The sequence below is a fragment of the Brassica rapa genome, chromosome A07 (genome assembly GCF_000309985.2).
Source record: "Brassica rapa cultivar Chiifu-401-42 chromosome A07, CAAS_Brap_v3.01, whole genome shotgun sequence".
Classification (NCBI taxonomy): Eukaryota; Viridiplantae; Streptophyta; class Magnoliopsida; order Brassicales; family Brassicaceae; genus Brassica; species Brassica rapa.
Window position 1 is genome coordinate 5,089,210 of NC_024801.2, and position 113,606 is coordinate 5,202,815.

The 113,606-nt window shown below is 38.6% G+C and overlaps 4 protein-coding genes, 3 long non-coding RNA genes and 3 other non-coding genes across 14 annotated transcripts; 2 read left to right on the top strand and 8 right to left on the bottom strand.

Moving 5' to 3' along the window:
- Positions 1–6,436: 6,436 nt before the first annotated feature.
- LOC103847933 (MADS-box transcription factor ANR1) lies at positions 6,437–21,693 on the bottom strand. Of its 3 annotated transcripts, XM_009124944.3 has the most exons (9): positions 19,483–21,693; positions 19,123–19,307; positions 16,169–16,247; positions 14,335–14,396; positions 13,598–13,697; positions 9,067–9,108; positions 8,874–8,957; positions 8,653–8,792; positions 6,437–8,566 (listed from the first exon to the last, which is right to left on the bottom strand). In XM_009124944.3, exons 2-9 carry the CDS (start codon positions 19,305–19,307, stop codon positions 8,551–8,553), a joined length of 708 nt encoding a protein of 235 aa, XP_009123192.1. In that variant the 5' UTR covers positions 19,483–21,693; the 3' UTR covers positions 6,437–8,550. The 3 variants fall into 3 exon arrangements, with proteins under 3 accessions (XP_009123192.1, XP_033130772.1, XP_033130773.1); XM_033274881.1 differs by having other exon boundaries at positions 19,123–21,693; XM_033274882.1 differs by lacking the exon at positions 6,437–8,566 and having other exon boundaries at positions 8,649–8,792.
- A 7,019-nt stretch (positions 21,694–28,712) lies between these two features.
- LOC117126951 lies at positions 28,713–28,818 on the bottom strand. The gene has a single exon (XR_004449712.1). It is a non-coding gene; the product is annotated as a small nucleolar RNA R71 (small nucleolar RNA).
- Positions 28,819–41,043: 12,225 nt separating this feature from the next.
- Positions 41,044–41,879, bottom strand: LOC108870310. The gene is made up of 2 exons (XR_001956830.2): positions 41,696–41,879; positions 41,044–41,558 (listed from the first exon to the last, which is right to left on the bottom strand). It is a non-coding gene; the product is annotated as an uncharacterized LOC108870310 (long non-coding RNA).
- Positions 41,880–42,518: 639 nt separating this feature from the next.
- LOC103847608 (somatic embryogenesis receptor kinase 4) lies at positions 42,519–46,211 on the bottom strand. 2 transcript variants are annotated; one of them, XM_009124697.3, is made up of 12 exons: positions 46,164–46,211; positions 45,761–46,037; positions 45,546–45,681; positions 45,392–45,463; positions 44,976–45,119; positions 44,798–44,866; positions 44,616–44,687; positions 44,463–44,536; positions 43,879–44,007; positions 43,453–43,794; positions 42,930–43,324; positions 42,519–42,840 (listed from the first exon to the last, which is right to left on the bottom strand). In XM_009124697.3, the coding sequence occupies exons 1-12, from the start codon at positions 46,194–46,196 to the stop codon at positions 42,526–42,528; spliced, it is 2,058 nt and encodes a 685-aa protein (XP_009122945.1). In that variant the 5' UTR covers positions 46,197–46,211; the 3' UTR covers positions 42,519–42,525. The 2 variants fall into 2 exon arrangements, with proteins under 2 accessions (XP_009122945.1, XP_033130749.1); XM_033274858.1 differs by lacking the exon at positions 44,798–44,866.
- Positions 46,212–51,500: 5,289 nt separating this feature from the next.
- Positions 51,501–60,007, bottom strand: LOC108870511. 2 transcript variants are annotated; one of them, XM_033274878.1, is made up of 3 exons: positions 52,756–60,007; positions 52,408–52,656; positions 51,501–51,830 (listed from the first exon to the last, which is right to left on the bottom strand). In XM_033274878.1, the coding sequence occupies exon 1, from the start codon at positions 57,413–57,415 to the stop codon at positions 56,489–56,491; it is 927 nt and encodes a 308-aa protein (XP_033130769.1). In that variant the 5' UTR covers positions 57,416–60,007; the 3' UTR covers positions 51,501–51,830; positions 52,408–52,656; positions 52,756–56,488. The 2 variants fall into 2 exon arrangements, with proteins under 2 accessions (XP_033130769.1, XP_033130770.1); XM_033274879.1 differs by lacking the exon at positions 51,501–51,830 and having other exon boundaries at positions 52,296–52,656.
- Positions 52,296–68,036, bottom strand: LOC117126553. Its single transcript, XR_004449168.1, has 3 exons — positions 68,025–68,036; positions 63,088–63,089; positions 52,296–52,510 (listed from the first exon to the last, which is right to left on the bottom strand). It is a non-coding gene; the product is annotated as an uncharacterized LOC117126553 (long non-coding RNA).
- On the top strand, positions 62,219–72,223 carry LOC117126565. Its single transcript, XR_004449181.1, has 3 exons — positions 62,219–62,249; positions 69,904–69,913; positions 71,902–72,223. It is a non-coding gene; the product is annotated as an uncharacterized LOC117126565 (long non-coding RNA).
- On the bottom strand, positions 65,838–65,944 carry LOC117126944. Its single transcript, XR_004449705.1, has one exon. It is a non-coding gene; the product is annotated as a small nucleolar RNA R71 (small nucleolar RNA).
- A 5,020-nt stretch (positions 72,224–77,243) lies between the features above and the next one.
- LOC117126961 lies at positions 77,244–77,349 on the top strand. The gene has a single exon (XR_004449722.1). It is a non-coding gene; the product is annotated as a small nucleolar RNA R71 (small nucleolar RNA).
- A 32,272-nt stretch (positions 77,350–109,621) lies between these two features.
- On the bottom strand, positions 109,622–110,997 carry LOC117126791. The gene is made up of 3 exons (XM_033275903.1): positions 110,307–110,997; positions 109,874–110,121; positions 109,622–109,816 (listed from the first exon to the last, which is right to left on the bottom strand). The coding sequence occupies exons 1-3, from the start codon at positions 110,995–110,997 to the stop codon at positions 109,622–109,624; spliced, it is 1,134 nt and encodes a 377-aa protein (XP_033131794.1).
- Positions 110,998–113,606: the final 2,609 nt, after the last annotated feature.

The window sequence follows — 113,606 nt, forward strand, 5'->3', positions numbered from 1 at the left end:
GATGATTAGGAATTATAATCCTAATGCTGCCCAGCAACAGCTACCACCGATCTTGCCTTACACCTTCATCATCCGAGTCGACCATCTTCCCCATAAACATACTTCGAAATTACTTATATTGGCATCTTGCAAGTAGCCTTGTTGTGACCACTCGCCTTACAGCGGCTGTAAATAGTGTGTTGGTTAGTTTTCTAAGGACTCTTGGATGTGTTATTGTGTTGCAAGCCAGGTATGTGGTAACATGTTCAAGGCGGAGGTGTTTCTTAGCCTTGATATACGTTGTGTTTAGGGAATTAAACATACCATTTACTATTGTTTTTGAGATACATCATTTTAGTAGTTCGTTTAATGCTCTACTGGAACTTCATTATGGTGTCATCATAACAAACAGATATTGCTCGAGTGACCATCACCCTTGCTTTTTTATGTGGATATTGAGTTGAAACTGTAGAGGTATGGGTAGTAAATTCACCATAAGCTACTTAGGGGAGATTTGATATAAATTTATACTGGAACTTCTTTTTATGGTAGAGAAAAAACAATATTTCAATTTGTACAAGGTTTTCAATTCCACTGTGATTTTGATAAATTAATAAATGTAGATCCACAAGGTACAAGTGGGTGTTTAGCATTATATTACATTAAAGACTTTTGTGTTAATGTTTTATACACGAGCAATATAATGAATTATGTGGAAGCAGAATACTCAGGAAAAAAGATCTAAATTTATTTTATGTATGGTGATCCGGTTCAAAAACTAAGGGATCAAGTTTGGGAGACGCTGACGAGGTACGGCCTCACAAGGTATGAACCCTAGTTTATAATTGGAGACCTAAATGAGATTACCGAAAATCATGAGAAGCAAATGGGCACACTGAGAAGTGCTTCTACTTTTGCTGGACTCAATAACATGATAAGAGATTGTAGCTTTTTGGAATTTCCATCTTTAAGAAATCAGATGTCATGGCAAGGACGACGAGGAGAAGAAATGATAAGATACAGACTGGATAGGGCTTTGGCCAATGAAGAATGGCATACACTATTTTCATGATCCTTTGTTAATAGTATCTCTGATTGATAGGGTCAGATCATCGTCTGATAGTGGCCACTATTGAGTATAAGGCCCCCACGAGAAGACAGAAATTTTGTTTTGATAAAAGGTGGATTGGTCGAGATGGTTTTATATATGGATTCGATCACTCGAGGGTGGGAGTACACGAGAGGTCCAAGAAATCATGATTTTCTATCCAAATTGGGTAATTGCTAACATGAGATTGCTCAGTGGAGGAAGAATAATATACCATATGGGAAATATAAGATAACTGATCTGTAGAGAGCACTGGAAGAAGTCCAAACTGATGACATTAGTACACTAGAGGATATCAAGGATATTTCTAGGAAATTACAAGAGGCTTACATGGATGAGGAAGAATATTGGAATAAAAAAAGGCGGGATACATCGAACATTTCAGGAGACTTGAATACCAAATTCTATGATGCCTTGACTTAAAAGCAACGAGCAAAATAGGATTATTGGATTGCAAGACGCGGGAGGACAATGAGTCACAGACAATAAGGGTATAGAAAAGGTGGTTGTGGAGTATTTTGAAGGATTATTCACTATGACTTAGCCTGAGGACTTCGATGAGGCCTTGCGAGATGTCCCGACAAGCATAATGGATCAGATGAATATTTAGATAATAGCGAAAGTTTCAGAAGAGGATATTAAAAAGACTTTGTTTATGATGCACCCAAAAAAAGCACAAGGACCGGGTGGGATGACGGGTCTGTTTTACAAACATGCATGGCACTTAATCAAGAATGATGTGGTTGAGTTTTGTGGGAACCGAAATTTGCACTGTTGATTTCCGTTTAAATTGGAAACTAGGAAAACCTTAATTTTCCAGAGGTCCCGGATCTCTGCGAGAGCCAACGACAAGTGACCAAATATATGCGGAAATCATGAAAAGATAACAAACGAGTTTAGAGAAAACAGTAGATCTTATTTCGAGTCCGCGTAAGAGCGTTGCGATCATTAAAAGAGATCATGAAAGCTTTGGCCGCAAAGGCTGTCAGCGAGTTACTTAGTTCTAGCGGCCTAATAGCTCAAACCTAGTTGAGTCGCAGCTCGATAACAAAAGACAAAATAGATACATATAAGGTTTTTGATTGATTTCGGACTGAACCTTGTTAAAGGCTGCCTACGTACCCCTTTCGAGGATCAAGCCGAACGTAGTTCAATTTATAGAGCTGGACAAGAGATCGAACTGACTGGGCGAGTTCGTCTAGTAATTGAGTGCCAGAAATAGAAACTGAACTTGTCGAGAATAAAGCCTCAAGTTTCTAAGTGCAGAGAATTCCGAGTCTAAAAAGTCCTCCCTTTTCATGCCTCTCACCTAGGACTCCTTATATACTCGCTTCAAGGTTGGTTTACACTTTTACTCTTCTGCCCTTAAGCCGTCATAGCATAAAACGGAGATATTCCATTTTTTCTGATCTTCGTAATTATCTTCAAAATTCCGTATTTATCCGCGGAAACTTGACATTTATCTTCCCTTGCGAACCAAGCGTAAACCGTCCTACGGTTTACGGGCTTTTGGTTAAGAAATCGTAAGATGGGCCTCGAGTCGTGTCTTAGGTCCCTTTGGGCCGTATTCCGACTCGAAACGTTTATTGCGACTTCTTTCGATAAAGAACGGACTTTCCGCGGTTTTTACCGCAAAGTTTGATCGATGATTTAGAATGGCAGAAAACATGAACTGAGTTCGCTACGGTTTTTGGGAGATAGCATCAAAGGATAGACGAGAATGCATGGACTGGTGTCGTATCTACGTTTCGGAAGAGCTCGGTCGCTACGTAGACCGAGCGGGACGGACGCTCGGTCGCTACGTAGCGACCGAGCTAGACTCGGGCTCGATCGCTACGTAGCGACCGAGCTGTGTGCATGCTTGGTCGCCGTGTATCGATCGAGCTTGGCTTATCTGCGGTTCGATTGCCATACTCGAGCTTGTCCGCGGCCGATTTGGATACATGTCTGTTTCCTTCGGATAATCGTATTTAGTGGTTCGATTGAGATTTGAACAAGATTTTACCGCAAGGCTCTTCGTAAAGATATCTTTACGAGGATTACTTTTTGTAAAAATGTTTATGCTGATTTTTACGGACTTTCAGACATTGATTTCGTCGTGACCGATTTTGACCCCAACAAGTTTCTGAATAGTTTTATGAGAACTGGAAAGTTGGATAAACAACTGAATATGACTAATACGTGTATGATCTCTAAAAGAGAGAGGCCCACCAGGATGACAAATTTACGACCAATTAGTTTGTGTAATGTAGGGTATAAGTTCATCTCAAAAGTTTTATGTCAGAGATTGAAGGTTTGTCTTCCAAAATTGGTGTCCGAATTTTGTGGACAACCAAATTGCATTAGTGGACAACCAAATGGCCATATTGTCTCTCAAAGAGTGTTGCGCCAGGGCGATCCTCTCTCTCCATATTTCATTATTTTACGTATGAAGGTACTGATTTCTAATATTCAGAAAGCATAGGAGACAAAATAGTTGACAATCTTCAAGGTAGCCAGAGCATACCAGGTGATATCTCACCTACTTTTTGTAGATGATAACCTTTTCTTTTGTAAAAAAAAGGGATAATGTCATACGATTTTGAAAATTCTTTCGGACTATGGAACAAAGTCAGGACAACAAATTAATTTTGCGAAATCATCCATTCAATTTGGTCATAAAGTGGAAAAATCGACACGTAAGCAAATGCATGGCATTTTAAGGATTCACAATCTAGGAGGCATGAGGTCATATTTAAGGATCCCATAATGTCTGGGAGGGTCAAAAACAGAAGTGTTTGTATTTATGCAGGAAAACCTTCGTAATCGAGTGAATGGTTGGATATTTAGGTCTTTTTCCAAAGGTGGTAAAGAAGCAGTTATAAAATTAGTGGCAATGGTGATGCTTAATCATATCATGTCTTTTTATGGTTTACCAAAGACTGTCACATCCAAGCTTACCAGTATTTTATCTCATGTTTGGAAGAGTTCAGGAGGAAATGGGAGAGGTATGCATTGGCTTTCGTTGGATAAATTATGCTAAGCTAAAAAGATTAATGGACGTCTATGTTTTAGATCCTTGACGGATTTTAGCACAGCTATGTTCGGAAAACAATTTTGGCAGCTTATGGATAAACTGAATTCATTATTTGCACGAGTGTTCAAAGGGAGATATTTCCGGAACACAACCCCCACTGGAACCCATTAGATCATACTTGTCATCATATAGATGGCATAGTGTTATCTCAGCTAAATCTCAGGTTCACAAAGGACTAATCAAAAGGGTGGATAATGGATCATCCAAATGAGTATGGAATGATCCATGGATACTATTCAACCACCCGAGACGAGCAAAGAGCAATTTACCTATCACGGATTATACACTGACGGTGGATCAGCTCATTAACACTACCTCATGTACATGGAACTCTCTGCTTATTAGCTTACATGTTAAACTGGAAGATGCAAATCTTATTGAGAGTATACCTTTGATTCGGATTCAATATGGGGATAAAGATGGATAGTTTTGACAACAATCCGGGAAATTTACAGTTAAATCGGGTTATGATATCGAATCACATTACCCAGATTCTGGATGACAGGCACTTGTGCTAGGTATGGATACGAAAAGTCTAAAGGCGCATTGTTGGAAACTTAAATGCCCCCAAAGTTAAAACATTTTATGTTGCAAATCATCTATGGATGTACACTGGTAAGGCCAAACCTAAGAAGCCAATGTATAAAGTGTGATATTCAGTGTACAAGGTGTGAAGTGGAGGAGGAGACTATTAATCATGTAATATTTGAATGTCCACCAGTTACTCAGGTTTGGCCTCTATCTACGATTCCTACTAATCCAGAATTTCACATGCAGTTAGTTTTTGCAAATATGGAATATTTGTTTTGGATGATTGAACTGTTTATAACAGATCATTAGTTTGCATGGATTTTCTGGTATATTTGGAAGGGACATAATGAAAAAGTTTTTAACAGATCATTAGTTTGCATGGATTTTCTGGTATATTTGGAAGGGACATAATGAAAAAGTTTTTAACGGTTTTGAAAAGGATCCTACAGATACCCTTCAGCTAGCGGAGACATGGGCGTTATTCTAGAAGGAAACACAAGTGGATACAAATATCTTAGGGAACCAAGTTTTACCCCCAAGGGATGAAGAATTTTAGAGTCTACTGCCTAGGATTGGAAGATGGTGTTTTTCAGATGTATCTTGGAAAGATAATGAATTATACTCAAGACAAGGTTGGTACATTACTTTGGAGAGTTTTGATGGTTTGATGGGGATAAGGAATTCTAGAACCTCTTTTTGTCCTCTACCTGGGTAATTGGAAACATTAATTTGTGCAATGAAAAGTATGAAAAATTAACGACAACTCAATGTTATGTTTGCGATAGACTGTTCACAATCGGTGAAGATGGTTTCAGACAAAGAAGAATGACATGCTTTTGCAATATTCATAGAAGATTTCCAAAGGTAGCAAGCTAGCTTTGTTACCTTTCAGCTCAAGTATGTACCCAAGACTCAAACATAATGGTAGATTCTCTGCTCGTGGTGCACGAAGAAAATCTTTTTATTTTGTCCATATGGACACGAAGTCCCAATTTGGTTAGCAGAGTCCTAATCGAGTCTGTCTAAGTTGCTTTAAAAATAATTAAAAAATTCTCTATAAGATTGTATTTTCATGTAATCCTTAAATACAGTTTATTTTAAATCTATATATATATATATATATATATAAATAATTAACTATTTACATCGTTGTTACTAATTATAATTAATATTATATAAAAGAAAATTTATTAATAAACCTTAAAATGAAAAAAAATATAGAACATTTATAAAAAAAAAAGTAAAAATGATATATTTCTGAGAGGTTTAATTACATTTTCAACTATATATTATCTGAGATGATTAAACATCAAAAATAAAATTTAGTTAAAATATTTCTACGTTTTTAAAATGCGGATTAGAATCTAGTTTGATTACAAAAGAAGCATATATATATATATATATATATATATATATATATATATATATCCTTTAGTGTTATCTTTGGATCTAGAAATATTTTGTAACATCATCCTCCGCTAACAAGTCTGAAGCGTGAGTTAGGCATACATGTCTACGCCACAAGACAAAGTATCGTGTCCAGCCAATGGTCTCGAGGATCCTAGATGCGTTTTCTTTTGTTTAAATCCACTAACCCAACCATATCCACCGATTCTATTTACAGTCTTGAAACAAGCGGTAGAAAGGTTTAGATCAACCATATGCCTAATTTTGTTTTTTTTGTTTTTTTTTTTGACAACAAACATTCACAGACTCATATAGACTATGTAAACCAAGAAGGAAACTCTACATCCATGTGCACGACGAAAGATGGTTGTTTCCTAGCACTACGTGCCAAGCTATCCGCCCTTGTGTTCTCCGTCCTAGGTACATGACCGATATCTGCGTTGACAAAACTTTGTCGCAAAAGCTTAATATCTTCCAGGTAGTTTTCAAATGATGGCCATTCCTCTGGTTCCGAAACCATCTTCACCAATTGAGAACAATCCGTTGCAAACGTAACCTGAAACTGCCTTAAATTTCTCATACATTCCATTGCCCAAATTACTGCATCCATCTCCGAATGAAGAGGCGAGAGGCATGCCCTTTCATTCCTTGCCCCCAGTAAGCCATCAAAGCCTGGTAACGTACTAAGCCATCCTTGTCCTGAAAATGGGTCCTTACCTTTCCAAGAGCAGTCCGTGAAACACCATATACCTGTGGTCCCTAGATCAGTCCTTACATGTCCTTCCTGTGCCACCCTATGATTATTAGTGACCTGTGCCTCAGCCCACAGTGTTGATTCAACTTCTGCCAGTCGAAGCGTTTCCCTTGGATTAATGTCAATATTACTCACACTTGTTGTTTCGACCCTTCCAGATATACTAGAATATCCATGTAAACTGATGATCCTCCATTTTTGGGTTAACTCTCCAAAATAGGTGGTCCATATTAGCAAAAAGTGAGCCAATTGGGAAAATGTTTGGATTTGATGGGATCTTAGATAGTGCCCATACTTGACGTGCCGGGGGATATTCAAAGAACACATGATTGATTGATTCTTCCGAATCTCCACACCTGGCACATCAAGGATCTCTTTGTATCCCTCTCGCTCTCAGATTTTTCGTTACCGCGATACAACCATACACCAATTACCATAGAAAATGCTTTAGCTTCGGGGGACACCTCACTTTCCAGAAAAAAGCTTGGAGGATATCAACATTAGGACCATAAAGTTCAGGTGGTTTCTCCTTATCAGGATAAATCCTTTCTATCTGATACCCTAATTGTACCGTGTATTTCCCGTTCTTGGTAAAGTGCCATCCATTCTTATCTGCCAACTGATTTCTACTGAATGGTATACTCTATATTATTTTTGCATCTTGTGGATCTACCAAGTTCCTAATTGCCTATAAATTCCAAGTGCGGAATTCCGAATTAATGAGAGAATCCACTGTGAGATCCGGATAACTATTATGAAGGTTTTTGTTAGTTGGTCTCGGGCGGGAGGATGGGAGCCAGGGATCATTCCATACGGAAATAGACGACCCTGTTCCAATCCTTTTAATTAGTCCTTTACAAACCTGAGATCTAGCAGAGATAATACTCCTCCAGCCATATGACGGGGAATATGAGCAAATCGGTTCAGGGGTGAAGCATTCCTGTAATACCGTCCTTTGAAAACTCGAGAAAAAAAGAGAATTTGGCTTCTCGATCAGCCGCCACAACTGCTTCCCAAACATTGTCGTGTTAAAATCAGTTAAGTCCTTAAAACCCAGCCCACCATTATCCTTAGGGGCACAAGCAACTGCTTCCTAATTATGTTATACACCATAATTACACCAAAGTTTTCAAAACTTGACTTGGTTTCTTCACCTTATATATTGGGGATCTTTCTATTCAACTTATAATGTCAGAGAAAATACATACTGTCTATATTGTGCACTTCATAAAATCAAAATTTGATAAACATATTAATCCAAATAAACTTCAATTTTGATAACTACACACAAGGTATGCTAATGCACACGCATAATTTCTCTAAAATTTGAATAAACTAGTTGCCCATATTTGTAAAACTTGAACTCCAAGCCATTGTCCAAATATATTTGGTATGTTTTTGAGTATAAAAGTAAGAAACTTTTTAATTCTTGCTAGTTAGGTTAATTTGATATAACTTTGTGAAAAATGTCATTTTCACAAAATTTGTTAATCTCATTTATAACAAAATAAAAAAGATGAAATTATAATGTATATTGTGTTTGGACTCACATCACATCATTCTTTTATGTTGTACATCAAATATTTTCGGTTAAAACGTAATTTGAGAAACAATGCATATCATATACAAACTTCATGAAGTAGTCGCCGGAGAGACGACCTCATTTGTAGATCGATAGTTGTCCAACACTTTTTGCTAAAGAAGTTGCAGCCTGGTTCAAATATTCCCACATTTTCATTAATATTAGTAAATGTAATCTTGGATATGTTTAGATTTACTGTAAGTGAAGAATCTTACCCCAGTTTAATTGATTTTTCTCTAGGAAGTTGTAGTTGTATGAGTTGAAGTTGGGGTGGTGCATATGTTTCCTTTAGATTGGTTGCTCGATCTACGCTTGAATTGCCTTCAGTAGCATTTGGATTTCCATGAACCTGACACTGCAAGTGTTTATATGTGTTAACATAATATATTTATTTTATGTGACTGGCTTTTCTATTTTATAAAATTATTTCTATCACCTTCTTTTGCAGTTTAATATTTTCGTTACGCATGATATCTACCATACTATGTAGCTCTTGGTTCTCCTTTTGGATAATTTGTCCCTGTAAGAAACATGGCTAGTTTAGAGTTATGGTAAAAAATATAAGAAATGTATCAGCTTATTTATCATCACACAATAGCAAATTTTTATTAGTTATTTAACTAACAAACCTTAAGGTTGAGTTCTCTGATTTGATCCGTCAAAAGTTGGTCCTGTAGAAAGGAAAAAGGTATTGACTTGAATTAAATTTGATTTTTGACTACCTTTAGTTATGATCAATGATCCAATTAATCAAAACTGGGCAAAATCCCAAATATTCCAGAAACCAAGGGACACAATATAGATAACTTATAAATAACTATCTAGATATGTTGATAGTTCTAAAGATTGGGATACAGATTTGTATATAACTCCACACACACTATAATTAATTTGTAAAGCGAGAAGAAAATATTAAGAAAAAAAGTAATGAAGAAAACCTTTCTATATTCATAAGTATTACAAGTGTTCTTCGAAAAATTTCCTTTATATTTAGAGTATATAATATTTTAGCTTCTTTGACTTCTATAGATATCACAAATTTTGGGTTAGTGATAACTATCACAATAAACATTCTCAGTATTGGGCCTAGGCATTGTCCTTTTTATTGTTATTAGGTTACATCGTTGTATGTATGACAGACTTGTATATATATAAGGCATCGTCTTTATAATTTATCAACTAAGGATCTTCATTACAACTACAAAAGGATGTTATGGTATCAGAATCAGTCCACACCATGTCCCATTACTCCAGCCCGAAAAGTGTTTCAATCATCTCACTAATTTATGATCCAAAAAGACTCAAATCCATCGAGATACCTAGAATAGAGCATTATTCTGGAAGGAGTATGATAGATTTTGTCGACGTAAATAGCTAAATGAGTCATTATCTTGAGGGAGGGTTTGGAGAAAAGATCACACATCAGTTAACTAAGATAGGATTAAGTAACATGTAAGAGACTTGGGTCAATCCGCTTATCACCAATTAGTTTTAAGTTGAAATCCTAAGAACGGCTCAGAATTTCTCAATTTGACCGTGTGTTTTGGAAAAAAATAGATCATCCATGAAACCACATGCATAGGAACACCACAACAATATGGTCGTGTGGAACAAAGCATATGCATCTTCTAACCGTGGTGCATTGTCTTCATTTCCAAGCCTCACAAATTATTTAATTCTGGAGTTACTTGGTCTTGGCAGCATGTTATCTTATTACCCCTCCCACTACAATCCTCAAAAGGAAAATTTCATACGAAAAAATAAACACAAAACCGAAAACGTTGAATCATCTTAGAGCCATGGGCTGTCCCTGATATATCTACAATCAGAAACATGGAGAGGACAAGTTCGAAGCTCGACTACCCTTTCGGAAAGAAGGTATGGAATGTGTAAAACCTCTAGATCTGTTTTATCTCAGTAATGGGACATCATTTTCTGTGAAACATAGTTCCCTTTTGCGGTTTCTCTAGCAGCATATCAAACTCAGCCTTCCCTGCAGAGTGGAACTTCTGCATTTGCGGAAGATGACTACTTTGATTTTGCCACAAACACGTGTTCATGCAGTTGAGAATATCTCTGTACATGAACAGAGCAGCACCTATTCTCAAACAACATCAAACAACATTGAAACTCGTCTTGAGTTCACAACACATGACGAATATGTAAAACACTCTCCTTCATTCGTTGATTCTCAAGATGACTCTACCGGCCCATCTTCCGTTCCGACCATGGAAAACTATGAAAATGAAATCGATGATAAGACAAGATTCCCTATCGCTTCGCTTGATCTGCAAACTCTAAGTGGATCTCATTGCTCCCACGACACCAGCTGATCCTACTTCTCTTGGACGATGTCACAGACAAGGAAAGTCACCAACAAATCTGGCCGATAATTTCACTACTTTACTTCATCAGCCATACCCGACAAAAAACATTATATCCCATTATCAATTATCTCTTAAGCTCTAAATTTTTGGATCATTATCAAGCTTATCACTTCGCTATTGCCTCTGCCATTGAAATGCTTAACTACAAAGATGAAGTGGAAGATGAGAGTTGGAGGTTCGATGTAGAAGATGAAATCGTAGTTCTTGAGGATAGAGAGCTATGTGGACGGTTGAAACCTTACCACCAGGGAAAAAAACTCTTGGTTGTAAATGTTTTTTTTTGTTTGAAATTTAAGTCAAATATTTCTCTCGGCAATCCAAATAAACTTAGGGAAGAAAACTCTTGGTTGTAAATGGTCGTCATACATACTTGTTTGGACATGCTTCCCAATCTGAATCACACTTTTCTGAGAGTGACAATTCTGTGTTTGCTTGAAGTAAAATCCCTTGACCCGGGCTGTTTTTCACGTATATAACCACATGGAGAGCTACCTCCCAATGGAATTCTTTTGGATTGTTCATAAATTGTGAAAGAACATGGATGACATAGATTATCTTTGGTGTGGTGGTACTTCAAAAAATAAGCCGTCAAATTAGATGACGATATCGATGTGGTTCATCCATAATATCCACCATCATCGTTGAGTAACTTGTGGTTCTGCTCAAGTGAAAATGTAGATGGCTTTACGCCCAACAGTTTTGTTTTAGAGATGATATCAAGTGAATATTTATGTTGACATAGATACATTTCTGTAGGACTATATGCGACTTCTAAGCCAACAAAGTACCAAAAAAATGCCCAAATATTTGAAACATTTACTCAAATAGTCTTTGAACTTATCGATTTCAGAGGAGATGTTACTTGTTATGATGCGATCGTCTACGTAGACAAGGACATGTATACGAACTCTGGCTTTGTCAAGAGCGAACAAAGAGTGATCCCGGTCAATGACGTCTTACATCAAACGATACTCGATCAATGATGTATGTATGACGACCATTGTATGTATGAGAGGCTTGTATATAAAGCACTGCCTTTGTATTTTATATGTGACATCCCGGTCCCAAGCCGAATCATTAATGAAGAGGCCCATGATGTTATGGTCCATGTATAGAAAATCATATGGTTTCCCCTTTCTTCTTCTTCTTAGGTATTTCTTTATAGAGAGAAAACATAGTGAAACCCTGCCCGATTGAAGAGCCACTAGCCGACAACAGAGGAGAACAGCCAGCCACCATGAAGTGAGGAGATCTCGTTGTGTATCGATTCCTTCTCTTAGTTTATTTTAGTCTTCTGCTCTTTTCTTCTAGATCCAGCTACTGATGACGGTAAGGAAACCCTAATCACTATCTCTTTGTTCTTCTTTGTCTCTTTCTTCTTCTAGGTCTCTAATCTAGGGTTTGGGTAAAAACCAACACTATTACTTGTAGATTTGGTTCGTTAGGAGAAGTAGAACACATGTCTACATCATTTCATATTTCAACTAGCAAATCTAGGATAAGGTGAGAGCTTGTTGCCATCTCTATCTCCTTTTATCATTAACTCATCATGGCAGAAGTTTCTAAGTGGATCCTTCATACCTACATGTATCTATTAGCATACATGTAGTTGATTTGTCTGGATATATATATCCTTAAACATATAATATATATGATGGTTGTTGTGTGAAAGAAATAGATATATATTGCTAGGTTGTTAAAATGAATATGGTTGAATGATGTTTGAGGAATTGTGTGAGATGATTGTGTTGTTTGTGAATATGGCATGTGTGGGTGGTGTCTAGAAGTTAAAGAAAGGCTAAAGGCCTATGTGGTGCCGGTGAAACATAATGTAGATAAGTATTTCTCCTGCTTTGCATCGTTTCTTGTGATGTGTGAACAATGATAATTGTGTAGTATAGTCGGTAGCTAGATATGGATAAGGGGGGCATGGAATACATATGGTGAGTTACAACAATAGTTAAATAGCCTAACATAGCCAGGTTAAGAGATAATTGAGCATGCCTTGATGTTGTTAGAATTTCATATAGACCTTTATGACACAAAATTAGGTGGCATGATACATCGCCGGAGTGGACATGCAGCGTGTTTGTGTGTGGAGTTGATAATTTGGTGGCCGATCACGCGTGAACCGGTGTCGGTACAGTGATTGCGTGAAGGCATTGAAATCACGAGTACCTATTTAGGTTGTGAGCTCTCATGCGACAACATGAAGAACGTGGGTACCGATTTAGGTGCTCATGTTGGCACCGTCGGGATTTATCCTCGTTTCTTGTTGTTTGCTATTGATTTATTAGATGTTCTAGTTAATATATGCTATGTTGTGTGATGATTGTTGGTGATTGATTTCAAGAGCTTATGACACTGCGTTTTTGTCGAAATACTCACCTCTCCTTTCTTTTTAGGTGAGTCCAAGGAAGTGCAGGAGTAGTCGTCATGGTATGGTGCTGCGTGTTTTGGTTGTTGAGTTCTATTTAAGTTTTTTTTTTATTTTAAAACTTCATACTTTGCTTTAAGTGTTTCCTATTCGTTTTAGTACAGTTTTGTAAAAAAGAAATTGGATTCAATCCTTAAAATAAGATTGCATTGGCATTTTTAAGTTTTTTTGTGGATGAAGACAATGTGAATACATGACGTATATTTTGAGTAAAAAATGGGCATGACACTATCATTCTAAGAATCCTTTTTACAACTACAAAAGATCTCGGCACTCAGAAATGTGAAAATAAAAGAGAGATCACCGATAGCTTTTGGACAAATTGATGCATATTACCTTTTTTAGACGAACACCTTTTAGACTTTTTTCTAGCTGGTCTTCAAGGTTTTGTAGATCATTAGCATTCATTCCAGAAAGTTCTTCTCCTATAAGTTTCCTGCATGTTATGTTAATTAAAAATTGTTAGCTGTAGGTAGTGGAATATTGCTTTTTTTAATAGTTCTACTTTTGTAGAGTTCTAATCTTTTTGGTTTACAATTTTTAAAAGTGAGTTTCTTGTATCATTGGTCTTTTAGACTTTGATTAACATCGGTCTCTTAACTGGAGTTATTATCTTCGGCCAAGAGACAGTTCTTAGCTTTTTAATTAAGAAAAACTAAGAACTGTCTGTTAAACAAGAAATATAAGAGATATCTCTTATCCGAAAAATGTAAAAAAAAAAGTGTCAAATCATGAGTTAAAAACCTTAAATAAGAGACTGGGTTAATCATAGTAGTTGATGCCATACGGTTTTTTATATGAATGTGAATTTTGAAAAAGAAAGGAGGGATTTGTGATTATCAAAGTTTAATCAGATCTTTTCCTTGCCAAAAATTAAAATAATAACAATAAAAGAAGAAAGTACCGGATTAGACGACGGTGAGCCAAAATTGCATTAAATCACCCATATATTTTTGTGTTCCTTTTGGTTTACACAATTTGTCGTGTATAATACTTTTCCCCTTATACTAATCTCATGATCACCATAACACTCAGTTTATGTTATTTACTTTATATGGGACAAGAGCTTTTACCTGTGGCATTGTTGTAGATAATGGAGCTGTTGCTGCAAAGTCGCAACCTCTCTTTGCCAAAACTAGTAACATAAAGAGAAAACTATATATGTTGATATAAATAAATATACTAGAGGGGTCGTGGCTATAATATAGAGTTTGAAGGCTATCTTGACACCACATAAAAATCTGAAGCCGTATATTTATCCATTAATTAACACATAAAATTAATTTTAATTAAAAACACACATAAAAGTAATAACATAATATACCTTTTAACCATTTGACCACATATTTTTAGTTTCTTTTCTAGTTATAGACAGAATTTTAATTATTATTAATTTTACTTGCAAGTTATTCTATCCTTTCATACTCTTTGTTCTTTATGCACTGAAATTTTCATGTTTTACCCTTTTATATAAAAACGTTAAAAATCAGAAATAAAACATTTGTATTAATATAAACTCATCTATACTACATTACTTTATAAGAAACGATAATTTTATAAATCATATTATTACTTTAACAAAAATATTTTTTTGCCTCCGCGCTGGCCATATCAATATTTATTTTTTATAGTTCAAACTGCAAATTTCATTTGCTTATGATTTTTATAGCCAACCAATCATGTGTATTTTCAATTCAAATAAATGAGAAATATAACTTTAAACATGTAAAACAACCAGACGAACTATTTCGAATACTTCTTGAAAAAAAGAAGTTTGCTTTCTCGAACAATAGACAAACAAAACGTTTAGTTTTTTTTTTTTTGGGTGTAAAACAAAGCGTTTAGTTGAAACAATATGCTGAGAATCATGAGCATGTAATTGTATTAATATTTTATTCTTTCAGTTAACGATCAAAATTAACAACCTTAATTATATACCAGTCTTGTTACCCATACCATTTCAAATTTGAGTAATACTTAAATTTTACTTCTGACAAAAAAACATTAATTATATTATCAAAAGAAAAAAAAACATAGACAAAGCTGCATTCAATCGTTTACAAATTAAGGTTGAAATTTGACGGGGGTAATGTTTTTAAATGTTCTAATATGACATTTACTATACAAAAAAAAAAGATTCTCATGAGGTTTTGGAATGTAGACCTAATCCAACACACTACCACAATATGTAATAATTTTCATTCTATATATATTATCCGATCACCTATGACTTGTGAACTTTATTTTGGTACGTTTGCAATTGAGCTAACAACAGTTAAATTTTATTAAATCTTAAGTTTAAAAAAAAAATTTGAACTAACTTAATGTAAAACTATTGATATCATGATATGTATTAGTATTTTCACGAGAAGTTTATGATATAATTAATATACATTTTTATCATAAAAAATGATTTTAATTTCGGTTCACCTTTTTGGTAAGCATACAAATTTATAATTGAGGTACATTTGTAAGATTTTCGTAATTTTACAAATTTGATACATGTGAAAAATGTAAACTTATTTTATAGGAATCCACATTCCAGTTTTCAAAACCCTATTTTCAAACTGGTGTTCTTTTTTTTTTTTTTTTGTAAACTTCCAAACTGGTGTTCTACTATTAGAATTTGTTTCGAAATGCCTGCAGTGATGAGTTCACAATTATATTGCCATGCCGGATCAGTCGAGCAAATTCAGAATGCTATTTCAGAATATAATACATAAGAATGTATAGTTGTATTTGCTGTGAATTATAAACATTTCCAGGATACGATTTTGAAAGTCATCCATTTCAGAAACTATTTCATGTAAAAGTGAAAAACTGTAAAGGTACTATTTTATGGAAGTCCTAGTGAGACAAATTATAATTGACAAAGAAAATAATAAATTCTGTTTCTTTTAGAAATACCTTTATCTCTGAGGCATGATTCAGTAGTTGATGCTGCTCCTCTTTTACTTTGTTGTACCGCCCAATGATACTTTTCATACTAAACATATTCCAGAAGAAATAAATAATAAAATGATATGAATAATATACTAACATTTAAAAATTACTAAAAAAGGTCATAAGTTTTGTAAGCAGACTGTAAAATTAAAACCTCAATATTACATGAAATAGATACAAGTCTTATAAATCCTGTATTAACTTTTATTCTAGTGAATTTGTTAAATTTGAACACTTACAGAAACATTGCATACATAGAAATATAAAATATCTGTGCTACTACTAAAAACGTAAAGTTGCAAACAAAGTTTAAGGTGTCAAGATTTAAAAATACATGGTTTGCCATACCAATAATAACAATAATAGTAACAATCACAATAGTAATAATGCCAAATGAATATTGCTATGCTAAACTTACTATACATAAAATGTTAGAAAATTTAACCTGAATTTTATGGAAGCGGAAACGTAGAAACAATATTTAAAATATATAAGAATGGATTTTAAAAAAGAATCAAAATACCTACATATAAAATAATAGTAATTAATAAATACAATAAATAAAACATCAAACACATATTTTAAAAGAAAAAGCAAAATGTTTACATCAACATAAATCCAATATACAAATCTTAAATATTTAAAGTACAGATAACAATCATCATGTTAAAATCTAGGGGTGTTCAATCCGGATATCGGTTCGGTTATTTTCGGTTTTCGGTATTTCGGTTAGTAAAATATAACTACCATTCTAAATCCATATTTACTTCGGTTCGGTTCGGTTTATATACCGTCGGTTTTCGGTTTATTCGGTTTTATACCAAAAAACATAATTATTTTGTTTGAAATCATATTATATGAATTTTAGAGTCATATTGTGAACACCGTCATTTATTAAAAATATATTACATGTTCAAATAAATGAACAAAAAAAATAAAAATGCTTCTACCATCAAATAAAATAATCAAATCTATAACTAAAATCAAAGCTTGAAATTTTGAAAATAAAAATATGAAACAAAACAAAAACATAAAAGAAAAGTTTTTCCACTCTTCCATATTTAGTGTTCATTAAAGTCATAATTTTTCAATTGAAAATTTTTCATTAATTATTGTCCATCAAATTTATAATCTTCATATTAATTTAGTGAAGACAAAAATAAAGCAAAAAGATAAAAAAAAAACTTAGAAAATAAGATGTCTGAATTGCGATGTATTGTTATTTAGTTATAGTTCAAGTGTTCTACAAATTAAGGTTTTTTACTATAAAATTATGGTAATAGTTATTAACACAAATTTAACTTATGTAACAAGTATATTTCCATGTATTGTTATAAAATAGATACACATTTACATGTTTCTACTTTTAATCGGTTTTGTTCGGTTTATTCGGTTTAATCGGTTATATACCAAACCATATCCAAATCCTACGGTTTTTATAAAATTATATCCATTCGGTTTATATGGTATATACCAAAACCAAACCATATTGTCTATTTCGGTTCGGTTCGGTTCGGTACGGTTCGGTTTTACCATATTGAATAGCCCTATTAAAATCCAATATATATATATATATTAAAAAATCATTCTCATTTTTTTCACCTCTATCAAAAACTGTTTTCAAATCTAATTTTTAGATTCCTTCCTAAAGTTAATAACATCTAATGAGTCAAACTGATCTTTATTTATCCTAACGAATCAAATTTGATCTAATTTCATATTTCTTAATTATTTATTTTATATACTTTTTTTTAAAGGAAATTTTTTATCATGTTTCCCGTTAGATGTGTTCTCTATAAGCCTTAGTTAAGAGAAGAAGAAAAGACGATGGAAACGAGCTTCCATGCAACGTAGATCTTAACTTCAAGAGAGAACAAATTTCAAAATAATAAATGTCCTGGATGCCTTTTTGAGGGATTTCTATGGTTTTGATTACGATTTAGGTTTAGATATTTAAGGACTGAATCCAATATGCATGGAAGATAATCAAATAGTTTTTTCTCATATATTTTTTGTTTAATGTAAATGATGATTGATAAATGTTTAGTTCCGTCCTATTTTTGCATTTTTAATCAACCAGAAATTCAAGAAAATACGTGGTCTTAGTCCTTACAATACATTAGCTACATACTTAACATGAAACTGCATAATGCAATTCTATATACCTAATAATAAAACACAAAATCAAATGATATTCGTTCTATGTTATATGGAAAGGCACAAAATAAGCTTTCATAGTTCACAAATTTTAATTTAACACACATACAATGGAAATATTAACCAGAAAAAAAAATTAAATTGCAAAATAATACGATATAAACAATTCAAATCTAAATTCTTATACCACTGAACGAGGAAGCAAAAGTCAAAAACTTTGATCTGTATATGTTCTTACTATAATTTTAGACTTAGCACGACGTGAAAAACCAACTGTGATCTTGATGCCCTTGCTACATACTAAGACTCAAATATATTACTTGTTTGAATATATGAGTGAAGTAAAATCATTTAAGTCAATTAAGAGTATCCAAGTCATTTTACCTAAGCGAATATTACAGTGATAGGCTGGACTCAAATCAATAAGAACAAAGTATAGTATAAAAAGGTAGACCGAGTCTAAAGATGAGAAAACATGTTCTATACTTTAAAAAACATGTTTTATAACGAAGAAACAAATATAAAATATTCCACGAAAGAGCTCTTCGTATCCCTTAAAACATATACTGTAACCCTGTTGACAAACTAGTATGAAGAGATGAGACATGGTCATGAGTAAAAATTTTGTTTACATACACATGTCTTCGCATAATGAACCGCAATAAAGAGAAGTAAGGAATCTAACAGGCAAGTAAATGCAACTCAAAGCAAAAAATTAGAAATAAAGACAACAAGATAGTTTTTATTATTAAGAAGCTGACCTTGAATTGCTTGCGAAGTCGTAGAGCTTGCCCGTGCTAGAGAAAATAATAACACCAACTTCAGCATCACAAAGAATTGATAACTCTTTAGCCTTCTTAAGCAACCCACTTCTTCTCTTGGAGAAAGTCACTTGTCGACTTGTCGAATTATCGATCCTTCTTATTATTATTTTCCCTCTCCCCATCTAATGTGCATCACCAATTTCAAGAAGTATGCACATCGTTAATGTCAAAAATGATCAAATCTAGATGATCTTCCTGATTCAAACCTTACTTTAGATTTGTTCTCTTTTATAGCTAGGTTTCCTGATTAGTTGTATTGAAATTATATGTATATGTACTCGTGAAGATTTGACTTACTTGATTAGGGTTTTTTCCAATATAAGGAAAGAAGGCAGAGGAAGACGAGAAGCTTCTTTGTTTTTTTTTCTTCAATAAATATGCCTTCTGAGTTTTCTCTGTGTATATATGGCAAGAGAGCGGATTGAGGATAAAACCACTGCTGGTATTATTACAATCAGCAGTTTAGTAAAGTCTCTATGGCGCGAGTATAAAAACCCTTCGTACTCGCTTTTATACTGGCAAGTCTGATTGGGTCATAAATTTTTGACCTCGTAACTTGTTAAGATCGCGAGGCGAAGATTCTGGCAAGCATGTGAAGAGCGAGTAGAGTCAAATGTAGACAGGAGCGCGTGAGCTTAAAATATCCTCGGACGCTCAGATATAAACCCACGAATCATGGGGCGATGAAACAAAGTGGTATTGAAGCAAGCAATAGATGATGAACACGTGGATATTTGAGAGATGCTTTTGTTTCTCGGAGTGGTACTTTGTGAATTTAGCAATATATCTTTCTGTAATTGACAATGTTTAAGTCTTTATTTGGCTTTTGGCAGAGTTGGTGCTGTACTTGCACTGTTGTCCGATGATGTAGTCTTTCTCCACAATTTTTATTTCAGAATATTTATTTTAGAACACTTTTCAAATTTATAATTACACCATAGGAAATTTTGCATTTCTAATAAACCTTTTCAAACTCTAAGATACTTTAAGAGAAATTTACTTAAATAGCATAAAAGTTATTAAATGACTCTCATAACATACATTTTAAAAAGAAAATACTCAAATAATTCCTAGACCCTAAAAAATTACAATAAACAGCATTGATTAAATTTTTCTAATTGAGATTATTTATAATTAAAAACTGATTAACTAATCCACGTCACTAATAACTGTTCCACGTTAGTAAACCGTAATCGAAAGAAAGAAGAGGCAACTCAAAGGTCAGAAAAATCAAAACCACTGATTTGAATAAGAATTTGGCTAAGAATTTTGGTAATGCCGATGCTAAGGACCCATTTGATTTTGTTACTATTTCTCCTGCCAAGGACCCAATTAGACGCGACTTGAGGGCTAGGTAAAAACTAAACCAAGTGGACTCAGCAGCGGCTGATGTAAAAGCATGAAGCTGAGTTAAAAAAAATAGAAAGCTATGTCAAAAAAGAAAGATATCGCTTTAAAGAAGAAAGATGCAGCTCATTTAAAACAAAGCAGAAGCAGTTGAAAAAGTAGGAAGCCGATGCTTTAAGAAGGACAATGAAAAATTGTAAAGGCAATGACGTTCAGAATGCTACAACAATGATCCCTAAAATAAGAATACATGTTGCAAAGAAGAAACAGGTTGCAAATGATAGTGAGCTCGAGGACGTCACCGACGATTTTATCGCGCAACAAAACAAACTTTTGCCGGATTCTGACAGCGACGAAGAGGAAAGGATTAGGTCTGCAAGAATTAAGGCTTATTGACAGTAAAGTGTTCAATTATCTCCATATGGGTTTGCAGTAAGGCCATAATATGTTCTCCATCACGAGTTTTTTCTTACATTGGAGACAATGGAACGACATGCATGAGGAAGAATTATGAACCTTCACAAGCAATCTATGATCCTCGCGCACCTTCTTATCCAACAAAAGTGGATAAACTTATGGATCTCCTAAGGCCATTCAAGTATGACCCTTTAAACCATGTGTTTATATGACTATATTTGCCTATACTGACTTGTGTTTAATTGTTAGGGACATTCCACTTCTAAGGTGTCATGAGGATATTGACTTGTGTTTAAAGTCAAACACATAACTAACCTCCTTTTTTTTTGAAATTGGTTTTGCCCTATTCACCCCACAAGTTCATATAATTCACGAAAATGTCATCAACTTTTTTTTTTTTCGAAAATGACATTTTTACTCTCTCACCCTCATCATCTTCAAGTAATTACAAGATTGCCATTGTCATCAATAACCTAACCACCATGAACAACCAATTTGAAGCTCTTAATGCTCTCAAAATCGAGTTACCATTATTCTTTTTTCATTCTTATGAAATAAGCACAACATATCTCTCACTTTCTCTCCACATTGAGCTAAAAAAACCCAAGATTTTGATTTTACATTTTTATGGTTCATAAAGTCATAGAAGCTAACGATTATGGGTGGATCACTTTCGTTTGAGATTCTGTGTGCTTGGAGAAGCCTTATGTGTGCTAAGGAAGTTATCTCACCAATTTAAGGTATGAAATCTGATATCTTGCATATTTACATTGTTTTATCCATTCATCCATGAGCATTTTCATCATATAGATTAGGATTTAGCCATGTCTAGGTTGCATTTTGCATTCATTGTGCTTATTAGGTGCTGGAGTGTGCCATGGAGTGATTTGAGATGTTTGGGAGCATTGTGATCCAAAAGGGGGTGAAAGATGAGCATGGATGGAGCCTTTAGAGAAATCTTCTGTTGCTAAGATTTTGTGGAGACACAGCAAATTGAGTTAGCTTTCTAATGGAAGTGGTTTCAAGTCATTTGGAGATGTAATGAAGGAGTTATGATCAATTTACTAGAGGCATATCCATCCTGGTCGAGCATCGCAGAGTGACCTCTCAGAGCAACCTACCGAGGTCGCTCCCAGCCAGAGCGACCAGCCAGAGCGACTAGCTCAAGTCACTCCCAGCCAGAGCGACCAGCCAGAGCGACCAGCTCAAGTCACTCGCGTTTTGACGCGCCGAGACACGAAAAAACGCGTCGGGAGTGACCTCCTGGAGCGACTATGCTAGGTCACTCCGGGTGTTTTGCTTGGACGATTTTTTTTGTTATTTCAGGGACCTTTTGGTCATTTGTTTTGATGTTTTACACTTTCTAAACTTAAGTTAAGTACTTTTGTAAGCCATGGGAGGCAAAATAATCTCTTTTCTAGAGAAGAACTAGTAAAAAAAACCTCTTTTGATTCAGATTTCATTGCTTTCATCTTGTGTTCTTGTTGATTTCTTATCTATTTCTCTACATGGTTAATCTAAAATCCAATATGGGTTTAAGAGAAATCATGGAGATTAGTTAGTAATCACCTTTTGAATTCATGGGTTAGGGAGATTAAGGGTGATTAGGTTAGAGCTAGGATGTTTTAGTGTAGATCATTCATATTTCCTTGATAGTAGAGTAATCATAATGCATCTTCTGAGTTGGCCACTCAGTTGTTGATCCTTAGGCATTTCTCACCCGAAAGGTGTTCGATGAAATGCCCGAGACAACTCTCCTAGGCTTTTAGTATACTTTGCCAAAGACATTTGTTGTTAAAGGTGCTAAGATAGCTAATAGACTTATTAGTAATGATTGCTTTCATATTATTCAACCAAAGACATTTGATGTTTGAGATATGTTAGCAAATGAGCATTCATCTAGACATAGAGCTTGCTTAGAATTGTGTCTAGGCTTAAGGTCGATAGTTTGATTGATCATTTGCCATCCTTAGTTCGATACTTGATCACCCAAGGTCTAATCCCTATACCATGAGTTCTCTTTTCCCTTAGTCAAGAAAGTATCATTCTGTTATTGCTTTCTAGTATTAGTAGTAGTTTAAAACTCATCTAAATCATTGGTTGCACTTAGATTAAGTGAGTACTTGCATTCTCAGTGCTTTGATATCCCTCAGAACTGGTTCGACAATCTTTTATACTACAACATTTGTCTTAGGAGCCTTGAAAACTCCTAACATCAAAATCGACTTTTTTTCCAGCTCTGTTCGTCAGACGACTTACATGGGAAGTCGTCTGGCAGTAGACGACTTACCTGGAAGTCATCTGGTCAACGCACTGGTTATTTTTGCAATTGACTTTGAAATCTGTTTTCTGAGACGACTGAAAGTTAAGTCGTCTGATTTTGTTTGGTTACAAAAAATCTCTAAAGAACCTAGACGACTTACATTTCAGTGGTCATAGGTTAGTTTTGCATTTGACTGGATTATTTCAGAAGTTTGACTTTCCCGGACGACTTACATTTCAGTCGTCTGGTGAAAATTGAAATATCAATATTTTATTAACACTAAACGACTTACAATTAAGTCGTTATAGGTTAGTTTTGCAATTGAAAAAAAACTTCAATATTTAATTATACCCAGACGACTTACAATTAAGTCATCCGCCCAACGACTTACATGTAAGTCGTCCATAATTTTATTCAGAGATTCTGGTCAAACCTCGTTAATCCTGGACAACTTACAATTAAGTCGTCTGACGGACGACTGAATTATAAGTCGTCTATATATAATTAAATATTGAAGTTTTTTTTTCAATTGCAAAACTAACCTATGACGACTTAATTGTAAGTCGTCTAGTTTTAGAACAATACTAGATTTTGACCCGTGCAACCGCACGGGTGTTTGTTTTCATTTTTCTATACATAAATTATTGTTTTAGAACATAAGTAGTATATATTTTTAATGTTAATCATATACTTAAATATTTATATAACTATTTCAAATACAATAATTTTATAATTTACATGTTATATTAATTAATTGTTTAAACCTTATGTATTTGCCACTTCTTATTATATATTTATCTTATTGTATTTGCATTTAGCTATTAAGAAAATTAATATATTCATGAGAAAATATATTTAAAAAATATTTTGTATTTAATTTATGCTAAATTATGACCCGTATTTCAAAACTGGATTTCTTTTACCAATATTTTTATGCTTAATCATTTTAGATAATTTATTATTGTATATATAAAAGTGTACGATATATTAATTTTTAGACATGTATTATATAGTTTGTTAATTTTAAGTCGTTCTATCATCATATTATATTTTAAATAACTAGTTTATATTTATGAAAATAAAATTTATAAATTTATCAATTGAATATAATTTTATCATATTTATTTTAGTATAATAATTATATTTTAACATGATCATGATTATAAAAATAGATAAAATAGGATATAATTTATTTATTTTCATTTCTAAACGATAACTTAAAATACATTAAGTTATTGTTTAAATATTACACAGATTTATTAGAATTTTTAAAATATAATATATAAATATATATTATATTTAAAATGAAAATATATTATGATTAAAGTAGTTACAAAGATTTTATATTATTAACTTTAAAGAAATACATGTTAATTTTTATACATGTATTATATATTTTGATAATGTTAATTCATCTTACCAACATATTAGTTTTTATTTTTGAACATAAATATTTTATAATTACGAAAATAAAATATATAAATTTAATACAATTTTATTATTTTTAGCTCAATATAATAATTTTAATTTAATATGATTGATTATGATTATATAATAACTAAAATATTATAGATTTTTTTATTTTTCATTTTATATAACTGAATATATTAATGTATAATAATATTTTAAACTAATTTCAAAATTAGTGAAAATATTTAAATATAATTTCAAAAATGAAGATCTTGTAAAAATCTTTTTAAACAGATTTGTTAGAATTTTAAAATAAATATATCTTATATTTAAAATGAAAAGATATCAAAAGATACTATGATTAAAGTATTTTAAAAATTATATTTATTATTAGTCTGAATTAAAATATAGTATGAATTTCTATGAATAGCTCCATTAAGTCCATTTTTTAAAAAATCACATATGAATCAAGGTTGTGACTTTTGTTTTAATATATAAGATTGATATTTTAATTTTCACGAGACGACTGAAATGTAAGTCGTCCAAGAAAGTCAAACTTCTCAAATAATCCAGTCAAATGCAAAACTAACCTATGACGACTGAAATGTAAGTCGTCTAGCTTTTTTGGAGTTTTTTTTTTAACCAACCAAAAGTAGACGACTTATTTTTCAGTCGTCTCAAATAACAGATTTCAAAGTCAATTGCAAAAATAACCTCTGCGTTGACCAGACGACTTATATTTTAGTCATCTGGAATACTTAGATTGAGGTCGTCCGCGTCGACCTAAATGGACGACTCTCTGGAAGTCTACTAGATGACCTCCGTGGATGTCGTCTGTGTCAATGTTTAATAAACTTGCATTTTCTCTAAAACTATAAAGACTTTTTAACATTTTCTTGTTAATTCATGTTTATTAATGAATATTTAGACTACTGAATGAAATTTATAACTTAATTGGTGATATTTATGAGGTTACCAACATTCACGTTAATTAAAGTTTCTAACTGATCCGAAAAGACTTCAGTGGAAGTCTTCTCCGCTAGTTTTTAAGTCTTCTACGTTAGTTTTTGAATAACTTGTATTTTTAACAGTGAGAAGTAACTTCAAGATATGTAAAACTCATATTTACAAAATATGTTCTCTCCCTTAGCTTTACTAAATTTGACTAAGTTTTTCAACGCAAACTTATAAAAAATATGATATGCTTTGACTAGTTACTATTGTTTGTTTCCATCTCTTAAATATTATTGTTATAGACAATAATGATGATTAGTGTTATGAGTTAGAAGAAGAGTTAAAATGCTTCTTAAAATGTTGTATCAATATAAAGCTACCAACATTCTTGTTTATTAAGATGAGAAAAAGGCCATTGGAGTTTATTATTGCATATGAGAGATCCAAAGATAAGAAAAAATCTACTGAAGTCTATTATTTTATTGATTTGTAAATGTGTAAACACATTGTTAGCACATATATTACATCTTGGGAAACATTATTACTGATTTTACAAAAAATTGACAACTAAAAGAGTAGACATGCAATTCACAAAACAGACCACAAACAAAACTATTATAGATCATTCCTCTACAAAGACAAGTTTGGACTCCACTTGATATGGAAGAAGACTTTGTCAGAAGACTTCCAGGAAGTCTAGACAACTTTTATGAAGTCCAGACGACTTCCAGACGACTTTCATGAAGTTTAGACAACTTTCAGGAAGTCCAGACGACTTTCAGGACGTACAGACGACTTTTAAGAAGTCCAGACGACTTTCAGGAAGTCCAAACGACTTTCAGGAAGTCGAGACGACTTTCAGGAAGTCCAGACGACTGAAGTGGAAGACTTTCTGGAAGTCGTCTAGTGCATTATATTTTAGACGACTAACAGGAAGTCCAGATGACTGAAGTGGAAGTCGTCTCAGAAGTCTTTCAGATCTGAAAAACTTGCATATCAAATCCAGATCTGAAAAACCTGCATATCCAAAAATGATCAAGTGGCTTAAAAACATAAAAAATGAGTGGAAGATTAGATAAATCTACCTTTATAGAACACACAAAAATACATATCTAAAATTAATAGATCTACCTTTAAATGAGTGGAAGATGAGTACCATCTGATTAAAAACTTGCAAAAAAGATAGATTAGTAAGAAAGACATGAGACAAAACTGAAAAATTCATATAAAGTTTGGTGTTTTCAAGTCAAAGATATTAGAGTGGGTTTGGAGAGTTTTAGTTTGGGATAAAAGTAAGAACTTTATACAACAAGAAGTTACAAAATGAAGAAAAATCAGACATAAGAACTTACCAAAACGCTCAGATCTATTATAAAAGAGAGACTTCATCAGAAGACTTCCATGAAGTCCAGATGACTTCCTTGGACTTCATGGAAGTCATCTGGATTTCAAATCCAGATATGAAAAACCTGCATATCCAAAAACGTTGAAATGACTTAAAAATAGAGAAAATGAGTGGAAGATTAGATAAATCTACCTTTATAGAACAATACATATCTAAAATTAATAGATCTACCTTTAAATTAGTGGAAGATGAGTACCATCTGATTAAAAACCTTCAAAAGATATAGATTAGTAAGAAATACATGAGACAAAACTGAAAAATTCATATAAAGTTTAGTGTTTTTAAGTCAAAGAGATTAGAGAGAGGTTGAAGAGTTTTAGAATGATGAACATTACATTTTTGTTGCAGCCATTTGAGAGGAGTAGAGAGAATGTGTAAATTTTCCTTTATATAGGGAGACAAAAAATCTAATTAGATTAAATATTTTTGATTCAGACGACTTCCTAGACGACTTACTTGTAAGACGTCCAAAAGAGTTTAATATTTTTAGCGGAAAATTAAAATATTTTTAACGGAAAACTAAAATAGAAGACTTTCTAGACGACTTATAAGTCGTCTGGTTTAAATTATTTAAGCGGAAAAATAATTTTTTTAAACATTTTAGGCGGGAATATTTGAACGATGTTTTAATTTCTTCACCAGACGACTGAAATGTAAGTCGTCTAGACCCTAAACATAACCCCTAAAATTAATTAACTAACTAAACACTTCATAAAATCAAATTAAACTTCAAAAGTGTTTACTTTACACAAAAATAAACATGTATAGGTAAAAAATTAATTTTTTCAAAAAAACATTCAAGCTTTCCAAAATCTAGCCCTAAGAATACATACAATACTACAACATATGTTGTCAAACCCTAGATCAAAGAATACCATGATTCACTACCTACACTCATTTATGTTGAAAACAATTCAATTTTATTATATTTTAATTTATATCACTTAAAACTGTTTATAATTACATTTACTAGTTACTTCGCTTGTTACTATTGCTATTTCATTTAAACATTTACAACTTTTAGAATTAATAAACACTAGATTTAATTGTTCCCTAGCTCCTTGTGGATTCGATCCCTAAGTACTACATATGAACCTCTTTTAATGAGAGTAACTCTCCTTACGGTAATTTGAGTGGTATCAAATTTGGCAACGATCGATACTACACCACGTACGTCGATCGATACCGTGTCGTCAAAAATGGTAAACATTATTATTCTAACACATGACGAGAATGAAAATCTGTATGACCAGGACGGTCATCTGCGTAATGCAACAGGTCAGAAAATAGACGCTCAGGGGACTGTAATCCCTGATGCTAATGCTACAGGAGCTGCTCAACCTGTAGATGAGGACGCTCGATCGAAACCACTGGCCGACTAAAATCGCCCGGATGAGCACTATTCCAACAGATCAGCTATTCGACTTCTGGAGATCCAGAAGTAGAATTTCGAGCAGAAGCCTCAATACTACACTCTCGTGTCGCAGATACCCTACTCTGGGTTACCGCACGAGCATCCTATGGACCATCTGGAATGGTTCGAGGATCTAATCGCTGCTATTCAGATGGAAGGAGTCCCCGAAGACTACCTGCTGTGCAAGCTCTTCAGATACACGCTGAATGAAGAAGCGATGCACTGGCTTAGGCAGCAACCCACAGGATCTTTAACATCCTGGGCCGACATCAAGAATGCTTTCTTACGAAACTTCTTTGATAAGGCGCGCGCTGAAGAACTTCGGAACAAAATTTCCACATTCTCGCAGGAGGCTGGAGAGTCCTTCAAAGATGCGTGGAATAGATTTAGGTTCTTCCAGCGAGAGTGTCCACACCACGGATTTAACGAAATGCAGCTGCTAAGCACTTTCTTCCGAGGTTTCGCCTTACAGTATCAAATGGGCTCTTGATACAGCGAGTGAAGGAAACTTCACTACTCGGAATCCGTTGGAAGCTGTGAGACTTATCGAAAACCTTGCTAACAGCAGCAACACCAAAAATACTGACTCTGAACGGAAGAAGTTTGTAGCCTCTATCGGAAATGAACAGATGGACGAAGTAAGAGCTAAGTTAGATGTGATGCACGAGCTTCTTAGGAAGCAAGTCTGTTCAGCTGAAGGAGAAGTAACATATACGGAAGGAGAAGAAAATGTGAACTACATCGGAGGTACCGGATTCCAGAAATTTAGAAACCAGGGCGGAAACAGAAACTTCTTTGGAAATGGTCAAAGAAGTAACCAAAGTTCACAATTTCAAAAACCCTTCAACAACAGCAAAAGCTACTCTCCTACTACCAGAATCTACCACCCCAGACTCAGGAAAGCAAGATCGAAGAGATGCTTGATCGAGTACTGTTAGGACAACAACAAATCACTGTGGATTTTAATGGTAAAATAGACTCCGCCTACAACAATCTGAACACCAAAATAGAGACCTTAGGGACTCAGGTGAGAAAACTTGAAACGCAAGTAATTCAGACGGGTGAGACTATAAAAATGCAAGAAGCTTTCGCTAGAGAGGCAGGAGCCGACGAAGGGAAACACCACGTAAATGCCATCATAGATGATGATTTCTAGCAAGTGGTGAGAAATGAAAAGCTTGAGGAAGGAGACTTCAAAATCGAAAGCTCCATGAGTCTCGGCGGATCCCAATGGTGTCGACCAATGTCGATCAACTCGCATCGATCGACAGACCATGACAAAGATCGATGGACGGATTACTCCAGTCATCGATCGATGTCGTCCGCTAAATCGACTGAATGCAATGCAAATCTAACTCATGAGGAATTCGCAGCTAAGCATCCTCACCCACCCTCCCCTTTCTATGACAAAATAGATCGACCGGTTGAGCTCACAATCGATCGACAGAGTGAGTCCAATGTCGATCGTCAAAACACACCTCCCATCGATCGACAGGCACCTTTGACATACCGAGTGCGGTTACCCTCAATCGATAATGATTATATCAACGCACTCAGACCACCACCTAAACAATTAGCTAGCTCACCCGTACCATAACCCAGCCCATTAAATAGTTGACTAGAACCAGTTCAAGAAGAACACGAAACTGAAGGGAGAAAGTTAAAGAAAAGAAAGGAGAAAATTCCTAAGAACCTTAAGAGGGAAGCTAACGAGAAGGAAATGGATGGTTTCACTAAAAGAATCCTCAGAATCCCAATCGAAAAAGCTTTTGATGAAGCTTACTTGATACACCGGTTGTGGATGTTCTTCAGAGAAACAAGGATAATTGAGGAGGACATTAGGAGAATGTTTTATCAAGTCAGAGAGAAGATGAAACACATGATCACATTGACGAAGAAGAGTGATCCTGGGAAGTTTGCAATACCATGCGTAGTCAAGGGTGTTGAATTTCCCCATTCAATGTGTGACACAGGAGCATCAGTTAGTATCCTCCCTAGGATCATGGCAGACCAGCTTGATTTGGCTATCGAGCCTTCAACAGAATCCTTCACATTCGTGGATCTTTCAGAAAAACGATCAGGAGGTATCATGAGAGATATGGAGGTACAGATTGGTAATGCCCTTGTCCCTGTAGTTTTCATGTCCTAGACATCGAGCTTAACTGGAACTCTTCACTTCTGCTTGAAAGATCTTTCCTAGTTACAGTAGGAGCCGTATGTGACATGAACAAAAACAAATTGTGTCTGACGCTGATAGACCCCAACATCCACTATGACCCCATCCGACCTAAGAGAAAGGTTATTAATTCTGTGGATTACGGGAAAGAACTTGGCTTCACTGGCGCATGCCATTGTGGAGCAAAGTATGAATCGAAGTACGAAACAGAGTACTCGGAATCGATCGACACCCCCACCTTTCCATCGATCGATTCCAATGAATCAACTGTGACCGATGACCGTAACAACACGTCACTCGACGTAAAGAAGCCGGTTGACCATTTCGCTCCACCTAATCATTGTTACCCCCACTTTGCCTTCCAACCTCCAAGCAAAAGAGGACGTGATGATTATTCTATAGGCAGTTGGGCAGACAGTGGTTTCCATGAAAGTTTTGCAGTTGACGCTGTAATTACATCATCTAACGAGGACACATACAGAGGAATACGATGAGGATTATTGGAAAGAACGTGCAATAGAAATGTCTTTGCAGGATGAAAGATTTGAAACACATATGTTCACCAACACGTTTCCAACATCGATCGTCGAAGTGCACTCCACATCGGTCGATACCCACCCTCGTCCATCAAAACAACCGCTCACATCGATCGACACACGTACTGGAACATCGATCGATATTCGCGCCGCAGCGAAAATTCAGGAGCAGGAGAATATTCCCTCTCCAACTAGGTTTAGGGATACCTATATAAAACGTTTTGCACCCCTAAAACCACCTCCACACACCAAAGCAGACACACAAGCAAAAGAGATGAACACTCTTCCATCTACATCAACAGGAAAATCCATGAAGAGCAATCATCTCAAGAACACAAGTTCCGCAGAAATTACTCTGCCATCGATCGATGCATCTGTATCTACATCGATCGATACTACTCTAAACCCTAATCTTTTTATTTCTAAATTGACTGATAATGCAAACATTGATTACGGTTTTCTAACACCTGATGAATTTGGTATTTTCAGGGACCCAGATGGCAACGCACGTGCAATGGATGGAAGGATCTTACAAGTGTCCAGAGAGGACATAGCATATATCCTTCAAGTAGCCAATAGACATGACAACCTATCACAGCAACATGGCACTCCAGACGTCATTCAAACAGATCCAAACAACCACGTCGGAGTCGCCACCACAAAAATCAATCCAGATCTATCACGCTAACCAAAAGGGCAAGCATCGATCGACGGGACAACTGCGACATCAATCGACAGGGTAACACCAACATCGATCGATAGGGATGAGCCGACGTCGATCGATAGACGTTATGAATTTGGAAACCGTGCTTTTGACATGTACGGAGCCAGAAAGTTCACTTGGGAACGAAGGGACGAGTATGAAGTTTACAGAGATGAGTGTGGACACGCACGAGGCGTAGCTGGTGAGATGATACCTGTCACAAAGGACAACATCAGGAAATTACTGGAAAGAGCATCTCTTTTTGAAGAGAGCCACATCTATCTTCCAGAACATGCCACTTCCTTCACACTCACAAGACTGGCACCAGAACTCTACACCAAAGATGAAATCAATGAGATGGTGTTTGGTATTTGTGGAGCTCAGGAAAGACTGGGAGAAGAGCTCAAATCATTGGTAGAAGATACACATCAACCTTTGGATAGAGGCTACAATGAGTTTTTCAGAAGTATGGCAGAAATGAGGACATAAATTGAGAGCTTACGTCAACAACTTAAGAAGGAAGCCACGACCTCAACATCGATCGACGCACCAAATGCACCATCGATCGACGTCAGTCTTCCTACAGCCCAGATCCCTGCAGAACCGCAATGTTCAGCACAACACAAGGATGAATGGAAAGTCTCATACATCGACACAAGGATAAACAACGTGTACTACCCTCTCAACAACAACGTGGACTGGCTGAGCACTAAAATCGAGCTACTACAGCAAGATCTGGATACCATTCGCAAGAAGGACCAACAACTAGCCACATCGATCGACATGTGTACCATCACATCGTTCGACGCTAAGGTCTCAGCCATGAATGAGAGGCTGAGGACTTACAAGGACATGCATGACCGCTTTATATCACCAGTCATGATAGATTTAAACTAATTGTCTAGTCAAATACTTCATGCCCATAGGGATATTGATAACAATACTAATCAAAATTTTTTGCAGGCAAAATCAGCATCGATCGACAGGCTACGAGGGCCTTGGATCGATGGCAAGAATCCTGAGGAGTTACTTCCCTACACAGCAGCAGAGGTTGATGAGATCACATCCAAGATTTACACTGCTATAAACAACATGGAGGAACAACTTGACAGACACTGCGATGACATCTACTTTCCATTCGACAACAAAATCAGTGGACTAGACAGCCACGCAGAATGGCTACAGAAAGAAGTCAAGACCATTCAGAGGCAACTCGCAGCTCAGCACCAGATATCAGCATCGATCGACAGGAAGCGAGCGAAATCGCTCAATGGTAAGTCGCCGAGATCGACCGACGCACACATGATCGCATCGATCGACGCCGAGTCCACACCAGCCGACGAGCAGCTGATACACAAGACGATAGAGTCAATGCAAAATGAACTGACAGAACTTTCAGCATACGCCTATGACAACATAGGCTGGCACAAGGTCAGCATTGACAACGTTCAAGATAGGCTACAAAACATCTCCAATGTACTTGAGAAGATGGATGACAAATGGACAAGAAACGATGAGGCCACAAGAAGTTTCATTGCATCTTGGTCCAAAATGTGCAGAGATGACGTGGATGCTTATTTTCCAACAAGCAGCTGTATCTCCACCAAATAGCCAATCACTACCACAGTCAAGCTAAATGACTATAACCAAGCGCTGAGTGGGAGGCAACCCACTATTAGGTATTTTAGTTTGGTTTTATTAGCTAGCATTTATTTACTTTCGTTTTATTTCTTTCAGATTTAGGAGACCCAAGTAGGAGGACCTGAATATCGATCGCCGACGAGACGTCGACATCGCTCGACATGGACAACCACACGACGATCGATGTAACATATTCCCATCGATCGATATCTAATCCGGTCAGATGTATCTACCTTACTTGTTACATTTCGTACATCATGAATTATTCAATCATAACTCCGGCTGAGTTACACTGGGACAGTGTAATTTAAATCTGGGGGAAGATTTACTGATATAATTTATTTAATTCTTATATAAAAGGAATTTTAATAAATTATGCTTAGCTATTGAAAATAAGAACTATAATCTTATATTGATTTAAACTTGAATATCTAACCAATCTCTAGCACTATTTTAGATTTACTGATTGCAGATACCACAATAGATGCTAAAGCAGATCAACCTATCAACTACACACTTGTCTTGAAACGTATGAAGCAACCAAAGCTGATTTCCAACACTAAACTTGACATAACCGCTTGTCTTGGGGCTTGGTATACATGGGATCGGATTCTTCAGACAAGTCTGGAAGGTAACGTCTGGTGTAAATTATTTATCACATTCCCTCTCTCTAAATTTCGACCCTAGAATAGTTAGTGTCTACAAAAAAAAAAAAAGATCTATTGTTTACTTAGGATAAGTCTGAACAGGACTTGGTGGCTAAAACCATTAAGGCTTGATTCATAAAGACTCCAATAAAAGAGTTCGAAATGGGACTTGGAGGCGGCAATCTTCAAGGCTCGCTTTCGCAAAGAACTCTTGGATATAGGTCAAAAAGAAGTGAACAGAGCTTGGTGGCAACCACCATTAAGTTTTGATTCATGGAAGCCTGTCCAATCTTGGTCACTGATCCTGCAATGGAAGTAGACTTTGACTCAAGAGAGAAAATTAGAGAGAGAGAAACTAGGAACTAACTTTTACCTGCAGATCCAGATACTTGTCTGAAATTCTTGCATCCTATGATCGATACTCCCAAGGTAAAGCATTCACTTTATATTTATGCTAAGAAATGAAGTCATTAGAGGGGATGTCAGACGTGAATTGATGAGTTATGTTATGTTAGAAATGGGTGCTAAGCTAGGATATTGTATAGTGTGCTTCTGTGATTAGGACCTTTTAAATGTGGTTGCAAAATTGTTGAGGAAAAGATTTCTTGCTTTAAAATCTTAAGTCCTTAATATTTTCAAACCTCTTTCAGAGAGACTGCTTGTATGTTTTGCTTGAGGACAAGCAAAATGGTAAGTCTGGGGGAGTTGATATACCTTGGATTTGACCCGTTTTCATCCATGGTATATAGGTATTTTACTATATATATATATATATATATATATCTACTAATAATAGTAATCCCAATTAATTCCAAAGGTTGTGAATCCCCTTATATTGAAAGATTGTATCTTTTATAAAAGTTGTGTAAAAGGTTGTGTCTTTTCTAAAAGTTCTATGTTGTAAGGTTGTGTCTTCTCTAAAAATTGTCTAAAAGTTGTGACTGTTCATATAAATGTCTTTTAAAAAGCGAAAAGTTGTGACTATTCTTATTAGTATCTTTTCAAAATAACTATTTTTTCTAATTAATTCCAAAGGTTGTGAATCTCTATAAAATTGAAAGGTTGTGTTTCCAACATGCAACTCTAAAAAATGGAGTATTTTTCATGTGTCTTTTCATCTAAAATGATATTAAAAATCCCAAAAAATGTCTTTGTACAGTTATTTGTTTAATTAAAAAAATCGTGTATTAGTTAGAGTAAAGAGTCATGTTTTTCCATTGTAAAAGTAAAATAGATTTTTAGAATAGCTAAGGTGTCTTTCTATAATGAAGTTGTTTTTTGAAATGATCTACCTATATAAAATTTATTTTTAAATTTTTTTAAGATGTCTTTTTATAATTAAACTATTTTAAAATGATGTATTTATTCAAAATGTGTTGTAATAGTATTATGTTAAAATAAATACTTTTAAATTAAAAAGTTACGACTATTCATATGAGTATTATTACAAAATAAATAACCTTTAAATTGAAAAGATGTGACTACTTAAATTGAGAAGTTGTGACTATTCATATAAGTACCACTTTAAAATAACTAACTTTAAATTGAAAAGATGTGACTATTCAAATAGATATTTGAAAATCTATAAATGGTCTATGTCCATACTTTTCTCAAAGTAAAAATTTGTCCTTACAGTTTTACAAATTTTTAGAAAAAAACAAATGATAATATGTAGGATCAATCATTCGTGTCTCGATAGCAAAAATAATTCTAAACAAGACAATAAAATTATTATTTTTTCTACTAGATAAAATGTATGTTTTTCTTTCTCTTTCTTTCTTATAAAACTGTATTTATGATTATGTATGTTCCATCAATACATGATTCATGTCCTATAATTTCATACACTCAGATTATATGAGAAAATTGTTACATCCATTTTAATGACTGTTCATTATACATGTTTAGGGTCGACATAATCAAACGTTTGCAAATTGATGATTTGCATGCATTTAGGAATTCTGATGTTGGATTAGAAAGTAAAGAATCATGTTGCTTAAACGTTGGACATTACATTCATAAACCATCTATATAAGCATGACATCTGGAAATGTTGCATTCTGGCATTTTTTTGTAGATCTGGAAATATTGTTTTTTTTTTGTTAGTTTAAGGTTTTGTAAATTTTGACACACAGACGAACATGTGCAATGGTTGAATAAGTGCTTGAAATTTGTTTTTCTTTTGTTCTCGAATTTTATTAATAGTAGTCATGCCTGACAGCCTGAGTGATTGTTTTGCTTTACAAATAGAATTCATAAAAATTGTTTTACAAGGAGTACATGCATGCGATTTATTCTGGAACTTTGTTTTGTTCACATGTGCATGCATATTAAGATTCTGAGGAATGAAAAATGTTTTGCATCGGTTTAATTACTCTAAAACTTTTTGTGACGGTTATAATTTTGTTGGTGAAAAGTCACAATTAATAATGTGAAAAGCTACTAGATATATTTTCTTTTATGAAAAGACACCATTTAAATTGTTCAAAGGTGACAAATAAAAGACTGGTAATTAGTTTCTTAATTATTTGATAAACAATTATGGGGTAGGAAAGAATTCAGATGATTAATTAATAATTAATTATATGGTTAATTGTACCATATAGTTTTACGAATCCATGTAGTTATATAATATTAATAAGGAGAAAATCCATAATTCTTGGGTAATTCAAAATATGTAAAGAAATGAGTTATCCCTAAAAATTGTATTAGTTTAAAAGAAATTATAAAAATATTTAAGGATTTATTCTTTCATAGTAATTTGTTTTTTCATTCTAAAAATGCAATGGTTTATACAAAATTATTAAAATATGTAAAGATGTTTTTTCACTATAAAAATTACATAAACTTTGAAGAGGTTTTCAAATAGTCTAAAAATGTAACTTTTCATTCTAAACTTGTAAAATTTTTAATGATTTTTTTTTAGTTCTTTTTCATATCTATTTTTTATATGTTTTCAAAAATCTTTCAAAGTATCTAAAAATTCTGAGGTAATTCGTTTTGTTGAGTAACTAATTATTTATAATATTATATAAATATAAGGTTTTAAATTAAATTTTATGGATTATAATATCCTCTTTTGTGTATTTTTTTAATTATGATTTGGTTTCAATAAAATATTCGAATCTATTTTGCAATGTTTTTTATTAGTAGATAAGTATCAAAAAAATGTAAAACAAGAACATTTTTTATATGTGCACTTTTCCATTTATACATGAATTTGATATATGTATTATTAATTTAGTAAATCTCTAATTACACTTAAATAGAGAATGATTGTTGGAAATTTAAGTAAATCTTTGTAATCATTTAAGTTAACTATTTCAATTTTCTGGATAAACAGTTGAAACTAATTAAATGAAACCATTGCAATATCTAGTGATGAACCATTGTAATTGTTAGTGGTGGTAGTATTTGGTGATGAATCATTACAATTTTTGGGAAATGCTATACCAATATATGATTCTTCGAAAGCAGTTAATTCTTTAGTAAAGTATAATTTCACAAAAATACAAATAATAAAAAAGAAGAAGAATGCATGTGTTATTTACCAAGAACAACATGTTGGACATGATTCTTACAGTTGCTATGCAATCTTGTTTTGACTATACATATATTCTTACATGGTTTCAAATAAATTATGAGTATCCTACTCATCCTTATAAATTTTCTTATCAGTTTAGTAAATTATTATGTTTAAATGCGTTTGCTTTTTAATTAGTTTTAAATATATTAAATTGCATTTCAAATTTCAAATAAATTACAAAAATAATAATAAGATATATATATATATATATTAATTGCTATGTACATATTTATAGTTTCTAAATTTGTAAAACAAATATAATTTTAGTGCATATATATAAATAAACATAGACAGGTGCAATCTATATTGTTAGTTGAAAACAAAAATAAACAGTTAAAAATATTAGTTATAAAGTATGATATATATATATATATATATATATATATATAATTTTATAAAATGAGTTCATGTGCGACATCGCACGGGTTCCTTACCTAGTATATATATATATATATATATATATATATATATATATATATATATATATATATGTTTTCTACTCTTCTAGGTATGTTTTCAGGTCCAGGTGCATTTCGGAGTAAAGCTATGATTTTGGAGCATTTAAGAGCTTAAAGGACAATTCACCCGAGCTGACCACATAGAGGTCGACGAGAGGAAGAACAATCGATCGATGCACATCAGTGCTGACGATCGACACCAGGAGATGCCTCGACAAATGAAGATTAATATCGATTGATGTACACAAGTACCATCGATCGATGTCGAGACATTAGACACGCGACATTTTGGATTTAGCAGACTTAAAACCCAAGGCCAAGCCAAATTACGAAAATACCCTGACGAGTTTTTAACCTAGTAGATAATATACTGCCTAAGTGTTTTGACAGCAGGGAGACTTTTTTTGGTTACAAGTTTTACTTTGAGAGAAAAGAGAGTTTTGGAGAGAAGATCACTTGTGATTGGAACTCCTTGTTATCATTTCTTTTCATCTATACTATGAGTTTCTATTTCTTCATTGTTATGAATTGCTTTGCTATGTCTGAGTAGTTCAATTATTAGATCCAGGGTTCAGATAGGTTTGTGGGATTAGCCCCAAACTATAGATCTGCCTTGTTGTGATATTCATGATAGATTTGTATTCATTGCTTGTTTTAGCCTTGCTAACTAGAACTTGATCATAGGATTGCATATTCAAGCACACTTGTTATCCCATCCTGACATCTATCTATCAAATTAGGACTGCTAGAGAGGGCTAACCGCCAATTTAGTATCTTAATAGGGCATATCATACTCGCGCATAGGTCTGGCTAGAACACGTCGATCGATGTCCTCAACTGACTATCGATCGTCGTTGGCAAAGGTGTATCAGTCGACGTCCCAATAGGACCATCGATCGACACTCTTTCATTGTTGACATACTAACCGTTGAGACACGAGATCTAGCCTGTTAACCAGTGAAACATGCGACAGCTGATCACCGAGTTAATCGGTTGAGCTCTAATATATCATGCATGCAACAAATAGGCATCTATAGGTATTATAATCTCCAACACCTGAATAGTGGCCCTGCATCTAATATCATTTCCAACCAAGTTACATTTACTAGTTACTTCGCTTGTTACTATTGCTATTTCATTTAAACATTTACAACTCTTAGAATTAATAAACACTAGATTTAATTATTCCCTAGCTCCTTGTAGATTCGATCCCTAAGTACTACATCTGAACCTCTTTTGATGAGAGTAACACTCCTTATGGTAATTTGAGTGGTATCACTTATCAACAAACAAAATGTGGTGATGTGGATCACGTGTACAGAGTTCATCAAACTGGAGGCGGTCATTGGGTAGCGTTTCACGTGGACCTTCTGAAGGAAAAAAATTGATTGCTACGATCCCATCACTGGACAGGTAACCCTCAAAAGTGAACAGAAAATTTCTAGATGCATTTAGGCCATTTACGCAAATGATCCTTGCAATAATGAATTATTTATTTCATGCCCATGTACGAAAACCTAGCTACAAGCTGTTTGCGTTCCAAAGGAGGAAAGGAAAATACATCCCACAAAATATCCTAGCATCCTAGCTGGTGACTGTGGGATGTATTCATTAAAGTTTGTCAAATTCCTAGCACTTGGTCTAACTTTCGATGGGATATGCGATGAAAATATTCAGGGTATACATGTTCTTATGGCATCAGAGAACCTCAATGAAGGCTTTGATATGTTAATGCAGTTCAAATGATTTACTATTCGTGAACATGTATTTTTTATTTGACTTATGCTATATAACGTTTGTAACTCAGACAACTTTATATTTTGTAGTTTTTATAACTCAGCCTTATCATTTATATAACTCAGCCTTATCTTTTACATAACTGGGCTTAACCTTAAATATACCCTAAAATTGGAAATTTGATTTATGTAATTAAAGTACTTTTTACAGTTATATTGAAGCTCCTCTTTTCAATATCAAGTGAATATAATGTAATTGAAGTACTTTCTTGAATTTTCAAGTGGACACACTAAATAACTTTTTCTTGAGACATATGTTCTTTTACAAATACTTAAAACCTTCAACGGTAAATCCAATACTTAAGAATCTTTTTTATAAGTAAATGTAGCTGGAGATTAAATTAAATTTTTGAAATATAAAAAGATCCCCAATTAGTATAAGTTATTTATTGTATCTGGAGACAGAAAGAAAACGCAGCTCGGAAACCGAAAATCGTCTAATCAACATGAAAATAAGGTTGACGTCTTGCTTTAAACATGAAGGAATAATGACTTCATGAATTAATTATCTCCCCAAAAGTTTTTTAAAAAATCAAATCAATTCATTAATTAACTTTAATTCATTAGTTTTCCTTATATTATTAGACTCACTAGAACTTAACGAGAGAGTTACATTGAGAGACACAATTTGTCTTTTGTTTATGTAAAGAGACACATTCTCTCTTTGACACACTTTCTCATAACAGCTGTTTTTTTGTGGACATAAATAACCCTATTTTTTGTGTAAGGATAAATATGTTTATTTTAAGGAAGCAAACAAAAGTTGAGCAAAATGAAACTAAGTTTGTTCTTAGTTGCAATAAATGATAAAAGTTAAAATGAAAAAGAAGATATATATGGGTAAAAGTGAAATTTTTGGGCGTTGGATTTATTTACAGGCAAAAGATCTAACGGCTGCAAATATGTTTACCTTCTATAATGTAAAGTCATGTGAGCCACACGGCTTTAACCCTTTGACTGATAGATTTTTCTTTTGGTTTCTAAACAAAAATGTATCTGAACCAAAATCTAATTGTATAATACGAAACAAAAATATACCTGAACCTTATCATCTTATACAAATCTTGTAAATATCCAGAACATGGAAGACATAAGTGGGATTTTCATTGTTATTCATATCTCATCTTACCACCTTTTATCTGACCATTGCGCACTTGACCCCTCTCCCCCCTCCCACACTCATGTCAACAGCCACCACATCCACACACTGCCGATCACATCCACACATCCTCTATCCACAGCATCCACCACTCTTCTACTCACGTCTTCCACCTCCGTATCCACATCCACCATCACAACATCCACGAACATGGCATCTACCACCACTTTATTCTCCTCACATCTTCCACCTCTGTATCCACATCCGCCACCACTTCCTCCTCCTCACGTCTTCCACCTCCGTGTCCACATACACCACCACATAATCCACCACCTCCTCCCTTTCCTCACGTCTTCCACCTCCGTATCCACATCCACCACCACATCATCCACAGCCACAACATCCACCACCACCACCTCCTCCTCACATCTTCCACCTCCGTATCCACATCCATCACCATAGCATCCACCATCACGGCATCCACAACCACCTTCTCCTGACCTCTATATCCACATCCGCCACTACGGCATCCACCACCACAATAAGACAAGAAATTAACTTTTCATATATGAATCTGTTAGATATATCTATGAAAATTAGGAATAGAGAGACATGATTGAAAATGGATTTGAGTTTCTGGATTCATGGTGTGACTCACCAATGGTCGAGGAAGAAGAGCTGGAGAGGCTAATCCGGCGGAGCAGTCTCAGGCGAGTAAAAGCTAGAGGTGGAGACAGAGAGCTTGAACAAAGTGACGGCTCCGACGCTTCACCAAAGATGCCATTACGGAGATATTGTTACGTAGGAGAGAAATCAGGGCAAGAGGGATTTGTATAGTGATTGTGATTCTACCTCTTGATCAAGGAGAAGAAAGGGGATTGAGAAACATGGATTATGGTTCAATTTCTCAGACTCTCATGTCGGAGAAAGGGATTAGGATTTGATTTGTTTGAGTTTTCACGATTTAGGGATTTTGAAGAGATAATGTTCTTGTTTTCTTTCTTTTTTAAAATAGTTTATTTGTTTTAAAGAAATAGTTAGAAATATAACTAAAGACACATGATCACCTAAACATGACATCTCATTGGTTGCGGGTTATCTCGGTAATTTCTCTGAGAGAAAGTGTTCTAAAGACACAATGTGTCTCTTTGAGTAATTAATAACTCAGAATGTGTCTCTCAAGGTAAATTTTTCTTTTTGAGATGCTCTATATTTATTTATTTTTATTTCTAAAAAATTGAAATAATGTTTTTTATTTAAAAAGAAGACTAAAAATTACTAATTGCAACTAGGCAAATTAATTTTGTGTATTTAAAAGTTTTCCATTGTGAAAATAAATATACCGAATTTGATTTATCAAATAATATTATTAGAGATTTTTTTTGGCTAAGAAACAAAACAGTCGGTGCTTTTTTCATTGAATTGTAAACATATTGTTCATATCTACACTTAGTAAAGAACCCACTTGGCCTTTTCTAAAAGAAGAGGTTATCTTGGTCCTGAAGGGTAATCGTTCTCGATGTGGGAGAGGGATTCTGGAATGAGCCAGTTAATGTCAGCATGAGGATAGTTAAAATCATCTGTCAGCATCTCCTCCTTTTCCCATTCTTCCCATTTCTCAGCTAAACCATCTCCTTCAAGCATTCTCACCACTTCTGACATATTGGGACGTTCCAACGAAGAACTTTGAGTGCAGAGCAGAGCCATTTGGATCAGCTGCTCCACTTCTTTATCCACGTACTTTCCTTCGAGCCCCGCATCCACAAGACTTTCCAACTTCTTCTCTTTCAGAACCTCTTTCACCTAGTCACCCATGAAACGAAAACATTCTTCATCAGTGTAAAAAATGATCATCTTGTACTAAAAAGATGAAAGAAAACCATGAGATATACCCAGTCGAGTAACATGATATCATCATCATTTGCAAGCCGAGCAAGATCGAACGCCTTTTGTCCGGTGATGAGCTCGAGAAGCATCACACCATACCCAAAAACATCAGTTTTCTCAGAAGATTTTCCAGTGGAAAGATACTCAGGGGCTATATGGCCAATTGTACCGCGTACGGCAGTTGTCACATGGGACTCATTATAATTCATGAGCTTTGCGAGCCCAAAATCTCCAACCACAGCTTCAAAGTTTTCATCTAACAATATGTTCGCAGCTTTCACATCCCGGTGAATGATTTTTTGGTCGCAGTGATCATGTAAATAAGCAAGACCCCTTGCTGCTCCCAGAGCAATATGCTTTCTTTTTGGCCAATCAAGTGCTGGATTGCCTTCGTGACTTTCTAACAAAGGAAAAATGAAAGATTTTCTTACCAATCAATACAATTCAAAAATAAAACTATATTACGATTGAAAAACTCGAAGGAGTAATAACAATTCTTACAAGAGAGAGAGGGAGAGAGTAAGTTACCTCTCAAACAAGAAGCAACACTTCCATTACACATGTAGGGATAAACGAGCAATCTTTCAGTAGGTGTCATGCAAAATCCATGAAGCCGAAGCAAGTTCCTATGAACGGCCAAACTAATCATCTCAACTTCGGTCTGGAACTGAAGTTCCCCACCCATGGTACGTTCTTCTTTTAGCCTTTTCACAGCCACTAGCTTCCCATTGGCCAAACGTCCTTTATACACTTTACCAAAACCGCCTCTACCCAATACATTTTTGTTGCTAAAGTTATCTGTAGCAACTAGCAGTTCACGCAAGGAAAACCTTCTGAGTTGTCCTAAGTGAACCTCTGGGTCTTCTTCACCTGCAAAATATAGTTCACCAAAACAGAACTAAAGTTAGCCAAGGAAGCTTCAATCGGAAAAAGAGATGAAGATAGTTGACAAACCAGGTACATCAACAAAGCGGTCCTGTGCTTTACTTCTCAGCCACCAAGCAAGCGCTATGGCTGGACCAGCACAAAGAATTGCTGCACCTGCAGCAGCTCCAATTGCTATTGCTGTAGTGGTTTTCTTCCCTGAGGGTATAAAATAAACACAAAGTTTTCTTAATACAAACTCATTCGCAGTTACCTGACGCATTGAATAGTTTCTATGAGGAAACCGTTGATTCCATCAACCATGACTAACGTCTCAACAAATGTGAAAGAGATAATATATTTTCATGTCCTGTGTTACCCACAAATATTCAACAGCGTTTATCAACCCTTCTTTTCTAAACCAACTAGCAAGTCCACAGTTATTCGAACTTTTGAATACTTTTCAGCAATATCCGTGAACTTATTTTGCTACTATCAAGCTGTCAAATTAAACTCTAGTAACTGGAAACTAATATCAATCATAGAAAAGAGAGGCGTTCCTCATTTGCAGATTATTAATCCTAGTAAAGATATGTGACATGTCAACTACATAACAAAATTTATTTCTTTAAGAAAAAAATCACATAAACATGAAATATCAACCAAATGGAAACCTGGTGGTGGTTGAGGAGGAGAGTTAGAAGTAGATGGAGGATCAGGAAGCGGCCTTAAACTATTATTGGCAAAACTGCAGATGATTTTCAGACAATTCAGTAACTCACTGTAACCAGCCCATGGACAATGAAATTAGGGACAAGAAGGAAAACCTAATAGGAGTGAACAGTGTGAAGGAACCATTAACAGGAATATCTCCACTGAGTCCATTGTTTGCGATATCCCTGCATTTTAGAATGATATGTTTCTTTTTTTTTTTCTTTTCTTTTCACAACACAAAAATACACCAACAAAGATGCACAGAACAATTCCAGAGAGACCAAATTACACTCACAGAACTTGCAGTGACACATTAGTCAAAGACCTTGGAATTTCTCCAGATAACTTGTTGTTATTAAGACGCCTAATCACATAGAGTAGGATACCATATCAGTAAAGAGTTCAAGATGACAAACATAAGCTAGTACTCTTTTGAAATCTATCCAACTGCATAAGATTTTATAGGCACATACAGGAACTTGAGTTTCTCTAGTTTGCCAAGAGACGACGGGATTGGTCCGCTTATTTTGTTCATGTAAAGATCCAAGCTCACCAGTTCCGCCAAGTCTCCAAGCTCTTCAGGTATTTCCCCAGTAATGTTATTGCTATAAAGCTCCCTGTCATTCAGCTTTGCTTAGTTTATATTTTAGGCGACAGAAGAATCCTTAGATTGGAAACCTCTGAAACTACTTTACCAAATAATCCATCTTACAGAAAACATAATGCAGTATGTACCAAACAAGATACCCTGTAATTTGGAACATTATAATAATAATAATATTCAGAGCTTAGATACATGAGAGTGGTGGAGCCTCTATTTTGTGAACGTGTCGCAGCAGTATCATAATTTTATAATGCCACCGGTTCTAGGTGTTTAAAGATGACGTACAAGTACTGCAAGCTTGGAAGATGACGAAGCTGTGGCACGAGTTGTCCAGATAGATTTGCATTCCCCAAGTCACTGAGAGAAAACATGAAGCAGTAGATTACCAAAGGGGTTTGAATCATTTAACGTAGAAACGAGCAACAGGATTACTACTTACACACGAATAACACTATTCTCGCTATTGCAAGTAATATGAAACCAAGTACATGGAGAGACAAGAGTAGCATCCCAGCTTTGGAGTACACTGTTAGGATCATCAACTAAACTCTTTTTCAGCTCATATAAGGCATCCCCTGTTGTATGCATCATAACAAGTTATTATGTGAAAAAAGTCATAAGCTTTACGCTAATTCAATTCAAGAGAGGAAGAACCTTCTGGGTTTCCGGCGGCCCTGAGAAGCAAAACGAAGAGTAGAATCAGGGAAGTTAAGCTACGGAGCGATGGCCCTTGTTGTTGTTCCATTTTACCAAAAGCAAAACCCATGAGAGGACTGCGAGCGAATCGGCTAATTACTTCCACCGTTGACGAAGAAGAAGAAGTAATTATTAGAGAAAAAAAGGGTCTTCCCTCTACGCGTATTCGGCCTTTGACCAGTTTTGAGATAAACCCAAAACTGGATTCTGGGGGTGCTGATCGTGGACCCCATTCCTGTGGAGAAGAAATGGGTATTGATTTGTCAAAGACTGAGAATTTTCTTCCTCAGACTGATGGCGAAAGCTAAGCAAGGCGAAGAAGCAAACTCTAGCCTGAAATTAGGATCAAATGTTCAAATACCCTCCAAACTCTGATGTCATATCTTTGAGGCATCTCCTCTCGAGCCCCAAATGTAAAAAGGCAATCTCACAAAGACACCCATATAAACACAAAAATAAACATTTATTTTTAAAATCGAAAAAGACGGAAATGACAAAAAACTCTGGAATAAATGAAGTACTTACAAGTTGTATCAGGGTATAACTCATCCGCAATGACCCGATTCAGATGTATGGTCAATTCAATTGAACCAAATCGTTTAACCGTTTAACCAATCCCTCGAAACCAAACCAATCCTTCAAAACCAAACCAATCCTTCGAAACCAAACCAAATATGTCGGTTTTATCAAACCCTCTCAATTTCCCTCAATTAATTCGACTCATTTTTCTCCCTCTTTTCACTCCACGTAAACGAAAAGAAACCCTAGTTTTGAAAATCAATCGGTGAGTTCAGAGGAGCCAACAACGATTGCGATATGGTGGTCGAAACGAGAGGAGGGGGTAAGAGGAAGGATAATCCAACGAAGAAAGAGGTTCGGAAAGTGAAGTTTGTAAAGACGGCCTCCGATAATATTGAGAAGACGACGACGGAGAATGTTGAATCGACGGGAACGGCAAAGACGACGGAGATTGTTGACTCGAGGGAGAAGACGACGGATGTCTCGACGGAGAAGACGACGGATGTCTCGACGGAGAAGACGACGGATGTCTCGGCGGAGAAGACGAGTGAGGTTGCGAGGGAGAGTACGGCAGAGATAACGGAGCCGAGTGATGTGGCTTCAGAAACTGCTCCGGCGACAGTGAACAAAGGTCTTGCTGGCCAATCTCCTCCAGCTCCTCCAGCAACTCCGGCGATTGGGACTAAATCTGAAGAAGAAGAGAATGAGGAAACCCTTCTTCTGGAGATGAAGAGAGCCAGAAAGCCGGTTCTGGGGAGGAAGAGAATGATCATGACTACTGCTCCGATGGTTCTAACCAGGAGAATGAAGATGCTGAAGAAGAACAAGAAGAAGCAGATGAGAAGGAAGAGAAGGAAGAGACTGAAGGTTCTGAAGAAGGAAATGGAGACGAAGAAGGAAATGGAGACGGAGAAGTAAAGGATAATGAGAATGAAGGTTCTGAAGAAGAAAATGACCGAGAAGAGTTAGCAAATGGAGACGACAATGAGAATCCACCTGAACCCGGGAATCCACCTGAACCCGAGGTAACAAATGTAACAACTTTTCAATTGAGTGTGTTAATGCTAGTAATACTAGGGGAAGTACAGGAAAAACATGTTAGTTTTGGTAGAGGTAAACTGAAATTGTGTAAACGGATAAAACTTGGATATAACTTGGATATAAGTTGGATATAACTAACTTGGATATAACTTTAGTATGACTTGGATATAACTTTGGTATAACATAGTGAAAATTTTGGTATAACTTGCAGGGTTTGAATGGAAATGTGGCAACCGAGGCAATCAAACCAACCAGCATGTTCTTCAAGCCAACCGAGTACAGAAAAAAAATAAATCTAGGGACAAGGTGTATGATAGCTAGCGCGATTAAGACGCTAAAAAATCTGAAACCCAAGCTGTCTAACGCGGAGATGAGCTGGTTCACGGAGCATCCTCAATTCAGACACATTTTCCACATGAAGATAGAGACTAACCACAGGGTTCAGGGAATGTGGATGTTGTTGTTGCGTACTGCTGGTAGCGAGAAGCTGAGAGAAGTGTGGTTCATTGTGAATGGGGTTCCAATCCGTTACGGGCTGAGGGAACATGGTTTGATATCTGGGCTATTCTGCCAGAACTATCCTCTCGGCTACAAAGAGCTTGGTGGGACGAGGTTCGTTGATCGTCATTTCAAGGAAGGAGAACCGAGAAGGTTAGAGGATGTTAAGAAGAAGCTAGTGAACATGGGACCCCACAAAGACAGACTGAAGATGGCGGTTCTATTCTTCTTAGATTCGGTTGTTTGTGCGCAAACGAAGGTTGGACACAAGGCTAATGATGTATTGGAGGTGTTCCAGAGAGCAGTGGATGATCTTGAGTACTGCAAGTCCTTTATGTGGGGGAGATTTTCCTATGATTACATGCTGAAGGAGATCTCTCACACAATGAAGCATTTTGGAGGGGTGGTGAAAGAGAAAACATTATGGCCGCTACCAGGTTTTTGTGTTCCATTAGAGGTATGCAAAATCCCATTAAACCAGTCTGGCAACATTGTTGTTTACTAATGCAAAAATATTGTGTGTAACAGCTTCTTGCATTTGAGGCAATTCCGAAGCTAGGAATAACGTTCAGAGAGCCTGTGGTTGGAGCTGGTCGCGACTGTCCGAGGATGTGCAAGTCCTACTTTAAACGAAATGGAATGACAGGGGTGTCACTTTCTGTGATAAACAAGGAACTGGGTAACGCAACTGTAAGTCTTCCTGTGAACTATGGTAGAACTAGGGTATGAATAAAGTGAAACTGTGGTAGAAGTAAGGTAGTACTAGAATGGGAACTAGGGTAGGAATAAAGTGAAACTGTGGTAGAAGTAAGGTAGTACTTATTTTCTTTTTAGACATTAGAAATTGCTAAGTTTTAAAATTATTTATGTGTGTGACAGGTTATTGACAGCATCATCCCCACCAAAACTCCACGAGAAGAAAGCCTCTTGGATGAGATTATGGAAGATGAAGACGATGTTGATCAATCTGATATAGCTGTGGACAGTTGGGAGAAGTGTCTGGATGCAGGGCAGAAGGTTTTTTTTAAAGACATGTTCGACGAAGATGTAGCTGGGCGTGAAAAACAGCCAGAACCGATTGAACTTGCAACAGGGGATGGAGTACAGGTAGGTGAGCAGTCGATTCAGCTGGGAGATGTTATGAATATGCTGAAAAAAACAATGAAACTGATGAGGAAAATTGACAAGAAAGTTGACCAGCTGGATGGGAGATTGGCCCCTCTTGAGGAGTTTGTCAAGGAAGCACAAGGCAAAGTAGTAGAGGTTGAAGAAGCAGAATCACAAGGGAAAGGCTAAAGAAGAAAACCCAGAAGTCTGTGGGGAAAGGCAAAAAACAGAAAACCAAGTGGAATGAAACAAAGTCTCTGGATGTTTTATGTTAATCGTTTTTTTTTTGTTAAAGACAAACGAAGTCTGAATGTTTATCTTGTTTGTGATGTGGATTTACAACTTTAACTATGTTATGACTAAGTTGTTATGTGATATTAGTGTTGTAATGTTGTTATTAGATTTGTCTCGTTTTAGGTGAATGATAATTCTATGACATATTACCAATTGAAATGAAATCCACTAAGCCAACACTCAAGACAAACAAAGTTCTTAACATAACCACATAATAAGTCTAACATTAGATAAGATTCAAAGACTTAACAGAACAAACGTAGTAGTACTTATACAAGTCTTAACAGAACAAAAAAAGACTTGTAACCGAAACTAGAAATAGATAGGGAATACAAAGCAAAGTTCTTATTTTTAGCACATCCATACTAAGAACTTGAGATTTGAGAATCTCATGGACGAGAGGTAGAGGTAATAATCCTCTTAAGCTTAGTCTCTTCAGCCATATCATTCACCTCCATCCTTAGGCGCCTCACTTCATCCTCAACACCAAAAGCCCATGGCTGACGAAAGTGCATCCCATCGTCCTACACAGTTTCACGCATAGTATAACTCAGTTTTACCCAGAGTATAACTAGGTTTCACTCAGTAGGATTAACACAGTCTTACCCAGAGTATAACTAAGTTTCACTAAGTTTAATTAAATCAGTTTTACCCAGAGTATAACTAAGTTTAACATATTTCTACAAAGAAGGAAATTACCTCATAATTCCCAGAGTATAACTAAGTTTAACATATTTCTACAAAGAAGGAAATTACCTCATAATTATTGCAGGTGAAGTACCTACTCCCAGGCAAGGTATCGAAATCGTGGCGATACTTAGGATTTGGAGAAACATCGGTCTTGATTTCACCACCACATGGGCAACGGGTAGGAATTCCATACTGGGCATCGCAAATGTAGCCTAACATGTCGTAGTGTTTCTTGTGTTTCGTCATGTCCTTCATCTTTTGGTACGGGTGAGTCATGGTCAGTAGAGGAATTTTGAAATAGATAAGATGAGGGAGGGAAGAGTGTGAGGAGTGTGAGGAGGAGGAGGAGTGGAGTAGATAAGATGAGGGAGGGAGGTCGGTAGATATCAACGAGATGAGACGAGAGTAAAGAGAGAGAGCGGAGAGAGAGAGAGAAATAATTGAAATAATTGACTAAAGTGAGACAGAGCACAGTAGACGAGACGGAGAGCAGAGAGGGAGTCTACTTTTTGACCGAAATAATTGAGATTTTTGGAATATTATCGATTAGGTACAAATTTTTTTTTAGTTTATCCCCTCCCCCCCTCCAAAATATTTGCTCATAGTTATACTGAAGTTTCAGGTGTTACCAAATTTCTTCATAGTTCTACTAGGGTCGGCCCGCCCTACAGGCGGAATATTAGTTAATTTGTTTATTTTTATCGTGACTTTGATTTTAGATACCATTGTTTATATGGTAAATTAATTCTCCCATGATGGTGGCACTAACTATGGACTAATGAGATTATGTGATGGGGAAAGTAGCTCTTTGAAGTTGAGATATGTTGTTTAATAACCTGAAGTTGTATTTGTTCATATTATCAAATAACAATTGGTTGATGAGTGGATTTTGTTTTTAATATACTAATACTATATTTTATTAGTTATGTACGCTAACACCTAACATATGTTGTAGCTAAATGATTGAAGATAATAAGTAACTGGTTGAATTTCATAGTCTTATTTGCTTTCCACAGAATGAGTTTTTTTGTTCCCGGCGGATAAAGGACAAAAGGTTTATTTACAACTTTATTAAGGACCTTCGAAGCCTCCATATCTTTCTCGAAATAAATAAGACTTCGGTATTTTTATGATTAAGATCACCATGAATTGTTGACAAAAAAATGATCACCATGAGTGACCTTTTTTTTTTGAAACACTTGGTACTTTTAATTGAAATTGTGTAATATTATCAATTAAAATGATCAACCGAACTACTAAGGAAACAAACAATGAGATAGTTCGCTGAAGGAAATATTTTATTGAAATGGTGTAGTATTATCAACTATGTTTGACTTGTGCGATTTAAATGTTATTTTCATCCTTGTAGTGCGAGGAAACTTCAACTATATAATTTCTTAAAAATTTGAAGATCAGCAAGAAAAACAATTTAAATATCCAAGTACTATAAGCTCAAACACTCAGGAGACTTATATTTAAATACTAAAAGTTTTATTTTTGTTTCAAAGTAAACGATAGATGGAAGTATCGTTATTCTTTGGTGTTTCACTTGCAAATAAAATTTTTAAAATAAATTGAACGAAACATTTACTAAATAATAAACATTCAAAAATGTATAAGATGTACGTCAAGAGGAGAAATCTTATGAGCAACTCTTTGGGACATATTAAATTTCTTCTTCAGAGTTTAGTGTAGCTAAGTAAGGGATTTGATTGTATAAACTGAATGTAAATGTTGGTTTCCTGGAAGCTGCAACACCAAAGGCTTTGAACCGGCCTGCAGAAGATAGGGAGGCTTGGTTAACATAATGATGTGACTCTTTAAGATGCAATTCAAGCAAGTTTTATATTGTTTTCTTCTGTCACCTGTCAAACACAACCTTTCGGTTTGAAAAACAAACTCACATAATTTTATTGTTTCTTTCCGTGGTTTTTCTCGTTGAAATCTTGTAAAATGTGGTTTAAAAATATTATCATATAAAAAAAATCTGATTACTAAATAATTTCTTAATCCCAGAACTATTATGTCGTTCCACCATTTTATGAATCAAAAATAATAAAAGACGGGAAAAAGTCTAATACATTATAATGAAATTTCAGATTCGTATAAGAAATCTCAGATCATCTTAAAATTTCAAATCTAGAATGCATTTTTCTTAAGTTCCCAAAAGTCAAGTTTTTAACTTCTCGTCATCATCATCTCTTCGCCAGCTGAATGTAGAGACAATGTAGTGTTCATTAACCGAAAGCGTTTTACAGAGTGTAAACCGCAACTTATTTCCCTCATGTAATTCTAAATAGCATATCCGTTGAAGAGTTTTGAGATGTAAGCTCAAGCATTCAGGAATATAATTTGGTCCAGAGACCTCATCATAATTGGTACAGATTCAGCATGGAATTATATATCAGTTAAAGCTCTGGAAACAGATCACTAAGAATGGAAAACTTTGAGCTTACCTGGTTGAGAGTTAAATAAGGGAGGTAGGTGTTGGTGTTTGCAGAGCTAGGTCACGATTATGGAACCAGAACGTCGCCTTATTTATTGGATCAATTTGAGACGCTTATGGACGTTGTAGAATCAGAGAGCTTGAAGTTGTGGTTGCTTCGGTAACGTCAAACCCACTCACCGAGCACATTGAACCTTCCTTGTAGAGATGTTCAGACAGTGGGCATAGACAGAACCTTGGATTTTCATGCGTTCCCTAACTAAAACAATCAGACACAATGAGTGAGGAGAGATATACACTAAATGTAAGATATACTTTCTTTCAACATACATAACATCTAAAAGAGATATGAACTTACCTGAGCAGCATATGTCCGTTGAAATGGGCTCTTCTCAGAATTAAGCTGAGATCAAAATTACAATAGGAATCCACAAAGATCGTTCAGAAAGCTCAAGTCATATCACAATTGAAGATCAAAGTTCAAAGAAACTGACTACAATGGACAATCATATAGCTTGTAGAGAGATGATCAAAAAGAGAGGAAGAACCTCCTAGAATCTGAGGAGACGCACTTCGCTGGTGGAGCTAAAACGATCGGCCTCCAATCGGCAAGTAATAGCGCAGAGGTTACTATCACAGTCACTGGAAAAGTAAGAAAGAAAGTGATTGAGAAAGAATGAAGTGATGAGAGATTGGATAGGAAACTAACAAATTTATAGTGGAGGATTCAAGCGAAGGATTCAATGAGGGGATTCATTGAATGATAGATCGTGTGAGTAGTGGGAATTTGGTGTTAATGTGATCGTCAATGCGGATGCAAGAATCCAACCGTCTTCCATAAAACTTCCATAACGGTTCAAAAATTCAATCAAGAGTTTAAGAAATCAAATCCAACAGACAAATACAATGCCATCCAACTGAACTTGACCGGGGTTCATAGTAATATACGAATCTTCCTTGGCCGTAGCCTGAACTGCATATGTGACTGCGGCGGCTCTGCCCTTCGTTCCTCGTCGACATTTTTGGAGAAGAAGACGACTACCGTGTTAACCTACAGACAAAGCCCAAAGATCCAATTATGTTAGGCCTAACAAACTATTTCAATCAGTTTTAAGTAATGTAGCAAAGCCCATCAATAGTGAAGTTATTAATCAGATCGAAGCCCATCACGCCAAGAGTTAATGAAACGCAAAACATCACTTACCTGGACACGTGGCGCCGTCTCCTTGCTCGAATTTTCTAGCTGGCAGCTGAGGTGGACACTCTGGAGAGAAACAAAGCCTATTTTATATATAAATTTTTTTTGTGATTTCAACATTTTTTAGTTTTACGTATAATTTAAATTTGTGAAGAAGGTTTTACTTGTTATTTTCCCTCATTATCATGCAAGTTTAATTGATAAGTGGAAGAATATTTTCGAAAGCACGAGAATTGTAGAATAGTCCTTTGTAAGCTGTTCTTATTAAGAAAATTAACTTGGAAAGACTATACAATGCATAATAGAAAATGTGATGACGATGAATTAGTTTAGTTAATTTTACTAATATAATTTCAGGAGGAGTTTCGGTTGATGAATTAGGGGAGTAGTCAAGTGAATGTGTTTGTGCATTAACAAATTTGTGTTGGATTAGAGGGGATGATGTCAAGTAAATATCTGTTATTTACGATCATAGTAACACCTTGTTTTACTAGTTTTCCGTAGTTTTCCATAGTTGCAACATAAGTTCGACAGTGCACAGACTTAGAAAATACATAGGTTCCAATACAGGGAAACATAAGTAAGTAAACTTAGAATAAAACTTTCTCACACCATTAAACATAGAGATTTTGAAAGTCTCTAACAATTTCCTCTTCTTGTTGGATCCTCTCCAAATTAATTGTGAGTTCTGCAATGGTTTGGTTTAACTGCTCGATCACCCTACTCTTCTCTTGGATCTCATCCCGGGCTTCAATCAAAGCCATTTTTTTGCCATTCTGTACCATCCTCTACATCAAACCATTTGAAGTAGTTGCATCCATTTTTCTCCTGCCAAAAATTCCATTGTAAATAATTTCTTTATTTTTCAATCTTGGATCACAATTTCTATCATCAGCTGGGATACCTTATAACGCGGACAGCCATAAAATCGTCGCCCCGGGTTCTTGTTTGTCCAAGTTTGTCTTATTTCGGCATATAAGCGACATAAACACAATTTTTTTGCAGAATTTTCCCTTTTCCTTGACGAACCCGAACCATCTCCTTGCATCTTCGATATTTTGTCCTCAGAAAGTAAGTAGAAGAGTCTCGAGAGAGAGAAGTGAGAGAAGAGAGAGAGGGAAGATGGAGTATTTATATCATTTATTGGATATATAAAGGACCAAATTCGGGTATATTCAGGAAAAATTATACTTAGTTATACCAAGGTTCTCAGTAGTTGTCCAAACCCGATTAAAATTAACAACAACAACATTCCAAGTTCAACATACCAAAATCAACATAGCAAAAGCAACATTCCAAGATTTAGTTTGTTTCACTTGGAGGATTAGAACGCATTCCAAAAAAAAACCAATTAAAACCAAAATTTATCCTCGCTCGCCTTACGTTTTGTGTCCTTTTACGCCGTTCTCCAACTGGTGGATTCCTATTAACCTTTTTCCTTCCCTTCCTTGTCAGCTTTTTCGGAGGTATGATCTGGAGCTCTTTGATGTGATCTGGTACAATCCATTCAGACTTGTCCGGCACAGAAAAAATGGTCCTGTAATAAGCCATTGCCCAAAGTTCTGTACAGTAATACTTTGAGCACAACTGATGATACTTTATGTTGACCTCACGTCGACGACCATTAGCAGCAGGAACCTCAAGGAAATATAAGTAAGCAGCAAGTCCGTGAAGACAATGATACTTTTCATAATCAAATACCTTGCAGCTACACGACTTCGCTATCAAATTCACCAAATAAACCTTCCCATTGTCAGTGTCGGTAACCTCGTACTCAAGATCATAACTATTCAGCTCATGCACTGGCGTTTTCTCAGCTTTGGCCCATAAGTTGTGCAAATGGATCTCAACCAGAGGAACCAGTTTGGTATCAATTGATCCAGACACGGCGTCCTTCCGATGTTCATTAAACCAGTCAGATATTTTTTTTGATGATTGTATCCAACAATGGTATCAAGGCATACCTCCTTACGTCCCTAAACGCGCTATTCATCGACTCCACACTGTTGCTAGTGTCCAAGTTGTATCTACAACCTGGAAAGTAGACCCTAGCCCATGTTGCTCTGTTAGTGTTCTCCTCCAAATACTTGCAGGCTGAAGGATATCTCACCTTAAAAGATGCATATGCAGCCTCGAACTCAGGCACTGTGTAATACCTAGCCAACTCCATAAATCTACATGCCACTACGGCTTTGATGGTGTTGCAAGCATGGTTTCTCACATTCTTAGCTAGATGCCATATACAATGGCCATAGTGAGATTGTGGATACACATTAGCTACAGCAGTGATGAGGCTCTGATTTCTATCGCTCATAAAAACTATTTCAGAAGAGTCCGGTATAACAGTTTTGAGCATCTCGAAAAACCAAGTCCAACTAGCATTATTCTCTCCGTCAAGTACCGCAAACGCGAGGGAATAATGGTGACGATTAGGATCTTGAGCTTTAGCAAATACTAGTACCCCACCATATCCGTTCTTCAAAAATGTAGCATCCACAAGAATCACTTTCCTCATGGCCTTAAACCCTTCAATGCAAGCTCCTAAAGCTAGGAAAATGTACTTGAACTTACCTGCTTCATCCAACTTCAACTGTGTTGTTGTTCCAAAATTAGCCTGCTCTAACATGTACAAGTAGCTAGGCAACATCTTGTAGCTGTCTTCTGAATTACCACGCAACTCACGCATAGCTAGATTTTTCCCTCTCAAGGCTGTGGAGTAAGATACCGATACACCCAGTCTTAACTTAATTAAGTCTATGATATCTCTCGGAACAGGAGTCATTAGTTTTCCAGGATACTCCTCATTCAAAAAAGTTGCAACTAATTTTTCAGATCCTTTCCTATTGCTGTTGCAGCTATTACTTTGATTAGTCCGAGAGCATGTATGCACACCCTAGTACCTCCTAATAGAAAAAATTTCCGTCTCTCGAATCCTCGCAGCTCGCAATCCCCATTTACAGTTTGCATCACAACATTTTAACACCAACCGTTTACGATCAGATTTTTTAATAACATAACGGAAGCTGCAACCAAATGCAGCTCTATCCACCACCTCTTGAAGTGATCTCTTGTTTGGAAATTCCTGCAGAAGGTACAGACCCATAGCATCTCCCCATTCCTCTATAACTTGACTACATTTTACTAAAGGTATCTTCTCAACATACATATTACCACTGCCATCCATATTAGCTGTGGTGTCCTTCTCAGCAGCGGTTTCTGTCTCAGCTGCAGTTTCAGTCTCAGCTGCAGTTTCCGTCTCAGCTGCAGTTTCCGTCTCAGCTGCGGTTTCTGTCTCAGCTGCAGTTTCCGTCTCAGCTGCGGTTTCTGTCTCAGCGTCTGTATCCATAAAATCATCATGTCTTCTTTCGACATCATTCTCTACCTCTATCTGCTTCTTCTGTTGATCTGCCTCCCCGTTTTCTACGTACAGAATCATGGCTTTAGGTCCGACTTCATCATCATTTCCCTGCAACGCTTGGTAATTCATACCAACAGAACTTTTGCACACTCTTGACACCACCTCTAACTGATCCGATACACTCGTCTCCTCCACTAACAAAAGACTTCTACGGTTGTCTTTATCAATTGTTATTAGGTAAACAAACAAATCCTCATCATCACAAATAGTTAGCTCTGCCTCACATCCAACCACCATCGGCATGCACCTCAGCACCAGTTTTACATTCCTTTCATTCAACGACAGCTTTTTATACAACCTTTCTTCTAGCATTGCCAAAGTTATATCATCCACTGTTGTCTTCATGGTTACACTATAGACTCGATCTTTGAATTTGAAATGTATGCTCACGTGTTTCGTCATTGTATCCTGCAAAAACAACAAATTCAAGTGACAGTTATACTAGTGTTATCTAATTATCTACAGTTATACGTATTATACTTCAATTATCAGTTCTGCTAGTTTTACCAAGTTATGCTTCAACTACATATCAAATTGAGGTTTCAGGTACTATAAGCTCAAGAACCTCAACTCAACTCAATTCCATAGAGGCAACTCAAATCAATCAACCAACCATATGCTTTAATTAATTCACATTTCCAATTACACACCCTAAAAACATTTTTTATCCAATGCAGCTTGGAGAGGAGAACAACTAACCTGGATTCGCCGGAGAATCCAACGATCGAGCTTTCTGGGGAGCTGCGAGATTTCTCGGGAGCTGCGAGATTTCTCGGGAGCTGCGAATTGAATTGGACGAGCTGGAATCGATCGAGCTTTTTGGGGAGGACGACGAATGGGGGAATGGATAATTTATTTCTCGCTTTAATTTCATATATTTTGTTTTATTTTTATTTTTATCTTTTTAATTGACATTGAATCAGAATCATATAACCAAACCGCCCAATCTATAAACCCGCCATAACCCAAACCAATTTGTCCCGGACCAGAACCCTCTCAACCCGATTCCCTCAATTTTTGATTTTTCTATTTTTTTTATTTCACCCACTGAAGGATGATTACGACATTTCACGTCTCATTAATGAATGAGGGGCGATAGAGCCCATAGGAGATTTTGCAAGTCACGTTTAGGGGCAACCGGGGAGATGCCTCCATATCTTTCTCCCTTGTACCTCGTTTAATCAGGTGGCTTACTCAGCTCTTCTTGCCTTGCATTCTGTAAACCCTCCAAACTTTGGTAAAATAAGTATTTTATCCTCCAAATATTTGCAATTGGTATGCATATAATTTAGGGTCTATTTGCCAAATAACCAAAAAATAATAATAATTAGATTTTTAGTAAGAGGTTAGAGAGAGATAGGAAGAGAAATAAGAAGAAAGAAAGTGTTTTTAGTTAGATAGTGGGTTTTTTTTATGGTTATAGGATGCAAATTCCCTATAATTTATGTATGTTTTTATTGTACGTCAAAAGACTATTTTATTACTTAAACTTTTGGTGGTCTAGGTAACTACACCAGAATAGAACAATCAATAAAATGTAACTCTCTATGGAAGGATCTAGTAGTTTTAGCTAAAAATTCTAAAATCTGATTGCGTGCTCGTGGAACATAAATGATGTTGAAATCTTGGAACCATATCTGTAGCGTCTCTATTCTTTCCAATTCGGTCGCAAAACTTGGCCAGGCATGAGGCTCCTTTATCATTGCAATCAGCTCTTTACAGTCTGTCCCAAATCTCTGGCATGTTGAATGTTTAAGCATGCTCTCCATTGCCCATTGCAGTGCTTTTACTTCTTAATGCAAGGCTGATTCGCGTCGAGTGAAATTTCTTGTCCCTATAAGTTGAATGTTCCCACCACTATCCATCCAGACCATCCACATCCACTAAAGTGAGCAGAGGATGTCCAAGATCCATCTAACAAGCAAAATAGTACCCAAGCTTATGACTTGGGGTTCCTCAATATTGTTATCTTGTACCACAGGTTGTACCACTTCGTTCGCATCAAACCAGGTTTGACATTCACTTTCTGCATGTCGAACTAGCTCCAAAGGATCTCTGTGTATCCCCCTGAAAAGTTTGTCATTCCTAGTCTTCCAAATATACCAGATTATCAATATTGACATAGTTCTCCAATAGACCAACATCCAAATCCTTCAATACCATATTAATGAGGTCGCTAACTCTCAGATTATGATGCATAACTGGCGCTACATGGATAGCTAATCTCGCATGAGTCGTTGGAATTCACGGATCCCCCCACACCTTGACTTCATAACCTGAATGTATCTTATGTCTGATTCCCAATAATAACTTCCTTGCAGCAAAAATGCTAGTCCACACATACGATGGGCTTCTAGCTGAGTTTACTCTGAGTGGTGAACTCAATCTATAGTATCTTCCCCTCAAGACCCGGGCAACCAAAGAGTCAGGAAATTGAACTAGCCTCCATAATTGTTTTGCCAATAGTGCCAGATTGAACTAATGGATCATACGAAAACCACTCCCACGGATATACCTTGGATTTGACCCATTTTCATCCATGGTATATAGGTATTTTACTATATATATATATCTATGTTTTCTACTCTTCTAGGTATGTTTTCAGGTTCAGGTGCATTTCGGAGTAAAGCTATGACTTTGGAGCATTTTGGAGCTTAAAGGACATTTCAGCCGAGCTGACCACGTAGAGGTCGACGAGAGGATGAACAATCGATCGATGCGCATCAGTGCTGTCGGTCAATACCAAGAGATGCCTCGATAGATGAAGATTAATATCGGTCGATGTACACAAGTACCATCGATCGATGTCGAGACATCAGACACGCGACATTTGGATTCAGCAGACTTAAAACCCAAGGCCAAGCCAAATTACCAAAATGCCCTGACGAGTTTTTAACCTAGTAGATTATATACTGCCTAAGTGTTTTGACGGCAGGAGAGCTTTTAAGACCTAGTTTTTGTTACAAGTTTCATATTGAGAGAGAGAGAAAAGAGTTTTGGAGAGGAGGTCACTTGTGATTGGAACTCCTTGTTTTCATTTCTTTTCATCTATACTATGAGTTTATATTTTTTTATTGTTATGAATTGCTTTGCTATGTCTGAGTAGTTGAATTATTAGATCCAGGTTTCAGATAGGTTTGTGGGATTAGCCCCAAACTATAGATATGCCTTGTTGTGATATTCATGATAGATTTGTATTCATTGCTTGTTTTAGAGTAATTAACTAGAATTTGATCATAGGATTGCATACTCAAGCACCCTTGTTATCCCATCCTGACATCTATCTATCATATTAGGACTTCTAGAGAGGGCTAACCGCCAATTTAGTATCTTAATAGGGCATATCATACTCGCGCATAGGCCTGGCTAGAACCCGTCGATCGTGTCTGATATACCTTGGATTTGACCCATTTTTATCCATGGTATATTAGTATTTTACTATATATATATCTATGTTTTCTACTCTTCTAGGTATATTTTCAGGTTCAGGTGCATTTCGGAGTAAAGTTATGACTTTGGAGCATTTTGGAGCTTAAAGGACATTTCACCCGAGCTGACCACTTAGAGGTCGACGAGAGGAACAATAATCGATCGATGCGCATCAGTGCTGACGATCGATATCAGGAAATGCCTCGACAGATGAAGATTAATATCGATCGATGTACACAAGTACCATCGATCGATGTCGAGACACCAGACGCGACATTTTGGATTCAGCAGACTAAAAACCAAGGCCAAGCCAAATTACCAAAATGCCCTGACGAGTTTTTAACCTAGTAGAATATATACTGCAAGTGTTTTGATGGCAGAGGAGAGCTTTTCTTTTCTAGACCTAGTTTTGTTACAAGTTTCATTTTGGAGAGAATATCACTTGTGATTGGAACTCCTTGTTTCTATTTCTTTTCATCTATTCTATGAGTTTCTATTTATCTATTGATATGAATTGCTTTGCTATGTCTGAGTAGTTCAACTGTTTGATCCAGGGTTCAGATAGGTTTGTGGGATTAGCCCCAAACTATAGATCTGCCTTGTTGTGATATTCATGATAGATTTGTATTCATTGCTTGTTTTAGCCTTGCTAACAAGAACTTGATCATAGGATTGCATATTCAAGCACCCAAGTTATCCCATCCTGACATCTATCTATCATATTAGGATTGCTAGAGAGAGATAACCGCCGATTTAGAATCTTAGTAGGGCATTTCATACTCGCGCATAGGCCTGGGTAGAACCCGTCGATCGATGTTCTCAACTGACAATCGATCGATGTTGGCAAAGGTGTATCGGTCGACGTCTTAATAGACTATCGATCGACACCCTCTTGTGTCTGCATCTAACCGGTGAGACACAAGATCTAGTCTGTTAACGAGTGGTACATGCGACAGCTGATCACTGAGTTAAGCGAATGAGCTCTATCATGCATGCAACAGTTAGGCATCTATAGGAATTATAATCTCCAACACCTGAATAGTGGCCCTGCATCTAATATCATTTCCAACCTAAGTTACATTTATCATTTACTCGCTTGTTACTATTGCTGTTTCATTAAAACATTACAACCTTTAGAATTAATAAACACTAGATTTAATTGTTCTCTAGCTCCTTGTGGATTCGATCCCTAAGTACTACATCTGAACCTCTTTTGATGAGAGTAACACTCCTTAGGGTAATTTGAGTGGTATCAAATTTGGCGCCGTTGCCGGGGAGCTTTGATCACCATTAAATTTAGTTTTATTAATTCTTTTTCTTTTCTTTACCCCCTTTTCTAATAATCTTTCTTTTTCTTGTCTTTTCAGGTGCATGCCTAGCGGTACCAGAAGCAACAAGGAGAAAGACTTGCTGTTCTCAGACGATCCTGCTCATTTGGAACGCACCATCCGTAGAGGTCAACGATCCACATCGCTCGACGCAACCACTTCGTCGTCGATCGATACGCATAATCAACTGTCGACCGACACCAGACCGTCATCGTCGATCGATCCCAATCGTTCGACAACAATCGATACTACACCGCGTACATCGATCGATACCGTGTCGTCAAAAATGGTAAACATTATTATTCTAACTCAGGATGAGAACGGCAACCTGTATGACCAAGCCGGTCATCTGCGTAATGCAACAGGTCAGAAAATAGATGCTCAGGGAACTGTAATCCCTGATGCTGATGTGATATACCTTGGATTTGACCCATTTTTATCCATGGTATATTATTATTTTATTATATATATATATCTATGTTTTCTACTCTTCTAGGTATGTTTTCAGGTTCAGTTGCATTTCGGAGTAAAGCTATGACTTTGGAGCATTTTGGAGCATAAATGACATTTCACCCGAGCTGACCACTTAGAGGTCGACGAGAGGAAGAATAATCGATCGATGCGCATCAGTGCTGACGATCGATATCAGGAAATGCCTCGACAGATGAAGATTAATATCGATCGATGTACACAAGTACCGTCGATCGATGTCGAGACACCAGACGCGACATTTTGGATTCATCAGACTTAAAGATCAAGGCCAAGCCAAATTACCAAAATGCCCTGACAAGTTTTTTAACCTAGTAGAATATATACTGCCTAAGTGTTTGACGGCAGAGAGAGCTTTTTCTTTTCTAGACCTAGTTTTGTTACAAGTTTCATTTGCAGAGAAGATCACTTGTGATTGGAACTCCTTGTTTCATTTTCTTATCATATATTCTATGAGTTTCTATTTATCTATTGATATGAATTGCTTTGCTATGTCTGAGTAGTTCAACTGTTAGATCCAGGGTTCAGATAAGTTTGTGGGATTAGCCCCAAACTATAGATCTGCCTTGTTGTGATATTCATGATAGATTTCTATTCATTGCTTGTTTTAGCCTAGCTAACTAGAACTTGATCAGGATTGCATATTCAAGCACCCTTGTTGTCCCATCCTGACATCTATCTATCATATTAGGATTGCTAGAGAGGGCTAACCGCCAATTTAGAATCTTAGTAGGGCATTTCATACTCGTGCATAGGCCTGGCTAGAACCCGTCGATCGGTGTCCTCAACTGACAATCGATCGATGTTGGCAAAAGTGTATCGGTCGACGTCTTAATAGACTATCGATCGACACTCTCTTGTGTCTGCATCTAACCGGTGAGACACAAGATCTAGTCTGTTAACCAGTGGTACATGCGACAGCTGATCACTGAGGTAAGCGAATGAGCTCTAATATATCATGCATGCAACAGTTAGGCATCTATAGGAATTATAATCTCCAACACCTGAATAGTGGCCCTGCATCTAATATCATTTCCAACCTAAGTTACATTTATCATTTACTCGCTAGTTACTATTTAATAGAAAATCTCCCAAGGAATGCACTCGAAGGTTGGTGAAAAGGATAAGCTTTGACCCAAAGATGGATTAAAGGAAAGGTGGATCGATGGTTCTTCAGTATATGGCTGCGGAAGGCCAGATACTTGCTGGGTTGGTCTTAGTCCGTGAGAGGCAGCCCCACTAGTGAACAAGACCGTGCTTACGGAGATCACTCTCGTAGCATTACGATGTTCCAAAGAACAAAGGATTCAACAAATTTAAAAAGTAGATTTTTATTAAAAGGGTTGAATGAATAAAAACAATACAAAGCAAACCTTTATATAATAGGCAATCTGTAAAATTAAATAATCTAGTCAATCCTTGAAACTATAAAACTCTTAAAACTATAAAGACTTGACTAGGAATATTGACTTGACCAAAGACCAAGACTGTTGACTGAATTTTGGAAATTGTGTTCGCAGAATTCCTTGGCTGGTCGCATCCTTTTGCATGATCGACGGTCTCTGAATTGCCGTCTGATTGATATATTATACGACATTGGCTTGTATTTTCTTGGTGAGCCTTTCTTTTTTTTGGACTTCTCTTGATTTACTTGTTCCTGAACAAGGTCACATCATCCCCTCCTCCTTCAAAAGGATTTGCCCTCAAATCCGACTTAATGTTTAGAACCTGTGACCGTGAAAGGCAGCCCCACTAGTGATCAAAACAGGTTGCTTTTGGAGAAGCAATCTCCTAGAGCCATTACGAGAGATGGAGGAGCAGTCTCGGTTTAACTTCAGATGGAATGATCTCTTGTTTTCTCGTGGATTTTTTTTTTTGTAGAAGATGGAAAGATGAGAATGATGAATGACAGAAGTGAACACCGAACCCTCAAGTGTGCTCTGATACCAAATAATAGAAAATCTCCCAAGGAATGCACTCGAAGGTTGGTGAAAAGGATAAGCTTTGACCCAAAGATGGATTAAAGGAAAGGTGGATCGATGGTTCTTCAGTATAAGGCTGCGGAAGGCCAGATACTTGCTGGGTTGGTCTTAGTCCGTGAGAGGCAGCCCCACTAGTGAACAAGACCGTGCTTACGGAGATCACTCTCGTAGCATTACGATGTTCCAAAGAACAAAGGATTCAACAAATTTAAAAAGTAGATTTTTATTAAAAGGGTTAAATGAATAAAAACAATACAAAGCAAACCTTTATATAATAGGCAATCTGTAAAATTAAATAATCTAGTCAATCCTTGAAACTATAAAGCTCTTAAAACTATGAAGACTTGACTAGGAATATTGACTTGACCAAAGACCAAGACTGTTGACTGAATTTTGGAAATTGTGTTCGCAGAATTCCTTGGCTGGTCGCATCCTTTTGCATGATCGACGGTCTCTGAATTGCCGTCAGATTGATATATTATACGACATTGGCTTGCCTTTCTTTTTTTTGGACTTCTCTTGATTTGCTTGTTCCTGAACAAGGTCACATCACTATTGCTATTTTATTTAAAACATTACAACCTTTAGAATTAATAAACACTAGATTTAATTGTTCCCTAGCTCCTTGTGGATTCGATCCCTAAGTATTACATCTGAACCACTTTTGATGAGAGTAACACTCCTTAGGGTAATTTGAGTGGTATCAAATTTGGCGCCGTTGCCGGGAAGCTTTGATCACCATTAGATTTAGTTTTATTAATTCTTATTCTTTTCTTTACCCCCTTTTCTAATAATCTTTCTTTTTCTTGTCTTTTCAGGTGCATGCCCAGCGGTACCAGAAGCAACAAGGAGAAAGACTTGTTGTTCTCAGACGATCCTGCTCATTTGGAACGCACCATCCATAGAGGACAACGTTCCACATCGCTCGACGCAACCACTTCGTCGTCGATCGATACGCACAACCAACCATCGACCGATACCAGACCGTCATCGTCGATCGATCTCAATCTTTCGACAACGATCGATACTACACCGCGTACGTCGATCGATACCGTGTCATCAAAAATGGTAAACATTATTATTCTAACTTAGGATGAGAACGGAAACCTGTATGACCAGGCCGGTCATCTGCGTAATGCAACAGGTCAGAAAATAGATGCTCAGGGAACTGTAATCCCTGATGCTGATGCTACAGAAGCTGCTCAACCTGTAGATGAGGACGCTCGATCGAAACCACTGGCCGACTACAATCGCCCAGTTGAGTACTATTCCAACAGATCAGCGATTCGACTTCCGGAGATCCAGAAGCAGAATTTTGAGCTGAAGCCTCAATACTACACTCTCGTGTCGCAGATACCCTACTCTGGGTTACCGCACGAGCATCCTATGGACCATTTGGAACGGTTCAAGGATCTAATCGCTGCCATTCGGATGGAAGGAGTACCCGAAGGTTACCTGCTGTGCAAGCTCTTCAGATACACGCTGAATGGAGAAGCGATGCACTGGCTTAGGCAGCAACCCACATGATCTTTAACATCCTGGAGCGACATGAAGAATGCTTTCTTACGAAACTTCTTCGATGAGGCGCGCGCTGAAGAACTTCGGAACAAAATTTCCACATTCTCGCAGAAGGCTGGAGAGTCCTTCAAAGATGCGTGGATTAGATTTAGGGTTTTCCAGCGAGACTGTCCACACCACAGATTTAATGAAGTGCAGCTGCTAAGCACTTTCTTCCGAGGTCTCGCTTTACAGTATTAAATGGCTCTTGATACGGCGAGTGAAGGAAACTTCACTACTCGAAATCCGTTGGCAGCTGTGAGACTTATCGAAAACCTTGCTAACAGCAGCAACACCAAAAACACTGACTCTGAACGGAAGAAGTTTGTAGCCTCTGTCGGGAAGGAACAGATGGACGAAGTAAGGGCTAAGTTGGATGTGGTGCACGAGCTTCTTAGGAAGCAAGTCTGTTCAGCTGAAGGAGAAGTAGCAGATACAGAAGGAGAAGAAGATGTGAACTACATCGGAGGTACCGGATTCCAGAAATTTGGAAACCAGGGCGGAAACAAAAACTTCTTTGGAAATGGCCAAAGAAGTAACCAAAGTTCACAATTTCAAAAACCCTTCAACAACAGCAAGAGCTACTCGAACTCTTACTATCAAAATCCACCACCCCAGACTCAGGAAAGCAAGATCGAAGAAATGCTTGATCGAGTACTGTTGGGACAACAACAAATCACCGTGGATTTCAACGGTAAGATAGACTCTGCCTACAACAATCTGAACACCAAAATCGAGACCTTAGGGACTCAGGTGAGAAAACTTGAAACCCAAGTAATTCAGACGGGCGAGACTATTATGAGGCAAGAAGCTTTCGCTAGAGAGGCAGGAGCCGATAAAGGAAAACACCACGTAAATGCCATCATAGATGATGAATTTTGGCAAGTGGTGAGAAATGAAAACCTTGAGGAAGGAGATTTCGAAATCAAACGCTCCATGAGTCTCGGCGGATCCCAATGGTGTCGACCGATGTCGATGAACTCGCATCGATCGACAGACCAAGATGAAGATCGATGGACGGATTACTCCAGTCATCGAACGACGTCGTCTGCGAATTCGACTGAATGCAATGCGGTTCGAGTTCTAACTCATGAAGAATTCGCAGCTAAGCATCCTCACCCACCCTCCCCTTTTTATGAAAAAATTGATCGATCGGTTAACTCAACCATCGATCGACAGAGTGAGTCCGACGTCGATCGTCACAACACACCTCCAATTGATCGACATGCACCTCTGATATACCGAGTGCGGTTACCCTCAATCGATAATGATTACATCAATGCACTCAGACCACCACCTAAACCATTAGCAAACCCCACCCGAACCAAAACCCAACCCTTTAACTAGTTCAACAGAATCTGTTCAAGAAGAACAAGAATCTGAAGGGAGAAGGTTAAGGAAAAGAAAGGAGAAGATTCCTAAAAACCTTAAGAGGGAAGCTAACGATAAGGAGATGGATGGTTTCACTAAACGAGTCCTCAGAATCCCAATCGAAAAACCTTTTGATGAAGCTTACTTCACACACCGGTTGTGGATGTTCTTCAAAGAAACAAAGGTAACCGAGGAGGACATTAGGAGAATGTTTCATCAAGTCAGAGGAAAGATGAAACACAGGATCACATTGACGAAGAAGAGTGATCCTGGGAAGTTTGCAATACCATGCATAGTCAAGGGTGTTGAATTTCCCCATTCAATGTGTGACACAGGAGCATCGGTTAGTATCCTCCCTAGGATTATGGCAGACCAGCTTGGTTTGACCATCGAACCCTCAACAGAATCCTTCACATTCGTGGATCTTTCAGAGAAACGATCCGGAGGCATCATAAGAGATCTGGAGGTACTGATTGGTAATGCCCTTGTCCCTGTAGATTTTCATGTCTTAGACATCGAGCTTAACTGGAACTCTTCACTTCTGCTTGGAAGATCCTTCCTAGCTACAGTAGGAGCTGTATGTGACATGAACAAAAACAAATTGTGTCTTAACGCTCATAGACCCAAACATCCACTACGACCCCATCCGACCTAAGAGAAAGGTAATTAATTCTGTGGATTATGGGAAAGAACTTGGCTTCATTGGCGCATGCCATTGTGGAGCAGAGTATGAATCGGAGTACGAAACAAAATACTTGGAATCGATCGACACCCCGACCTTTCCATCGATCGATTCCAATGTGTCAATGGTGACCGATGACCACAACAACACGTCACTCGACGTAATGCACCCACTTGACCATTTCGCTTCACCTAATCATTGTTACCAACATTTTGCCTTCCAACCTCCAACCAGGAGAGGACAAGATGATTATTCCATAGGCAGTTGGGCAGACAGTGGTTTCCATGAAAGTTTTGCAGTTGATACTGTAATTACTTCACCTCATGAGGAACATACCGAGGAATACGATGAGGATTACTGGAAAGAATGTGCAATAGAAATGTCTTTGCAGGATGAAACACTTGAAATACACAAGTTAACCAACACGTTTCCAACATCGTTCGATGCTGTGCACTCCACATCGGTCGATACCCACCCTCGTCCAGCAAAACAACCGATCACATCGATCGACACACCGAAAGGAACATCGATCGATATTCGCGCCGCAGCGAAAATTCAGGAGCAGGAGAATATTCCCTCTCTAACTAGGTTTACAGATACATATATAAATCGTTTTACACCTCCGAAACCACCTACACACATCAGAGCAAACACACAAGCAAATAAGATGAACACTCTTCCTTCTACATCAACAGAAAAATCCATGAAGAGCAATCATTTCAAGAACACAAGTTCTGCAGAAATTACTCTGCCATCGATCGATGTAACTGTATCTACATCGATCGATACTACTCTAAACCCTAATCTCTCTATTTCTAAAATGAATAATTATGTAAACATTGTTTACGGTTTTCTAACACCTTATGAATTTGGTATTTTCAAGGATCCAGATGGCAACGCACGTGCAATGGATGGAAGGATTTTACAAGTGTCCAGCGAGGACATAGCAGACATCCTTCAAGTAGCCAATGGACCTGACAACCTGTTCCCACAGCAACGTGGCACTCCAGACATCATTCTAACAGATCCTAACAACCACGCAGGAGTCGCCACAACAGAGATCAACACAGATCTATCACGCCAACCAAAAGGGCAAGCATTGATCGACGGTACAACGGAGACATCGATCGCCAGGGTAACACCAACGTCGATCGATATGGATGATCCGACGTCGATCGACAGACACTATGAATGTGGGAGCCGCGCTTTCGACATGTATGGAGCCAGAAAGTTCACTTGGGAACAATGGGACGAATATGGAGTCAACAGAGATGAGCGTGGACACGCACGATGCGCAGCTGGTGAGATGATACCTGTCACAAAGGACAACATCAGGAAACTACTGGAAAGAGCATCTCTTTTTGAAGAGAGCCACATCTGTCTTCCAGAACATGCCACTTCCTTCACACTCACAAGACTGGCACCAGAACTCTACACCAAAGAAGAAATCGATGAAATGGTGTTTGGTATTTGTGGAGCTCAGGAGAAACTGGGAGAGGAGCTAAAAACACTGGTAGATGAACCACACCAGCCTTTGGATAAAGGCTACAATGAGCTTTTCAGATGTATGGCAGAAATGAGGACATAAATTAAAAGTTTACGTCAGCAACTTGAGAAGGAAGCTATGACCTCAGCATCGATCGACGCACCACGTGCAACATCGATCGACGTCAGTCTTCCTACAGCTTAGATCCTTGCAGAACAGCGATGTTAAACACAACACATGGATGAATGGGAAGTCTCATACATCGACACGAGGATAAACGACGTTTACTGCCCTCTCAACAACAACGTGGACTGGCTAAGCACTAAAATCGAGCTACTACAGCAAGATCTGGATACCATTCGCAAGAAGGACCAACATCCAACCACATCGATCGACATGTGCACCCTCACATCGCTCGACGCCAAAGTCTCAGCAATGAATGAGAGGCTGAGGACTTACGAGGATATGCATGACCGTTTTATATCACCAGTCATGATATATTTAAATAAATTGTCTAGTTAATTACTTGATGCCCAAAAGGATATTGAGAACATTACTAATCAAAGTTTTTTGCAGGTAAAATCAGCATCGATCGACAGGCTAAGAGGACCCTGGATCGATGGCAAGAAACCTGTGGAGTTACTTCCTTACACAGCAGCAGAGTTTGACAAGATCACATCCAAGATCTACACTGCTCTAGACACCATGGAGGAACGACTTGACAAACGCTGCGATGACATATACTTTCCATTCGACAACAAAATCAGTGGACTAGAAAACCACGCAGAATGGCTATATAAAGAAGTCAAAGCCATTCAGAGGCAACTCGCAGCTCAACATCAGATATCAGCATCGATCGACAGGACAAAAGCAAAATCGATCGATGGCAACTCACCGAGATCGACCAACAAACACATAATCACATCGATCGACGTCGAGCTATACCAATCGGCGAGCAGCTGATACACAAGACAGTAGAGTCAATGCAAAATGAACTGACAGATCTTTCAGAATACGTCTATGACAACATAGGCTGGCACCAGGTCAGCATTGACAACATTCAAGAAAGGCTACAGAACATCTCCAATGTACATGGGAAGATGGATGACAAATGGACAAGAAATGATGAGGCCACAAGAAGTTTCATTGCATCTTGGTCCAGAATGTGCAGAGATGACGTGGATGCTTGCTTTCCAACAAGCAGCTGCTTCTCCACCCAATAGCCAATCACTTCCACAGTCAAGCTAAATGACTATAACCAAGCGCTGAGTGGGAGGCAACCCACTATTATGTATTTTACTTCGGTTTTATTAGCTAGCATTTAATTTTATCGTTTTATCTCTTTCAGATTTAGGAGAACCAAGTAGGAGGACTTGAATATCGACCGACGACAAGACATCGACATCGTTCGACATAGGCAACCACACGACGATCGATGTAACACTTACCCATCGATCGATATTTAATCCGGTCAGATGTATCTTACCTACTTGTTACATTTCGTACATCATACACATTTCATCATAACTCCGGCTGAGTTACACTGGGACAGTGAAATTTAAGTCTGGGGGGAGATTTACTGATATATTTTATTTTATTCTTACGTAAAAAGGAATTTCAAATAAATTTTGCTTAGCTATCGAAAATAGGGACTATAATCTTATATTGGTTTAAACATGAATATCTAACCAATCTTTAGCACCATTTTAGATTTACTGATTGCAGATAGCACTAAAGATGCTAAAGCATATCAACCTATCAACTACACACTTGCCTTGAACCGTATGAAGTAACCAAAGCTGATTTCCAACACTAAACCTGACATAACCGCTTGTCTTGGGGCTTGGTATACATGGGATCGGATTCTTCAGATAGGTTTGGAAGGTAACGCCTGGTTTAGATTATTTATCACATTTTCTCTCTCTAGATTTCGACCCTAGATTAGTTCTATTTAATTAGGATGAGTCTGAACAGGACTTGTTGGCTAAAACCATTAAGGCTTGATTCATAAAGACTCAAATAAAAGAGTTCGAAAAGGGACTTGGAGTCGGCAATCTTCAAGGCTCGCTTTCGCAAAGAACTCTTGGATATAGGTCATAAAGAAGTGAACAGAACTTGGTGGCAACCACCATTAAGTTTTGATTCATGGAAGCCTATCCAATCTTGGTCACTAATCCTGCAATGGAAGCAGACTTTGACTCAAGAGAGAAATTTAGAGAGGGATAAACAGGATGCAAGGATTTCAGACAGGTATCTGGAGCTGCAGGTAAAAGTTAGTTCTTAGTTTCTCTCTCTCTAAATTTCTCTCTTGAGTCAAAGTCTGCTTCCATTGCAGGATTAGTGACCAAGATTGGATAGGCTTCCAAGAATCAAAACTTAATGGTGGTTGTCACCAAATTCTGTTCACTTATTTTTGACCTATATCCAAGAGTTCTTTGCGAAAGCGAGCCTTGAAGATTGCCGACTCCAAGTCCCTTTTCGAACTCGTTTATTTGAGTCTTTATGAATCAAGCCTTAATGGTTTTAGCCAACAAGTCCTGTTCAGACTCATCCTAATTAAATAGAACTAATCTAGGGTCGAAATCTAGAGAGAGAAAATGTGATAAATAATCTAAACCAGGCGTTACCTTCCAAACCTATCTGAAGAATCCAATCCCATGTATGCCAAGCCCCAAGACAAGCGGTTATGTCAGGTTTAGTGTTGGAAATCAGCTTTGGTTACTTCATACAGTTCAAGGCAAGTGTGTAGTTGATAGGTTGATCTGCTTTAGCATCTTTAGTGCTATCTGCTATTAGTAAATCTAAAATGGTGCTAAAGATTGGTTAGATATTCATGTTTAAACCAATATAAGATTATAGTCCCTATTTTCGATAGCTAAGCATAATTTATTTGAAATTCCTTTTTACGTAAGAATAAAATAAATTATATCAGTAAATCTCCCCCCCCCCAGACTTAAATTACACTGTCCCAGTGTAACTCAGTCGGAGTTATGAGGAAAAGTGTATGATGTACGAAATGTAACAAATAGGTAAGATACATCTGACCGGATTAAATATCGATCGATGTGTAAGTGTTACATCGATCGTCGTGTGGTTGCCTTTGTCGAATGATGTCGACGTCTCGTCGTCGGTCGATATTAATTACTCCTACTTGGTTCTCCTAAATCTGAAAGAGATAAAACGAAAGAAATTAAATGCTAGCTAATAAAACAAAGTAAAATACCTAATAGTGGGTTGCCTCCCACTCAGCGCTTGGTTATAGTCATTTAGCTTGACTGTGGTAATGATTGGCTATTGGGTGGAGAAGCAGCTGCTTGTTGGAAAGCAAGCATCCACGTCATCTCTGCGCATTCTGGACCAAGATGCAATGAAACTTCTTGTGGCCTCATCATTTCTTGTCCATTTGTCATCCATCTTCCCAAGTACATTGGAGATGTTCTGTAGCCTTTCCTGAATGTTGTCAATGTTGACCTGGTGCCAGCCTATGTTGTCATAGACGTATTCTGAAAGATCTGTCAATTCCTTTTGCATTGACTCCACTGTCTTGTGTATCAGCTGCTCGCCGATTGGTATAGACTCGGCGTCGATCGATGCGATTATGTGTTCGTTGGTCGATCTCGGTGAGTTGCCGTCGATTGATTTTGGTGTTGTCCTGTCGATCGATGCTGATATCTGATGTTGAGCTGCGAGTTGCCTCTGAATGGCTTTGACTTCTTTCTGTAGCCATTCTGCGTGGTTTTCTAGTCCACTGATTTTGTTGTCGAATGGAAAGTATATGTCATCGCAGCGTTTGTCAAGTCGTTCCTCCATGGTGTTTAGAGCAGTGTAGATCTTGGATGTGATCTTGTCAAACTCTGCTGCTATGTAAGGAAGTAACTCCACAGGTTTCTTGCCATCGATCCAGGGTCCTCTTAGCCTGTCGATCGATGCTGATTTTACCTGCAAAAAACTTTGATTAGTAATGTTCTCAATATCCTTTTGGGCATCAAGTAATTGACTAGACAATTTATTTAAATCTATCATGACTGGTGATATAAAGTGGTCATGCATATCCTCGTAAGTCCTTAGCCTCTCATTCATTGCTGAGACTTTGGCGTCGAGCGATTTGAAGGTGCACATGTCGATCGATGTGGTTGGATGTTGGTCCTTCTTGCGAATGGTGTCCAGATCTTGCTGTAGTAGCTCGATTTTAGTGCTTAGCCAGTCCACGTTGTTGTTGAGAGGGCAATAAACGTCGTTTATCCTCGTGTCGATGTATGAGACTTCCCATTCATCCCTGTGTTGTGTTGAACATCGCGGTTCTGCAAGGATCTAAGCTGTAGGAAGACTGACGTCGATCGATGTTGCACGTGGTGCGTCGATCGATGCTGAGGTCATAGCTTCCTTCTCAAGTTGCTGACGTAAACTTTCAATTTCTGTCCTTATTTCTGCCATACATCTGAAAAGCTCATTGTAGCCTTTATCCAAAGGCTGGTGTGTTTCATCTACCAGTGTTTTGAGCTCCTCTCCCAGTTTCTCCTGTGTCCACAAATACCAAACACCATTTCATCGATTTCTTCTTTGGTGTAGAGTTCTGGTGCCAGTCTTGTGAGTGTGAAGGAAGTGGCATGTTCTGGAAGACAGATGTGGCTCTCTTCAAAAAGAGATGCTCTTTCCAGTATTTTCCTGGTGTTATCCTTTGTGACAGGTATCATCTCCCCAGCTGCGCTTCGTGCGTGTCCACGCTCATCTCTGTAGACTCCATATTCGTCCCTTTGTTCCCAAGTGAACTTTCTGGCTCCATACATGTCGAAAGAGCGGCTCCCACATTCATACCGTCTGTCGATCGACGTCGGTTCATCCATATCGATCGACGTTGGTGTTACCCTGGCGATCGATGTCTCCGTTATACTGTCGATCGATGCTTGCCCTTTTGGTTGGCGTGATAGATCTGGGTTGATCTCTATTGTGGTGACTCCTGCGTGGTTGTTAGAATCTGTTTGAATGACGTCTGGAGTGCCACGTTGCTGTGAGAATAGGTTGTCAGGTCCATTGGCTACTTGAAGGATGTCTGCTATGTCCTCTCTGGATACTTGTAAAATCCTTCCATCCATTGCACGTGCGTTGCCATCTGTGTCCCTGAAAATACCAAATTCATCAGCTGTTAGAAAACCGTAATCAATGTTTGCATAATTATTCAATTTAGAAATAGAAAGATTAGGGTTTAGAGTAGTATCGATCGATGTAGATACAGTTACATCGATCGATGGCAGTGTAATTTCTGCAGAACTTGTGTTCTTGAGATGATTGCTCTTCATGGATTTTTCTGTTGATGTAGAAGGAAGAGTGTTCATCTTTTTTGCTTGTGTTTTTGCTCTGATGTGTGTAGGTGGTTTCGGAGGTGCAAAACGATTTATATAGGTATCTATAAACCTAGTTGGGGAGGGAATATTCTCCTGCTCCTGGATTTTCGCTGCGGCTCGAATATCGATCGATGTTCCTTTGTGGGTGTCAAATCGATGTGAGCGGTTGTTTTGCTGGACGAGGGTGGGTATCGACCGATGCGGAGGGCACAGCGTCGAATGATGTTGGAAACGTGTTGGTGAACTTGTGTGTTTCAAGTCTTTCATCCGGCAAAGACATTTCTATTGCACGTTCTTTCCAGTAATCCTCATCGTATTCCTCGGTATGTTCCTCATTGGGTGAAGTAATTACAGTGTCAACTGCAAAACTTTCTTGGAAACCACTGTCTGCCCAACTGCCTATGGAATAATCATCATTTCCTCTCTTGTTTGGAGGTTGGAAGGCAAAATGTTGATAACAATGATTTGGTGAAGCGAAATGGTCAAGTGGGTGCATTACATCGAGTGACGTGTTGTTGTGGTCATCGGTCACCATTGACACATTGGAATCGATCGATGGAAAGGTTGGGGTGTCGATCGATTCCGAGTACTCTATTTTGTACTTCGATTCATACTCTGCTCCACAATGGCATGCGCCAATGAAGCCAAGTTCTTTCCCATAATCCACAGAATTAATGACCTTTCTCTTAGGTCGGATGGGGTCGTAGTGGATGTTTGGGTCTATGAGCGTTAGACACAATTTGTTCTTGTTCATGTCACATACAGCTCCTACTGTAGCTAGGAAAGATCTTCCAAGCAGAAGTGAAGAGTTCCAGTTAAGCTCGATGTCTAAGACATGAAAATCTACAGGGACAAGGGCATTACCAATCTGTACCTCCAGATCTCTTATGATGCCTCCTGATCGTTTCTCGGAAAGATCCACGAAGGTGAAGGATTCTGTTGAGGGTTCGATTGTCAAACCAAGCTGGTCTACCATGATCCTAGGGAGGATACTAACTGATGCTCCTGTGTCACACATTGAATGGGGAAATTCAACACCCTTGACTGCGCATGGTATTGCGAACTTCCCATGATCACTCTTCTTCGTCAATGTGATCCTGTGTTTCATCTTTCCTCTGACTTGATGAAACATTCTCCTAATGTCCTCCTCAGTTACCTTTATTTCTCTGAAGAACATCCACAACCGGTGTGTGAAATAAGCTTCATCAAAAGGTTTTTCGATTGGGATTCTGAGGACTCGTTTAGTGAAACTATCCATCTCCTTATCGTTAGCTTCCCTCTTAAGGTTTTTAGGAATCTTCTCCTTTCTTTTCCTTAACCTTCTCCCTTCAGATTCTTGTTCTTCTTGAACAGATTCTGGTGAACTATTTAAAGGGTTGGGTTTTGGTTCGGGTGGGTTTGCTAATGGTTTAGGTGGTGGTCTGAGTGCATTGATGTAATCATTATCGATTGAAGGTAACCGCACTCGGTATGTCAGAGGTGCATGTCGATCGATGGGAGGTGTGTTGTGACGATCGACGTCGGGCTCACTCTGTCGATCGATGTTTGGTTTAACCGATCGATCGATTTTATCATAGAAAGGGGAGGGTGGGTGAGGATGCTTAGCTGCAAATTCTTCATGAGTTAGAATTCGAACCGCATTGCATTCAGTCGAATTGGCAGACGTCGTCGATCGATGTCTGGAGCAATCCGTCCATCGATCTTCATCATGGTCTGTTGATCGATGCGTGTTCATCGACATCGGTCGACACCATTGGGATCCACCGAGACTCATGGAGCTTTCGATTTGGAAATCTCCTTCCTCAAGCTTTTCATTTCTCACCACTTGCCAAAAATCATCATCTATGATGGCATTTACGTGGAGTTTTCCTTTGTCGGCTCCTGCCTCTCTAGCAAAAGCTTCTTGCCTCTTTATAGTCTCGCCCGTCTGAATTACTTGAGTTTCAAGTTTTCTCACCTGAGTCCCTAAGGTCTCGATTTTGGTGTTCAGATTGTTGTAGGCAGAGTCTATCTTACCGTTGAAATCCTCGGTGATTTGTTGTTGTCCCAACAGTACTCGATCAAGCATCTCTTCGATCTTGCTTTCCTGAGTCTGGGGTGGTGGATTTTGGTAGTAAGAGTTCGATTAGCTCTTGTTGTTGTTGAAGGGTTTTTGAAATTGTGAATTTTGATTACTTCTTTGGCCATTTCCAAAGAAGTTTCTGTTTCCGTCCTGGTTTCCAAATTTCTGGAATCCGGTACCTCCAATATAGTTCACATCTTCTTCTCCTTCTGTATCTGCTACTTCTCCTTCAGCTGAACAAACTTGCTTCTTAAGAAGCTCGTGCACCACATCTAACTCAGCTCTTACTTCGTCTATCTGTTCCTTACCGATAGAGGCTACAGACTTCTTCCGTTCAGCGTCAGTGTTTTTGGTGCTGCTGCTGTTAGCAAGGTTTTCGATAAGTCTCACAGCTTCCAACGGATTCCGAGTAGTTAAGTTTCCTTCACTCGCCGTATAAAGAGCCATTTGATACTGTAAGACGAGACCTCGGAAGAAAGTGCTTAGCAGCTGCACGTCATTAAATCCGTGGTGTGGACAGTCTCGCTGGAAAAACCTAAATCTAATCCACGCATCTTTGAAGGACTCTCCAGCCTTCTGCGAGAATGTGGAAATTTTGTTCTGAAGTTCTTCAGCGCGCGCCTCATCGAAGAAGTTTCGTAAGAAATCATTCTTGATGTCGCTCCAGGATGTTAAAGATTCTGTGGGTTGCTGCCTAAGCCAGTGCATCGCTTCTCCATTCAGCGTGTATCTGAAGAGCTTGCACAGCAGGTAATCTTCGGGGACTCCTTCCATCCAAATGGCAGCGAGTAGATCCTCGAACCGTTCCAAATGGTCCATAGGATGCTCGTGCGGTAACCCAGAGTAGGGTATCTGCGATACGAGAGTGTAGTATTGAGACTTCAGCTCGAAATTCTGCTTCTGGATCTTCGGAAGTCGAATCGCTGATCTGTTGGAATAGTACTCAGCTGGGCGATTGTAGTCTGCCAGTGGTTTCGATCGACCGTCCTCATCTACAGGTTGAGCAGCTCCTGTAGCATCAACATCAGGGAATACAGTTCCCTGAGCATCTATTTTTTGACCTGTTGCATTACGCAGATGACCGGCCTGGTCATACAGGTTTCCGTTCTCATCCTGAGTTAGAATAATAATGTTTACCATTTTTGACGACACGGTATCGATCGACGTACGCGGTGTAGTATCGATTGTTGTCGAACGATTGGGATCGATCGACGATGACAGTCTGGTGTCGGTCGATGGTTGATTGTGCGTATCGATCGACGACGAAGTGCTTGCGTCGAGCGATGTGGAACGTTGACCTCAACGGATGGTGCGTTCCAAATGAGCAGGATCGTCTGAGAACAGCAAATCTTTCTCCTTGTTGCTTCTGGTACCGCTGGGCATGCACCTGAAAAGACAAGAAAAAGAAAAATTATTAGAAAAAGAGGGTAAAGAAAAGAAAAAGAATTAATAAAACTAAATCTAATGTCGATCAAAGCTCCCCGGCAACGGCGCCAAATTTGATACCACTCAAATTACCCTAAGGAGTGTTACTCTCATCAAAAGAGGTTCAGATGTAGTACTTAGGGATCGAATCCACAAGGAGCTAGGGAACAATTAAATCTAGTGTTTATTAATTCTAAAGGTTGTAATGTTTTAAATGAAATAGCAATAGTAACTAGCGAGTAAATGATAAATGTAACTTAGGTTGGAAATGATATTAGATGCAGGGCCACTATTCAGGTGTTGGAGATTATAATTTCTATAGATGCCTAACTGTTGCATGCATGATATATTAGAGCTCATTCGCTTAACTCAGTGATCAGCTGTCGCATGTACCACTGGTTAAAAGATGTCGACCGATACACCTTTGCCAACATCGATCGATTGTCAGTTGAGGACATCGATCGACGGGTTCTAGCCAGGCCTATGCGCGAGTATGAAAATGCTCTACTAAGATTCTAAATTGGCGGTTAGCCCTCTCTAGCAATCCTAATATGATAGATAGATGTCAGGATGGGATAACAAGGGTGCTTGAATATGCAATCCTATGATCAAGTTCTAGTTAGCTAGGCTAAAACAAGCAATGAATACAAATCTATCATGAATATCACAACAAGACAGATCTATAGTTTGGGGCTAATCCCACAAACCTATCTGAACCCTGGATCTAACAGTTGAACTACTCAGACATAGCAAAGCAATTCATATCAATAGATAAATAGAAACTCATAGAATAGATGATAAGAAAATGAAACAAGGAGTTCCAATCACAAGTGATCTTCTCTCCAAATGAAACTTGTAACAAAACAAGGTCTAGAAAAGAAAACCCCTCTCTGCCGTCAAAAACACTTGCAGTATATATTCTACTAGGTTAAAATCTCGTCAGGGCATTTTGGTAATTTGGCTTGGCCTTGGTTTTTAAGTCTGCTGAATCCAAAATGACGCGTCTGGTGTCTCGACATCGATCGACGGTACTTGTGTACATCGATCGATATTAATCTTCATCTGTCGAGGCATTTCCTGATATCGATCGTCAGCACTGATGCGCATCGATCGATTATTCTTCCTCTCGTCGACCTCTAAGTGGTCAGCTAGGGTGAAATGTCTTTTAAGCTCCAAAATGCTCCAAAGTCATAGCTTTACTCCAAAATGCACCTGAACCTGAAAACATACCTAGAAGAGTAGAAAACATAGATATATATATATAGTAAAATACTAATATACCATAGATAAAAATGGATCAAATCCAAGGTATATCAAGGATATTGAGAACATTACTAATCAAAGTTTTTTGCAGGCAAAATCAGCATCGGTCGACAGGCTAAGAGGACCCTGGATCGATGGCAAGAAACCTGTGGAGTTACTTCCTTACACAGCAGCAGAAGTTGACAAGATCACATCCAAGATCTACACTGCTCTAGACACCATGGAGGAACAACTTGACAAACTCTGCGATGACATCTACTTTCCATTCGACAACAAAATCAGTGGACTAGACAACCATGCAGAATGGCTACAGAAAGAAGTCAAAGCCATTCAGAGGCAACTCGCAGCTCAACATCAGATATCAGCATCGATAGACAGGACAACAGCAAAATCGATCGACGGCAACTCGCCGAGATCGACCAACGAACACAGAATCGCATCGATCGACGCCGAGTCTATGCGAATCGGCGAGCAGCTGATACACAAGACAGTAGAGTCAATGCAAAAGGAACTGACAGATCCTTTAGCATACGCCTATGACAACATAGGCTGGCACCAGGTCATCATTGACAACATTCAAGAAAGGCTACAGAACATCTCCAATGTACTTTAGAAGATGGATGACAAATGGACAAGAAATGATGAGGCCACAAGAAGTTTCATTGCATCTTGGTCCAGAATGCGCAGAGAAGACGTGGATGCCTGCTTTCAAACAAGCAGCTGCTTCTCCACCCAATAGCCAATCACTGCCACAGTCAAGCTAAATGACTATAACCAAGCGCTGAGTGGGAGGCAACCCACTATTAGGTATTTTACTTTGGTTTTATTAGTTAGCATTTAATTTCTTTTTTTTATTTCTTTCAGATTTAGGAGACCCAAGTAGGAGGCATTTAACGACGAGACGTCGACATCGTTCGACATAGGCAACCACACGACGATCGATGTAACACTTACACATCGATCGATATCTAATCCGGTCAGATGTATCTTCCTTACTTGTTACATTTCGTACATCATAAACTTTTCATCATAACTCCAGCTGAGTTACACTGGGACAGTGTAATTTAAGTCTGGGGGGAGATTTACTGATACAATTTATTTTATGCTTAGCTATTGAAAATAGGGACTATAATCCTATATTGATTTAAACATGAATATTTAATCAATATTTAGCCCCATTTTAGATTTACTGATTGCTGATAGCACTAAAGATGCTAAAGCGGATCAACCTATCAACTACACACTTGCCTTGAACCGTATGAAGTAACCAAAGCTGATTTCCAACACTAAACCTGACATAACCGCTTGTCTTGCGGCTTGGTATACATGGGATCGGATTCTTCAGACAGGTCTGGAAGGTAATACCTGGTTTGGATTATTTATCACATTTTCTCTCTCTAGTTCGACCCTAGATTCGTTAGTGAGTAAAAAAATAATAATAATAATATAATAAAAACAAATAAATAAATAAATAAGATCTATTGTTTAATTATGATGAGTCTGAACAGGACTTGGTGGCTAAACCCATTAAGGCTTGATTCATAAAGACTCAAAAAAAGAGTTCGAAACGGAACTTAGAGGCGGCAATCTTCAAGGCTTGCTTTGCAAAGAACTCTTGGATATAGGTCAAAAAGAAGTGAACAGAACTTGGTGGCAACCACCATTAAGTTTTGATTCATGGAAGCCTGTCCAATCTTGGTCACTGATCCTGCAATGGAAGCAGACTTTGACTCAAGAGAGAAATTTAGAGAGAGAAAAACTAGAAACTAACTTTTACCTGCAGCTCCAGATACCTGTCTGAAATCCTTGCATCATGTGATCGATACTCCCAAGGTAAAGCATTCACTTTATATTTATGCTAAGAAATGAAATCAGTAGAGGGGATGTCAGACGTGAATTAATGAGTTGTGTTATGTTGGAAATGGTTGCTAAGCTAGGATATTGCATAGTGTGCTTTTGTGATTATGACCTTTTAAATGTGGTTGCAAAATTGTTGAGAAAAGATTTCTATGTCTTTAAAATCTTAAATCCCTAAATATTTTCAAACCTCTTTCAGAGAGACTGCCTGTATGTTTTGCTTGAGGACAAGCAAAAGGGTAAGTCTGGGGGAGTTGATCCCTTGGATTTGACCCATTTTTATCCATGGTATATTAGTATTTTACTATATATATATTTATATTTTCTACTCTTCTAGGTATGTTTTCAGGTTCAGGTGCATTTCGGAGTAAAGCTATGACTTTGGAGCCTTTTGTAGCTTAAAGGACATTTCACCCGAGCTGACCACGTAGAGATCGACGAGACGATGAACAATCGATCGATGCGCATCAGTGCTGTCGGTCGATACCAAGAGATGCTTCGACAGATGAAGATTAATATCGATCGATGTACACAAGTACCATCGATCGATGTCGAGACATCAGACACGCGACATTTGGATTCAGCAGACTTAAAACCCAAGGCCAAGCCAAATTACCAAAATGCACTGACGAGTTTTTAACCTAGTGGATTATATACTGCCTAAGTGTTTTGACGGCAGAGGAGAGCTTAGAAGAGAGTTTTTGTTACAAGTTTCATTTTGAGAGAGATAGAAGAGAGTTTTGGAGAGAAGATCACTTGTGATTGGAACTCCTTGTTTTCATTTCTTTTCATCTATACTATGAGTTTCTATTTATTTATTGTTATGTGTGAGAACCGAAATTCGCACTGTCGATTTTCGTTTAAATTGGGAAACTAGAAAAACCCTAATTTCCTAGAAGTCCCGGATCTCTGCGAGAGCCAACGACAAGTGACCAAATATATGCAAAAATCATGAAAAGATAACAAACGAGTTTAGGGAAAACAGTAGGTCTTGTTTCGAGTCCGCGTAAGAGCGTTGCGATCATTACAAGAGGTCATAAAAGCTTTGGCTGCAAAGGCTGTCAGCAAGTTACTTAGTTCTAGCGGCCTAATAGCTCAAACCTAGTTGAGTCGCAGCTCGATAACAAAAGACGAAAAAGATACAGAAAAGGTTTTTGATTGATTTCGGACTGAACCTTGTTAAAGGCTGTCTACGTACCCCTTTTGAGGATCAAACCGAACGTAGTTCAATTGATAGAGCCGGACAAGAGATCGAACTGCCTGGACGAGTTCGTCTAGTAATTGAGTGCCAGACATAGAAACCGAACTTGTCGAGAATAAATCCTAAAATTTCTAAGTGCAAAGAATTCCGAGTCTAAAAATTGTCTCTCTCTCCATGCCTCTCGCCTAGGACTCCTTATATACTCGCTCCAATGTCAGTTTACGCTTTTACTCTTCTGCCCTTAAGCCGTCATGGCATAAAATGGAGATATTCCATTTTTTCCGATCTTCGTAATTATCTTCAAAATTCCGTATTTATCCGCAGAAACTTGACATTTATCTTCCCTTGCGAACCAAGCATAAACCGTCCTACGGTTTACAGGCTTTTGGTTAAGAAATCGTAAGATGGGCCTCGAGTCGTGTCTTAGGTCCCTTTGGGCCGTATTCTGACTCGAAACGTCTATTGCGACTTCTTTTGATAAAGAACAGACTTTCCGCAGTTTTTACCGCAAAGTTTGATCGATGAATTAGAATGGCGGAAAACATGAACTGAGTTCGCTACGGTCTTCGGAAAATATCATTGAAGGATAGACGAGAATGCATGGACTGGTGTCGTATCGACATTTCGGAAGAGCTCGGTCGCTACGTAGCGACCGAGTGGGACGGACACTCGGTCGCTACGTAGCGACCGAGTGGGACGGACGCTCGGTCGCTACGTAGCGACCGAGCTGTGTGCATTCTTGGTCGCCGCGTATCGATCGAGCTTGGCTTGTCTGCGGTCCGATTGCCATACTCGAGCTTGTCCGCGGCTGATTTGGATACATGTCCGTTGCCTTCGGACAATCGTATTTAGTGGTTCGATTGAGATTTGAACAAGATTTTACCGCAAGGCTCTTCGTAAAGATATCTTTACGAGGATTATTTTTCGTAAAAATGTTCATGACGATTTTTACGGACTTTCTGACATTGATTTCGTCGTTACCGATTTTGACCCCAACAGTTAGCCCCCCAGCTCGTTAGAACCATGAGCTTCTAGCGTGAGGTTCTAGCGAGTGGCTTGGCAAGTTAGGCAAGTAAGGTGAGTTAGGTGGAATTAATGGTTGAAAAGGTCAGCGAAAAGTGGTCTTCTCGCTCTTCTAAAAGTAGAACGCGATAAGATTGGGGCTGCGCCTTATGACGGCTGCCTACGTACCCTTGTTGAAGGGATCAAGCCTTTCGTAGTTCGTCTTGGAGTTAAGATTCTTATGACTAGTTTTCCAGCGAGACCATTACGGTCTAGTTTATATGTATTGGTTATTAGGAGTGTTGCTGCCGATGGCATTTTGTATGGGTGTAGAAGGAAGACTACGAGTTGTCATCTCGTAATCTAACTCTGTGTGAACTGCTATATCCGTAATCTGTTTCGAGAGTTTTCCGCAGTGTGTAAACTTGCGGAATTTCTGAAGATTCTCGAATATTGGCAAAGAGACAAATTTTGGGATCTCGTATCAGGGTGTTTGATACTATGCCTAGAGATGTTAGAAACCTGTGCGCTGGGTTTAGGGCAAGACCTAGGTTTACTCCTGGTTTTAGAGGGTGCGATGACTAATTCGACTTACATACCCCGTTTCAGTTTCATCATGATTCCATACCGATTTAAAGTCTGCGATAGGTTCTCGGCTTATACGACTTGTATGGTTGGAACCGAGCATCTCTCCTAGGACAAGCCTCCTGGAAGTGCTGACCAAAACTTTTGGGTTTCTTTTATAGCGCTATTATTCTTGTGTCGGATGTACGAGAGTCATCTCTACGAGATGGCTAAGTCTGTTTAGGACGTTAAGAGTTTGTTGTGATCAGCAACAAACTTAATGGTAAAAATTTCCATTTTGAGTCTTCGCGAAGAATATATTTTGAGAAGATGTTAGTGCGTATGACTGTGTGGTCTTCCATGAAGGTGTTTTTACCGAGGAAGGAAATTTTGTCGAAGAACTAATCTTCAGGCGTCTGCGATGTCTCGTGATGCTGAAGATTTGTTATTCTTTCGTATGCCACGTTTCGTGCTTGAAATGTTTGCGGGCTTGAAGATATTTCGCGATGTTGCAAGGGTTTAGTCTTAGCCATGCGTTTGAGAAACATTCTGGTTTGATTATGAATGTTAGCGGGCAAAATTGTTGTTCATGTTTGGATGCTAATAGTTTTATTTGCGATCGAGGAATTATGACTGAGGTTTCGCGTAAATTTGTCTATGGGAAGAAGCAATTTCCTTCATAGTACTTTGTGAAGTGTTGGCCTTCCGAGATCAATTTCGTGCATTTTTGAGGATGTTTCGTACAGCTCTAGAAGCTTTCTTACAAATTTTTCCTTACACGCCGCGTATTATGGGTAAAACATAGCGGGCTTAAAGTGAATTGTGGAATGGATCGAACTTGGTCGATTGTCGAAAAGTTTAGATTTTCCGTTAACCGTTTGATTGTTAGGACTTTGTTTCGTTACTAAGAATTTATCATATGCTTTCCGACTGTGGGCTATACGATAATTTATCATATCATATAACCGGTTTTACGAAGGTTGTAAATCAGTGATATGTATACATATGTCAAAGTAGCGTTGTTTCTGCGGGTTTTACGAGAAACGTTTCTGCTGTGATTTTGATCTTAGGCGAAAGTTGCTTGGAGTTACTCATGGAGTGTTACCGAAGTTTATTTCAATAAGATCTAGTCGCATAACGTTTTTCATAGGTTTTTTGAGAGGATTCTCTTGACACATTCGTTTCTTGAACGAATTGGTCAACCAGAGGTGGATCTAGCTAAACATCGGGAGGGAAGTGCTCCTTTTAATGTGTACGATGCTACATTTATTCTCGAGTTTTTTTCGTCGCAAATGTTTTCGATGCTTTTCCGTGACTTGCTTGGTACAACGGAAACTGAAAGAATTGTTTTGGTGATTGAAGATTTCTCGTAAAAAATTTTAAAACGAAACTGGCTTTCTGAAGCCGGAAAAGGCTTCAATACTTTGGCTAATCGTCGAGTTTCAATTTGATATTGGTACAAGTTTTCTGTACGCATGATTGCGACAAGAAATGATGTATAGTTTTTGAGATTATGTTCATGATCATCTGGATATGTTGCTAGCGTTTAGACGAATATTAAGATTGTCGTTTGCCTATTCTTGACGATTTGCAGAAGTTTTTGAAATTTGGGAGTATACGAGTATAGTATACGTACCTACTCCCCCCCCCTTTTTTTTACGAAAGAAAACGGTTGAACCGATATATTGAAGGGTTGTGTACGTTTCTTCTTCTGATGTTTGGAATGATCGATAATTCAGGACGATTTATAGACGACGCTTGAACTGTGATTTGGTTGTTTCCACGTTGACGACTTGGGATATGTCGGTTCCGAGAAAATTGCCAGAAACGAATCGGTTTTAAGACGACGTTCATGTCTCTAACTTTTTCTCTCTTTAGGAAGCGAGCTTGATATGCGTGGGGATCATTTCTCGATTTTCGGAGAGTTTAGATCGGTATGCAAGATCTGGATGAACAATTATGGAACAATATATCGAGACAGGAAAAATCGCTTAAAACTTAGTTCGCTAGACTATCTGCCTAGGTTTTACGTTCCCTAAAGTTCTATGGCAGCCTCAAAGTAATTTCCTACGAAAATTCCAAATTTGATTTCAAAAATTTCAAGTCGGAAATACCTTAGTTCTCTCGAAGATGCAGTTTTGTCTTCTCAGTTTTGCTTGCTCATTTCCCTTTCCTCTTCTCGTGTATGTTCGCCATTTCTGATATTGGTGTTTATCCTTTGAAACTTGACATTTATCTTCCGAACTTGAATGTTATCTTCTCCTTAGATAAGATGTCGATTTTTGTAAAAAGGTTCAACGTAATCGTATAGTTAAGGTGGCTAAGATGTTTAGTTAACCGTTGCCGTTTTATACGATTAATCTGAATCCATGCGAGAAAACAAGTCTTTGCGGGTTTTTTTTTTATCGTAAAGTTTCAAAGGTAACTCCGATAGAAACAAGAGACGTTTCGATCAAGACTTGAAGGAGAATACAAAGCTGGAGGTAAGGGCGAGTAGGAGCAAACGAAGGAGTTTAGACGAGTCTTATTTGTTTTTGTCGTAAAATCTCGACGGAAACTCCGATTGAGACGAAACGAAAAGCGTTTTGATCGGGATTCAAAAGAGAACACAAATGAGTAACTTTTTGAAGCCTGAAAGGTCGCAATGTAGCGAGCTGGGGGTCTGCCAGGTCGCTACGTAGCGAGTGGAAGTAAGCCAAGAAGAGTCCTACTTGTTTTCGTCGTAAAATCTCAACGGAAACTCCGATTGAGACGAAACGAAAAGCGTTTCGATCGGGATTCAAAAGAGAACACAAAGGAGGAGCTTTTTGAAGCCTGAAAGGTCGCAATGTAATAGCTGGGGGGTCTGACAGGTCGCTACGTAGCGAGTGGAAGCAAGCCAAGAAGAGTCCTACTTGTTTTCGTCGTAAGAAACTCCGATTGAGACGAAACGAAAAACGTTTCGATGAGGATTCAAAAGAGAACCCAAAGGAGGACCTTTCTGAGGCCTTACAGGTCGCTACGTAGGGACTGACGGTCTGACCGGTCGCTACGTAGCGTGTGGAAGCAAGCCAAGAAGAGTCCTACTTGTTTTCGTCGTAAAATCTCAACGAAAACTCCGATTGGGACGAAACGAAAAGCGTTTCGATGAGGATTCAAAAGAGAACCTAAAGGAGGACCTTTCTGAGGCCTTACAGGTCGCTACGTAGCGACTGACGGTCTGACAGGTCGCTACGTAGCGACTGACGGTCTGACAGGTCGCTACGTAGCGAGTGGAAGCAAGCCAAGAAGAGTCCTACTTGTTTTCGTCGTAAAATCTCAACGGAAACTCCGATTGAGATGAAACGAAAAGCGTTTCGATAAGGATTCAAAAGAGAACCCAAAGGAGGACCTTTCTGAGGCCATACAGGTTGCTACGTAGCGACTGACGGTCTGACAGGTCGCTACGTAGCGAGTGGAAACAAGCCAAGAAGAGTCCTACTTGTTTTCGTCGTAAAATCTCAACGGAAACTCCGATTGAGACGAAATGAAAAGCGTTTCGATGAGGATTCAAAAGAGAACCCAAAGGAGGACCTTTCTGAGGCCTTACAGGTCGCAATGTATCGAGTGGAGAGTTGGCTTGAGCTCGGTCGCTACGTAGCGAACGAGCAGTGTGCGTGCTCGCTCGCTACGTAGCGACCGAGCAGTGTGTGTGCTTGGTCGCGACGTAGCGACGAGCAGCGTGTGCGTGCTCGGTCGCTACATAGCGACCGAGCCGTGTGTGTGCTCGGTCGCTACGTAGCGACCGAGCAGCTTGTGCGTTCTCGGTCGCTACGTAGCGACCGAGCAGTGTGCGTGCTCGGTCGCTACGTAGCGACCGAGCTGTGTAATCGTTTTGTTGTGTTTCTTTTTCCGCGATTAACCTAGGGGGTTTTCAGCGGTTTTTGGGAGAACAAGTTTTATCTTTCCGAAATATTTTCGGAAAACGTGTTTTGGTAAAAACCCTTACGCATCGAGATTTCTTTTGTTCGGTAATGAGCCAAACTTACGGGGTTTGATAAGATTTATCGTTTCCCTTTATGTTTACAAAGAAATATCGCGAGCTTGTTTTAGTGCTCTTCCTGTGGCGGAAGGTCGCGACTAAGTTTACGATTTTGTTGAACAGTAGGCGTTTGCGTAAGCGTGAACCATAGGAGCAGTCAGTGCTGCTAGTTTGTCTTTCATATATCCAGACATTGTTTCGATCAAGCGTTTTGTGGCCATGAGTAAGAGTAATCCGTAACCCCCCTCCTTATAGCGCCAAACTGTGAGAACCGAAATTCGCTACGGCTTCGGAAAATAGCATTGAAGGATAGACGAGAATGCATGGACTGGTGTCATATCGACATTTCGGAAGAGCTCGGTCGCTACGTAGCGACCGAGCGGGATGGACCGTCTACCAAGGTTCAGGAGCGCTACAAGACGGGTTAACGGGCAATCCAGCCAAAGTTACAAAAAGTGCAATTCATAACTAGGCCAGGCCAACCACTAACACGTCCCGTCAGACCAAAGCCTAAGGCTTCTCAACCCGTACTCTAATCTGACGTTGTGTTAGCTCGGACAAGCTAATATCAGAACAACAAGGCATTTGCACAAAACATTCGCTTTATATATCTATATATAATATCTGGTTTACAATACACAAAATATTAAACAAATGGTGGCATGCCAGGAAAGCGAAAGTACATACTTATAGTCTGAAAGCGTCTTAAGCAAAAAGATCCAAATCTTCACCAGCCAGCCTAGCCTCCCGCGCCTTCTACAAGCTCACTACTGGTCACCTGAAAACAACAACGAGTGAGGAGTGAGTAATCTAGCATTACTCAGCGAGTTACAATCCCCAACTAACAAATACAACCCCTCGCTATCCCACCCCAAACAATCTAAAGCGAGAGGTTCACCTAACAACACAATTCAATAACAATAAGCAATATCTGAAATATGCAGCGGTAAAAGATAGCAAGATAACTAGCATTATGCTAATTACTAGCTTATCACCAAAATCAAACTCGATTTAAACCAGGGTTTAACAATCCAAAACACGATATAATATATATATATTAAACTCGGGCCCTGGTGACGTTATGTTCCTCCTTCACTATCGGCAATATCCTATCTTCCTACCACAAAGGCCAGAAGAAGAAACTTTCAACCGACCGCGGTCCCCTGTCCTTCGGGTCACCGCGCGACAGCCCACAGTCCTTCGGGTCACTGCCACATTACACCGTCGTGTAATCACTCAGCCATAGGCCATGACCCCGTCTATCTGAGTCTTCCCGATCCAGCGAATAAGGGGTTTCCTTGAACCCGCCGGGTACGAGGTCTGAAGGAACACTAACTCACCCCAATATGCCTAGCATTGTGGGTTACACAAATGCTATCGGCCAATATATGATTAATACTAAACCCGGTAAAAATAACACAAGGTTCCTAGTATTAACTACCACACGATTAACACATTCAACTTCAAACATGCCTAGCATTGTGGGTTACACAAATGCTCTATGGCCAATATATGATTAATACTAAACCCGGTAAAATAACACAAGGTTCCTAGTATTAATCGCAAATTAACACAATCAATCATATTCTAGAATCTAGCATAAAGACTAATTCCAGAATACCTAACTATCCACAACTTAGCGATATCATCTAAGCATTCGCTGACTAACCAATCAACTTAACCATTAGCATGCTACTACGGTTCTCAAGCAATAACTAAGCATGCTATCAACTTAATCAACATAACCTCAATTATTAACTACTCAAACCGTTACTCAGTTAGACTTGGCCTCCTGCCATGATCCAACTTCTAAGTAACGGGACCCTGCATAAAAACAACTCAGCAATCAATTGATTATAACTCACAGTTTTTGGTTGACCGTGGCCTTGTCCCCAAACCCGACTTCTGCGTTCCGAACCCTTTCCCGACCTTCACAAGTAGACCCACGTCTGGACTGATCTCCACTTGAACTGGTCTTCACTAGAACTTATCTCTCTTTACTTGAACAGAACCTTCTCCAAGTGCTGACTCAAAATCAGCAGAGTAATTGTTCTTGAAAACTGCCTAAATCGCTCGAAAACTATCGAAACTCAATCTTTCTTTCTTTGCTTTCTCTTTATGTTTTGAAGTAGGTTTGATGTGTTCTGGATGGGTTGAAATGAGAGGGGGTGTGACACCCCCGATCGTAGATAACCGGAAATGACACGGTCGATGTTCCCTGATGGTCGACCCGAGGTTCTCGAAATAAATCCGATCACCTTAGACCAACAACCAAAGAACACAGACTCTCCTATCGGATATTACTCTAGGCTTTTCAACCCGATAAAGCAATATTCGATAGTTAGTTCGTCCCGGACAAGGACTAATATCATATGAGAACTCATGATTTATAAACATCTTTTATACATTATTTATTTACTTTAAACATCTTACAAACTGTTATAGTTTACCCTACGGCCTATCGCCCAACAACATTTTAAGTAAATATACATCAAAATGTACGTTGCAAGGACAACAAAATACTACCGCTGGTTGGCCGCTCCTTCCGTCCAAAAGATTTAAGTGTCTCCCGCCTAAGGGTTACCTGCACACACAAATGAGTCATGAGCAACTAGTTTACTCAGTGAATCTAGAATCACAACACAATGAATAATAAATCAAGCAATTATCAAATGCATATACATGATCATGCAAGTACTAGTACTATACTTTAATATCGATCATCATTGTGAATTCTTATTTTTAAACATCACTTCCACAACACCCGCCCGTTACCATACTCATATAATACAATATATATACTAGACCCGAGAAACCACTAAGGCTAACCGAGACTAGTGAGTTAGCATCACCATCACTGTCGAATGTCCGGTATGAACAATCCGACACTGCATCGTCATGCAGTACACGGTCTCCAGGGAGCTACCCCATCATCGTGTCTTCATGACCTTGTTCCATTCGCAGGACCAAGTCACGGTAATGCGGGGGCTTTAGGGATAGTGAATATAACAAGACTTCACATCATTTTACTTCACATTAATTTACTTCCATATTTATTTCAAATTAATCTATAATTAATCCTTAATTAATCATAATTAACTCTTAATTAATCCTAGATTAATCCTTAATTAATCTCATATTAATCTTATTAATCCAAGATTAGTACTTAATTAATCATGATTACTTCTTAATTAATCTCAGATTAAATTCTTAATTAAACCAAGATTAATTCTTAATTAAACCAAGATTAATCCATAATCAAAACCATGATTATTTCATAATTAAGATTAGTACTTGGGAACAAGTACTATGATTATGATTAACCTCACTTTAACCTTTTGATTAATCTTTAAGTGTAAGCGTTTACACTAAGTAAACCCATACACTTTTTAAAGGATTCAAAGACTTTACTATCTAATTGAGATACTACAATTTAAACTCAATCATGTACACATTCATGATCTATCTCATCTTCTCTCTAGACTCACCTAAAGATTAGTCTTGAAACTGGCTTGGACAAGACTTGAGTTCCACTTGAACAAGGCTGAATGGACAGGACTGGATACTTCAAGCTTTACTCTACCTCTGACCTGAAACAGAGTGGTATGATCACAAGATCAGTTCGGTTCATGCCTTAACACCTTAGATCAGATCAGTTCAAGCTTGGTTCTGCTCAGACTATACAAGTTCAGCTCGGTTCTAGTCAGTCTACCAAAGTTCAGGACAAGATCAGACTGAGTTCAAATCGGTTTACTCAAAGCCAGATCAAAATATCATAGCTGGTGGTTCTAAAAGGTTGATTCAAACTGAAATTAACAAGAACTGAACTGTATCAGAACTTATACAACTGATCCGACCAAGACCTAAACTAAACATCAACTGTTCTGATCAGATACTGACTGAGGCAAGGAGACCAAAGCTTACCAAGATGAACCAAAGGACTAGATGGCCTCAGCTGATCCTCTTCTCCAAGGTAAGCTTGTGGCTGGACTGATCAAAGAGAAAGATCAAGGTCTGATCATGATCTGAACTCAACTAGGTCTAGGGTTTTATTTAAAAATCTCACCTTCTGATCTTTCCCAAGGTAAGAAACTGAGCTAAGGTTGAAGATTAGGTCACCACCAATTTTTCTTGATTTATTTTCTTGATTTTTCTCACTGATTTTTCTGTTCTTCTTTCTCTCTTTCTCACTGAAATGCTCTAGGTTTTTCTGCAAGGTTCTGAACGTGGGAAGCAGCTGGAGAGGGGTTAAATGTGAGGTGAGCTTGCTTCAGGTGAGGGTTTCACTCAGGACAAAGCTAAGCTGAGTGGGGACAGCTGGCCAGCTGCTTCAGCACTCTCAGCACAAGCTGCTGTCCTTTCCTTAACCTGAAGAAACTCCAGCCCTTTCATGTGCTTCTCACATGACAATCTAAGAAACAAGGCAAGCAGGCAGCTTGTGATTGTCATGTGACAGTTACTGAAGAAGCTAGGCAAGCAGGCAGGTGCAAGTCATGCGATTAAAGACTGAGCAAGCAGGTTGGTGGAAGACATGAGTCTGGTCCAAAATTAATTGTAGCAGTTGGTTGATAATTTTCAATAATTTTTCAACCAAATATTCCTTGTCTTTGGCTCTCGTCTTGCTCTCGGAAAATCTCTTCCAGTTTAATAAAAATTCGACCAAAATATTAAGACTCGACCAAACTATCAAGTGAAGGTCTTTCAACCACAAGACAGTCCCTTCGAGAAATTAATCTACCGGGTCGATCTTTATTTTTATTAATCCTTGTTGAACAAACTAAAAACTGGTCGAACGGAATTTTTCTCGACCAAAAATTTATTGGCTCATGAGGGTTATTACAGGGGGTCGTGGTCTATTTTTAGGAATCAGCAACCAATCAGGAGCAAGCCTTGTGGCAGCCCGTGTGTCGCTTCGCATGGCTCCAGACGCATGCGCGGCGGCACCTCGTGCTCCACTTGTCCTTCAGTATGGCCTGCTCACATGCAAGGTGACACCACGCCCTCTACCTGTCTGGATGCATGGCCTGCTCACATGCAAGCTGACACCACGTCCTCCACATGTCTGGCCGCATGGCCCGGTCGCATGCATCGTGACACCTCGTGCTTGGCCGTTCCACCTCGTGCTCCACATGGCTGGCTGCATGCCTTAGTCTCATGCAGGATGACACACCCACGTCCAGATGGCCTGCTGCATGACTGAAGTGCATGCAGGTCGACACCCCATCTCACACATGGCTGGCCGCATGCTTCGGTCGCATGCATCGCAACACCTCGTGCTTGGCCGTTCCACCTCGTACTCCACATGGCTACTTGCATGTACATGTTGCATGTACTGCAACACTTCCTGCTTCCCTTGACACACACACTGTCAAGAGCCTGACACCACGTCCTAAACACATACACATCAAGCCACCTCGAGCTTCTCGGTCGATTTGGCCGATTTCGGCCTTTCCGGTGAATTTTCGTCCCTTGATCAATCCCAAATATTTTCTACCCCCGTTCTGATGGCCTGAGTATTTTTAATAAACCCTACTAGGACTCTGATCTTGAGGAAAAATATTTACCGAGCTTTCGGCTTCTTCAAAAAATTTCGTAATACCGAAATTTAGGGTTTTTCGCCCAATTTTTGGTCTTCCTGTTGTGCTTCCTAAAGTGTCTTGCTTCAAACATCATTTGAATCAATCTACTACATTGTCTGACCATTTTCTAGTGGCATACTTGACTCATGGTTTAGACAAGAACAATCTGATACTCAACCATTCTTTTTTTTTTAAGGGTTTCTACATTCTCCCCCCGTTAACAGAATTCGTCCTCGAATTCTAAGGCTCTGAGGGGCCTCCTTCTTCCATTACAACGTCCTCTCGGAAAAACTCCGGGTGATCGTTTTAAATATCGCTTCATCCTCCCAAGTAACATGAATCTTGTTTTGTCTTCCCCAGAATACTTGTACTTGAGCAATCTCACGATTTTTGAGCTTCCGAATACGCCGTTCTCCTAATCTGATTGGTCCTTCCGGATACGTAAGGTTTGTCTCCAACTCCTCGATTCTCTCGGGCTCAACAGCACTTGGATCCCGTATATGTTTCCGAAGCATGGAGACATGGAATACTGGATGTAGATGCATATCTGCTGGCAGATCCAATCGGTAAGCTACCTCACCAACTTTTCCGATGATCTTGTATGGACCAATGAACCTGATCGCAAGTTTCCCGACCTTGCCAAATCTGTCCTTCCCTTTCTGTGCAGAAACTTTCAAATAGACCAAATCTCCTATCTTGAAAGTTACCTCTCTTCTTGACTGGTCTGCGTACTTCTTCTGACGGTCTTGAGCCTTCTTCATGTTGGCCTGAATCGTCTCCAGCTTAATCATGGTCTCCTGAACAATAGGTGACCCAAACATTCTTCTTTCGCCCACTTTCGTCCAACACATAGGCGTCTTGCATGGCCTTCCATATAAAGCTTCATAAGGTGACATTCCTATGCTCGAATGTTGACTGTTGTTATACAAGAACTCAACCAATGGTAAATGCTTCTCCCAAGTTCCTGCCCAATCGAGAATACACATCCGAAGCATTTCCTCGATGTTCTGAATGGTTCTCTCGGTTTGGCCATCTGTTTCTGGATGGAACACCGTGCTTCTGTACAGTTTAGTTCTCAAGGCTTCTTGCAATGCTTCCCAGAATGATGCTGTGAACCTTGGATCGCGATCTGAGACGATGTATGAGGGTACACCATGTAACTTCACGATTTGGTCGATGTATAGCTCGGCCAACACTTCAACTTTATCAGTGTCCCGCATAGGCAACAAGTGTGTAACCTTGGTTAACCTATCCACAATCACCCATATCGAGTTGTTCGATCTACCTGGAGCAGTGGGTAATCCGGTAATGAAATCCATGGAGATCGAGTCCCATTTTCATTGAGGTATCGGAAGACTTTGTAACAATCCTCCTGGTACTTGATGCTCGACCTTGACTTGTTGACAAGTTGCACACTGAGCAACCCATTGCGCTACTGATCTCTTCATGCCTGGCCAATGATAGTATCTTCTCACGTCTCGGTACATCTTCGAACTTCCAGGATGGATACTAAGTAAAGAATGATGTGCAATCCTTAGTATCTCATCTCTCAGCCCTTGTCCTTTAGGAACCGTGATTCTCCCATTAATTAGCAAGGTTCCGTCCTCCGCCATGTAGTATCCCGCACTATTTGGCCTGCCTTGTCCTCTGAGTTCCTCAGCGATTTTCAATAACTTTTCATCCTTAAGTTGTTCTTCTTGAATTTTCTGAATCAAGCTGGCCTGATTCACCGCTTGAAGTCCCAATGGCTTGCTTGTCTGCCCTTCCAAAACAACCATCTTCACTTGTTTCAACTCCTGGTTCAACAGCTCCACTTCTTTTTCTAAATCTGAGTCCAACTATCTTCGACTTAAGGCGTCCGCAACAACATTCGCTTTACCAGGATGGTAGCGAATCCGTATGTCGTAGTCTGCCACAAACTCCATCCACCTACGCTGGTGCAGGTTGAGATCTGGCTGAGTGAAGAGGTTATTAAGACTTTGATGGTCCGTGTATACCTCCACTTCTTTTCCATACAAGTAGGATCTCCAAATTCGCAAAGCGAATACCACGGCCGCTAACTCCAAGTCATGTGTACTGTAATTATCCTCATGCTTCCGTAGTTGTCGCGAGGCATACGCGATGACTCGCCCATCTTGCATAAGAACACAACCTAACCCAACTCGTGAAGCATCTGTGTACACCGTGTAAGGTTTACCTTGCTCGGGCAAAGCTAACACAGGCGCGGTCGTGAGAGCTTCCTTCAACTTCTTGAATGCCTTCTCGGTTTCTTCCACCCATAAGAAAGGAACTCCTTTACCGGTAAGTTTAGTTAAAGGCTTTGCAATGGAGGAAAAGTCCTTAACAAACTTCCGATAATAGCCCGCAAGTCCAAGAAAACTTCTCACTTCTGTCACAGTGGTAGGTCGAGGCCATTCTCGTATGGCTTGGACCTTTTCTGGATCAGCAGCCACGCCCTCTCCTGATACTATGTGACCCAGAAATCCTATCTCTTTCTTCCAAAACGAGCACTTGCTGAACTTGGCAAATAGCTTCTGATTCCGTAACCTCTCCATAACTAGTCTCAGATGCTCGTTGTGCTCCTCCTTACTTCTCGAATACACCAGAATGTCGTCAATGAAAATGATCACGAACTTATCAAGGTAGTCGTGAAACACTTCATTCATCAAGCGCATGAAATCCGCAGGTGCGTTTGTGAGACCAAAGGGCATAACTACGTACTGCCCATACCTCGTCCGAAACGCCGTCTTCATAATGTCTGACTTGGCAATAGGAATTTGATGATACCCTGATGCCAAATCAATCTTCGAAAACCAACTAGCTCCCTTTAGTTGGTCTAATAACTCGTCTATCTTCAGAAGAGGATACTTATCTTTTATCGTGATGTTGTTGATACCACGATAATCGATACACAGCCTCATACTTCCGTCCTTCTTCTTCACAAATAGCACAGGAGCTTGATTATGCGTTTAAGCACACACCAATTAACCTAATGTGCCAACAATACCACAATCAAATGGAATGTCATTGTAGCATTTGAAGATCGAATCCACAAGGAACTAGTGACCTATAACACCAAGAATACACAAGCTTTCTTAATCTAAGAAAACAAGAAGATGGATGATTTGTAACAAGCTAAGATCCTAGAAATATAAACAAGGTGATCTCAAATCCAATCAAGAAATAAATGCAAGAACTTTCAAATGCTAAGGATGGATTCATGGGTAAGGATAATTGATATAAGGTGATCAAGTTTCAATCTAAAGGTGTCAACTTTCAACCAATCTATCTACCTTAGGCCTAGACACAATCCTAAACAAACTCTATCCCTAGATGAATGCTCATTTACCTAGATAACTCAAGCATCAAATTCCTTTGGTTGAATGTTATCTAAGTAATCATTAATCTCAAGTCTACTAGCCATCTTAAAACCTTTAACAACAAATTCCTTTGGTAAAGAATGTTAAAAGCTTAGGAGAGTTGGTTCAGGCATTTCATCAAACACCTTCCGGGTATGAAATGCCTAGAACTCAACTTTAGAGAGGCAACTCTAGAGTTGCATTAAAAGCATTCTACTAGCAAGGAACACGATGGATATATACTAAAACACTTTAGATCTAGCTTAATCACCCTAATCTACCTTAACCCATGAATCCAAAATGTGTCTACTCAATAATCTCCATGAGAAACCTTAAACCCATGTAAGGATCAAGGCTAATCATGTTAATGAGCAAGAGAAACACAATTATAAAATGAAGTACTTCCTTAGATTATAAAAAGATTCAAGCTTTTACAAGTTTAGACAAAGTCTTGAGAGAAAATGAGATAAATTAGGGTTTTTGGAGGCTAAAACTATTTATAAGAAGTCTAAACTCGTCCTGGTTCAGTTGAATTAAACCGGGTCAAACCGGATTAATCCGGTCAACACATCCTGAAATCGCTTCTTTGTCTTCTCCGAGCGGGTAACGCAACCCGTTTCACTAAGCCGCTCTGATACTAACATCGAGTTTGTCCAAGTGTGCGCGGCTTCTTCTTCCCACGTTGCAGGTCCGCTCCAAGGTGCGTCCGAGATACAGTGATTTCATCGACCCGTACTGTCAAGCCGTTGTGGTTCATGCTCGATTCTTGCCTTCCTCGTCTCAAGCTTCAGCCGTCGTCTCCTTCGTCGTCACTAGCTCACGGCCTCTCTATCTCCCGTGGTCGTGCTCATCTTCACCGTAATTGACTCTGCTCGTCTTCTTCACGCCACCGTTTCCGGCCATTTGTATAAAGCTCTGACGAACCGTGACTGCTCGTGCCGCCGTCTCCCGTTGGCCATGGTCTGCAACTCGTGGAGGTCTTCGCTTCAAGCTTCGTTAGGCCGCGACAGTAGCTCGCCGTCAGGATCGAATCGGAGTGAAAGCTTGACGTCTGGTGGTCGTCGCGTCTGTCTCAGGTCACCGGACCATCTCTGTCGTGCTCTGCTCCGTCTGTGCCGTCCTCGCAACCAAACAGGCTCGCCGTCGTCAGCACCCAAAACCGGCGAGAAGAAGGATCGAGCAACAATCGATCTCTCCAATGGTGTATTTTGAAGTATTTGCAGAACAGGTCCCTCAGTTGTTGAATAATTACTAATTGACCCAAAACTCTTGAAATAACACTTATGTCCTCACGAATCAGCCCCAGACCTCTTAATTGTGCAACTTAGACCCTCGAATTTGCAGAATGATCCCCTGACTCTTGATGGTTCTCAAACTGGCCACAAACTCTCTAATTTGCAAGTATAACTTTGCGATTTTGCCACAAACTTCTCAAGTGTGCAATCCAGCCCCTAATGCATACAAATGAACAAATATATGCAATGTAGACACCTAAATGCAATTCAAAACACAAGTATGATTAATAAATAGATGCTAAAAACTATGAAAATCATGACATATCAACTCCTCCACACTAGTCCTTTACTTGTCCTCAAGTAAACATTCAAGATCAATCAATGAGGAGGGAATTGAAAATTGAAACACATAACCAAAAGAGTCACTTTCTAGCCTTCAACCTAACATCCTAAGAGAAACATATCAAATAGCATGAGCAACTTTCTTAGTACACTCTAGTTTCTCAAGGCCTATCAAGACCCTTATGCCTCAACACAAGTCATTTACTCATCAATCAACAAGTTCTTTAGCCAACCCTCACATTCATTTAAACACACACACACAAGGTGAATTCTTGCAAATAGGCACATGATCTCAATCATTTGGCTAGGTAAGCAATGGTCTAATATGAATGAAGAGATGGGTTCAAATGTTTTCATTTAAAGGTGGTTATCACTCAAAATAAGGAGCATGATCATTATGCAAAATTTATCTAAGATTAGAAGCAACTCATGCATACATAGTTTCATTCTCATCATTCTACCCCCATTTTGTTATAAGTGATCACAAGTTCTACCTTTTTTATCATCATCTCAAAATCAAAATAAACCCCTCACATCACTCACCAAATGAACAACTCTCTTTTTCTTTTGACTCAACCACTAGGGACTTTAATTCACTTTTTACATGCTCTAACTCTTTCTCATCTCCTTCCCCACCTTCTCTTTGTTTCTCTTTTTTTTTTTTTATATATATATATGTGGGGGAAGGTTCTTTGTTACATAATCTAGAGCTTCACACTTTCTTTCTTTTTTTTTTTTTTTTTTTTTTGTCCCTAGAGTTTTCTTTTCTATTTACATTCTTTTGCTCATCTCTCTCATTTTTCTCACTCCCCAAATCCAAGATATTGAAATTTAAAACACATAAACCCCTCTCACCATCCCCAAATGCTAACTCATTGTGCTAGCAAGAGATGAGAATAAACCTATGTCGCCTCCAATACTCTCAAGATTTTGCACATGACAAGCTATCAAAAGAGGCCTCACTCATGCAATTCAATGTTTGGTCTCAAAGAATGGTTAGGGTTTTAGGGTAAGGAGTGTCATTTGGGTTAACAAAGATAGGTATGAAGGAATAAAATAACCCAAATGTGTATGAGATCCATGATCAAGTATGCAAATGCCCATATGCAAGAGAGATTAAGTTCATTCAAGCCAAGTTCAGATTGGAGCTGATCTTAAGAACAATGTTAACATCAAGCAAACAACATGTTTCAAGAAGAGTTTTCAAGGCTCGAAGCTTACAAGCTTTTTCAAGAGATGCTTAAGCTACTTGATATGTTTAGCTAGGATGTCAAACTGAGTTCTAGACATGTGTTCTTTACAAGGTTTCTCCCAATGCATGAATGAAATCTAAATGCTTCTAGACTCAATCCTAAAGATGCAAATGGATCAAGTAAAACTACATGAAGATTTTCAAAAATAATCAAATTTTTATGAATTTTTTTATGCAAATAAGTATTCACAATGCAATGCATGAGACTCATGGTAAGTAAACAAAACAGAAAATGATGTGAGATAGTAGACTCTCCCCCAAACTTACTTCACACAGTCCCTTGTGTGAGAGTAAGCTCAAAGAAGAGATCTAAGGGAAATAATTAACATGAAAACAAAATATGTACAAGGATGGGGTGACACTTACTTGGAGTTATTGGCTGAATTGGGTGGTAGAGGACCCTTGGCCTCGGGTTTGTTTCACCGATGGACATGGACTGAAGGGGAGAAGGCAAGTGTCTAGAGTCACAATGCTTCACATCAGCCATGGTAAGCAAGACTTGACCTGAAAAACCTCAACCATGCTTATTAAATAACCTAAAAAGAGAAGATAAAAAAAAATATATATACAATGGATAAACATGGGATTTCCTCCCAAGTGAGCTTATTTTAAGTCTCTAGCTTGATTTTGTGTGCTTGTTAATCATAGGTATCAAAAGGTTGAGCCAATGCACCTTTGGTCCTTCTCCTACAAGAACAAGGAACCAAGTATGCAAAGGAGCACACTAGTGTCCATAGAAAATAGACAGATTTTTCCTCAAAGAGCTTCACTAAAGATCTGACATGAATTATGAAATGGTCCTTGAGGTTCAGATGGTCATGAGAATCAAATGCACATGGTGGAAACACACAGTCAACTACAGACTCAAACGAGGTTTTAACAAAGTAGTTAACTCTATCTCCATCAATCAAATAAAACACAATATTTTCATTCTCATGATTGTCTTTGACATGAGGGTTTTCTATCTCAAGCAAGAACCTATCAACATCAAGTTCATCCCCTAAATCAGATAGTTCAAGAAGAGGTCTAGGTTCATTAAGTATCGAAAATTCATACTCAAGATCAATTGAAGCACAAAGATAATTCTTGTTAAAACAAACTTCAATATGATCTCTAGCAAGCTTTTCCATTCTAAACTCATCTAGCTTCCTAGTTTCACATATTAGATCAAGACATTCATTTATGAGCACAAGAGAATCAAGATCATGGGCAATATTCTCACCACAAGGCAAGCAAATTTCCTCAAGTTGAAGTTTTAGAGTGGAAATGCTTGTACCTTCCAGCTGGGGTGGGGGAACACAATACATTACCTCTTTAAGGTCATAAGCAACATTGAACTCATACTGTGTAACATCCCTTCCTTCAAGCTCTGCTCGATCCCTAATAAGCTCCACCCGGATCCTTCGTGCTAGAAATGTCTTTGCTGACCCCGGGTACTTCTTTTGAAGCTCATTTAACTTCACAAGCTGTGCTGGTGTGAGTATACTTGCATCAAAGGGTGGTGGCTCCACATACACATATGGCACATCTTCGATGTGATCTTCAAATGTGTCTTCCTCTTCTTGTGGCTTCTCAAAGTAGCTTGAAGCCATCACTGCAAGAACAAAAGCTAGAAGTAAAGGTTAGTAACTATACAAAAGAAAAACAAAGCAAGAAAATAAAGCTAAGTCTCAAGAAAGATTGAAATTCTAATGATAAATCTACTAGTTCCCCGGCAACAGCGCCAAATTGATTACGCTTTTAAGCACACACCAATTAACCTAATGTGCCAACAATACCACAATCGAATGGTATGTCATTGTAGCATTTTAGGATCGAATCCACAAGGAACTCGTGACCTATAACACCAAGAATACACAAGCTTTCTTAATCTAAGCAAACAAGAAGATGGATGATTTGTAACAAGCTAAGATCCTAGAAATATAAACAAGGTGATCTCAAATCCAATCAAGAAATAAATGCAAGAACTTTCAAATGCTAAGGATGGATTCATGGGTAAGGATAATTGATATAAGGTGATCAAGTTTCAATCTAAAGGTGTCAACTTTCAACCAATCTATCTACCTTAGGCCTAGACACAATCCTAAACAAACTCTATCCCTAGATGAATGCTCATTTACCTAGATAACTCAAGCATCAAATTCTTTTGGTTGAATGTTATCTAAGTAATCATTAATCTCAAGTCTACTAGCCATCTTAACACCTTTAACAACAAATTCCTTTGGTAAAGAATGTTAAAAGCTTAAGAGAGTTGGTTCAGGCATTTCATCAAACACCTTCCGGGTATGAAATGCCTAGATCAAGGCTAATCTTGTTAATGAGCAAGAGAAACACAATTATAAAACGAAGTACTTCGTTAGATTATAAGAAGATTCAAGCTTTTACAAGTTTAGACAAAATCTTGAGAGAAAACGAGATAAATTAGGGTTTTTGGAGGCTAAAACTATTTATAAGAAGTCTAAACTCCAAGGTGCGTCCGAGATACATCGATTTCATCGACCCGTACTTTCAAGCCGTTGTGGTTCATGCTCGATTCTTGCCTTCCTCGTCTCAAGCTTCAGCCATCGTCTCCTTCGTCGTCACCGGCTCACGGCCTCTCTATCTCCCGTGGCCGTGTTCATCTTCACCGTAATTGACTCTGCTCGTCTTCTTCACGCCACCGTTTCCGGCCATTTGTATAAAGCTCTGACGAACCGTGACTGCTCGTGCCGCCGTCTCCTGTCGGCCATGGTCTGCAACTCGCGGAGGTCTTCGCTTCAAGCTTCGTCTTCTTCACCCAAAACCGGCGAGAAGAAGGATCGAGCAACAATCGATCTCTCCAATGGTGTATTTTGAAGTATTTGCAGAACAGGTCCCTCAGTTGTTGAATAATTACTAATTGACCCAAAACTCTTGAAATAACACTTATGTCCTCACGAATCAGCCCCAGACCTCTTAATTGTGCAACTTAGACCCTCGAATTTGCAGAATGATCCCCTGACTCTTGATGGTTCTCAAACTGGCCACAAACTCTCTAATTTGCAAGTATAACTTTGCGATTTTGCCACAAACTTCTCAAGTGTGCAATCCAACCCCTAATGCATACAAATGAACAAATATATGCAATGTAGACACCTAAATGCAATTCAAAACACAAGTATGATTAATAAATAGATGCTAAAAACTATGAAAATCATGAGATATCAGAGCTCCCCAAGGTGAAGAGCTTGACCGGATGAATCCCTTTTCTAATAAATCTTCCAATTGTTTCTTTAACTCGGCCAACTCCGCAGGTGCCATCCGATATGGTTCCTTAGCTATAGATTTTGCTTCAGACTCCAAAGTAATGATAAAGGGATTACTCCGAGGTGGAGGTAATTCCTTTAGCGGTGCAAAGATATCCTCAAACTCTTGGACCACTTTGATACCACTCAAATTACCCTAAGGAGTGTTACTCTCATCAAAAGAGGTTCAGATGTAGTACTTAGGGATCGAATCCACAAGGAGCTAGGGAACAATTAAATCTGGTGTTTATTAATTCTAAAGGTTGTAATGTTTTAAATAAAATAGCAATAGTAACAAGCGAGTAAATGATAAATGTAACTTAGGTTGGAAATGATATTAGATGTAGGGCCACTATTCAGGTATTGGAGATTATAATTCCTATAGATGCCTAACTGTTGCATGCATGATATATTAGAGCTCATTCGCTTAACTCAGTGATCAGCTGTCGCATGTACCACTGGTTAACAGATTAGATCTTGTGACTCACCGGTTAGATACAGACACAAGAGAGTGTCGATCGATAGTCTATTAAGACGTCGACCGATACACTTTTGCCAACATCGATCGATTGTCAGTTGAGGACATCGATCGACGGGTTCTAGCCAGGCCTATGCGCGAGTATGAAATGCCCTACTAAGATTCTAAATTGGCGGTTAGCCCTCTCTAGCAATCCTAATATGATAGATAGATGTCAGGATGGGATAACAAGGGTGCTTGAATATGCAATCCTTTGATCAAGTTCTAGTTAGCTAGGCTAAAACAAGCAATGAATACAAATCTATCATGAATATCACAACAAGGCAGATCTATAGTTTGGGGCTAATCCCACAAATCTATCTGAACCCTGGATCTAACAGTTGAACTACTCAGACATAGCAAAGCAATTCATATCAATAGATAAATAGAAACTCATAGAATAGATGATAAGAAAATGAAACAAGGAGTTCCAATCACAAGTGATCTTCTCTCCAAATGAAAATTGTAACAAAACTAGGTCTAGAAAAGAAAAGCTCTCCCTGCTGTCAAACACTTAGGCAGTATATATTCTACTATGTTAAAAACTCGTCAGGGCATTTTGGTAATTTGGCTTGGCCTTGGTTTTTAAGTCTGCTGAATCCAAAATGTCGCGTCTGGTGTCTCGACATCGATTGATGGTACTTGTGTACATCGATCGATATTAATCTTCATCTGTCGACGCATTTCCTGATATCGATCGTCAGCACTGATGCGCATCGATCGATTATTCTTCCTCTCATCGACCTCTAAGTGTCGGCTCGGGTGAAATGTCTTTTATGCTCCAAAATGCTCCAAAGTCATAGTTTTACTCCAAAATGCATCTGAACCTGAAAACATACCTAGAAGAGTAGAAAACATAGATATATATATATAGTAAAATAATAATATACCATGGTTAAAAATGGGTCAAATCCAAGGTATATCAACTCCCCCAGACTTACCCTTTTGCTTGTCCTCAAGCAAAACATACAGGCAGTCTCTCTGAAAGAGGTTTGAAATTATTTGGGAACTTAAGATTTAAAAAAAATAGAAATCTTTCCTCAACAATTTTGCAACCACATTTAAAAAGTCCTAATCACAAAAGCACACTATGCAATATCCTAGTTTAGCAACCATTTCTAGCATAACACAACTCATCAATTCACGTCTGACATCCTCTCTACTGATTTCATTTCTTAGCATAAATATAAAGTGAATGCTTTACCTTGGGAGAATCGATCACAGGATGCAAAGATTTCAGACAGGTATCTGGAGCTGCAGGTAAAAGTTAGTTCCTAGTTTCTCTCTCTCTAAATTTCTCTCTTGAGTCAAAGTCTGCTTTCATTGCAGGATCAGTGACTAAGATTGGACAGGCTTCCATGAATCAAAACTTAATGGTGGTTGCCACCAAGTTCTGTTCACTTCTTTTCGACCTATATCCAAGAGTTCTTTGCGAAAGCGAGCCTTGAAGATTGCCGCCTCCAGGTCCCGTTTCGAACTCTTTTATTTGAGTCTTTATGAATCAAGCCATAATGGTTTTAGCCACCAAGTCCTGTTCAGACTCATCATAATTAAACAATAGATCTTATTTATTATTATTATTATTTTTTTTAATTTATATATATATATATATTGTTTTTTTAAATACTAACTAATATATGATCGAAATCTAGAGAGAGAAAATGTGATACATAATCTAAACCAGGCGTTACCTTCCAGACCTGTCTGAAGAATCAGATCCCATGTATACCAAGCCCCAAGACAAGCGGTTATGTCAGGTTTAGTGTTGGAAATCAGCTTTGGTTACTTCATACGGTTCAAGGCAAGTGTGTAGTTGATAGGTTGATCTGCTTTAGCATCTTTAGTGCTATCTGCAATCAGTAAATCTAAAATGGTGCTAAAGATTGATTAGATATTCATGTTTAAATCAATATAAGATTATAATCCCTATTTTCGATAGCTAAGCATAATTTATTTGAAATTCCTTTTTACGTAAGAATAAAATAAATTTTATCAGTAAATCTCCCCCCAGACTTAAATTACACTGTCCTAGTGTAACTCAGCCGGAGTTATGATGAAATGTGTATGATGTACGAAATGTAACAAGTAGGTAAGATACATTTGACCGGATTAAATATCGATCGATGGGTAAGTGTTACATCGATCGTCGTGTGGTTGCCTATGTCGAACGATGTCGACGTCTCGTCGTCGGTCGATATTCAAGTCCTCCTACTTGGTTCTCCTAAATCAGAAAGAGATAAAACGAAAAAAAATCAAATGCTAGCTAATAAAACCGAAGTAAAATACCTAATAGTGGGTTGCCTCCCACTCAGCGCTTGGTTATAGTCATTTAGCTTGACTGTGGTAGTGATTGGCTATTGGGTGGAGAAGCAGCTGCTTGTTGGAAAGCAAGCATCCACGTCATCTCTGCGCATTCTGGACCAAGATGCAATGAAACTTCTTGTGGCCTCATCATTTCTTGTCCATTTGTCATCCATCTTACCAAGTACATTGGAAATGTTCAATGCTGACATGGTGCCAGCCTATGTTGTCATAGGCGTATGCTGAAAGATCTGTCAGTTCCTTTTGCATTGACTCTACTGTCTTGTGTATCAGCTGCTCGCCGATTGGTATAGACTCGGCGTCGATCGATGCGATTATGTGTTTGTTGGTCGATCTCGGTGAGTTGCCATCGATCGATTTTGCTTTTGTCCTGTCGATCGATGCTGATATCTGATGTTGAGCTGCGAGTTGCCTCTGAATGGCTTTGACTTCTTTCTGTAGCCATTCTGCGTGGTTGTCTAGTCCACTGATGTTGTTGTCGAATGGAAAGTTTATGTCATCGCAGCGTTTGTCAAGTCGTTCCTCCATGGTGTCTAGAGCAGTGTAGATATTGGATGTGATCTTGTCAACCTCTGCTGCTGTGTAAGGAAGTAACTCCACAGGTTTCTTGCCATCGATCCAGGTTCCTCTTAGCCTGTCGATCGATGCTGATTTTTCCTGCAAAAAACTTTGATTAGTAATGTTCTCAATATCCTTTTGGGCATCAAGTAATTGACTAGACAATTTGTTTAAATCTATCATGACTGGTGATATAAAATGGTCATGCATATCCTCGTAAGTCCTCAGCCTCTCATTCATTGCTGAGACTTTGGCGTCGAGCGATGTGAAGGTGCACATGTCGATCGATGTGGCTGGATGTTGGTCCTTCTTGCGAATGGTGTCCAGATTTTGCTGTAGTAGCTCGATTTTAGTGCTTAGCCAGTCCACGTTGTTGTTGAGAGGGCAGTAAACGTCGTTTATCCTCGTGTCGATATATGAGACTTCCCATTCATCCCTGTGTTGTGTTGAACATCGCGGTTCTGCAAGGATCTTAGCTGTAGGAAGACTGACGTCGATCGATGTTGCACGTGGTGCGTCGATCGATGCTGAGGTCGTAGCTTCCTTCTCAAGTTGCTGACGTAAACTTTCAATTTCTGTCCTCATTTCTGCCATACATCTGAAAAGCTCATTGTAGCCTCTATCCAAAGGCTGGTGTGTTTCATCTACGAGTGTTTTGAGCTCCTCTCCCAGTTTCTCTTGAGCTCCACAAATACCAAACACCATTTCATCGATTTCTTCTTTGGTGTAGAGTTCTGGTGCCAGTCTTGTGAGTGTGAAGGAAGTGGCATGTTCTGGAAGACAGATGTGGCTCTCTTAAAAAAGAGATGCTCTTTCCAGTATTTTCCTGATGTTGTCCTTTGTGACAGGTATCATTGTGGGAACAAAAATTCGCACTGTCGATTTCCGTTTAAATAAGGAAACTAGGAAAACCCTAATTTCCCAGAGGACCCGGATATCTGCTAATTACCACACGTCAAGCACTCAGAACACCAGAATAACAACGATAAAGTATAAGAAATCGACAAAGAGAGCAAAGAAGATCTTATTTCCGAATTTGCGTATGAGCGTTTACAACAAGGTATAAGCATGGGCTCGAGAGCTGTCGGCGAGATTCCTAGTTCTAGCAACCCTAAGACGGCTAAACCTAATTGAGTCGCAGCTCGAAATAACAAAAACGGAAAAATGCCTAAATTGCTCTAAGTGCTAAGTTTGCTCTGAAAAAGTTTTCCTCATGCTCCTCGCCTAGGACTCCTTATATACTAGCTCCAAGGTCGGTTTACGCTTTTACTCTTCTGCCCTTAAGCCGTCATAGCATAAAAATGGAGATATTCCATTTTTTCCGATCTTCACAATTATCTTCAAAACTTCCGTATTTATCCGCGGAAACTTGACATTTATCCTTCCTTGGGGACCAAGCGTAAACCGTGCAGGGGTTTACGGGCTTTTGGTTAAGAAATCGTAGGATGGGCCTCGAGTCATGTTTTAGGTCCCTTTGGGCCGTCTTCCGACTCGACACGTTTACTACGAGTTCTCTCGATAAAGAACGAACTTTCCACGGTTTTTAATTCGCAAAGTCTGATCGATGATTTAGAATAGCGGAAAGCATGGACTGAGCCTGCTACGGTCCTCGGGAGATAGCATTCGAAGGTTTTGACGAGAATGCATGGACTGGTGTTGTACCGACGTTCGGAAGAGCTCGATCGTTACGCAACGACCGAACTTTGGCTCAAGCACGGTCGCTACGTAGCGACCGAGTTTTGGCTCGAGCTCGGTCGCTACGTAGCGACCGAGCTTCGGCTCAAGCTCGGTCGCTACGTAGCGACCGAAAGGGACGATTGCTCGGTCAACGGTGCCAAATCTGATACCACTCAAATTACCCTAAGGAGTGTTACTCTCATCAAAAGAGGTTCAGATGTAGTACTTAGGGATCGAATCCACAAGGAGCTAGGGAACAATTAAATCTAGTGTTTATTAATTCTAAAGGTTGTAATGTTTTAAATAAAATAGCAATAGTAACTAGCGAGTCAATGATAAATGTAACTTAGGTTGGAAATGATATTAGATGCAGGGCCACTATTCAGGTGTTGGAGATTATAATTCCTATAGATGCCTAACTGTTGCATGCATGATATATTAGAGCTCATTCGTTTAACTCAGTGATCAGCTGTCGCATGTACCACTGGTTAACAGACTAGATCTTGTGTCTCACCGGTTAGATGCAGACACAAGAGAGTGTCGATCGATAGTCTATTAAGATGTCGACCGATACACTTTTGCCATCATCGATCGATTGTCAGTTGAGGACATCGATCGACGGGTTCTAGGCTGGCCTATGCGCGAGTATGAAATGCCCTACTAAGATTCTAAATTGGCGGTTAGCCCTCGCTAGCAATCCTAATATGATAGATAGATGTCAGGATGGGATAACAAGGGTGCTTGAATATGCAATCCTATGATCAAGTTCTAGTTCGCTAGGCTAAAACAAGCAATGAATACAAATATATCATGAATATCACAACAAGGCAGATCTATAGTTTGGAGCTAATCCCACAAACCTATATGAACCCTTGATCTAACAGTTGAACTACTCAGACATAGCAAAGCAATTCATATCAATAGATAAATAGAAACTCATAGAATAGATGATAAGAAAATGAAACAAGAAGTTCCAATCACAAGTGATCTTCTCTCCAAATGAAACTTATAATAAAACTAGGTCTAGAAATGAAAAGCTCTCCCTGCCGTCAAACCCTTAGGCAGTATATATTCTACTAGGTTAAAAACTCGTCAGGGCATTTTGGTAATTTGGCTTGGCCTTGGTCTTTAAGTCTGCTGAATTCAAAATGTCGCATCTGGTGTCTCGACATCGATCGACGGTACTTGTGTACATCGATCGATATTAATCTTCATCTGTCGACGCATTTCCTGATATCGATCGTCAGCACTGATGCGCATCGATCGATTATTCTTCCTCTCGTCGACCTCTAAGTGGTCAGCTCGGGTGAAATGTCTTTTATGCTCCAAAATGATCCAAAGTCATAGCTTTACTCCAAAATGCACATGAACCTGAAAACATACCTAGAAGAGTAGAAAACATAGATATATATATAGTAAAATAATAATATACCATGGATAAAAATGGGTCAAATCCAAGGTATATCACACTTCTATGTCTTCAACCTTAACTTCATCATTAGTGGCTCCTCCACTAACCGTTAAGGTCACCAAATATATTTCCTCGTCTTGAAACAAATCTTGTACTCTCATTGCTGCTACCAAAGACACGGTCATACTAGGACTGATTCCATAGTATACCATCTCTGGTCGTTTACCTCTGCCGAACAACAACCTTCTCTTTCCACAGTCAATATGTACTCCGTAGCTTTATAACCAATCCATTCCAAGGATTACCTTGTACCCTTTCAAAGGTACGACTAACAGATCTGCCACAAACTCTTTGCCTTGAATGACCAATGGAGCATTCTTGATACACTGATTTGCTTGAAGGGTTCGGTCTGCGGGGGTCAAGACGGCCACATCTATCCTGTCAACCACAAAACAATCCCAAAACCGGGCAGCTACTTCAGGGGTCAGAAAACTATGTGTTGCCCCCGAGTTGAACAATACATGTGTGGGTTTACCAGCAACATGTATAGTTCCTGTCACAGTAACCCAATCAACAATATCTCAATCACAAAAACTAATCAAAATTCTCACAACCATCAATCATCATCCTAAATTTCTAAACGCGCAACCTAGCGATCAAGCAATCTATACCTAACCAGCATACTAACTAGATTCCAGCAACTAAATTTCCATTCAATAAAAAGAGGAGGTTAAGCACCCACAATAACTGTGATGGGACCGCTTGACGGTCCTGCATTGTCTGGGTTTTCTACACCTAAGGCATAAACTCTACCTTTTACGTTTTGCTTCTTTGGTGCTGGCTCAATAGCTGGACGGCTAGGAGGAGCTCGGATTGCAAGAGGGGTCGCATGGATTGGCTTGTTTGGACATGACGATGCATAGTGGCCCTTCCTTCCACAGAAGAAACAAGTAACATATTCCATCCTCTTCGATGGATAACCCTGCTGGTTACTCCGTTGGTTATTCCACTGGTTTTTGGGACAAAACCTTGAAATATGCCCCGGCTGATCACATGTGTAACATACCCCAGTGTTACCACGATTGTTGGCTTGGCCTCCAAATCCTCGCCCTTTGCCTTTGTAAGATCTTGGACTCTTGTTGAAATTTGGCCTTTCTCCTTGGCTAAACTTGGTGTGTCCACCAGAATGTGGTAAGGTCTTCCTTTCCGCCTCCAATACAGTTTCAACATTAACAGCCTTTTCCACTAGCTCAGATAAGCTGCTAAAGTTGCTTCCAGCTAAACGACTTCCAAGCTCCGTCTTCAATCCGTACATAAAGTTACGGATCATAGTTGCTTCATCTTCATGCCCATCAAAGACATGTCGCCTCAACCTTGTGAACTCAGATTCGTAACTCCTCACGGGCCTATCTCCTTGAACAAGGTTCATGAACTGGCGCTCCAATCGATGCTTTGCTTTGCTTCCGGAGGAAAATACTTCCTCTCAAACTCTCCCTTGAACGACTCCCATGATGTGATGGTGTGTCCATGCTGCCTGTCTATGCTGTCCCACCATCCTGTGGCGTCGCCTTCCAAGTAGTACACAGCGATCTTCTTCTTGTACTCCTCCGGGCACTCCATGGCTTCAAAATTCTTCTCCATCATAGTAATCCACTTGTAGGCTTCAATAGGATCGGATCCTCCTTTGAACTTGTAGGATCCAATGTTCTTCATGGTAGATAATAGCTTGGAAACTTCAGGGGGTTGAGTACGCCTGCCTTGGTTACCAAGTGCCTCGGTCATCACGTCATGTAAAAGCTTCAGGGTGTTTTCGGTTCCATGATCTTGTGGTCTTTCGGTGGCATGGTTCTGATCTGGCCTTGGGTTTGATTGAACGGATTGATCATGTTGATGTCTCTAGTCCCAATTATGACTTGGGCCAATACTCGCCAAACTGTCGTCCCTCACTCTAGTCCTGTTACCGTAAACAGGAAAAGATCTTGTTCTCTGCAGAGGGCTCCTATCGTGTCCAAACATCTCACTAATGCCATTTCCATTATCCTGATCTGATCTGTAACCCAATCCTCCGCCTGTCCAATCCATACCCTCTCCCCATATCCGACCTCGTCCATCATAACCTGTCCCGCGATTAGCCATCTGCACACAATCAAAAGGGTAAGTCATATTCCTACCACGGGAAGCGGCTGGTTTCCTAATCATCTTTTTGCGAATCATTTGACTCGATAAAACCGTTAAAAAAAGCACTTGTGTCACGCATGGACGTAACCATGCTCTGATACCACCACTGTAACACCCCCGAACCGTTCTAGGCATAGGTCGAACCACCGCCCAACGATCAAACAAGAACATGACCGACGGCCCGACCGTCTACCAAGGTTCAGGAGCGCTACAAGACGGGTTAACGGGCAATCCAGCCAAAGTTACAAAAAGTGCAATTCGTAACTAGGCCAGGCCACCCACTAACACGTCCCGTCAGACCAAAGCCTAAGGCTTCTCAACCCGTACTCTAATCTGACATTGTGTTAGCTCGGACAAGCTAATATCAGAACAACAAGGCATTTGCACAAAACATTCGCTTTATTTATTTATATAATATCTTGTTTACAATACACAAAATATTATACAAGTGGTGGCATGCCAAGAAAGCAAAAGTACATACTTATAGTCTGAAAGCGTCTTAAGCAAAAAGATGCAAATCTACACCAGCCAGCCTAGCCTCCCGCGCCTTCTACAAGCTCACTACTGGTCACCTGAAAACAACAACGAGTGAGGAGTGAGTAATCTAGCATTACTCAGCGAGTTACAATCCCCAACTAACAAAGACAACCCCTCGCTATCCCACCCCAAACAATCTAAAGCGAGAGGTTCACCTAACAACACAATTCAATAACAATAAGCAATATCTGAAATACGCAGCGGTAAAAGATAGCAAGATAACTAGCATTATGCTAATTACTAGCACATCACCAAACTCAAACTCCATTTAAACCAGGGTTTAACAACCCAAAACACGATATAATATATATATATTAAACTCGGGCCCTGGTGACGTTATGTTCCTCCTTCACTATCGGCAATATCCTATCTTCCTACCACAAAGGCCAGAAGAAGGAACTTTCAACCGACCGCGGCCCCCTGTCCTTCGGGTCACCGCGCGACAGCCCACAGTCCTTCGGGTCACTGCCACATTACACCGTCGTGTAATCACTCAACCATAGGCCATGACCCCGTCTATCTGAGTCTTCCCGATCCAGCGAATAAGGGGTTTCCTTGAACCCGCCGGTACGAGGTCTGAAGGAACACTAACTCACCCCAATATGCCTAGCATTGTGGGTTACACAAATGCTATCGGCCAATATACGATTAATACTAAATCCGGTAAAAATAACACAAGGTTCCTAGTATTAATTACCACACGATCAACACATTCAACTTCAAACATGCCTAGCATTGTGGGTTACACAAATGCTCTATGGCCAATATATGAATAATACTAAACCCGGTAAAATAATACAAGGTTCCTAGTATTAATTGCAAATTAACACAATCAATCATATTCTAGATCTAGCATAAAGACTAATTCCAGAATACCTAACTATCCATAACTTAGCGATATCATCTAAGCATTCGCTGACTAACCAATCAACTTAACCATTAGCATGCTACTACGGTTCTCAAGCAATAACTAAGCATGCTATCAACTTAATCAACATAACCTCAATTATTAACTACTCAAACCGTTTCTCAGTTAGACCTGGCCTCCTGCCATGATACAACTTCTAAGTAACGGGACCCTGCATAAAAACAACTTAGCAATCAATTGATTATAACTTACAGTTTTTGGTTGACCGTGCCCTTGACCCCAAACCCAACTTCTGCGTTCCGAACCATTTCCCGACCTTCACAAGTAGACCCACGTCTGGACTGATCTCCACTTGAACTGGTCTCCACTAGAACTAATCTCTCTTCACTTGAACAGAACCTTCTTCAAGTGCTGACTCAAAATCGGCAGAGTAACTGTTCTCGAAAACTGCCTAA

What these genes read in the sequence shown, in the direction of transcription:
- LOC108870511 (XM_033274878.1), bottom strand. Translation starts at nt 57,415, where the DNA reads ATGACGAAACACGTGAGCATACATTTCAAATTCAAAGATCGAGTCTAT.
- LOC103847933 (XM_009124944.3), bottom strand. Translation starts at nt 19,307, where the DNA reads ATGGGGAGAGGGAAAATAATAATAAGAAGGATCGATAATTCGACAAGT. An exon ending in AAGGTGTTCGTCTAAAAAAG is followed by an intron (nt 9,109 to 13,597) that starts GTAATATGCATC and finishes TCCTTTCTACAG; the next exon opens with GACCAACTTTTGACGGATCA. An exon ending in ATATTAAACTGCAAAAGAAG is followed by an intron (nt 8,793 to 8,873) that starts GTGATAGAAATA and finishes AAACACTTGCAG; the next exon opens with TGTCAGGTTCATGGAAATCC.
- LOC103847608 (XM_009124697.3), bottom strand. Translation starts at nt 46,196, where the DNA reads ATGCCTCAAAGATATGACATCAGAGTTTGGAGG. An exon ending in ATGACATCAGAGTTTGGAGG is followed by an intron (nt 46,038 to 46,163) that starts GTATTTGAACAT and finishes TCTTCTCCACAG; the next exon opens with GAATGGGGTCCACGATCAGC. An exon ending in CCGCTTTGTTGATGTACCTG is followed by an intron (nt 43,795 to 43,878) that starts GTTTGTCAACTA and finishes TATATTTTGCAG; the next exon opens with GTGAAGAAGACCCAGAGGTT.
- LOC117126791 (XM_033275903.1), bottom strand. Translation starts at nt 110,997, where the DNA reads ATGAACCTTGTTCAAGGAGATAGGCCCGTGAGGAGTTACGAATCTGAG. An exon ending in TCCCATCACAGTTATTGTGG is followed by an intron (nt 110,122 to 110,306) that starts GTGCTTAACCTC and finishes TTACTGTGACAG; the next exon opens with GAACTATACATGTTGCTGGT. An exon ending in TACCTTTGAAAGGGTACAAG is followed by an intron (nt 109,817 to 109,873) that starts GTAATCCTTGGA and finishes GACTGTGGAAAG; the next exon opens with AGAAGGTTGTTGTTCGGCAG.